Here is a 131,241-nt window from a genome sequence, read left to right as displayed (position 1 = left end):
TAATAAATTTTATTTTCCAATTTTATCCTTCGATGAACAAATCTAAGTTCATTTCTTATCCATTGCTGGGGAAACCCCACGTTATGAGAAAACTCTTTGCAGACAGTGGGACAAGATTTTGAATTCCGTAAGCCAGATACAAGCTACATATCTGGTGAGACTATTTTTAGCACTGAATGGAAGTTGGTATTACATAATTGCATCATGTGCTGAGTACCATGTGATTTTTTTTTATTTTTTGCTACTTGGCATTACCCTTCAAAATGCCACCTATGAATGCAGATGAAGTGGCAAAACTTCTCATGGACACTAATAATGATGTTCATGATTATTACATCGATGTATGTTCACCAAACTGCTTGCAGATCGATTGTTTGTTGGGTTATCTGGCACGGCAGCATATTCTATTCACAATAAAACAGCGTAATCTGAGAATACCGAGTCGGGAGTCAATGTGTTAAAATATTTTATTAGAATTGAAGTGTATACTTAAACACTGCATGGGGAATCGTGTTCTTTGACTTTCTCGTGAGTTTAGATGCTTCAGCAGTCAAAGTCCTGAGGAAGCATTGGGATATTTATTCATTAGTAACAGTTTGTGATTGCCTCACTCCTCACTCCTCTCTCCCCTCCTCCCCCCTCCCCCCACCTCTTCATATTCTTACAATAAACCCTTTCTTGTTTATGAGAACTTGTGCGTGGTGATCTGGACTGGTCTTAATAGTGCATTGTAAATTGGCAAATTAACACATTAGACAGGCAGATTGGATTTGCATGAAGCACCACCATTTGCGGATAGTCAACCAGCTTGCTCGGGTATTCCTATCAGCAGATTCACTGCATTCGTGTGTACGAGTCATCAATTCACGTCCAAATAAACGCCGACTCACACCAAGCCGCGAGTCATTTGGGAAAAAGAACTCGATAACTCAAGTGATTTTGGCAGCGTTACAACATTGAGAGTTTGGTCTTTCTTCATATTGCAGACCACATGGAAGTTATTTATCAAGAATAATAGTGCAGCTCTCCTCTACATTTGTGAGTCAACATACACTACATGGCAAAAAGTATGCAGATACCCCTTCTAATTAGTGGATTCAGCTATTTCAGCCACCCCCATTGCTGACAGATGTATAAAATCAAGCACACAGCCATGCAATATCCATAGATAAACATTGGCAGTAGAATGGGCCGTACTGAAGATCTCAGTGACTTTCAACCTGACACCATCATCGGATGCCACCTTTCCAACAAGTCAGTTCATCAAATTTCTTCCCTGCGAGAGCTGCCCCGCTCAACTGCAAGTTATATTATTGTGAAGTGGAAATGTCTCAGAGCAACAACAGCTCAGCCACGAAGTGGTAAGCCACACAAGCTCACAGAACGGGAACACAGAGTGCTGAAGCGCATAGCATGGAAAAATCGTCTGTTGACTGTTGCACCACTCACGACTGAGTTCCAAACTGACTCTGGAAGCAACATCAGTACAAACACTGTTCGTCGAACGCTTCGTTAAATGGGTTTCCATGGCCGAGCAGCTGCACACAAGCCGAAGATCACCATGCGCAATGCCAAGCGTTGGCTGGAATGGTGTAAACCTCACCGCCATTGGACTCTGGAGCAGTGGAAACACGTTCTCTGGAGTGATGAATCACGCTCCATCACAGTCCGGTGGACAAATCTGAGTTTGGCAGATGCCAGGAGAACGCTACCTGCGCGAATGCAAAGTGCCAACTGCAAAGTTTGGTGGAGGAGGAATATTGGTCTGGGGCTGTTTTTCATGGTTCTGGCAAGGCTCCATAGTTCCAGTGAAGAGGAATCTTAACGCTACAGCATACAATGACATTCTAGACGATTCTGTGCTTCCAACTTTGTGGCAACAGCTTGGGGAAGACCCTTTCCTGTTTCAGCATAACAATGCCCCCAGGCACGAAGCGAGGTCCATACAGGAATGGTTTGTCGAGATCGGTATGGAAGAACTTGACTGGCCTGCACAAGCCCTGACCTCAACCCCATCGAACACCTTTGGGATTAAATGGATGCCGACTGCGAGCCAGACCTAATCACTCAACATCAGTGCCTGACCTCACTAATGCTCTTGTGGCTGAATGGAAGCAAATCCCCGCAGCAATATTCCAAAATTTAGTGGAAAGCGTTCCCAGAAGAGTGGAGGTTGTTATAGCAGCAAAGGGGGTCCAATTCCACATTAATGCCCATGATTTAGGAATGAGATGTTGGATGAGCAGGTGTCCACATACTTTTGGCCATGTAATGTATCTGGCTGTTCTCAGAGAGCCATCTCAGTAACAGCGGGTCTGGCAGATTTACAAGGATTGCAAGCAGCCATTTCTTTTTAGAACTAGTCTCTTGTATCTACTGCTTCCCTTTATGATGTCAGCCTGGGAATTCTTCCACAGAAACTTGATCTCTCTAGTGCTTGGATTCATTCCATTTAATCTTCAGATAACCTACCCTTCTTTGCACCCATGGTACACTGAATCTTGTGGTGAGGCAATTGCTCTGAACAACTTGCCTTCTCTTTGTGGAAAGCAAACCTAACCGAAGGCAATCTCAGCGGATTCCACAAAGCCCACAACTGTTCACAAATCAACATCTGTCTGTATCAACTCTCAACAGCATTGCACACACTCAGGAGAGCCGGAAATCAACATCTGTCGAACCTCAAAATTCAACTTTCAAACTCATCTCCCTCCTTTAAAACCTGGTGGCGCCTTGCTAAGTCGGTCGAATATATGCTTCCCTTCTATCCCTTCAAATGGCACCACAGCAGACTCTGCATGTGAGAAGGCCGAATGCCTCAATTCTGTGTTTGCTTCCAAATCTTGTGTTCCCAACCCCTTGCTCTCTGAAGCCAACTGCTCCTGGACTCTGTGTCTTTATATCACTACTGAAGGTGAACGGAAGTTATGTAATCACCAGTTTGTTTGTGAGCAAAAATATCTCAAAGAGCTCAGGATGGATTTGGGCAAAACTTGGTAGACAGGTTGGGTGTGTGACACTGAGAACTGATCAAGATCCAGATCCTAGACCTGTGAAGGTGGAGAAGTTTCTAGCAACTCTCGACTGATTCTGCAACTGGACTGGGCGGAATCGGCTCATGCATCCTAAAAACCCTTCTCTGCTCTCTTGCACATCCTCTCTCTAACCCTTTCAACCCTATAATTTGCCTGAAGTAATCTTCTATCTAATTAGAAATCAGCAATCACTGCATTACATCAAAGGTGCAAAGACTGATACCCCTCAAGGACAGATCTATCAGCTTCCTTCCAATCAGCAAAGTCATGGAATCCTTCCTTTTCTCAACAGCTTCACCTCAGATCACCAATTTGGATTCAGACCAGGTCACTCTACCTTGGGCATGCTGCTTCTGCTTACCCAACAATGGATGGAGGTTCCCAATGTCAGATATGAGATCAGGGCCATCTCTCAAGACATATCTTGTGCTTTTGATACAGTCTAGCCTCCAACCTTGCTCCCCAAACTAACTGCCAATGAAAACTAAGGCCAACTCCACACATGGCTTACTCACTTCCTCTACTCTCGTCGTCAACATGTGGCTCTCAATCGCCTCTCCCTGTTAAAGCTGAAATTCCCAAAGGCAGTGTTCTGGGCCCAGTCCTATTCCCGATCTTGATCAATGATCTCTCTGACTCTCTGGAAAATCCCCTTTATTTATTTGCTGATAACTCCACCCTCTGCCATGACATCGCTAATCATTCAGATAGACAGGCAGTAGCCTCTTCCCTCTGTGCGAACCTTGACAAAATAACAAGGTGGTCAAACACTTTCATTGGATGCCAGTCACCAACCAGGTGATTTGTCGTTCAATCAAAACAAATCTCACACACTCTCATTCTCTATCTCTGAAAGGATTGTATTGCAAACCCTCCAATCTACTTTCTTAACAATCCTCTTGAGGAAATTCAGTCACTCAAACTCCTAGTTCTCACCATCAGCCATGATCTTTCTTGAATGAAGCAAATTGCAAAGTTGTTCTCCAAAGCCATTTTCCAACTGGGCATCCTCCATTGCAAAAAAGTCCTTCCTTGGCACACCTGAACTCCTGTCCAACACAAGGCCTTCATCTTCAGCTTGATTGCTGCTCACCCCCTTGGGCCAGCTCTCTTCAATCACACCTTACTCAGCTTGATGCCACAGAAATGAAGGCCTTCAAGATCATTATCATTTCTCATGCTGAAGCGGAGTCCATGAGGTCACTTCCCTATAGTCGACAAGTCAGTGATCGCTCTGTCTTCTACAGTCTCCTTTCTGGTCATGCACCCTTTGCTCTTTCCTTACTTTGCACCCCCCCCCCTCCGACTACCAAGATTTTTGCACTTGGTCCCCCACCAACGTCCTTCTGATGAAACTCCCAAAATCCAGGATTACTGCTCACCTCCATTCATTTGCTCCCCTCTTTTCCCCCATCTATGGAAGCACCTTCCAAATTATCTTCAATCTTATTCTGCCCAACATGTTCACTCACTACCATACCAGAGCATCCCCAATCCAAAAGCATGATATTTTCTGCCCTTGCTAGCCTCCCCCCACCCCCCCCCCCAACCAAGCCCATCGAGCTTGTAAATTTCCTCCTCTTCCTTCCTGAGTTTCTTCTCCATCCACCGTGTCCACCGTATGCATCCTTTTCTGTCCAATATTCCTCAAATATATATAACCACACACCAAAAAAAATTGAAAATGTGGGGCAGTGGGGCAGTGGGGCAGGGGGAAACAAGCAACAGTTAAGTACAAGTCTTGGTTTCAACACATTACATTCAGTTCACCTTGGAATATCCTGATGCATCGTCAAACACTTAATTTTACACTAAATCAACACAAGAACAATCAGATGTCACACAATTTTACCTTGTGAGAAAAATCATGACCACAGCATGTTTGACAGCGACGCTCATGGAAGGGAAACCAACAATGTATTAAAGAGCATCATTTGAAAAGTATACTGAGGGTCCAAGGTATAGCATTTGTTAAGTGGCACAAATGGAAGTGGAATAAGAATCAGCTAATCTTCATTTTTATGACTAAAGTCCCTAAATTATTGCACCCAGTAACATTTTATCCTTTTACTGTAGATCTCCACATAAGCTTTGTTCTCGTTTGCCAAATATATAATGGGCAAGGAGAGGTCTGTTCACAACATGATGAGTAAAATTCTGGTGAAATAAAAAATAAAATAATTTTTTTTAAAAGAGTAAACCATTCACATTCATTTTACAATTTATTGCCTGCATTGGTTTCAGAAGAATCACTTCTCAAAATACTCTGCAGGCTTTGATGGCTGAGGCAGGTAAACACACTCTCAGGCAAAGTGTAATGCCTTGCAGTGCTTGGTGTACAACGGGTGGTGACTGAAGTCAGAGTGGTGAAACGAGTGCAACCACTAATGAGATGTCAGAATAGCAAATAAAATGCTTTGAAAATAGATGCCCATGTTACTAATTTGCAAACCGGACAAAAACAACTGTTTAAATCCTTTGCGACCTAAAAGAACCTCACAAACTATGCCTTGGAAAAGGTCAGAAAAGAAAGTCATGAATCAACTTCAGCTTTTCCGTTTGCTTGGCAGGCTGTGCTCTTTTGAAGACTGCTCCTGCAGTAGGCCTTAAAGTGTTTACTTTAACAAACACTCGAGCAGGCACAGGAGAGGAGAAAAAAAAATCTTGATGCAGCCACTTTTGGCTCTTTTTGTTTCCTAAGCCTCTGGCGTTCACATTCCAAACAGCCAGGGGATTATTTGCTGGTTTCTAAGCAAGCATTGCTAGCAATAGCAGGAGTATAGAAAAATATTATACTACATCAGTCCCATCATTGTCTATAAAAAATTATCACCATTATTCTTTAACTCTCTTCCATATGACATAATTGCAATACACTGAGGTTCAAAGTTATAAAACATTTTATAAACCCCACAAAAGATAAATATTTGAGCTGTGCATTTAACAACGCTGTTAAGGAAAACCTAAGTTCGTATAAAATCCTTTTGCAACTCAAAAGAACCTTGTATTTCCAGTCAAGGACAAGAAAAGTTTGAGGTCGTACTCAGAACTATGCAGAGCTTTGCTACGGTGAAACACCTTGTGCAGTGGAAACAAATACAAGCCTTTCCAGCATTCTTTGTGGAACTGCAATGGCCTGTCTTTACCAGATCAAATCTGACTTGCTACACAGTTACCATGTAAACTTGTAATAACCTGTTTCATGATCGGGTTGTTGGCGACTAACCGGCCTCCCCCACCAGGTTTCCTGGTGAGGAGGGTGTATGGATATGGACACCCAGCAAAATTAAAAACAAGTATAGCTACATTCAAACTACACTGCCCTCATGCCAAATAAACAAACATGTCCTCCAACACAAGATACTGCCTGCCCGCCTGCGGCGCACGGCGATGCCGTCATGTAGGACAGGGAGACAGAATTGGGAGGAAGCGTTGTACAATAATTAATTGTGCGAGTAAAATAAATAAATAATAATAATAATAATAATAATAATAAAATACATTTCTTCATCAATTGGCCAATAAAATACCAAAACCACCACCGTTTCATCTGAATCTAACATTTTGAAAATTAAGCAATTAATCGAAAAATGAACTACTTATCGATTAATTGATGAATCAATAAATCAACAAGTGAAATCCTTCAATACAGCGCGTGTGGTGAAGCAAATGAGTACACGAATGTTAAAATATGCAATTTATGCTTTTTCAGTTGAAAAACAATTAAAAAGCGTACTTAATATTTGAAATGTTAAAATCTTGTTATTATTGTGATAAGCACCTTTATATATACTTGTACGTGACCGTAAAAAAAAAAAAAAAAAATTCATAAATAAATATTCAAACCGCGAGCAAGAAACAACCACACAGGCCGTTTCTTCGCTCTCGCGTGCCCGTACGTGCGTGGCGCGGAAGTTCGCATATTATTCGCAATTTAGTTTTAATGCCCAAATATTCAATTGGCGCCAACGTATTTTGCCTTTTCGCAATGTCATCGCAAGGAAAAACAAAAAGAGAAGAGAAAAGAGAAAAAAAATACTTTCTGGTTCGGAGCACACCAGCTCGCCCTGATGTTACCGAAATTTATGCACCGTCGAATATGAAAACAATCATAACTTTGGGCATTGTGTTTATAAATGCGCATAAGAAAGCAACAAATTATTAGAATACACGAAGTCATCACTCTCCGGAAGCCCTACGTTGTAACCTGTAATGGGAAACGCGGCTGAGCTTCCCTTCCCCATCGGCCATGCAACAATGTGTCTTGTCATTGGTTTGGTAAATAAATGGCCATAACTTGGGAGGCACTTGTCCGATTAATATCAAACCTTGAAAAGGTACATCCTCAGTCCCCAACAATATACCTGGCAAGATTCAATTAGATCGGACCAGTGGTTGTCGAGAAACAGCGGTCACACACACACACACACACACACACACACACACACACACACACACACACACACACACACACACACACACACACACACACACACACACACACACACACACCTGGAATTTTCGATAGATAACAGAAGGAATGAAATCATTCGATACAGCGTGGCAGGAGGTCGCAAAAGAATGATAGCATAAGAAGAACATAGCTTTCAGCATTCGGCAATCGGCGCGAAATGCGATGGTGGGTGGAAATGACGTCTTTCGTTCATTCGTACATGAGAGGGGCGCGTTTCTTGGTTTTTTCCCGTCAAGCAATAAATTAAATGGTTTTCACATATATAACATTAGTTTCACAAATTTCCATTGAAATACTCGGGTATTTCCGTCAATTCTCGCTATTTCCGTTGAGGTTACGCACTGCATCTACCGGACGGCCTCCATTGGCTGTCTTGAGGCACGTGGGGGGGGGGGGGAACAGGGGACACCGGAGACGTGGTAGACACCGGGGACATTTCAAACTCTGTGCAATTGTATACAGTGCACGTACTGTAAAAATAAAATTTATAGGCAAATCACTTTATCACTGTCCTGTCCAAATATCAGCTTCGTAGCTGAAAAGGTGCCCGAGATACTGCCCAGATGTGAACGAAAATAAGTAATTAATAAAATCGATAATAATGAAGTAATCAATCAATTAAACAAAAAAAAATAACGTTTTTGCCAAAGCACTTGTTCATCATTGTGCCCAAATTTCAGCTTCCTGGCTCAAATAATGGCTGAGACATCGCATGGACAAACAAGAAAAAATAAAAATAAATAAAATAAACAGAGTGAAAAACAAAAATTCCTGGTGCATAAACCACACTGTTTTTAATCGGCAAAAAGGTTAAAATTGGGGGTGCGGTTAATACATGGGTACAGAAAAAAAAAGTCTTAAAAACGATCAATGCTGAATTTGAATTATATTCTGAATGAACACTTTTTTTTTCAGTTGGCACTGCTGTTAAGCTCAATTCTGCCATTTAAATCTTGAAAATTGGTTCAAGTTAAGAGTTTGTACAGTGTTTTATTAACCGTCTGCGGAAATTAAAGTCACGCTCACAAAAGTCCGGAGATGCCTGGAGTTTAGGTGTGTGGCGTATATAGAGCCTCGCGGCTCTGAAAATGCCATTAAACACAAAAGAAGAAGAACACCTGGTCTCACATCAAAAGAAGAACTATTCACAACAGCTGGAGTCTAATAACGAGCACCCACCTTAATTAAGCTGGTGCGCAAACTTAAGTAAATCCGACAACAGGCTGGGAGTGGTAACGTGACCCTGAAGAAGGGCCGCTTTGTGCTTCGGCTTACGTCACCAGATAACGTAATGTATCCATTCATCCATTTTATCTAGACGTCAAGGCGCTCATTCACCACAGCATTGACTCTCCACCTGCAGAAGATTTTGGGAACCGGGAAGCTGGGAAGCGATTCAGCATGGACGAGTCCGTCATCTGGCACTGGAGAACAAGTAAGGAAAGATAAAGATGCCAAGGAAAAAGAAGAAGCTGAGGGGAAAGTCAGCGAAGTGGCCTCAGCTCGAGGAGCATCTCGTCACTTGGGTCCGGGAAAAGAGAGCAGAGGGTTACACCAATCTCAACACTTGTTCTCAGGCTGAAGGCGAGGAGCTTAGTTCAGGAGGATGACATTGGGGACTTCACGGCTAACCTGTCGTGGGCCTACAGGCTCATGGCATGCCATCAAGTGTTGGCTTGATGCCGCACACACATCTCCTCACATCTACTCAATCATATGGCTGATAAGACGAGGTGCTTCCAGTCCTACATAATCAAGCTTCGCCAAGAGCATGAATATCCCCTCAGCAGGATTGGGAATGCTGACCAGACCCCCCCCCCCACCCCTCCCACAGTGAAGGTGGAGCGCAATGCGACAATCAACACTACTGGTCATGAGAAGGACCAATTCACCATCATGCCTCGGTTGTACTACAGACTGAGGAAAGCTTCCCCCATATGTCGTGATCAAGAGGAAGACACTGCCCAAAGACTAGTTTGCAGCTGTTTATGCATGATGCCGGTATGAATTCCTTTTCTTCCTTTTTCTAGTTTCAAAAGTATAAAAAAATCCTCTTTATAATATTTTTTAAAATAAGAAAGAAAAATAGAAACTTCTTGGTATCCTCTCCTCTCTCTTCAACTTTTTGAAAAGGAGAAGACTGTTGGAGGAAATTAAGCGGACATGGGAGTAAGCATGTTGATATCTCAGTCACCTTGTTCCGTACAAAATTAATGTACAAACATATTTAAATCTGGATCAGAAAATAAAATGATCAGTATATTAATTTTTTTTGAGGGTGGTGGTCGTATAGCAGCTTAGCTGCCGGGGTAGGGCTACTATCCCTCTTGCTGACCCTCCAATAAACTGTGAATCGCCTCCTTTTATGGAAAAACAGACTGCGGTGAACCAGTTGAAAGGGGGGAAAGCTCCTGTGCCATCCATGTTGAATTTCTCAACACTGGTGGAAATGCTGCACTTGCATCGTTGCATGTAGTTCAGTGCTCTGTTTGGAGCACATGCATAATCCCAACTGACAGGAAGAGGGGCCTTGTTGTCCTACTTTGGAAAGGGAAGGGTGATCGCCAGGATTGCAAGAACTACCGAAGGATGACGCGACACTCAGTTCTGGGCAAGGTCTTTGCTCAGATAATTCTTGATTGGGTTTGCCACCATCTGCTTGACCACCCTCGCTTAAGGCCCAGTCACACCTTGACGTTTTAGCCAGCTTATGCCGATTTTTGAAAAATTTGTCTAAAACGCTGGCACACGTCGAATACGTTATGGGTAAGTTTTGGAAACATTGAGAGCACGCTGAAAAACACTGCCATACGTCGTAGTACGCTGCCTTTAATCGTACTTTGCGGTTGTCCTCAAATTTTAGCATGCTTGAAATTTTACGACTTATGCCAGCGTATGACTCACAAGTTCCGCTACGCTGGCCATAAGTTGTAGGCACGTTATGCGATCGTTGACACACGTCGACACACGTTAATTGTAAGTTAATCATCATAAGTCGAAACACGTCGAGGTAATGTTTAGCGTACCCGAAACTTATTTCTAACCTATGAGTAACGTGTTGTAAGCACGTTACGCGATCGTTGACACAGGTCGACACATGTTACTTGTACTTGTAAGGTACTCATAAGTCGAAACACGTCAATGTAATGGTTAGCGTCAGTGTTCCAGACTCTGTTTTTTTTGTTTTTTTTCGGTATGACGGTGATGTTGACATTTCCATTTCGAGTGCGGTTATGATTTAAATTGTTGAGCAGCAGCCTAATAATTATATTATAACCGCACTAGAAATCGAAGTGTCAACATCACCGTCATACCGAAAAAAAATAAACAAAAAAAAAACCAGGGAGTCTGGAACACTGACGCTAACCATTACATTGACGCGTTTCGACTTATGAGTAACTTACAAGTAACTTTTGTCGACGTGTGCCAATAATCGCATATCGTGCGTACAACTTATTCCCATCGCATGCGGAACGTGTGAGGCATACGGCAAGTACGTCGTAAAATGTTTAACACGTTTAAAAGTACAAGACGTACTCCACTTACTACGACGTATTTGACGTGCGCCTGCGTTTTAGACGCATTTTTCAGAGGTCGGCATACGCTGGCAAGATCGCCAAGGTGTGACTGCGATGTTGACACTTCCATTTCTCCGGCAGTTATCATTTGAATCATTGTGCGGCAGCCTTTTAATAGGCTACGCCACGTGATCGTCGGCGATACGTGCAGCACGCTATGCATAAGTTCGACTATCATTGGGAATAAGTTGTGAACGCCGACAACAGGCAAAGCATTCGTTGGTACAAGTTATCTATAAGACAACGAAACGTGCTGTGTCCGTTACTAATATGTTATGGATACGACCAACTCGTTATGAATACGTCGGAATCTTTAAAAAAAAAAACATCAAAAGTTCAGCGTAAGCCAGCGTTTTACATACATTTTGATACGTTGCCATTGCTGGCTAAAACGTCAAGGTGTGACTGGGCCTTTAGAGCAGTCTGGCTTTACACCAAAGAGGTTATGATTGACCATGTCCATGCTCTTTGGGTCCTTACCAAATGCAGGGGAGAGTTTCAGCAGGGGATGCTTGCAGCCTATTTTGATGTCTGCAAAGTGTTTGATTGAGTGAATTAGGATGCCCTCTCCTTTAGAGGATTCTCGGTCTTCGTAGGGTGCATCAAAATTTATCAATCTGATTTATAGACTATACTCTGGTACCGAGAGCTTTGATGTGTGATGGTTCCATCTCTGACCCATTTCCAGTTGTTACTGGAGTTTCACAGGAACATGCACTGGTCCCCACACATTTCAGTACTCATATGGACTGGATTCGTGGGAGGATGTTGGAGATTAAGCTGGAGTGCATCGTTTGGAAATGTCAAAATTTTCTCACAGATTATGCAGTCATCATTTGGGAGACTCTGGATATCCTTACAGGGGCCTTCCAGGTGCTGAAAGAGTCGTTGGAGCTGCTGAGATTATGGGTATCCTGGGTCAAAACAAAGATCCAGGCTTTCAAAGACATATTGGATGCTGCTCTCTTGTCTGTACCTATTTGTGGTGAGGATGTTGAGGTCACGGAGAGATTCACTTTCCATGGCAGTGATATTCATGTCTCTGCTGGCTGTGAGCCAGAGGTCAATAGACATCTGGGTCAAGCTGGGGGAGGCATGGATTCTCTGGATCATGGGGTGTGACATTGTTGGTACCTATGCAAGAGGATGAAGGTCCGAGTCTTCAAGTCCTTGGTGATTCCAGTGTTGCTCTACGGATGTGAAACTTGGACACTGACAAAGGATCTGAGATGAAGACAACTACTTTGGTATCAGTTCTCTTCAGAGAATCCTTGGCTATCGCTGGTCAGACTTTGTGTCCAACAAGCGGCTGCTGAGAGACATTCAAATGAGATTTGTTACCTGTATAGAAGGCCAATGGGACGCCCATGTGCCTCGTAGTTGCAGCAGGTTGAACTGCATCTCAAGGAGATGGGAATGTGCCAGACATCTGCCTGGGGAATGGCCAGACAGAAGCCACTGGAGTACCGAAAGGAAGTGGACGCAGCGACGTGCTGCTCAGACACTTCCTCCCATACCTAACCGAACATACTCGAATGACATCCAAAGGGAATTTGGTCGAGATAAGTGTGCCAAATGCATATTCATGGAAGATAGACCAACAAAAACAGACAACATAATAAATCGACAAATACAACAACACAGGAGCGAGACAATGATGTATCACACAAATACCTTGGAGTAGAAGAGGGCCACCTATGTCATAAAAATGCGCAAAACAATTACCAAATAATACCGGCAGAGAACGAGGCTGATCCTGAAAACATACCTTTCCCCAAGGAACAAAATCATAGCCATAAACCAACTGGCAGTGCAAGTGGTCCAATACAGCTGCAGAATAGTAAACTGGCCACAAGCAGAAATCAGAAAACTAGATATCATAACAAGGAAACTCCACTATCCACAAAATGTTCTACAAAAAAAACAAGAATGTACCTGCCGAGTAAAGAAGGAGGTGGCGCCTGATGGAACTCAATCAAGTGCTCAGAGCGATGACTGTAGAAATAGCAGAGTAAATGAAAGGTTCAACAGACTACCGAATACAATTAAAATTTGTACACAAGCATGAACACAACAAACGAGTAAAGGTATCCCTCACTCACCTTGCAAAAAAAAACTTCAAAAAACACAGGTGCGAACAGAAGATGTCACGCACTAAACCAAAACAGCAACAAATACAGCCACAACAATTGCAAAAAAGACAAGAGAAAAATGTGTAAAAAGAAATACCAATAAATATGTCATGACAACTGGGATAAAGACAAGACAGCAGGGAAATATAAAAAAAATAAACAAGAGTGCAAGTGAGCACAATATACGCCCGCACAAGCAGGTTATACAGAATTGTGCTACTACATGGAAAACAGCATCCTGGTTGCCATGGCAACCACTTTAGATGACGAATGTATGTCGTGACACACCGTCTCCAGTCTGTACCTATGTACCAAATATGAAACGTGAAAGTTGAAAACTTTGGGAGTTAGAGTGCAGACAGGAACGGACGGACAGACGGACGACCGGTATCACATAATACGCCCCGAATATATACATATATATATATATATATATATATATATATATATATATATATATATATATATATATATATATATATATATATATATATAGATCGGGCGTATAAAAAGTGCAGATTGGGGAGGGATAGACAATGAATCACTGGAATGGCGAAGAAGAGGTCAGCTCAATTTGAATGGAGAACAAATCATTATAAAAGCCCAACACCAAGGATACAACTGTATATGAATGGCTTAAAAAAACAAATGGCAGGACTGAGCCAATCAGACAAGTAGATATTTGCAAGGCAGAAACAGAAATGACGAGCCACCTCCTATCAGGATGTAAAAAAAACTCATGTCAGAGCATCGACACTACACGCATGCACGCAGGTATATAGAGAAATTTCTCTACATATCTGCAGAAATGTCAACTGGCATATCTGCAGAAATTTCAACATCCTAGTTCCACAAATCTCATGGAAACATGAACCAAAAGCAATCATTGAAAACAATGACATAATGCTCACGCTAGACCTGATGATGCCATCCAGCATGAACAAAGAAAACGAAGCACTGCCACCAGACATAGTACTCAGATATAAAAAGGAAAAGAAGGCATTGCTTATCGAGTTTTCAGGACCGAATTATTTTGGTCAAAATAACGCAGAAATCAATAATGTGACCAAATATCAAGACCCCACGAATGAAATGAAAAGTTCCTGAAAGCTGAAGAGTGCCAAAATTGTACCAGTGATAATTGGAACAGGAATAATAAAGAAGAACCACACAAAGATCCTACAAACCACCATGGGAACATTACCACAAACCAACTGCAGTCGAAGGCTGTCCAGGGCTCAGTAAAGATCCTGAAAAGAGCCCTTGGAACAAAACTGAAAACACCACAACTTCTTAGACAATGAGTCACAATCCTTCACCGAAACGAAGTTGGATACTTCGAGTCCGAGGAGTCTTCCATTCTACCTTCTGAAACCCGAATTATGGAGATAACAATCAACACAACACAACACACACTTTTGGAGATGTGGAGTGATGCCATTCCATGCTTTGCCATTTGGTTTCTGGGTCAAAATGGTGGAACCAGCTTTCATCACCAGTCACGATACAGAACAGGAAGTCATTGCCCTCGCTCAGCATGTCGTTGAAACAACTCTGATGATACATCCATGCATGCGTTTTTGTGTTCCTCCATAAGCAAATGGGAACCCAACAAAATAAATAAATACAAATTAAATTAAAAAAAAAATAATAATAAAAACAACTTTCCAATATCGAACAAGGAGTTACATGCCGTTAGGAGAAAAAAAACAAGGAGTTACGTGGAGTCTTCGACGAAGAAAGCATCGACAAGAATTTCCTCGGGTTTCGCTGAAAAGTTTCATTAAACCTAAAGAGCCCTTTTCCAGGGCCACAAATACACAATAAATATGTATGACAAGCCGGTAGGCGACGAGGGATTCGCTAGGATCGAAGCGCTGGATACGATGCTTTTCATTCTGACCGATCCACCGACGAAGTTCATTGCCAAGACGTATTGGTTCACATACAATTGTTCCTCTGCCTGGCAAGATTTTTCCTATTGCGTATTTTGCCAACTGGCATTCCTCATAAAAAAATGAGGGTAAATAGACACCCTATTTTTTGAAGGACTGCCATGTGAAAAATAATTGGTTTGCTGGTTTGTGCTGTGGAGCCTCGCGTTGCAGACACACACACACACACACACACACACACACACACACACACACACACACACACACACACACACACACACACACACACACACACACACACACATAAACTTCTCTCAATGCTCCTGTTTGACCACACCTCCTGAGCCACACAATATTTTCACGACGCGGGTATCCACGACGAGCCCCGAACGAGAAAGGATTTGGATGTGTCGAGCTCAAAGAAGAACGAAGCAGTGGTGGTACAAGTGATGGACACAGTACTTCAAATGACTTACCCTTTCTCCGGCGCTCACCTTGAACTCGTCAATATTAGTTCAGGTGTCATCACACCTCCAGCCACTTCCGCGGACTTGATGAACGCGTATGTCAAGGGAGAGAATGCCGTCGTGCAATTCATGCATGATCGGCTTCTCTCGGGTGAGGTCCCATTCTTCAGTCCGATTTCGAAGGCCAAATTGGCAACTTTCTTGAAGGCGCGAGGAAAGTCGGCGACTCCCCACCAGCAGACGCCGAAGGTTGAAATTGCGAATGAACGTCGTCTTTTCACACGACTGCTGTTGATTGGCGAGTAAAGCAATGTAACACTCCACGATCTGCTCGCATACCCACTGGCGAACATATCTTTCCCGCAGGCATCCGGTGATGGTTTGATTGCGAGGACGGACAAAGCCAAACTCCGCAACCATATACTGAAACTGTGGCCCGATTGCCGTGTGGACGCTCGGCCTATCCAAGGTACAACAATTGTGGATGGATTGGCCGTTATTCAGGCGATAAAGGCTGGTTCACTGCATAACACTTTCGGCAAACTGGAAGAGATGGTGCTGAACATCGTAGTGGCCAAAGCATGTCATAACCAATCTTCGAGACTGGACGTGGTGTTTGATACTTACCCAAGTATCAGCATCAAGTGCCTGGAGCACGCCAGACGAGCGGACAGGACGGGTGATCTTCAGGTACGAACCATCTACAGACGTGATCAAGCCCTTCCAAAACAGTGGGCCAATTATCTCCTGAGCGGAGCCAACAAGGAGGCGTTGATAGAGTTCATCGTCGAATCGTGGACGAGAAACATCTCTCCATCAAAACTGGGTGACATGCTGTTGTACGTCAGTCATGCCGGCAAATGTGAGAAAATCAAGGCATCGAATGGTGTCATGACTGTGTCGTCAGTACCTGAACTTGAATGTGACCATGACGAAGCTGACACGAAGCTCCTGCTACATGCCGCTCATGCAGGACAGGATGAAGACTCGGTGCGCATAGAGAGTTTCGACACCGATGTGTTTGTGTTGGCATTGGCTCACTCGAAGTCGATTTGGGCGCGAAATTTCCATCTGGTCACAGGAAGTCCCAAGGACGTTATCGTCGTTGACATTAGGAAGCTGATTAATGCCCTGGAAAGTTCTGTCTGCGATGCGTTGATAGGTATACACAATTTCACGGGAAGTGATACCACCAGTGCATTCCATGGTAAGGGCAAAACAAGGCCATTCGACTTGATGATGAAGGGTCCCCATCTCATCACCTGTTTCGGGAGCATTGGTCGAGAATTCACGCGAGATCAGAATATCATTCACAACCTGGAACAATTCGTCTGCGTCATGTACAATCAAGCCAACCATGAAGAGTGTGGATGAGGCTCGCTACAAGCTATTCTGCAGCCAGTCGCTGGGAGAACAGAAGTTGCCGCCTACAGGCGACGCTCTGATGCTGCATTGCAAAAGAGTGAACTATCAGTCTGCGATCCACCACCGCGTGACTGAGAGGTTTATAGAAGCCCCTTCTACATTTCTTGGATGGATGGAACGCAATGGAGCACTGATTGTTCACTGGCTGAACAAACCACCAGCGCCGAAGGAACTGTGAGAGGCGACGAAATGTAACTGCAAGAAGACGAAATGCGAGACCAACCAGTGTTCTTGCCGGTCAAAAGGACTGTCCTGCGCAGAGTGCTGTGGGTGTCAAAACTGTGCCAACGATGAACAGACCCGTGCAGAAATAGAACTTATGGATGATGAAAGCAGAACTGACGATGATTCCAACGACGAACTGTGAATGCGGGTGTCACACTGCTTTTGCTGTGGTAATCTACGACAGAGTCGTATTCAGATTGGTTAGCATGTAATAGTGGACTTGAGTTTTGTAATAACAGCAGTCAAGAGCCTAGTTCAGCAACCGCTTCAGAGCAAGAAATACTGGATTTCTAAGACAGTAATCTTCTTGTGGCGGTTCTACTTTTCATCAGGCTGAGTCACGCAGTGTCTTTGTCTTTGATTTAATCCGTAATAACCAATGTAACTGTCTTCCATAGGCGCTGTAACTGCCTTTAATAGCCAGTGTGGCTGCCTTTTAAGTAAAAAGTTGCCTTGGTCAACTCGAAGGCCTGTCTGGTCAGTCCAGACGTTTTCGGCCGGTAAAAATATGTAACTGCTTCGGTTTACGACGTTTAATTATAAGCATCTTTAATAACAGTGAATAGGGCTCTGTATAAACATATTGTATCATTTTAAGACCTCACAAGAGTTTTCTTTGACGTACATATCAGTCTCTCCTTTATTCTTCATTTCTGTGTCAAAATCGTGCTTTAATGTTCGGTGTATCTTTAATTGCCAAAAATGACCAATTGTGTCAAATCCTCGACGTGGAAACAAGTGGATTTGGACTCAGCATCTAAAATTCTTTAAGTATGCCAAATTTCATCCAGATTGGTGATCTGCACAACGAAAATCATTTTCTGAAGGTAATAGCGAGTACCTCCACATGGTCTATGTGGGAGACCAGTCCTGAAGAGAGATGGCTGCTTGCAGTCCCTGCCAATCTGCCTCAGTGAACTGCCAGACTCACCTTCGTTGGTGCAGCTCTCTGAAAATAGCCAGAGAGATGTTGACTTTCACAAGCACATGATCAGATGAACCAAGTGGAGCAGAGGAAGAGCAGGAGACATTTGCAGGAAAGTTAGTGATCACCAAATCCAGAAGGGAGGATTTTCCATTGGGATAGATCCTCGTTGGAAAGTTCACAGATTGAATCAGTCCTCTGGCATCATAGAAGTCCTTTGTTGAAATGACATGACTGGTGAGAAATACCAACACCCAGCCAAGTTGCATGGTGACAATTGAAATTGCCACATATGAGGAAGAGAGAGTTTATGAGTGGTTAAAAGTTTGTCCATGTTGCCCGAGAGAGATAGCGAGATAGATAGATAGAGATAGAGATGTAAATGGAGTCGTCACTGTTAGGAGGATGATACAACATACAGATGAACAAGAGGTGGGAGTGGAAGGGAAGTTGCAACCAGAGGTACTCCTGGCTAATGGAATATGTAAGATTAGTACATGGACAGTGATAAATTACAGCTTTATTGATTTAAAGTGCAACTCCAATGCCAAGGCATGGTTCAGGCAGAGAAAATCGGAGGAGCCAATAACCGGGAAGACACACGAAAGAGTAAGGGACATCCTGTGGGAGGAAGGATTGTTTAAATTTTTTTTTTGTATACCTTGTCGAGGCTCATACGAGAGCTAACACACAACGCACAGCAAGGGGGGCATGAGCCCAGAGGGGCAGGAGAGGGAAGGACAAAACAGTGGGGAACAGAGACATTAGGAGATCTGTGAAAGGGAGAGGGATGAGGCGGGGAACATGGGGTATACAAGATGGATACTACAGTGATTTTTAGGAAGGAAAGCAGGGAATTTGAAGGAGGTGGGTTTGGGGTGGATTAACGGGGGAAGAAAAGATCGAGGATTTGAATGGTGGATGATAAAAGGTGATGATGAACAGCTGTTTTGAAGGCCTGGAGGGAAGAATGGGATTGAACAGAGTGAGGAAGAATATTCCACAGGCAGGGGAAAAAAAAAAAAGAGGAATGAAAGAGTGAAGGTGAGCAGTGATTCATGATTTTGGTAGTTTTACCAGAAGGGAGTTGCTGGCGGACCTCGAGCGCCCTGCGGAAATATGGGGGGGGGGGATATCACATACAGAGCAGGGGGGGCGAGACCAGACGGTATAAAACAGAAAGACCACCGACCTGCCTGTGGTGAGAGAGTAAGAGGCCCAAAGACAGCCTCACCGTGGGAGATACCAATGATCCGAAATGCCTTGGTTTCCACAGCGTGAAGCCGAGAAAGGTTCTGGTTAATCAGCATTGGCCTGGATCGAGAGATTTGTCAGGTCAGAGCGGATGCCCCAGATCTTTGAGGTCCACAGTTGGAGATAGGGGGTGAGAGGTGTTAAGAGTGTGCAGGATAGGGGGGCTTTGCATGGGAAAGGAGAAAGGTCTGAGTGTATGGGAGGACACTGCACTATACCGTACCAGGGGGCGGGGGGAGGGGGGGAGAGTGGTGAATGGTGGTCCACACATCTTTGAAAAACAACCCTTGTGAAGAAGGAGAGACATCGTGGTGCAGAACGAAAACACGTGTTGCATTACTAAAGGAGATACAAGGTTTGATATGCATTTTCAAATCGATTATTAATATTTTATAAAGGAGGAAGAAGTGTTTATATTTAATGTCGATTCAGTTTGGATATATTGAGAAAAGAGATGTGGTTGGGATTAAAAAAAAAAGTAGAACCAGAAGCAGAAGAAAATTCAAGTCGAAATGAGAATTGTTGTGAAGTGAAAAGCAGTTTTTTTTGTTTGTTTGTTTATATTTGGATTTTTCTTTGAAGCAAGGAGAGGAAATAGGATAATGTTGAGGAGGTCAAAGCAAGATACCTGGGAAGAAGAAAACAAAACGAGAAACACGGAGACAATTTTCAGACTATCAGAGGATAGGCCTTATCAGGCCTTGAACAATACGAAAAATTAAAAACAACTAGAAGGGCACAGGGTGGAGCGCATACCTCTGCTACGCAATGCCTGATCCACAAAAACATATTGGGCCCATCACATTTTTGAAATATCATGCTATACAGTACTATATCGTTTTGGCCCCATCTCTCAATGGTGAAGAATCATTTTTAAAATTAAATAATTCTCGTATCCAGATACAGATTCAGATCTTCACCAACATCGAATAAATTCGTCCTTATCACACACCCAACCTGTCCAAGTGTCATCCGAATCCGTCCACAGCTTTTTGAGATATCATGCACACAAACAAACAAGCAGTCATAGACTGGTACTCACAAAATCGTCAACTTGACCTCTGACCTTGTCTAATAAAAGCTGTCTCTGGAGAAGGTAGCGACGCAAACCAGAAGTTTCTACGACGATTCTGTACCAAACCATCAAAAATCGTAACGTCGACCGAAGCAAAAATCTCCATTTCTCCACGCAATTATTTAATATTATTTTATCAAAGTCACAAAACCGTAATATTCGGCCATCCACCAACAATCTTTACATAATCCGACGGCTTAGCAAGTCAGGCATGCGACAATAACCTTTATTGGGATAAAAAAAAATGACTTTTAAACACCATCTTTATCGAAAACACCGTCAGCGCGCACACGGAAAACCTTTACGTGACTCAACGACGCCTCTGCTCGAGCGCGCTGCACCACGTGACGAGCCGTGACGCGGAGAGTGAAATATTTTTTATACAATCTTAAAACTTCTACAATCTTCTATCTTCTCATCCAAACTCTCTCTTCGTCTTATGTGGTGACTTAAATTATCATCACGCCAGTTGGCTAGGTGTGGGTACCTCTCTCACCTGCCATGGCACTTCAGCAAAAGCTTTCTGCGACTCATTGGGACTGACTCAATCGGTCAACTTCCCGACCCGGATCTCAACCAATGGTACTCCATCTCTTCTGGATCTGATTTTGACAAATTTCCCTGACAATATCTGCTGCTCTTCCTTCGCTCCAATTGGTTCTTCTGACCACGTCCTTGTCAAAGTGGACATCTCTCTGGCTGTTATCAGAGAACCACCTCACCGCCGTCGAGTCTGGCATTTCACTCAAGCTGACTGGCAGGGTCTCCGAGCAGCCATCAAACTTACAGACTGGTCTCCTATCACTACTTTCTCAAACATCAACTCATCCTGGGAATTCTTTCAAAGAAACTTGCTCTCCCTCATGCACAGATTTATCCCCTCTCGTGTTCAGTTGTCTTACCCTTCCTCCTGCCCTTGGTTTACTGAAGCATGTGGCGAGGCAGTTGTCGTGAAACAACTTACCTTTGCCTCATGGAAAGCAAACCCAACTGAGGGCAATCTCAGTTCTTTCCACAAAGCTCGGAACAAGTGTGTATCTACCCTCAGGAGAGCCAGAAAACAACATCTTTCTCATCTCAAGTCTGAACTCTCAAACCTCTCTCCCTCCTCAAAATCCTGGTGGCATTTAATCAAATCTGTTTCTGGTGTATGTTCCCCCTCCAGCCCCTCCCTTACCTCAAATGGCCGCACTGCTGATTCCACACGTGATAAAGCTGAATGTCTAAACTCGGTGTTTTCAGCCAAATCTTGTGTCCTAAACCCATCACTATCTCTACCCACTTTACCCAGTCGCACCCAACTGTCCCTGGACTCTGTATCCTTTTCTCCTGACAAGGTGGAGAGCTTGCTTTCAAACCTCGAGTCAGATTCTGCAACCGGTCCAGACGGCATCAGCCCACGTGTCCTCAAAGCCTGCTCTTCTGCTCTTGCTCACCCTCTCTCTGTTCTATTCACCCTCTCATTTGCCCAAGGTCATCTGCCATCTGCTTGGAAATCTGCTAACATCACTGCCCTGCATAAAAAAGGTGCAAAAACAGATCCCTGTAACTACAGACCAATCAGCCTTCTCCCAATCATCAGCAAGGTGATGGAATCCATCATCGTTTCAGACATGAAATCCTTCCTCTTCTCCAATGGCTTGATTTCCAATCATCAATTTGGTTTCAGACCAGGTCACTCTACCCTGGATATGCTGCTTCTGCTCTCCCATCAATGGATGGAGGTCCTCAATGCCAGACAGGAAATCCGAGCCGTATCCCTGGACATATCACGTGCTTTTGACACAGTCTGGCACCCTGCCCTACTCACCAAACTCTCTTCCCATGGTATTGAAGGCCATCTCCACTCATGGCTCGCAGACTTCCTCGCCTGTCGCAGTCAACGTGTGGCCCTAAATGGAGTTCTTTCATCCCCTCTTCCTGTGCAGGCTGGAGTTCCTCAAGGTAGCGTTCTGGGCCCTGTTCTTTTTCTGGTTTTCATCAATGATCTCTTGGACTCTCTGGAAAATCCTCTATTTCTCTTTGCCGACGACTCCACCCTCTGCCGTACCATCTGTCATCCCTCAGACCGGCAAGCAGCAGCTTCTTCGCTCACTGCAGATCTGGATAAAATCACAAACTGGTCCAACACGGGGAACATGTCTTTCAATCCAGACAAATCTCACACTCTCACTATGTCTCTTCGAAAGGACCGTTTACAAAACCCCCCCATCCACTTTCTCAACAATCCTCTGGAAGAAGTCTTTTCTTTCAAGCTTCTAGGTCTCACTATCTGCCATGACCTTTCCTGGGAAAGTCACATTTCCAACCTCGCCTCAAAAGCCAGTCGCCGACTGGGAATCCTCCGTCGTGCTAAGTCCTTCCTCGGCCCTCTTGAGCTCCTGACCACTTACAAAGCTTTTGTCCGTAGCCTGATGGAGTACTGCTCTCCCCTCTGGGCTGGTGCTCCTGCCTCCCACCTTTCTCGGCTTCACGCTGTCGAAACCAGGGCATTTAAGATAATCGGCATCTCCCGCAATGAAGCTGAGTCTTTGGGCCTCTCACTCAATCACCGCAGGTTGGTCGGTGGTCTTTCTGTCTTCTACCGACTCCTCGCCAGCCTTGCCCCGCCTGCTCTCTCTGCGATTTGTCCCCACCACATTTCCACAGGGCGCTCAAGGTCCGCCAACAACCCCCTTCTGGTAAAACTACCAAAATCACGAATCACTGCTCATCTTCACTCTTTCATTCCTCTTTTTTCCCGCCTTTGGAATAAACTTCCTCACTCTATTCTTTCCCATTCTTCCCTCCAGGCTTTCAAAACAGCTGTTCACCACCACCTCTTATCTTCCCCCATCCAAATCCTCGATCTTTTCTACCCCCGATAATCCACCGAAGCCCACTTCCTTCATTTCTCCTGCTTTCCTTCCTGAAAGTCCCTGAAATGTCCATCTTCTCTTCGCCATGTTCCCCGTCCCATCCCCATCCCTCTCCCTTCCACAGTTCACCTAATGTATCTGTTCCCCACTGTTTTGTCCCTTCCACTCCCGCCCCTCTTGTCTCATGCCTCCTTGCTGTGAGTTGTGTGTTAGCTCTCATACGAGCCTCGACCAAGGTATACAAAAAAAAAAAAAAAAAAGTCTCCAAAACATCAGATTTTTACCAGAATTTCGACAACCCGGTGTTAAGCGTCCTAAGCGATCACAAAAACCGAGGACAAAATAAAAATCGAAGTTAAAACGAACTCGTAACGTCGACCGAAGCAAAAATATTCCATTTCACCACATGCATTTACGGAATTATGTTTGACCTCACTGTGACCTTGACCTTTGACCGATTTTGACCAAAATCTAATCAGCGCTAGCCATCACCCTCCTGAATCACGTGGGGTAATTTGACATTGGTAGCTTCTTCCGTTCTCGAGTTATGCCTACAAACAAACGCACAAACAAACAGAGGACAGAAGTCATCAATATACTTACGAAATCTTTAGATTTCGTAAGTAACAAGTTGGTAGGCGACATGGGTGGTCGCTATATAATTGCATACTTGTCATACAGTTTTTGATGGATCGGGCTGAAAATTTTTGACAAAGAGGTTGATTATAGTGCGCATAAAAGCGTGGAAGCCGATTTTTGAAACAAAAAAAAATTCGGATTTTTTCATCAATTTCAAAGTCCCGTTGCGAGGCAACGGTGGCGTCCATAGCAACGGTGCTCAAAAGCATACAACTAGATCCTGGTATGAACCTACCAGTCAAGTTTCATCAAAATCAGTTGACTCTGGCCTCCAGAGCTGTCCATTACATACAGACAGATGGAAAACCTGAGAATAACGGTAGTCTAGCGACCACCGAACAAGAGAGAAAGGGGTGAAAACATAACCTACTTCAACTTTGGTGGCAAAGGTAACAAAACGTTTTCTGTTATTTCATTAATTATTTGCCTCAAATTTGTTGCCCTAATAGTTTCATAGTTCATATTTGCATGGGCTTACATGAAGTAAACAACCCAAAAGGGGAAGAAAAAAAACTACAATTTTCAAAAACTATCACACAAAACATTTCCGAATGTAATATCCCTCCATCCCATCAAGTGCAGCGGTCTGCGAGTCAAATCACACATGGAACATATCTATGCTAGCATCGTACACCTCGAGCATTGAAGCAGGAATATGATGTGAATACAGCACACAGTGGAGTATGCCTGGTGGTGGACTTGGGATCCCGAGTTCAAATCACCCTTGGCTGTTGAATTAATAACAGTTGGGGTTGACTGCCCATCATCCTTCCGAGATCGGCAAAATGAGTGCCAGCTTGCTGGTATACTGTGTCGGAGCGGCGACCTGTCCAGGATTGTGCCAAATAGCCAAGGAGACTGCTGACGCAGCACCAACGCTCTGCACAGAGTATGGTCCCGATGGATGGATGGACACAATGGACTGCTGTTTTCAAAAGGTGGCAAGATATCTGAAGCATCTACAAGCTAGCATACAAAACTGCTGAATTAATGTCCATTCCAAACGGCTGGTATACTCAACGATTCAATTTAGCTCCCTGGGAAGTATCAAGATGAAAGCTTGCAGTCAAAGCCCGTTCTGAAATGAATTCAACCTAAAGCAGACCATTTGAGCCCCCAATAACAATAACATGGAACTTTCGCTTGTCTTTAATTATTTTTTTTGCAAACAAGATCTCGTCTGATGGAAGAGCAGTGACAGCTCAGGGTAGAAAGGCAACACTGACAGAGGAGCAATGAGGCAACAGCTGGATGCAACAAGCAAGGCAATGAACAAACACTAAAAGAGAAGAGGAGGGTGAGGAGGGAAAGAAACACAGTAAACCTGCAAGTAAGAGGGCAGGTTTAGGTACAGGCTTAATAGGGTACAAAATATCACGAGTATAGGATGGGGAAAGGGGGGGTCATGAGACGGTGGTGCACTGCTTGCTTGAAGCCCTGGAGGGAAGACTGTGATTGAACCGTCTACAGGAGAAGAGAGGAACAAAGGAGTAGAGATGTGCAGTAAGCCTGGAATTTTGGAGTTTAACCAGGAGGGGAATACTGACAAAGTGTTCATCCTGGATGAGCTGTGTGCATGTATGAAGATTCATTGTGCATGAACATATCATCATTAAAACATTAGCCAATAAAGTCTGCTTCAATTCAAAGTGACATTTTCTGGCAAACAAGTAGTCAAGAGCCACATGACCAGAGGATTTAAGTCTGAAGCAGTAGCTTTTAGTACAGTTGGAAGTTGCAGCTGAAGAAGTGATTTCAGAAAGACAGCTGTCTGTGATCTACATGGTACAAAAAGAAAAGCAGCAGCTCATATTACCCCAAGGGACACAACAGCCATGAACAAAAAGCAAAAGCAAGCCTCAGAAGTAGCTAAAAGCCTCAGGAAAGGAAAATAAAATAAATAAATTGAAGGAAATCAAAGCTGACGAGTACCATAAGGGGAGAGAATCAATGGATCAAACATGTGACTACAAAGTATATCAAAGCGTAGCTTCGTGCCAAACACTATAAATGGGGAGTGAACTTTGCTTGGTAATCGAATGTCTCCTAAGTACTGTTAAATATGGTCCTTTGTTGTAACAACAGCAGGTGACCAGAAAAGAAATACTGTACTGTATTTGCACTGCTCACGACTCGGTGACAATCAGGAATACAAAATATACTTCTTCCTACTCGGATTTTGTAAAATTAATTTCTTAAATTTGAATGAGGTTACCATAGTGAGCATGCCCACTGAATAAGTTGAAGATATTTGTACACAAAATAATCCCATGTTAAAAGCAATTATCGTTAGTTTCTCATGCAGTCATACCTCCTTTCTGTGCTACGTTGTATAACCACGGATCTTGTGATGGCGGGCAACGAAGAGATGTGGTTCAATGAGGCACACCCACTAAAGGTTTGACTGACTGTTTACCCGAGGGGGAAAAAATAATCTGTTGGAACAAGCCCGCTGTCTTGCACCTCAGCACCATCTCGCTCCACCCATCCTCGCCCCTCCTATGATTTGCTGCAATCTCCTTGTGTCAGGTCATTTGAATGCCATTCACTTGCTCAGAGCTCAGCGCAAAAGAACAGATTGGGCCACCAGTATGGCTTTAGCCAGATTAATTTATTGTGCACTTAGACAAAACCAATTAAAAAGAGTGTTTGCGTGAGAAAAGGTGTCTGCAAATTATGACCGCAATTAACTTAGCATTCGTTATCTTTCCCACAGCGTACGCATTGATCATGATAATAATACCCTGCCAGCAACAAACTTGCTCAGGCTTATAGGTGGCAGAACTGGCCCCAAACAATTGCAAATCCTTGAAAACCAGATGGTGTGCAGCAGAACCAAATTTCCAACAAGTTCTTAATTACATTATTTGTTTGCACATTACATTTCAGTTGAACTTTTCTTGTTCTTCTATTTCTTTTGCCAGACATTGAGAATGGACGTGACAAAGTTACATTCTCTCCCAGACGATGAATAAAAGCAGAAACAAACACCAACTAATTTCATCAAATTGCAAACAATTTATTTCTCGTCATTGGCATACCTGTACATCTCAGACACACCAAAGGTTCCAGTTGGAAACAGTTTATATTTATTGTTTGAATCCACGATGAGAACTAGAGAAAGGGCAGGGAGGGGTAGAAGAGGGTAATAATGGAGGAAAGCCAAATAACTGGAGACAATCCCTAAGTATGCATTTCAATAAGCCAGATCTACAAATGTGTCCACCCATGAGACTTGATTATTATTATTCAATAAAACCACAACGATTTGCTTTCACAACGCTGACTTGGTGACACAAGCCATATTTGTTACACGAGTCCTTAAATAAATTGGCAGGCAATTACCCCATGCGCTAAACGCAACAGTGGAGTTCAGCAAGATGTTGAGCCCTGAAGAACATGAATCTGCAGTTTAGCAGCACTTTGGCTCTGAATTTGGCAAACTGCACATGATCTTGTCCCAAGCAAGCATGCGCACAGAGGAGTAAGGTACTGTATGTCTTAGTCTGTATGCCAATCCGGCAATCAAAAACAAATTTGAAAATCATTCCAAACAGAAAACTTACTGTTTTTAGGGAATCATAAATGATACAAAAAAATAGAACCACTACACTGGACCTGTAGCTTATCTGGGCCCTGGCCTAATAGTCGGGTCAAAATACCACCTGACCCACAACAAATTGCAACAAAAGGTTTTTCAGTGGTTTTCATTCCTACTGGATATACTGATCAACAGAAAAAAAAGTCTACCAAAATCTGACATCAGGAAATGGGTTAAAACAGTCATTTTCGAGATGGCTGCCACGGGGCTTTGAAATAACTAAAACATAACTTCTTGAATAATTGTGATAAAAACATAATTGTTGGTTCTGGTCCATGGTTTTAATGGATCAGCAATCCACTGGTGTCAATAAAATTTAGATCTGATCAGTATTTAACATGAAATCCAAGATGGCGGCAAAATTCAAGAGTGCAAAAATCAATAAATTTCCCATCTGAACCAAAATCACTGAACACCTGGTGCCACTGAAACATTTATTTGTGAACATTACATAATGGCAGTTCAAGTTAAAATGACATAGTTACATTCAGGGAGAAAACATCACACATACTCCGGTCATTCTACAAAGAAGCACAGCGAGAAGGAGATGAAGAGGCACAAAAGAAGGCCATAATTGAGACGGCAGCAAGGCTGATCAAGAGTGATATCAACAACGGTGTACCATCTGTTACTGATCACTACCCAAAATCAGAAGAACTTGAATTTGACTCTGCACTGGCATTCCTTCCAGATACACTTCGAAATATGTTGAATAGTCTGTTCGTTGGAAAAAACACACAACGTAAAGTGGCTAGTATTGGACAAGCCATTGTAAAAGCAGTGAGACCTTGGGCTGTCATTGCACCACTCCAGATTGGTCTCGCTGTGCAGGTCCATCACATATATCGGTCAAAATTCTTTGTGGAAACCCTGTGTAATATGGGGTACGGCTCGTCATATGGTGAAGTACTGCGGTTTGAAAAGAATGCGGAAAGCTGTGTCACACCCGATTTGCTAATTGAAGAAACAGGCATATTTGACCGATCAGTGTTGTTTGCCGGTGACAATGTAGATCACAACATAATCACCCTTGATGCCAAAGGTATCTTTCATGGAATGGGCATGATAGCTGCATTGACTCCTGGTAGAAAATCAAGTCATCTTGTGACAAAACAGAAGATTTCAGAATTGAACATTGAACAGATGTCAAAAATTGATATCAAAGAATATGGCTTTGCAACCAATGTTCTTCGCAACATCAAGTTCCGAGACCTCCCAGATCTCAGAGTCTGTGACATGAGAGTCGAGATCTTCTGGGAGCTATCCTTCCATTTCAAGCAGACTGTACCAGGCTGGCAGGGGACATCCTTCACCGAGGACAAACACATCCTAGCGCATCCTCCATTCTGTATTTGCCAATGATCGATATGTATCCAGGCGACAAGGCTTGCATTCTGTCCACTTTGAACTTCCTGTCCAACATGGCCATCAGACACCATGTCCCTCCTGTGATCACGTTTGATCAACTGCTGTACTGGAAAGCTGCCGAGATAATCAGTGCTGCACCAGAGAATAGCCATTTGAAGGGGATCGTGCTTAGGCTGGGTACATTTCACACGTTCATGAATCTGCTTGGAGCAATAGGCACATTGATGGTGGGAACAGGACTCAAAAACATCCTGGAACTGGTGTACGGTGAAAATGCTGTAGTTCATATGATGTCTGGAAAATCTGTTCAGAGGGCATTCCCAGGCCATCTACATCGAATTATTGTGGCATCTGTAGTGGAGGAAAATCCTGAGTTCATGCTCCAAGTAGAAGAGATTGAGAAAATGTATTCGTCCTTGCAAACAGGTGACATCTCTCTTGAAAGCCTTGAAGAATCAGCTGCAATTGTGAAGATCACTGATGAAATTGAAAAAAAGAAATCTGAACTTGCTGCACAATCCAAAACGAGTAAGCTGTGGCTGGGTTATCAGAAAATGCTCCATACTGCTCGGGCAATGATCAAGGCAGATTGCACTGGGTCTTGGAAGAATCACTTGCAAGCTGTTGCTGATGCCTTGCCAATATTTGCAGCAGCTGGACACTACAACTACCAGAAGTCCGCTTATCTCTACGTACAAGAAATGAGTGAACTGGAGAGCAAACACCCAGATGTGTATGTTTCACATGAGTATGTGTACGAGAAGTTTCAAAATGGCTTCCATGTGATCCGGCGAACAAACCAGTTTTGGGCAGGCCTCCAGTTGTGTGCAGATACATTCACTTTGAGAGGCGTCAGCCACGCTGAAATAAAGAAACTTGGCAGCCAAGCGATGGCCGTTATATTTGGTGGGGAGAGCACAAGTTCTCTGCAGCCATGCGTTACAAGGTATTCACAAAGAAGGTCACTGCTGCTAAGTCTTTCGTTACACCTGAACGTCTTCCCCCAACGGAATCTGCCACCAAGTTTCATTGTCTCCGAGTGTACTACCAGGTCATGGTTTGGTTGGGGATGGAGGGTGACCTCGATCCTCTGGACTGGGGCTGGGGACTTGAAGACAATCGATTTGTACCTATCATGACTGCCATGAATGCTGCACCAGACACTCTTCTGAAGATGATACACTGTAACTGCACCACAGCTTGTGACACACCCCGTTGCAGCTGCAGAAAGAATGGGCTTCCATGTACGTCTGCATGTGGATCATGCCAAGTGACGTTTTGTGACAATCCACTAAATAAAGCCTCTGAGGAACTAGAGGACAGTGATGAGGACTGAAATTGTAACCTAAACTGCCATTATGTAATGTTCACAAATAAATGTTTCAGTGGCATCAGGTGTTCAGTGATTTTGGTTCAGATGGAAAATTTATTGATTTTTGCACTCTTGAATTTTGCCGCTATTTTGGATTTCATGTTAAATACTGATCATATCTAAATTTCATTGACACCAGTGGATTGCTCATCCATTAAAACCATGGACCAGAACCAACAATTATGTTTTTATCACAACTATTGAAGAAGTTATAGCTGTTTTTGTTATTTCAAAGCCCGGTGGCAGCCATCTCGAAAATGACTGTTTTCACCCATTTCCGGATGTCAGATTTTGGTAGACTTTTTTTCTGTTGATCAGTATATCCTGTAGGAATGAAAACCACCAAGAAACCTTTTGTTGCAATTTGTTGTGGGTTTGGTGGTTGTTTGTCATAAATTGACCCGACTATAAGGTTGAAACCCAAATTTGGTAGCATTCTGACTGGTGGGTCTGGAGAAGAAGATTTTTAAAGGAATTAATGCAATTTTCCAAAAAGTTGACCAAGTCGACCATTTTGACACACTTCCAGTCAGGTGATCCACATGACTTCCACAATATAATTAACATCCATACCTGAGGCGAATGCTGAAACGTTGATTTGGTAGCATTCTGATTGGTGGGTCTAGAGAAGATTTTGGAAGTAATTTGCAGGACCGCCATTTCGACACACTTCCGGTCATGTGATCGGCATGGCCTCCGGAATTTAACATCAGGACCCTGTCTTAATGTTGAAACCAAAATTTGGAAGCATTCTGACTGGTGGGTCTGGAGAAGAAGATTTTTGAAGATATTAACCAAGTCAGACATTTTGACCCACTTAAAGTCATGTGACCAAAATGAGCTTTGCAATTCCTGTTACCAGTAACGAGAGGAATGTTGCTGCCAAATTTCAGCCGGATCGGCCCAGCGGTTTGGCTGGAGAAGTCGAAAAAGGAGACAGACGGTGCACGATGACAATACCTTATCTGGAATTTAAATTCCAGATAAGTTAATAATATGGCGAGTCGAAAGCATCATCGGTTAAGCAAGTGTGAAAAGAACTATGAATACAAATGTAACTCAATGATCCACATACACATCCCCGCCCCCCCCCCACCCCTTCAGTCGCTCCCTTAAGGAATGGGTGTTTCTAATTTGTTAAAATGATGAATTTTTGCGCTGTATTTTGTTGTGGCAATCCGACCGATTGTTTGTTGTATCATAGACTGCTACAAGCCATAATACTGTTACGTTTGAGGGGGGGGGGGGTATGCATTCAAAGGGTAATTAGGATGTTTAATTAGGTATGCCATGATGTTCGAGTTTACCAGGATCTCGATGTAATAAGTAGCAATTCGGTGGTGATAAGTTGTCTAGTAAATGTTCATTTCTTCAAGGGGGGGAGATGATAATTGTCACGTAATTAGATAGGGACACGGGATAGGGTAAGTGTGTCTGCGTAAACCCCTTTTTGGTATTCTCTGGAGACTGGCTGTGACGTCACAGGACAATGCAGCGGATGGCTCCGCCCCGTGATCATGATTGGCGGAAGGCGATGGCGGTGGGCCAATAAACGGCTCGATTGAAGTGACGAGGACAGAAGGATAAAAAGGTTCTGTTCGGGGTCGAAAAGGGAGAAGAAGAAGATTACAACCAAAAGATCGTGGTTTTTTTTTTGGTGTGGAAGCTGTGGCGGTAGAGAGCGTCCTGGTTGTTGTGCCGAGTCGATCGTGTTCTTGATCGTGCCTGGGAGCCTTGCCGAGCCTCGCTTTGGTTGGCTCTGGGGTTCTGCTGACTCGGAGTACGGGGTCGGGCGGACCTGCCTCCCTCTCCTGCTCGCGGCTTGGCGCGGGAGCTGGTTCCCTGGCGGCTGTGGGCGGACTTGGGCCAGGACCAGGAGGTCGACAGCACCGCGGTTTCTCCTGCCCCCCCTGGCGAGAGCAAGGCCAGCTCGTCCGGCGCCGATCCAGGGACAGTTGCGTCCACACCACGGTCCAGCCTGACCACCAGAGACAGCTACGTTTTGTGTGTGTGTGTGTGTGTGTGTGTGTGTGTGTGTGTGTGTGTGTGTGTGTGTGTGTGTGTGTGTGTGTGTGTGTGTGTGTGTGTGTTTGGCGCCTTAGAGGGATTGAGAACTGTATATTCATTGGAATTGTCTGTGTTTTTCCCCACGCCCGATCCCACACCATCCCGTCGAATCGCCCCGGATCCCTCTTCTTGCAGAGTCTTGTTATTTCTGGTAATTATAAAAAACGAATAAACATTATCAACTCAGTGAAAAGTGACTCGTGCCACCTTCCTCGTCCCGTTTGTGGTAGAGCGATTAGAACCGCCATGTTTGGGTTATAAATAAATAAACCGCCTCCATCGTTTCGGCTCATTCTACGTTGGCGGGACTGTCCCGCCAACGTAGAAGTCCCGTGGACGTCACATTGGTGTCAGGGTGTTGGATGTTCGAACCCCTCTCAATTATATTTGGTATCGGGAGAATATACCAAGATTAAAATCTCGCCACGAATTGGAATATAAAATTACCACAGAAAAGCGCGCGAGCGCGGGAAAATTTTGGCGGGATTTTTCAAATTTAAATTAATTGGCGGCAAACGGGACTTCTGCACCATGGCGGATGTGCAGATGTTTGAGGAGGAAGGCCACGTGTCTGGCAGCGAGTCGGGGGAAGAGGGGAGAGACGGGGGTAGGGTTGGAACCTCCCCCATTCCGAGCGTGGACCGTGCTTCAGCGCCCGTAACGGAGCCGGCAGCGCCGGAAACCGGCACGATGACGATCTGGACAATGTTGGAACGTTTAATGAGTGCAATTACAGCACAGGGGGCAAAAATGACGGCACAGGGGGCAGAAATGACAGATCAATTGGGGGTAATGGGAGTACAGTTGGGTGCACGGATTGATTTAATGAGGGATGAATTGGGGGAAAAGATGGAGAAAATGAAAACTGAGATGCAGGAGTGTGTGGATGTTAAATTGGGAGAAATACAAAGTAAATTCGAGGATAGATTGGAGGAAACAAAGGTAGAAATTACATTGGAGGGGGAAAATATACGGAAAAAATTGGTAGATAAAATTGATGTAACGAACATTCGGGTTGATAAAGTGGATGAAAGCCTGGAACGTCATCGTGCCTGTGTGGATGCTCGTATGCAGCTGCAAGTTGAAGAGTGGGGAGAGCTGAGGAAGCAAGGGATGAATTTGGCGGAGGAGGTAAAAGGATTGGAGGCTCGTTTGGACGAACAAGATAAAATTATGAGCCAATATGAAGTCTTGGATAAAGGCCTGGTAGAGCCGTCTTTTGTAAGTAGAGTGTCCGGGTTGGTTGAGGAGCAGCTACAAACTCGCGACGGAGCCTTGGAGGAGGTTGTGCGGGCCCAGAAGATCCTGCGGGAAGAGGTGAATCGGTCCATTCAACGTTTGGAACAGGAGGCAAAATTGACCCATGAGACCCTCACCACAAAACATCTTTGGCCACCGTGGGCTCCGAAATTGGATACGCAGCCACAAGGGTGTTTGATCCCTGGGCTGGATTCGGACAAGGGAGAAACTGAGAAGCGGGCCACCGTAAAAGTGATCCCCCTGGTAAATTTTGACGGGTCAGGGAGCGTTGAAGCTTTTCTGACGCAATTTGAGTGCATTTCCCGACTAAACGGATGGAATGAGCAGGAACGTACAGGGAATTTGGTCGCAACGTTGCGGGGACCAGCCGCAGACGTGTTAAACGTGATCGCGGAGGGGATGTTGACCAGCTCCCACATTTGCGAGGCGTTGAGCCGTCGGTTTGGGTTCGCGGCAAACTGTGATCTGGTGCGGGCTCAGCTCCAGCACCACAGATTAAAGCCGGGTGAGACAGTGCAGGAGCTGGCACAGGACATTTACCAATCAGTCAGGATCGCGTACCGGGACCTTACAGTGGAGGCGTGGGACAGACTGGCACTAGAGAAATTTTTAGCTGCTCTTCCGGACCCTGAGGTCCGAGCGCTAGTGGGGCTACAGGACCCACCCACCGTTCACCGAGCGGCTGAGTGCGCAGCCAGGCTGGCCTCGTGGAGGCGGCCGGGTCGGGTGCCCGAGAGGCCATCGGTGACGGTCCGACAGGCGGAGATCCAGGATCAAGGAGAGGGGCTGGAAGAAATTGGCATTACCCAAATGTTTCAGGAAATTTGCCAGAAACTGTCGAGTTTGATAAAGGGTAATCCGGTAGTTAGTGCGCCAAAGCGGCGGGGTCCAGCCCAGCCAATAGAGCAATTAGATTATGGCCGAGGGGGTCCGGAACCGGAAGAGACATTTCACCGATACTCACGGGGGCCTTTTATGGGGAGTTGTTTCCGGTGCGGGCGAAGAGGACACATGCAACGATATTGCCGGTACCCGGCGATGGAGGGACCCTCCAATAGACTTTTAGACTCGGAGAGGGTGAATCCTCCTGCTGAACCGCCAGGTCTATCCGAGATGCCCTTTCATAGGTCAGGTCCGGAGATCACTGTCGGGGGTCGGGGAGACTAGATTGGGCTGAGCATATACGGCCATGCTCGGCTGCTGACAATGTGGCGAAGTGCCTCCTTTGGTGGAAAAAAAAAAATGAATTGTGGGAAAATTGGCATGGGTTTGTAAGTTCTGCTGGGTTTTAGAGTGACAATCGGGACAGTGGGTAATTGGAAACAAAGCGGGCACGAGTGGCTGTCCAATGGCTGGTGCGTGGATCGGGTGAGAAGTGCTGTGTGAGTTGTTTAAGTGAAGAAGTGAAATGTATGGTGCACACATTGTTTTTTTATTGGGCATGGTGTGGTAACAGGGAAGGTCATGGTCGGTGAAGTGTTAGAAATGCAGGTGTCACATGTAAGGCTGATGGGGTGGGAGAGTCATGTGGGTTTTGTGGGTGGGGATGATGTGCTTGTCCACAGGGATTGCTGAAGCTCACGGTGAGCGTGAATTGCGACCCCCTTCAAGGAGATTCACCACCTGGTGGCTAATGGTGGCTAATGTCTGGAGGCAACTGGGAGAGGGTCTGGTTGGGCGACCAAGGCGGGTAGGACCTTGGCGACCCAGGAAGGCCAGAGGAGCCAGTGAGACCCCTTCCAGAGTGTTGTACGGGATTAGAGCTGATGGCTACCAGGGGGGAGGGAATCAAAGGGAGCGGGGCGGAGAAACGCCCGGGTTGGATTAAAGCTTACCTGTGGGCATGGTTGCACCTGAGATGCCCCCATCATCTTGTGGTAACCCACCCCACGGCCATGACGGGTTTCAGCCTGCATGATTAAAATGAGGACCATGACCTAGAAATGTGATGATGACCATGGTGTGAGTGTTGTGAAGATGTGCGAGTCCCACCCGATCCCGCACAACTTGACAGGTGCAGCAAGGGCATGATGTCCGCATAATTTTGGGGCAAGCAAATTTGAAAATTGGCTCCCCAGGTAACGCTGGGTCTATTAGCATCCACTGGGGGAGGCGGTCAAGTGTAAATATCCTGTGAATAGTGTCGTTAAGGCTTAGAGTAGGAATGTAAAGTATAAGTGTTGTGTTTTTGTGGAACCTTTTGTTTCCCCTCCCCAGATCACTGGAAGAGTGCTGGGCAAGAGCGATGATCCGGAAGATGGAGTGCAACTTCGCTCAGTGCTCTCATGTGATAAAATAAAAAATTAAAAAAAAAAAAAAAACGAATGATTGTTTAGGCGAGGATAAGGCCATAAGGGGGATAGGTACATTAAGCAGGATAGGTAAGTTAGCTGCGACTCGCTGCCCATTGCCCCTCCTACTTTATTTCGTTAGGTTAATTAGGTGTGAGTCAGTAAGTGTTAAGGCTGGTACAGTAGCGCCTGTGATATACCTTGCAGGAGCTGCGGTACCAGAGGAGGGGGCAGTGTTACGTTTGAGGGGGGGTATGCATTCAAAGGGTAATTAGGATGTTTAATTAGGTATGCCATGCTGTTCGAGTTTACCAGGATCTCGATGTAATAAGTAGCAATTCAGTGGTGATAAGTTGTCTAGTAAATGTTCATTTCTTCAAGGGGGAGATGATAATTGTCACGTAATTAGATAGGGACACGGGATAGGGTAAGTGTGTCTGCGTAAACCCCTTTTTGGTATTCTCTGGAGACTGGCCGTGACGTCACAGGACAGTGCAGCGGATGGCTCCGCCCCGTGATCATGATTGGCGGAAGGCGATGGCGGTGGGCCAATAAACGGCTCGATTGAAGTGACGAGGACAGAAGGATAAAAAGGTTCTGTTCGGGGTCGAAAAGGGAGAAGAAGAAGATTACAACCAAAAGATCGTGGGTTTTTTTTGGTGTGGAAGCTGTGACGGTAGAGCGTCCTGGTTGTTGTGCTGAGTCGATCGTGTTCTTGATCGTGCCTGGGAGCCTTGCCGAGCCTCGTGCCTCGCTTTGGTTGGCTCTGGGGTTCTGCTGACTCGGAGTACGGGGTCGGGCGGCGGGCGGACCTGCCTCCCTCTCCTGCTCGCGGCTTGGCGCGGGAGCTGGTTCCCTGGCGGCTGTGGGCGGACTTGGGCCAGGACCAGGAGGTCGACAGCACCACGGTTTCTCCTGCCCCCCCTGGCGAGAGCAAGGCCAGCTCGTCCGGCGCCGATCCAGGGACAGTTGCGTCCACACCACGGTCCAGCCTGACCACCAGAGATAGCTACGTTTTGTGTGTGTGTGTGTGTGTGTGTGTGGGTGTGTGTGTGTGTGTGTGTGTGTGTGTGTGTGTGTGTGTGTGTGTGTGTGTGTGTGTGTGTGTGTGTGTGTGTGTGTGTTTGGCGCCTTAGAGGGATTGAGAACTGTATATTCATTGGAATTGTCTGTGTTTTTACCCACGCCCGATCCCACACCATCCCGTCGAATCGCCCCGGATACCTCTTCTTGCCGAGTCTTGTTATTTCTGGTAATTATAAAAAACGAATAAACATTATCAACTCAGTGAAAAGTGACTCGTGCCACCTTCCTCGTCCCGTTTGCGGTAGAGCGATTAGAACCGCCATGTTTGGGTTATAAATAAATAAACCGCCTCCATCGTTTCGGCTCATTCTACGTTGGCGGGACTGTTCAAGTCCCGTGGACGTCACAATACAAAGATTTTGATATCGAGACGTGACCTCGAGTTATGAGTGGGGTTCAAGAGAAACTCAAAATGAGATTCTCATAGTAATCAGAGAAACGGCAAATTTGTCTTTTATTTCTCAACATTATGTACAAGAAGGCACAAGTGGTGTGGTGTGTGTGAGGATGAACATGGTACAGAGGTATTGTTGTGGGGCCGGGTGTCGGCGGCAAGCACGACCGCTAGGTGGAGCAGTAGAGTTGGCTCCACTGAACACCCGGAATCTAGATCGTGCTTCTCGGAGAACTCCAAAAGGCACGGGTCCCTTACAGGGCCGTGGTCTCCAATATTTTGATGGCGTGAGGTAGGGTCCACTTGTCTAACTCCAATTTACCTAAGTACTCACGCCGTCCAACTACCGGGGAAACCACACCCTCGGCCGACTCTGTCCGATCCGAGTCGCGGGTAACGGCTCGAATCCGGCGTAACCGAGCAGAGTTACCAGAGCCGCACCGGACCAAATGAACAATTTTCCGCTTCGCTATTTCCCAACATGCACCGTGCTAAGCCAATGAAAGAAGCACAGAAACGAGCTGGTACATTAAACAATAGGGGTATTTATTTTACAAAAATCGGGGAGACGAGGGGAGAACGTAAGGGCAGAGTTATCACGACTATAAGAATGCAAATCATGTAACACTTGGACAAGTACAACAAAAGCACTAAACAATTCTAGTTGGACAAGACAGGCCTGCACACAGACACCCAAAAAGAAAATTGACCCGCCGGGTCTTTATTCGGCTCTCCAGCCGAGGAGGATAGTTCGGCTGGGAGTCCGGACGGCTGGCTACCTGGCCGCGAGCGCGTGGCTGGTCGTTCACCCCTTCCCGGAGCTCTGGTCGCCAAAGGTCGGACCAGGGCAGCCGAATCCAGAGGAGGCGAGACGAGGTGATCTCCCTTGATGAAAATAGACCGCTCGCTGCAATGCGCCAGACGAGACACCTCCGAAGCGCGGGATGCAGTCCACCGCAAAACCCAGGCAGACGTGCTTTGAGACACCCAGGACGCAAAAACTCTCTCTGCTCGTCCCAACAACCACACTCTTTCTTCAGGAGGGAGGACCTTCTTCTCCTGGCCACTCGCCTCCTGATTGGTTGGACCCATTACACGATTCCCTGGCCGTCTTCCATTGGACGGGCCCACGGTAGGCGGGGCAACTCCCACCCTTCTGGGTGGAGTCACGCGTTTGTAGCTCCGCCTACCTCGTCACCTCCGGCCACGTGCGTAATGGTGCTGAGTGGGAGATGGGGCGGGTGAGACGCCTGCTCCTTGCCGATTGGCCAGAGGGACACCATGCTCATGTTAAACTCCGCCCACGCTAGCGCTTGCTGGCAAGCGCTCGAAGAATGCTGTGAGCAGAGTGTTGTTGTTGTGAAAGCGATGTAAAAGAAAACCCTGACTATCAAAATAACTCCGCAGCGCACGAACATTTAATTCCCATTAGACTAGGGACGGGACCCTAACTAGAAACACGTACTTACCGATATAACTGATCCATAGGACCTGGCTGTTGTGTGCACATGGCTGCCAGATTCATAACAGTATCACACATACCTTCAAGCTGTTGAGTCTGGGTTTGATTTTTCACCAGATTATAAACTGTCCGATTGGTGCTTGGCAGGAAGTGTGTTGCACCACAGGTTGCGTTGACCCTCAGATGGACATTAAATCTGGGCATCCCATCTGCTAGCATTTTTTTTTTATTTGGTACCTTTCACAATAGTTTTTGTCTTTATTGATGAGTTGGTGGAATAAGATAAAGCTTTGGGGCTGGAAAAAAACATCCGAGGGTATTGGAGTCGATGGCAAAGCAGGCAAGCATGATATGAACATGTATGACGTCATGCTAATCTGTTATGCCAACATGAGTCTGTGCCATTGATACATTATAGGTCTAACTTTCATCATACAATGAGATTGCCATTCTTCAAAAAAAATAAAAATCAGCCATAATCACCGATCCAGCAGACGTTAAGTAGTTGTAAGCATCCGAACTTCTTCAAAGCTTCACGTCTTTTGGGTTGTAATTTTTTTATGGCCGTTAAAATGGCGTCACATCTGCCAGCATGAGTTGGTGGATGTTAAAGACCACACGGTGTCCTTCACGAAGAGTAGCCGAGCAATCACGGGCAACCATGGCCAAAAAAAATTCTAAAATTCTTGTCATAACCTCACGTCCCCACCGTCCCAAGGGAACGAAGTCAAAAGGATCAATCCCCAAAGCGGTCTCTCGGCCCCCGAGCTACATATACGGAGTAGTAGTAGTAGTAGTAGTAGTTGTCGTCGTCTCCTCACCCACGTGGGGAATTGGGTTGCGTGGGGGAGGGGCGGCTGGGTAATTTTGTACCCATGACCTGACCCTGGGTACCCCCAGCATGTATGCCGAAATTTGGTGGGGATTCGCCAAACCGTTTTTGATTCTATAAGGTCCATACATACAATTTCCGAATTTTAGTTCGATTTTCTCCACAGAAGCTTCGGCGAAAATTCAGAACATTTAATTACATACATTGCGATTCTTAAATCATCATCATCATCATCATCATCATGGAGTTTACAACGAGAACATTCGACATGTTACGCTACCTCAGGCTCAGGCCGTTTGAGTTCGTCACTTTACTCGAGTCTTCAATGCAAAACTAAGGCCTCCTCAATGTTTGCCGTTCGCGAACGAAATATACTGGACGAGCAAATCACAAAACAAATTCAGATTAAAGTAAAAAATAAACAAGTAAACGTGGTCTTTGAATAACGAACCTGAATCCTCATGAAAAAAAAATTCCCACCTAATTGAGAGAAGAAGCCTCAATCATCGAGTTGTCGAAGGAACCTCCTCCTCCTCCTCCTCCTCCTCCTCCTCCTCCTCCTCCTCCTCCTCCTCCTCCTCCTCCTCCTCCTCCTCCTCCTCCTCCTCCTCCTCCTCCTCCTCCTCCTCCTCCTCCTCCTCCTCCTCCCGCCAACACCACAGGAACCTCCTCCTCCCGCCCGTTCGTTCCCACAGAATCACTTCAAGGAAAAAATATTCGACTTTTTTTTGCCTTCTTCTTTTTGCCAACTTGCTTTGAGAAAGCCATACACGTAGTAATAATACAACTAACGATGATTAATGCCAACTTCTTTCACTGAACCGATTTGGGACTTGACCCGTGGCCTTGGTAATCATGAGGCATGACGCACTCTGAAGCTCCGCTCGTACCGAAACGGCTGGAAACCCTTTATTTCTTCAAAATACAGTATATGGCTTTTATAAATCACAAAACACATGTTGTTATATTTCAATCCGTTATCCGCTCATCGAAAGACTTACAGTTCACCGTCAGATGGCACACTGAATGTTCTACTGTTGCTGCTGCTTCTTCTTCTTCGTCTTCTTCTACTTCTTATTCTTCTTCTTCTTCTTCTCCTCTACTTCTTCCTCATCTGCTGCTGCTTCTTCTTCTTCTCCTCTACTTCTTCCTCATCTGCTGCTGCTTCTTCTTCTTCTCCTCTACTTCTTCCTCATCTGCTGCTGCTTCTTCTTCTTCTCCTCTACTTCTTCCTCATCTGCTGCTGCTTCTTCTTCTTCTCCTCTACTTCTTCCTCATCTGCTTCTTCTTCTTCTTCTTCTTCTTCTTCTTCTGATCTTCGCCTTCTGCTTCTTCTTCTTCTTATTATTATTCTTTTTCTTCTTCTTCTACTTCTTCTTGTTCTTCTTTGCATTCGACTTCTTCGTGTGGAGCCCCGTAACAAATAAAAGACACCTCGTAACAAATGCCCCGCCAGGGATGCCACATGCATGAACTGTGACAAGAAAGGGCATTATGCCAGGGTATGCAAATCTACTCTTAGAAGAAATAAACCCACTTCTGCGGCTCTCTACTCACAAAAGAAAGTAACAGCAGCTTCACCGGGGAATCTATCCAAAGTTATCATCAACGTATGAATTAAGGGGCATATGGCTGAGGCTCTGATTGATACCGGTAGCTCTGAAAGTTTCGTCAACAGCTCGCTAGTGAAGGGCAGGAAATGGAAGATCCACCCGACAGACAATACGGTATGCATGGCCTCCACATCACTACAGTCCCACGTACGAGGGTACTGCAATGTTGAGTTGGACGTAAAAGGCTACATGCATCGGGATGTAAGGGTACTGGTGCTTCGTGATTTATGCGCAGATGTAATTCTGGGTCATAATGTCCTCAAGCAGCACACGAGCGTCGAAATACCCTTTGGAGGAAGCAAACCTCGTCTAATTCTAAATGCTCTGACCACCGCAGAGGTATCGTCCCCCTGCTGTTTGCTAACTTGTCGGCGGACTGTAAACCGATAGCGATCAAATCGCGATGATACACCGCCGCCAATATGGACTTCATCGCTTCCGAGACCAAGCAATTACTGAAAGAAGGTATTATATAACCGAGCGATTCGCCATGGCGTGCACAGGTGTTGGTGACCACCAACCAGAACCATAAGAAACTAATGGTTGTCGATTACTCTCAAACGGTCAATCGCTTCACCCAACTCGATGCCTACCCTTTGCCGCGCGTAGACGAGATGGTCGAATGCGTGGCCAATTACAAAATATTCAGCACCATCGATTTGTGAAGCGCCTATCATCAAATTCCCATTCGAGAGGAAGACAAACCTTACACCGCGTTCGAGGCAGGTAGACGCCTCTATCAATTCAGGAGGATTCTGTTCGGTGTCACTAATGGAGTAGCTTGCTTCCAACGAGTTATGGACGACATCATCTTGGATGAAAACCTCAAAGACACTTTTGTTTACGTGGACAATGTCACGGTGAGCGGTAAGGATCGGGGGGAACATGATATGAATCTGGACAGATTCTTGAGTATTGCTAGAAAATATAATCTGACCCTCAATTACGACAAATGCGTATTCTCGGCAAGGTCAATTGATCTTCTCGGCTACACAATAGCCGACGGCACGATTAAGCCCGATCCTGAATGATTGCGCCCACTTCGTGAGCTACCCCCACCTCATGACCTGCAGACATTGCGTCGAGTGATTGGAATGTTCGCTTACTACGCTAGATGGATCCCCCAATACTCTGAAAAAATACATCCCCTGGTGCATTGCAAAAACTTCCCGCCAGATGCCGCTGTTGTAAAAGCTTTCCACAGCCTCAAAGATGATATCAGTAATTCCGTGGTATTATCGATCGACAGCTCGGTGCCGTTCGTGGTGGAAACGGATGCTTCCGATCACGAGATCGCCGCGACGCTCAATCAGTCCGGCCGACCCGTCGCGTTCTTCTCGAGAACTCTCTCAGGAAGCGAGCAGAGACATTCGGCAATAGAGAAGGAAGCGTACGCTATTGTCGAAGCCCTACGTAATGGAGACATTATTTACTGGGCAACCACTTCACACTCGTCACGGACCAGCGATCCGTTGCCTTCATGTTTGATGGGAAAAATAACGGGAAAATTAAGAACGAGAAAATAATGAGATGGCGGATAGACCTATCTTGTTATAGTTACGACATTGTTTATCGGCCCGGGAGGGAAAACCCTGCTGCAGACACCTTCTCTCGGGTCTACTGTTCGGCGACAATCAGTCGGGCTTTGCAAGACCTCCATGAGTCTCTGTGCCACCCAGGGGTAACCAGAATGGCACATTTCGTGCGCAGACAAAACCTTTCCTATTCTATCGAAGATATTAAACAAGTGAATGCTTCTTGCCCCGTTTGTGCTGAACTAAAACCCAGATTCTATGGCGCCGCTTCTGGCAGGTTGATCAAGGCCACTTCACCCTTCGAGAGACTAAATATCGACTTCAAAGGACCCCTGCCGACTGAGACAGACAACAGATACATACTCACTGTTGTTGATGAATACTCAAGGTTCCCATTCGCATTCCCGTGCTCAGATATGACCTCGGGCACTGTCGTGAAATGTCTCTCTGACCTCTTTGCCATGTTTGGGAAACCGTCGTACATACATTCAGACAGAGGGCCGTGTTTCATGTCGGTCGAGCTCAAACAGTTCCAATATGAACACGGCATAGCAACTAGTCGAACGACGGGTTACAACCCACAGGGTAATGGGCAGGTGGAATGGTATAATGGGGTCATTTGGAAAGCCGTAACCCTGGCGCTGAGATCGAGAGGACTGGGGCCCGAGCGGTGGGAGGTTACCCTACTCGACGCTCTGAAATCCATACGCTCTTTGCTTTGTACGTCCATCAATGCTACTCCTCACGAACGAATGTTTACTCACCAACAACGTTATATTGACGGCCAATCGGTGCCCTACTGGCTAACCTATCCCGGAAGAGTGTTCATGAAGCGCCCGGTACGACAAAGCAAGTATGAACCAATGGGGGAGAAGGTCGAACTCATCGATGCTAATCCTGAGTATGCTCATGTTAGACTTCCTGATGGCAGGGAGACCACTGTGTCGGTTCGCCATCTGGCTCCCGCAGGTACTCCTCCTGCAGGTACTCCTCCATCTGGTACTCCTCCCTCTGACATTCCCTCCCCAGGTGTTTCCCCCCCAGGAACTCCACAAGAGAACGGTGGCGACGGAGCTACCGCATTCCACCCGAGAGCGATCGAGGAGTCATCCCCGGCACGAGTCAAGGCTCCCCAAGAGGATCGGAAGCCTCCCTCAAGTGAAACCACCATTTACTCCCGGAGAGGTCAATGCATAAAACCCCCTCACCGACTCGATCTGTAAAGGGGATAATCGGCATCCCTCAATGGCACCTTACCATGCTCCTATAACTCAAAATAATCCTCACTGCTTGGAATGTATGCTTCAGTAGTTTAAATAGTTCGCGTTACTTGAAATGTATACTCCTATAGCGTTGAAGTAATCATGGTGCGTTAGTTGAGCCTCTAGTTACATTTTAAAGACGGGGAGAATGTGATGAATTAAAGGATGTGACGTGCGATCACGTGTCGCGCGGCTCGCACACGAGACAGATAAAACCGTGATGCCGCGCGGTCGGTGGGATTGTCCCTGAGGCATTGTCATTTACGGCAGTGGTTCACTTGGTGCTCGTTGAATGGTGAGGATTGAGAGTATACCGGACACCGTGCTTATGCTGGCTAATTGCTGATTTATTTTGCGGTGATCGACTGCACGTGTATTCCTTGCTGCACATGTATTCCTCGCTGCACATGTATTCCTTTATGTGTCTGTAGAATCGGCTTCAATCAAGTGAAATAAAGCCTACACTCCGAAGGTTTTTCCCTCGCATTCACTTCAACGATGACGTTATTTCCCGCCGGAGCGCCATTCCATTGGTTGATCCAAATGACGTCACTTCCGCTATCGTTCACGTATTAAACCGTTCGGGCAATGCCGTTGTTTGATCTGAGTGAAATTATTTATTGTTACCTAGTTATCTAGTTTAGAGCTTTTTCAGTGCTGACGCATCACAGTTAAACGTTTTCCATGTAAACGGCCGATTTGATTGGTGAATAAAAAATCTACGCAGAATTTTAATTCAACTTGGCGGCGGCTTTACCTTCACCAACCTGAACAGTTTATGTTTTGATCCCCCCCCCCCCCCCGATAGGCCTCATCCGGATCCTGACCTGAACCAAAATCGAATCGCCTTGTTAATTAACGGAATCCTTCGGATTTCGGTAATTATGTTGGTCGGTTGTGTGTGTCATTCTGTTTGTTTGTGTGTTTGTTTACCCTGGAGCAGCCACATCGTTTCAGCGATCATGACCAAACTGGATTCAGACATCAGCCATGGTCCAACTTAGACACTTGTCGTTTTTGGTGAATCTAGGTCAAAGGTCAAGGTCAAGGTCAAGGTCACCAAAAAACCGAAATTCTTATTTTCTCAATAACATCCGCTAAAATGGTCGTATCGACTTCAAACCAAATCCAAAATGTGCATCTTCCAATTCTGCATCCAACCATATGTCTCATTGGGGTGTCACACCAACACCCTTCTTAGCAATTGGGGGTCGAATGTCAGGGGGGGGTCGGGTCAAAACTTTCAAATTGTGATAAAAACGCCATTTCAAGTCCGATTGACTTCCAAGTTATGATCATGACCAAACTAAGTGCTATAACTCATTAAACAGTAGCACTATCGACTTGTAAGAACCAAATTGATTTCCAGGTTTTTGTTTTTTCAGAGATCATGGAGATATGATAAAGTTATTCCGGCAATTCCTTGCTCAACGAGCAATTTCATTCTTGTCACTTAACCAACTCGTCCACAACATAACGTTTTGAGATATCATGATATCTATCGTTTTTGGCCCCATCTCTCAATGGTGAAGAAGCACTCAAAGAAACATTCTCGTATCCCGATCCGGATCTTCACCAAAATCAAATCGATTCATCCGGGTCACACACCCAACCTCTCCATCAAGTTTCGTTCAAATCTGTCCAGACCTTTTTGAGATATCGTTCTTAGAGACAGGTAGACAAACATAAGTGTAAGTGTAACCTTTGTCTACCTAACCCTAACTACCTTACCCCATGCAGCCTTGAGGAAAATGACGTGGGAAGGTCTTTACAACTGTTGCTTTGCCTTTCCAAGCACAATCTATATTTCCCATGAGCCACCATTTTGTCTGAATGTCGATATTCCCCAGCACTGAGGGAGCGAGCAGAAAATTTGTTGGTCGACATGTCCAAAAACGGTGTGATATTTTGGCCAAGTGCTGCTAAACCGGAGGTTTTTGGAAGTGCCAACAAGGGGATTTCTGTTCTACAGTGTTCAAGTATATAAGTAAATTGAAATAAAAGAAAAGTTTGAAAGGCTGCAGAAAAAAAACAAATTTCAGAAGTTTATCGTCATTGATTGTACTTTACACCACCTTCAATTAGTTATTCGTGCTTCCTTGTTTATGTTCTTTATGACATCCCCAAAACGATACATTTATTCTTTAGAATGATTTTCAATTTCAAGTTCATCAGGATTTTTATATATATATATATATATATATATATATATATATATATATATATATATATATAGAGGAGAGAGAGAGGAGAGAGAGAGGAGAGAGAGAGGAGAGAGAGAGAGAGAGAGAGAGAGAGAGAGAGAGAGAGAGAGAGAGACACAGATAGATAGATAGATAGATAGATAGGTATGGACAAGATGGATAAGAAGCAAACTCAAGAAGGAAAAACTGGAAAACTGGATGAAAGTGGGCTTGAAGATGGGGGTGAGGGTGAACTTGTGCAGAAAAGATCATGGTTTTGGATGGGGGATGCTCTGAGATGGTGATGAACAACTGTCTTGAAGACCTGGAGGGAAGGATGAGATTAAAGACAATGCAGAAGTTGATTTGACGAGGGGGGGGGGGAGAACAGAGGAATGCATGAGTGGAGGTGAGCAGCGTTTCTGTATTTTGTAGCAATTTCCCCCAGAAGGGGGTTGATGGTGAACCATGAACGCTCTGCAGAAACGCGGGTGGGGGAGGGAAAAAGCACAGACAGCAGAGGTTGCAAGACCTGAAAGGAGGCGGAAGTGTACAGAGGGACCAACCTATCTGGAATGGGAAAGTGAAAGGCCCTTAGACTCAGCTTAATCACGGGACATTCCAACGACCTTGAAGGTGTGAGGCAGGGGCACCGTCCCAAAATGAAAAGCAGGACTCCATCATGCTGCGGATGAATGCCTTGTAGGTAGATAAGAGTTCAGATGTGCCGAGGAAGGATTTTGCATGACAGATGATGCCCAGTCAGCGACAGGCTTTGGAGGTCACCTTTCAAATATAGTTTTCTCAAGAAAGATCATGGCTGATAGTGAGACATAGGAGTTTGATTGACTGACCTTCATCAAGAGGATTGTTAAAAAGTAGATAGGAGGGTTGGCCAGACTGACTTTTCAGTGATAGTGAGAGTGTGGGATTTGTCAGGATTGAAAGACATATTCCAAGTGTTTGACCAGCTTGTGATTTTATCAAAGACTGAAGAGAGGAAAGCGGCTGCTGCCTGTCTATCTGAAGGATGAGGTAGAGGGCAGAATCGTCAGTCGAGGGCAGAGTTGTCGGCAAATAAAGGGGATTTTCCAGAGTCAGGGAGATCCTTGAAGATTAGGAATAGGACTGGGCCCAGAACCCTGCCTTGTGGCATTACAGGCTTAACAGGGAGACATTGAAGGATTCTGAGTGCCACACGTTGGCTACGACAGTAGAGGAAGTCAGTAAGCCATGTGTGGACTTGACTTTGGATGCAGAGACTGAAGAGCAAGGCAGGGTGCCAGACTATATTGAAAGCTCGAGATATGTCCAGAGAGACAGCCCTGATCTCACAGCTGACATTGAGAGTCTCCACCATTGCTGGGAGAGTAAGAGCAGCATGTCCAAGGTAGAGTGACCAGGTCCAAATCAAAGTTGGTGATTTGATATGAAGCCGTTGGAGAAAAGGAAGCATTTTATATTAACTGCATTGATGGATTCCATGATCTTGCTGATTGGAAGTAAGCTAAAAGGTCTGCAGAATTACATCAACCTTCCAATCAATAAAAGCAAAGCCACAATAAAATAGAAATTCTCATTTCCACAACAATATATTCTGATTTTCAGTGCTTCTCCCAGGATCAAGCCCTCAGTGACAGAAGAGCTGCAGAGAAGCCAAGAGAGGGTTTCATCGATGTCTGTGCATCGTCCTGGAGCCGTGAATTGAATATATTGTTGCGGGCCAGCGGGGTCGGGTGAGAAGACCACTAGGTGGGGGAAGCTCGGTTGATTCCCACCAGACTCCCCGGAATTGTAGGCCGTCACTCACGGATAATTCCGTGATGCGGCGGGTCGCTTAACCGACTGTGGAAGCCAATAACTCAACCGCATGACCTCGGATCCTCCCGTCTATGGAATCGGGTTACCTAATTAACTACGTGGTTTAATTACCAGGGAACCACACCCTCGGTACGCCTTATCCAAACCGGATCACTCTACCGGATCGGATGCAGCCGAGCGACACTGCCAAGGACGTACCGGCTAGAAGGAACGGATCGTTTGGAATAAAGACCCAGCTAAACTTTGATTCGAACAATGCTGGACCAATGAGAGAAAAGGCAAAGGCGAACTGGGAACATTCCTCATGACAATTATTTTTAACAGCGAGGAAAAGCATGTGGCACAACAAAGATTTATTGGGTATGTAACGAAGGGAAAAAGGAGAGAGGTGTGGTGCGACAATAATACAAGCAACTTACTAAAGCAGACAGTGCAGACTTGGCAAGCCTAGTGTTGGCTTAGTGGTTAGGGTGGCGGCTTGGGATCCTAGGGTCCTGAGTTCAAGCCCCGTTGGCCGCTGAATTAAAATACACTAGGAGGTTGACTCAGCCTGTCATCTTTCCGAGGTCGGCAAAATGAGCACCAGTTTACTGGTAAGGGGGACACTGCATGAGTGGCATAGCCGCATCCCATCCAATGATGCAACCAGCAGCCACAGGGAGAGAGAGGAGAGAGGAGAGAGGAGAGAGGAGAGAGGAGAGAGGAGAGAGGAGAGAGGAGAGAGGAGAGAGGAGAGAGGAGAGAGGAGAGAGGAGAGAGGAGAGAGGAGAGAGGAGAGAGGGAGAGAGACTTGACGCGAGATTAATAACAGTAACAACAATAAGGATCTTCTACAGGCTTACTTGACAGACAGGCGCCAGCACACTCAGACACACAGAAAAAGAAACCCAAATGTGAAGGGACTTTTGCAGCCAGGGAGGGAGGGAAGTTGAGGTTATAGCTTTCAGTACCTGGGCATTTTGGGGGAGGGATTTCAGGGGAGGGAGGGACCCAACAATAGTCGCGTTGTTCTGACCACAGCCGCACGTGTGGAGAAGGGTGGAGTCCAGAGGGTGAGGGTGGAGCAGTAGGTGGAACCAGGCAGGAGTCGAGAAGTAGGAGGCGAGGTCGACGTCGTCTGGGCGGAGACGAGGAACAGGAGGCAGGCCGTCGAGGTGAGACGTGTGCAGAGTCGAGAAGCAGGAACACTCCGCGTGAAAACACCCACACCAAACACATTCGACACACACGGAGGATTTCTCCATCCTTTATAGAGCCCGAGGCTCGGGGGAGAGGCCATGCTGAATCCAACGTCATCGCCCGAGTCAGGCATTCTGACTGGCTCTGACCCCTCACGTGGTCCACCAGCCTGGGCTGGGTTTCAGGCAGATGCTGGTGCAGCCCACCCACCTTGCTGCCAAAGCGTACGTGACTCACCGCACATGTCTGGTTTCGGATAGACGTTGATGCACGGTTATGGTAGACGAGACGAGACGAGGGGCAAGCAGGCAGATTTACCTCAGAAAAGAAAAGAAAAAGAGTGGGGATAAAATAAAAGGGGAAAATGATTTAGTAATCCCAACTATTATACCATCGCAACACACTCCCTTGTTTTCCCACTAAACAAAAGGAAGGGGTCTATCTGCACATATATTACTGGCATAACTGTCTCAGGAAACCTATCTGTTGTATGCATGCGGTTCCGAGAACCGCAACAATATCCTGAAGACTGTAAAATAATTTGGTATAGAATCACAGTGGTATGATATTTTCGCAACCCTTGGAATCTGCAAATGCAACGACTATGTGACTGGTGCAGCAAGGATACTCTAATGGACTGCCAAAAAAAGACTCCAGTAATCCTCGTTCTATCTCGTGGGTCAACCTATGCTCATGTTACAAGCACTAAAGTCAAGCAACTTGAACAATCAACAACAACAAAAAAATAGCCAACCGAAGCTCTTTTTATCCAAAAGCATTCCCTCAGGCCAATCGAGTCTCATGCAAATCTCACTCTCAGGTTCTACATAATCTCAGAAATATCTATCTTCAGAAGTTTATTTTTTCTCAATGATTGGTCTCATGGTTATCTCACCACTTAACTCTCCTGGTTTCATTCAACACAATTTAACCTTATATGTTCACTTCATCTTCAGTTAAACATTTTGTTTTCGAGTGTGGAACTAGAAGGGCACTCAGTCGAGTGAATACCTCCGCCACGTAATGCCTGATCCAGTGGAACATATCGGGTACAATACATTTTTGAAATATCATGCGATATATCATTTTTGGCCCTATCTCTCAATGTCGAAGAATCACTAAAAAATATTCAAATAAACCTCGGATCCAGATCTGGATCTTCACCAAAATTGAATCAATTCTTCCTGGTCAGACACCCAACGTGTTGACCAAGGTTCATTCGAATCCGTCCACAACTTTTTGAGATGTCGTGCTATATATAGGTTTTGGCCCTATCTCTCAATGCTGAAGAATCACTTGAAAAATCCTAGTAGCTGGATCCGGATCTTCACCAAAATCTAATGAATTCGTTCGTTACACACCCAAACTATCCACCAAATGTCGTCCGAATCCGTCCACAACTTTTTGAGATATCCCGCACACAAACAGACAAACAAACAGAGTGGTGAAAACATAACCTCCTTCCACCTGCAGTGGCAGAAGGAATAAATTCCCAAAATACTCCTGATTCATTGCCTTTTAATGAGGTTAATGAGAGCCAAAATGGCCCCAAGCATTTTCACTTGGTGCAGCTGTGTAAACAGGTTTATGCTACTGACCCAACTGGTTTCAGGTAATAAAGACAAAAATTCAAAGGCAAAATTTAGAGTACTGTGCACATGTTTGGGTGATTCCAATGATATTCATACTTTGGGGTAATAATTCATCAAATTATCAGTGACTAGAAGGGCACTCGGTAGAGCGCATACCTCCGCCATGCTGATTGCTTTATGTTTTGTATCCCACTGATAGGCTGGATCTGGATTCGGACCTGAACTAAAATATAATGAGCTTGTTCTCGTCACCTACGCAACACAACTACGAAGTTTCGTCCGAATCCGTCTGTAACTTTTTGAAATATCGTTTTAGCCCCATCACTCAATGGTGAAGAATCAGTAAAAAAAAAAAAATTCTCAGATCCAAATCCGGATTCTGATCTTCACCAAAATCTAATCATTTCGTCCTTGTCACACACCCAAACTATCCACAAAATTTCGTCCAAATCCGTCCACAACTTGAGATAGTTTGTTCACAAACAAACAGACAGACAGGGGTGAAAACATAACCTCCATCCACCTTCTGTGTTACAGGTAATAACAATCATTTGCCTATTATTGTAAATGGACAGCCTTTATAAACAGGGGTTCACACAATTTTTTTTATTTGGTTCTCCAATGAGTACTAGCAGAAATGGTTTGGTACTCTCAAAAAAAATAAATAAAAAGGCAGCTTCGAGCATACTCGTCTGCTTCCCAATGGACCTCAGCTAAGTATGCATCTTACTCATCAATAAGCACTTTCTCAGAATGTCCGCTCCAGACGAGACACTCACAAGCCCCTCTCTTTTTTTGTGTGTGTTCCGGACGCTCCTGATACTCTTTTTTTTCCTCTTTGCTCGCATGTTCTCCTAAGATATACTTTATTATTATTTTTTTAATCTTACAAGTCATAAACCTACAATATAACTTGTAAATTATGTTATCATTTATAAACTTAATTTTGAAATCACAGTTTTTCAATTATCAGAATTATCACAGAACAATCTTACCTACACTTGCTGAGGAAACCTCCTTTTCTTCCTCTTCGCTTAATGTGTTTTCTTCTTCGATTCATTGTTTTTCATCTTAAGTTATAATGTAATTTATAAATTATAATGTTATTGATACTTAATTTTGTGCCCTTAAGTTTTGAAATCACAGTACAGTATATCAATATATCAGAATGATCATGGAAGAATCTTCCCTCCACTCACTGAGAAAACCTTCCACCGAAAGCCTCTGTTGTGCTAGTTCGCCGTACGAGTACCTGAGTACCAGTGATGTGAACTCCTGTTTATAGATGTGCTTGAAATAAACTGCTTAAGTAAATAACAAGAACAATGTCATTTTATAGTATCAGTCAATATTGGTGTGTCTGCCCTTTGCCTTCTTAAGTGCCATCACTCTTTTACCCATGCTTCCTGTGTGGCTGATGCACTCTTACAGGAATATTGTGCCAAATATCCTGTGGTGGTTAGTTAGTTGTGTTCCTCTTGTTCTGTTTCGTGGTAATCCCATATGGCCTTGATGGGACTCATGTCCAGACTCTGGGGTGGCAATTCTAACACTTGTAGTCTCAATCTTAATAGTACAGTAATTCTCATCAATGATCTCTGACTGGAAAATCCTCTTTATCCATTTGCTGACGACTACAGCCTCTGCCACGACATCCTCATCCTTCAGTTAACAACCGATGCAGCAGCCTCTTCCCTCTTTTCAGACCTTGATAAATCACAAATTGGTCAAACACTTGGAATATATTTTTCAATCCTGAAAAATCTCACACTCACTCTCCGTCTGAAAGAACCATGTGGTAAACACTCCCATCTACTTTCTGAGCAATCCTCTTGAGGAAGTTCAGCCACTCAAACTTGGGTCTCACTATCAGCCATGATCTCACCAAGGCAAACCACATTACGAAGTTGGCCTCAAAAGTGAGCTGCCAACTGGGCATCCTCCATCGTGCATAATCCACCCACAAGGCCTTCATCCGCAACTTGAAGTACTGCTCCCCCCTCTTGCATGGGACCCCTGCCTCACACCTTGCTCAGCTTGACAACATGCAAACCAAGGCCTTCAACATTATTGGAACCTCCCACGACGAAGCAGAGTATGCACCCATCACCTTGCCATCATTGAAAGGTCAGTGCTCTCCCTCTGTCTTTTACCACCTCCTTTCTGGTGTCACACCCTCTGCCCTCAACATGCTCGCCCAGATTTCTGCAGGGCACATGTACTCAACCAGAAACCCCCAAAAGGCAGAATCGCTGCTCACCTCCACTCATCCTTTCCTATCTCTCCCCACCTGTGGAACCAACTTCGAAATTTCCTTCAATCTCATTCTCCCTTCCAAGTCTTCAAAAGAGCTGTTCACCACCATCTCAGATCATTCCCATCCAAAACCATGATCTTTTCTACCCCCGTTGAACCCCCCCCCACCCTCCCAACCAAAATTTTCACTTTTTCCTTTGTGAGAGTTTGCTTCTATATCCATCTTATCCACCTCAGTGTCCTCCCTACCTCTCATTTGTCCGTCTCCATCTATTTTGTTCCTCGGCTCCACCGTTGGCGTTTCGCCCCTTTTCTTTCTGCAGTTTCGTTCGTACTGTTGCGTCCTGATCCATTCTGTGTTCGAGCTCTTCCATGAGCTGTTTGTATACCCAACCAAAAACATGCCATCCTGTATCACAGTTGGTGTTGTGCTTCATTACCCATAATCGCTCAAAATAAAATAAACGGGTATGATTTTTTTTAAAAGGACATAAGTTTTTGGAAATTTGTGACCGATTTTGACCTTTCAAGATTTTGCAAGACAATTCTTCATGGTTCATCTGACTCCTCAAAATCAGAACAGTTGCTGAAGTCAAGAATGCAAAAATGATTCAAAGTGTATTGGACCACGGTGCAACTTCACCAAATTTGAAAATTGGCTCAGGAATTAAAATGTGCACAATAAAATTGTAATTGCTGGAAAGAAAATAAAGAAACAAGGAAGACTACATCTTCCCTCCTTGTACTGATGGGAGATTTAATAAATAAATTCATTGTCCAATCACTGAATATGATGTATTGTATCTGTTACAATACAAGGATATCGTCGTCCTGCCAAAAGTTTCTTCTCCTTCATAAACACAGTAATTCAAGGAACTGTATAGTGTTCCAATTCAGCCTGCAAAATTATTAGATGCCGATAAACTTGTTCAAGTCTTTTGCAAAGATACAAAACATGATGGAAAGAACTTATTCCCTTTGAAAAAAAAAATGCAAACAAAGATATATCTGACATGCAAACTCAGGTTAACCCAAAGAGACCGCCATCTGGTGGACAACACCTCAGCACCACTCTGACACACACTACCTCAATCTGACACGGGAAGGTTAACCCATGGTTTTCCTCCTATCAAAGAGTGGGGGTCCCCAAGGGTTTGCCCCAATCCCATCATCCGGTAAGCTGCCTGACGGAGCGCACCTGCACAGGAGGGACTCCCTCGGAGTGGGTTTTCAACTTTCTTTGCATTTTGCGGAATGAAGGGCTTTACGGTGGCCAGAGTGCAAATCCTGCCACCAACCTCCTAAAAAAATTTAATAAAGTAACCCAACTGCAGGACGACGTCTACAGACACATTGGGTACTAGATTTGGATGGCCATTGGCTCAGGAGGAGCTCCTCCACCCTTTGACAGGTTTTTGTTTTTAATCCTGCTGTGTCCATATCATACACCCTCCTCACCAGAAAACCTGGTGGGGGAGACAGTTTATTCGTCGACAACCCGACCATGAAACAGGTTGGTACAGGTTTACATGGTACCTGCACCAAGTTACAAATCTAATCTGTCCTGATCTGACAATACAAAAAACAGACAAAGAAAGAAATGAAGAAAACAGAAATGCAGTAAGACACCCAACATTCTTACTTGCAGGTTACTACAAGTACGAGGGTTGGAGGTCCAGTTTTGGTCACCGTTTGCATCAAACCCAACATCTCTGTAATGAGGGCAAGATTTAACTCACAAATATGGAGCTATTTTCACCCATGGAAAAATAAATGGATGAAATGCTTAAAATAAAATATTACAGCAGTGAACCTTAAATGCTTTCAAACTCATGATCTCTGTAAAAAGGGCAAGATTTAACTTGCAAATAAAGAACTATTTTCCCCATGGAAAAATAAGTGGATGAAATGCTTAAAATAAAATAATTTAGCAGTGAACCTTAAATTCTTTCAAACCCATGTCGACTGCCCTTATTCAGATGTTACTGGACTCTCCAAAAAAAAACATTACGAAAATGCCATTTAAAAGACCAGGACAAAGATGTGCTAGAAATAAGATTTATTGCAAAAAAACAATTTTGATGTAATGACATACAAGATTGCGATTTCAATTATATGAGGAAATTAGGGAAATCATAAAAGGAGAAGTACCACACCAGCTTCGCAAATGCGTACTAAAGTGCAAGTTCAGACGGCGGCCTGCTCCTTGTAGCGAATGAACCGCAGCAGATTTGTTGCCACGTCCTGCAGCACAAAAACTTCGTCGCAGCTGTAATTCCTTTTATGCTCTTGCATCTGTGCACACGTTTTCATTAAAAGAAGGTACCGTTAAAATGCCACCTTTGTCTAGATGATACTCATTTAAATACATTTGTGACAAAAGATTGCTCGTCACAAATAAATACAATGCATGCAATCTTTTTGGAAGATTGTTTCATATTCATTGCCAGTGACAAAATAATGGTAAGTATCAATTGGAGAGGCAAGTGTTGTGTTTTTCTGCAAAAGAACCCAATTAGAAGAAAACACAGGAAATGGGCATTAAATAGGATGTTGAAAGGTTGAAATAAAAACATGTAATGACACTAATATACTTGTAATAAATCTATATAATAAGATCCAATGTCTGTCTAAGTTTTTGCATCTTCTCGCAAACCACTGGTCGCATAAAGTTGAAAATGGTACCATATTGATTACCAAGGATCACCAAGTGCAGGGTCGAAATCCATTTTCATTATTCATATCGATATCAATAAATGCCCAAAGCATGTGTACGCAATTTATGGATGAGTACGCAATATATAGACTTCTACCAAGATTGCCGATGGAAGACGTTCAGAAGCATTTGGCTCTCTGGGGTTCAAGCAAAGTCGTATGTATTATAAAATAAATTTGCAAGGAACTTGGATGCAGGAGTAGCACATTTGGCCCATGAAATCTGTGCTACATTCGAACCATATTAATTAAATGTAAGTTTATCAACTTAGGAAATTGACTGAGGGGGATGGGAGGGAGAGATGTAGGGGGGATGAGAACAGTGGAGGAAGCAGACATCAGCAGGGTGTTTTATCTATATAATAAGATACAATATCTGCCCATCAGTTTTGCATCTCCACTGGTCACACAGAGTTGAAAATAGTACATTAATAATCGCAAAAGACCAAGGCAGTAGAGATGAATTTTTTTTGATTTTGGCCAAAACATTTTCATGAGCCACATTGATAAATGCCCAAAGCAAGCATGAACTCTGCTTCGCGGGGCTTGGAGACGAATCACGAGATGCTGTTGATTGGCTGTGTGAAGCGAGGTGCACTGCAATTTGATCCTGGCAAGTGGCATCTTAATAAACTCTCACTGTACCTGTTTCCTGTTCTTAGGATTTACGCAACATTTTTGGAGCTACAAAACACAACAAAAAGTGAGCCGGGGCCCACAAGCTTGCCCGTGGTGCAACGGTACAATATAAATGTATTCAGATGCGTCATAAAATAATGTATTTATAATATTAAAATTCTGACAATAATAAAAACAAATATTTGATCGCTTAAATTTTTATGCCACCGCGATGAAGTCGCCAGAGGCATTATGTTTTCGGGTTGTCTGTCTATACGTCCATCCATGTTAATTTTCTTTGTTTTCTCTGCAACTGCTTATCCGATTGACAAAATCGCACCATATGTGCAACTACTCGTGTAGAATGTTTTAATGATAATCATGACATCATAGGCCATGTGGTGTGGCACCCATGTTAGAAAAAAAGGGGGAAAAAAAACTTTTGACCTCTGCATCTCCGAAACCACTCCATGGGGCGGGGGAATAATAATAGAATTAAATTAAAAATAAAAAGTTGGCAAATGTCCAGTACTCCCCATTGGAAACGTGCGATTTTTTTGACGTCACAGGTGGCTTCGTTATAACGTCATAATTTCATCGTCAAACACTTTATCCGATCAGTATGAAAGTATTGGGGGGCGGGGGGATTTGATGACATCATCGTCCAGTGGTTCGGCAGCCTTTTTTATTTATTTATCTTAAAAGCCTTCAAAAATCTTCTCCAGAACGGCTTGACAGGTCGAAGGGAGCTTCACCCACGTTCCACTAGCCTTGGAGATACCAGGGTGTCCACAAATAATAAATAGGCCACATTGTCTGGCAGCCATATTGCATTCACCAAAAATCTTTTTTTAAATTATTTATCTTGAACCAGTTCATCAATCGACATTAAACTTCACAATTATGATCCAGTAGTCATGGGGAATACATGTTTTAAATTTCAACCTGATCAACCTTGCACCCGGAATTATTTAATATTTTGAATCTGGGTTCAGGGATTTAAATCAAACTTGGTAAAATTATGTAAAATGATGGAATAATTTGGGCAGAGGCATATCTGTCGACATCGCAGAGTGCCGTTCTAATTTTTTCTACATTGTATCTTTTTAAGCAATCAAAATATTGGGTGCAGTACTGTAGCGGATGCATTTGGACCCTATACCATGGACATGAAAGATGGCGCAAGATTCCGAAGGGCCGAAACCAGCTCGATTTCATTTGCAACTTTGTCGGCTTCAGCACCCTCTCCAAAAACATCAAATATGGTATCCAGTGCTGCACCAGCCACAACCAGCGATGCATCCTGCTGAGCCGTCTGGAGCAAGCAGTTTCCCATCCCCTGGAACAAAGGATGCCAAATCTGTCAGCTGGAACAACAATGAAATAGAGTAACATGTATTATAAACTAATGTAGTTGTCACAGTGCCCAACTACCCACACAATAAGCAGATGCTAGATACCATTTCAGATGTCATCCCACTGTGCAATAGCATGAGAATCATCAGCCTTTAAAATAGTTTGGCAAGACAGTTGTCTGCAAAATGTAAACTGGATAAGTTGCTTATTTTTACATATTCTGACTTCAGCCATCCTTGCTATGTAGGAAATGGCTGGTAAGGTGTTAAGGAGGGATGCATGCATGCAAAAAAAAAATAAATAAAAAAGGTTGAAATTGGGGGAGGGGAGGTGTATGTAATAATGTGCAATTCCACATGCAGGCATAAAAAAAAAAAATCAAAAAATCTCCCAATGCCCAATGCATGTACTTCTTCCATCTACCAGTCATTTCACAGAATGACATACTGCTCAGCCACGTGTACTGAAGCATGTTAACAAACAGCATTTAAAGTTCCAAAGAGGAGGAAGAGTGAATAGGGGTGAGCAGTGTGTTTGTGGAGAGAGTCACGTATATGGAATCATTGGAGTTTGGGGGGGGGGTGGCAGGGGAAGCAGGAGACCACACAAAGAAGCAATATGTTGTTAGGGAGAGGCACACAAAGCCAAACATACTCCACATGGTTGGGGGCAAACAGTATGGGGCTTGGCGTATGGGGAAAATGAGGAATGAAGATACACAGTGACACCACAACCATTGCACGAATCAAGCCTGTCAGAACGGAGGAGATAACCATGGACATACACAGAAGAGTCCTGGACATCCTGTGAAAGAAATATTTCCATGAGACATACAATAACTGGGCTCACTGCAGCAGACCATGTGGATGAATCTGGAGCAGAGACTTCCGATATTGGTGGACCAGAGGGTTGAAGAGGTAAGCACACAGAAGAATGTTGGCAGAGGGGAGCAGGGACTGCGTGAGCATGGCTTTGAAATCAAACTAAAATTCATCGATGGAAGAAAGATGGTGTACAATTGCAAAGTTTGTCAAAACAACGACTGCAGGGGACGTGGACAATCAGGTCTCACAATACCTATCCCCCCCCATCCTCTCCATTACCTCTAATCCCAATACCCTTTTGAGATTTTAAAGATTTTTTTTATTAACGAGCAAAATAAAGAACATCAAAGACCTCGTACAAGCAGCAAGATGGTTAGCGACAATCTCTTAAAGTGGAACCCGAATGAAAAAAAAACAATGACAATCATTAATCACAGTCTAACTTGAAGGGAAATTAATTTTCGCCAATCACAAAGTGTCGAGAAAAGCCCTGGTGTCGACTTCGATTTCACCAGTGACATCACATCTGGAATCCATATTGATCCGAATGGCAGTTTACATAGATAAACAGTGCATGTCAAGCTCGGATTCTGATACCGATCCCACCATCATTAACAACTCTAAAAGTTCTCAGTATGTTGAAAGCGATCATTGGGATTTGGAAGAGACTATTTGAGACAAAATTAGTGATGGAAATGCTTTTGGGGGATTTGTAGAGCCATATTGTTTTGAGCCTTGTGCAAGCAATTCAGAGGAAGAAGGCAGAAGTGTTGTGAAGATGAAAAAGCTGGTCACATGATCACTTCAGCTCGGTGGGGTTTGGTTTTCCATTCAATCAGCGGTTTATGAGAGAGATTTTGCATTAATTGATAAATCGGTTTCTATATTACTCAAGCAGAAATGACTATCATCGTCCGGAAGCACGGATACCAGACGAAATGGGTTTGCCTTGTCCCACCATCGCAGGCTGACCAGGTGTTACGTATGTTACAGGATCGTCCAGTTTCATACTTTTCCCGGACGCCATTTGTGTCCATTCCGTGTCCCACTGTCATGTCCGTGAGGTGTCGATGTCCCTCCCCAGTGGATGGGTGATTGTGGAGGGGGAGGGGGGAGAAGGTTGGAGGGTGTGGGATGGTGGTGGGTATTGTGGTTGATGGTGGATTGTGGATTGTGGAGGGGGGGGGAATACCCTACAAGTTTCAGCATCCCAGATCAAATCCTCTCAGAGGAGTAGGTGATGCATACTGCACACACTTTCCACTACAAATAGATAATGGTTCATTTAACTTGCAGAAATTTGTGTTGATAATAGATAGTTTCAGGTGCTCTTGTGGTAACTGCCGGGCAATGGCAACAGGTGTTTGATGCACCACTCAAAGTGTCCATCTACATGTGCCGGTACCTGGGGAGAGATGGTGTTATTTTTGAGCGACTGCTGTCTCTTCCACTAAATCGCGGGGATGGCATCCGCATTCTCAATCATGGTGGATAACCACAACATCGACGGCCATCTCTGTTGTTAAATAACAGTTCTCTGGAAAATGTTCGAGCGCAAAAGCAAACATTTTGTAGGCCCGAACAACAGTATGTTTTTGACAAACCTCGTCCAATTTCTGGCAACCATAGGCTGTTTCAGCCATTAGTGTAAATGAACCATCTCATGAAATCTCGTAAATGAACCGTGAAACCATCTCGGTTTGTATTACTACAACCATCAAGGATGCAGACTCAGAATATTTTTGGAGAAATTGAAACTTATTCGCCGTTTGAGATAAATCGTGCCGCGATGTAACCCATACACAGTACAGATCTGGTGGTCGACTTCTAAATGTGATGTGAAGAAAAAAAAAAAGAGGGAAAGAGGGAAAGAGGGAAAGAGAAAAAGAAGAAGATGATGATGATGATTTCGACTTTTTAATTTAACATCTTTACTATCCAGAAATCAGGAAAAAAACAAAACCCCAAAAAACATCACATTCGCGTTGAGGTGGCCCGAGCTTTGGGGTTCCCCTTTAAAGCATGTAATAAAAAAACACATTTATTACAAAAGAACAACTATGGTGATAGCCACATCTTGCCAATACCACTTCAATCAAAACATTTGATAACAACATAATAGCAACTTAATTAACAAAAGGATGAGATATGTGTGGACACCTTCAGAGTTTCCATGGTGTTCTCCATCTGAGCAAGCTTGTTACCCACCACACCCATGATGGCAAGTACATTACGGCGAACATCAGCAGACTCACACTTCAACCCCTCATGGCAGAGGAACAGAAGCTGTTCAGGAGTCATGCACTGTTTGTGGGCAAAGGAAGTGAGAACGTTTTGTCATTTTGCAAATAAAAAAATGTGAGCGTTTAGAGCTATCATCTGAGATACATTTCAAGTGCAGTTGTTTTCCATTTTGAATATCCATACCAATAAAAGGCAGTGTGTGTACATGTCAGTGTGTCTCCTCCACAACTCCAAAACCATGAAACATAGCAGCCTGAAACTTTGTATGCACACGAAGAAAACTCCAAGGAAGTGCAGGAGTGAAAATTGGGTGTTTGGGTGAATTAAAACACCTCTTTTGAAGATAATCAGCGCCCTTATTTAATTATATCCTTCATCAGGCGATCCTCAGCCACTTCGCTGTCTGGGTATTCACACGTTTCCTGGCTAACCTCGCTGTCGTCTGAAGCTGCCATATTTTCTGACCTGCGCAACCATGCCTTGACTTGGAACAGGCCACAACGATTTCTTAACGACAAAGTTGTTTTTTTTCCCTTGCCTCACTCATATTATCGAATGCCTGTTCATCATAGCTATAAATCGCTGGGTACATTGCAATGCTTATAAACACCTGGAGACGTCAGCGTTCCAGATACATATGGGGTGGTACATATGGGGGTTCCAGAATGTGGAATGGAGTCCTCCCACGTCCCAGCAGGGTGGGCTCAAAGTGTCCACCTTTATTTCAGTGCGGGGTCACGATTCACAGACCAAGCTGTGAAGTTTTCTGTTTTCAAAGTTTTGTGCCGAGGGCTGTCTTCAGGATTGTTACTGAGCCAAGGATGGCTTCCAACTGTAGTTTGTTTGTGGTGATATTCCCAGGAATGGTTTTTAATATCTCTGTGAGGTTCTTCGTCATCATTGTCATGAAGTTTTTCGTCATCACTGGTACAACTTTGACATTCTTCAGCTTCCAGGATATTTTCACTTCATGCTTGAGGTCTTGGTATTTGGTCATTTTCTTGATTTCTGCATCGTTGGTGCAAAATCATTGGTAATAACACCTCAATTTGCAATGCCCTCTTCTCTTGTGTTTTTGGTACCCAAGTATGAAATCTGTTCACAATGCTTTGTTTTCGATGTTCACGCCTGATGGGATCAAAAGGTGATACGTGAGTGGTACTTCAATGTTTTCGGTCATTGCTTTTGGTTTATTTTCTCACAAATTTTCTGTAACTGGAATATCACAGTTTTTGTATATGTGCCAGTGGATTACTTTACAAACTATGTTGTCATTGTGTGTCCAGCTGTTCTGACGTTTTATTTTATTTTCGTGTTCAGTCATTAAGCGTCATATATCATTCTCTTTGCTAACCCAACTCCACCCCTCACCTGTCTTCCCCCCCCCTACTCCACCCCCACCTTACTCTCTCACTCTGTCCCCTCCTCGCTCCTCCATTGTAATGTACCCGGTGGGGGGGGGTGGGAGGGATCTCGAAGCAGGGTGACGTTTTGGGAGGGGGTGAGAAATTTTGTCATGGAACTTGAACCGAGGATCAGTCCTTTCATTGTGTAAAATTAACCAAGTTACCAATTTAAACAGTGGATGTGTTGCAATAACTTTACTGTGAATAAATATTATTTTATTTTTGACCTCTTTCAACCAGCACAAGAATAAAAGGCTTACTTTTTCCCCATTTTTCTATTGTGGTATTTTTTTACCACAGGCTTTGAACTCGTCTAATATACAGACGAATTTTTTTTGTTTCTTTCTTCATTTATGCATTATTTTTTGTTTTGAAGGAATGCAGTTTGGTCACACACTGCAGGAACCAGTGTGTGACCAAACTTTGCATGGCCTCCTCTTTCATCCAGAGGAAGGTCAAAGTCTATGTTTGGAATAAGAAAATAATAATTGACCCCAAATAAAACCAGATAATTGGCCTTTCGGCCTCGATTAGTTCTTGTGTTTATACACTGCTTGCATTTTTTTCCCCCGCGGGAGTGATCGAGTAATATATATTGTGAAGATCATACGTTGAGGTTGTAGCGATTTGTTGTCGGCAACACAAATTTAATCAATATAGTGTTTACACATGTGTCTGTTTTTATAAAAGATTGCTTTACACAGGTTTATTATAACACCTCCATGTTCAGGCCACGAGTATGTTGCTTACACACTGCCTGTTTTTTTTTTTTCCCCCCCGAGAGAGATCGAGTACTATAATATGATTTATGAAATCGTATGTTGAGGTTGCAGTGATTTGTTGTCAACAACACAAATTTAATAATTGGAGTATTTCATTGGACTTTCCCCAGGCAATGCCAGGTACTTCAGCTCGTGGTAAATATGTTAGTCACAATGGTTATAATGACTCGTATTAGCAAATGTTGGGTACGATTGCCAAAGGAAATTTCAAACGTACTAATCAAAGTAATAACACACCTCAGGGACGTTTCGATCAGCCAATAGATGCAGAAATGACCGGATGGAACCAGTCACCGCTTCCAGGAAACTCTCGTCTTTGTTCAATTCTTGAAGGATATTAAAAAAAAACAAAAACATTGGAACAGGTCTATTTTTATTTATTTTACAAACAAAAAAGTTATAGATAGCAAGCATTAAGAGCTAATCAAAATAAATACATCTTTCCAAACTTGTTGATCGATTGTACTTGAGAGCACAGGTGAGAGAAAACCAACATTGACAGCCTAAAAAAAAATCTAAGGAACAATTTAAAGTTAACACAGCCATGTACAGATATGGACAATAGTTTGTCCATAGGGTTCATTCCACAGTCTTTCAAGGTCCCCTTGCAAAGTTACGTTTTTCCCTTTTTGGGTATTTATAAGTTGTAAAACTGTGTGTGATAACTAAAGACATTATTAAGCAACATTATTTGAAAAACTTTAACCTTTTAAAAGAAAAATTCATGAAAATTTCACCTCTTAGCCCTTTGAACCCTCAGCTCCTTGGACTTTCAGCTCTCCCACCCTGGGCTCCCTGGAGAAAAATCTGGGAGCTCAGGGATATGGAAGTTTGAATAGTGGATGATAAACCGGCCGCTCAGATTTAAAAATAAATAAAATAAATGCATATCCTCCTATCTACAGGATAATAATAAATGTCAGTGTGTGTAATTAGTCAGTCAGTCCATCAGTGGGCGTCTCCTCCACAACTCCAAAACCATGAAACCTAAACAACCTGAAATTTTGTCTGCTTACTAAGGGAACTCCAAGGTGATGCATGAATGAAAATTGGATGTTTAGGTTAATTTAAACACCCGTTTTGAAGATAATTATTAACGGCCTTATATAATTATCCTTCATCAAGGCTTCATCCTTGGTTAACCCCTTTGTCAGCACACTTTGCTGCTGGGGTCTGAATTCGCCTGTTTTTTGACCTACTCAACAATGCCTTAACTTGGAACAGGCTGCAACAGTTTCTTAATGACAAAGCATTGAATCCCCCCTCCCCCCATCCTCATTTTCAGTCCTACGAATCGCTGGATACATCACAATGCTTATGAACACCCGGAGACGCCAGTGTTCATGGCTTTATTTCATTTATGCATGTGCGATAAGCTCTAGAATCTCTTAACCCAAGCCAAATTTCAAAATTTCAAACTACATAATTCACATTATCAGCAGTCAAACATTTGCGACTCCAATCCTAAACTAAACTAAACTGTGAAAGCATTTGGCCAACCCACATTGCATTGTTTGACACTCCGGGGTTGGGGGGGTCGGAGGGGGGGGGGTGGGTTTAATATGACTGATCGGCTATCGCTAATCGCTTGCAAGCCTGCCGTTCCTTGTCAACCATTTCCTTGTAATGCTTGCTTGAGTGCTAAAGCCACTTGGCGAGCACGCTACAAGCTGCTTCGTAATGGAACACACCCTGGTTTCACCATTCTCTTACCTTTCCTTTATTTGTCTTTTTGCCAAAATATTTATGTATTACCATCTGAGGATCAGTGATGAGGTAAAATTAAGTAAAACACGTGAAAAAGGATATTTTTACCTCCGCCACCGAAGATGAATGAGGTTATGTTTTCACCCCTCTCTGTCTGTCTGTTTGTCTGCAGGATATCTCAAAAAGTTGTGAACAGATTCAGATGAAATTTGGTGGAGAGGTTGGGTGTATGACAAGAACAACCTGATTAGAATTTGGTGAAGATCCAAATCCAGATCCGATAATTTTTTTAAGTGATTCTTCACCATTGAAAGATAGGATCAAAAACGATATATAGCACGATATCTCAAAAATGTATTGCGCCCGATATGTTCTCATGGATCAGGCATTACATGGCGGAGGTACGCGCTCTCCCGAGTACCCTTCTGGTATAACATGTAGTTGATGTTGTCAGACAAACTTGGCTCCTTTAATAACTCAGTATATTTTCTGATGTTTTGCCAATCTCATCAGTAGCGGAGTTTTCCATCATTTTATTATTCAATGCGTTTTTTTTTTGTTTCAAAATACACCACCAAGGGAAAGCCTGAGGAAAAGGGGTGAGGACCCACCCCTTTGGAATAGTCGAGGGAAAGAGGGTCAGAGCAAAAACACACAGTTTTAACAGCATGGTATGGTATTATATTTGCTTTCTTCTTCTTCGTCCTCTTTGGGAAGTGGCGAACGAAAAACGAAGGAATTTTTTCTTTTTTCCAAAGTAAATCGATTATCAGGTTTGCAATTATTTGAAGCAAGTAAATCAATGATTACCTTTCCAACGGTGCCATTTTTAGCTCACCTGTTCGAAGAACAGAGAGTTATAGCGATACCCCCGGCGTGAGCGTGAAAATGTTAAAGTTTTTGGTGCAAGTTATTTTTTCCTTTCTAATGTTTTTATCTACGCCATATGTGTGTGTGTGTGTGTGTGTATATATATCGGGGCGTATAATGTGATACCTGTCGTCCGTCTGTCTGTCTGTCCGTCCGTCCGTCCATCGATCCGTTCCTGTCCGCACTCAAACTTCCAAAGTTTTCAACTTTCACGTTTCATATTTGCTACATAGGTATACAGACTGTGGAGACGGTGTGTCGTGACATACGTTCGTCATCTAAAGTGGTTGCCATGGCAACCAGGATGCTGTTTTCCATGTAGTAGCACAATTCTTCTTGTTCGGGCAGATATTGTGCTCACTTGCGCTCTTGTTACTGATTACAATATACAAATACATATATTGCTTTAAAATTATTTGGATCAGACTTCACTGCAATGCTTTATAAAAAATATTAATTATTAGACGAGTGTTTTAAAAACGATAAATGTATAAACAGGCGAGCATTGGGTGGCTTTGACACCAACTCTGGTTATTACTGCAAGACAGCAGAACCCTTTACAAAAAAGTGTGATGTAGTCGGCTCCATTTATATTCAGATACACACATGAAGCACCACCTGTTGCGGGGAAAGGGTGGGGTGGGAGTCCAGAGGAGGGAGGGAAATGGGTAAGGCGCAGGGGTCCGGAGGAGGGAAGAGAAGCGGTGAATGAGAGCCCGGATGAGGGAGGGGAAGTGGTGAATGGGAGCCCGGACGAGGGAGGGGAAATGGTGAATGGGAGCCCGGACGAGGGAGGGGAAGCGGTGAATGGGAGCCCGGACGAGGGAGGGGAAGCAGTGAATGGGAGCACGGACGAGGGAGGGGAAGAGGTGAATGGGAGCCCGGACGAGGGAGGGGAAGCGGTGAATGGGAACCCGGACTAGGGAGGGGAAGCGGTGAATGGGAGCCGGACGAGGGAGTGGAAGCGGTGAATGGGAGTCCGGACGAGGGAGGGGAAGCGGTGAATGGGAGCCCGGACGAGGGAGGGGAAGCGGTGAATGGGAGCCCGGACGAGGGAGGGGAAGCGGTGAATGGGTGCCTGGACGAGGGAGGGGAAGCGGCGAATGGGAGCCCGGACGAGGGAGGGAAGCGGTGAATGGGAGCCCGGACGAGGGAGGGGAAGCGGTGAATGGGAGCCCGGACGAGGGAGGGGAAGCGGTCCGCAAAACCGCGATGCGCAAAATTAAGACCATGTGGGAAAAATAGGATTGGGCGAACCAACTCTAAAATGGAGACTTTTTCACCTAAACTGGTGCTGTACATACTGTCCAGTAAAGATGGATGATTGATGATGATGATGATGATGATGATGATGATGGTTGGAGGTTATTGAGATGATGTCGACGTCCCTACCTTAGGGTCGTCAGGATCATCAGACTTTGTGAAGGAGGAAGTGATCTTTGGCTGCTTTGCCTTGTTCTGCAAGTCCTTATCGACCACTGGAGAAGGTGCCATGACATCCTTCTCACACTTTAATTTCTAGCACCTCTCCATGAAGACTAGCGAAAACCTTTCAAGATATGTGCCTCATTCTGCGTCATTGAAGTGTTCTCTTTCATGCTCCTCATCTTTATCTTATGTCCCCCTCCTCACTTCAAAACCAAAAAATAAAAATAAATAAATCAAACAATCACGAACTTGTTCTGCCTCTTATTTCCTTCCTTGGTTCATTCTTTATTTCTTCCTTTCTTATTACCCCCCAATTGAACCAACATTCCTCATCATTTAATTAATTTGCTTCTTACTTTGAACACTTTTAACATTTCATAATGTTGCATTTGCCATATTTCACTAAAACCCCACATTCTTCTTCTTCATAACTATTTACTGTCACGAACATCCCACAATGCAATTAAAAGTCTGGCGAAAACTAAATCACACGATATCAAATTGAATCACATGATAGTCTTTGCAGCATGATATCGAAAGAGCAACTGTGATGTGAGGTGGAGAAGTGGGGTTGTGTATTCCTCCGCGCCAGAGCAAGGGATCCATGCCGCGATCGGCGCCTTTTACCACAATAATTCAACCACGATGAGGAAACCTACATTCGGGGTGGGCCTGCTATATTAAATAAGGTAATTCTCTGTTTGTATACATGTACATCTGAAAATAATTATATATAGAAAAAAAAAAACAAAAAAAAAAAACAAAGGGCTGGTCTAATCTCCAACAAATTTTCCATACATGTTGGTAGTACCCAGAATCAAGTCGTAGCCACAAGGAGAAAAAGATCCCCCCCCACATGTGAGGGGGGGGGAGACAGCAAGTATTTCCAGTTTTATAAAATGGCCAACAGTTTTCTGAGAGCGACTGGAAGAGAGATAATGAAGCAGAGTTCAAAGCAAAAGCAATTTTACTCAAAATTAGAAATCAAGACGAGAGATTTTGGTTAAAAGAAAGATATGAAGTTTGTGAATAGGAATGTCTGTAGAAAAGTAAGAAATATATATTTAATTATAACGGAAAGTGATGCAGCAAAGACTCATAAACCTGTGAAACTGGTGCAAATTAAAAATTTTGAAACCAATTGGGCTATTCAAAAATAAATATTTTATTTAGTTCCTGGTGTTGCAGGGTTATGTAAACACTCGTCATGAATCAACAGCTACCTTCCTGGTTATTGTTAAGCCAAAATAGCAGTCCACTGCCCAGAGAAAAAACTGAATATTAATTACCGACAATAATTAAATGTTAGTTTAATACAGCAATTTATCACAGCATCTTCTTTAAAATCATTCGTTGCAAAGATATTTTCATCGGGATAAAAATGATACCTTTAAATAAATAAAAAACATTGGGGGAAGGTGGAGGGGGTATGATGACACTTCCAGAATTTTGGAAAGATGTTTTGTAAATCAATAAAATTGAAATTTTGAGTTAAAAAATTTTCAAGGTCGTGTATTCTTAGAGCCACACTTGTGGAAAAAAAGGCAAAAATAAATAAATAAATAAATAAATAAATAATAAAGAGCCAAAAAGGATGACTTCATTGTTTCGTAGTAGCATACTTGCCTTTAATTTCAGGTGGAAGAGAACCAAATTCTTCCAAGTGGATATTGCATCACAGAATATGTTGTCCTACCACAAATGGCACAAAAAAATCTCATCTATCAGAATTTGCTTGTGAATGTGAGATTCCATAGCATGTTTTGAACAGAGTAGGATGGTGTATGCCACCAGACAGGGTTAATTCCAATTTCCTGCCTCCTGATTCTTTGTCCATAAACTGCTACAGTTGATGGTCTATAATGGTGCAAGACAGCAGCCCAATGTCTGACCAATATTGGCTACAGACAGCACCAACATCCAGAGAATTAGTGCACAATGGAAGTAAAAAAAAAAAAAACGCTGCCATTTTCTGTGTCCTCAGACCGACATTATGACCATAAACACTGCCCTCTTGTGTATTAAAAAGACAATTTTCCAAAATCAAGCAGGTCAAGGTAAACCCAAAATGAACAAAAGTAAAAAGAGTTTGTCAAGCGCAAAATGAATGGCACAAAAGTGATCATCATAAATGAGATCCATTGACTGTAGTTGCAGAGTAACAACTAGTACCAGAGAACAAGTACAGTACAGTACAGGTAGGGGACCCCTTATCCCACAACCCAAAAATCGGAAAGACCCGAAAACCGGCAAAATTTTGAAACCCCACAGTCCTATATTTTAACCCTTTCATTCTGAAAAGTTAATTATTCACAAGCCTTCTGAAAAGTTAATCACAACAATTGAAAAGTCAATCGGCAGGAAAAATGTATCGCCATGGAAGTGACGTTATGCAATCACCAGAGACAAACCTGTGAAGTGGCATGTATGTCCAATTCTGCATCACCGTGTTGCGCTCTACAGTTGCGTGTGAATAATTGTGTTTGTGAAATACCCCTTACATCACAATCACGTCTGAAAGGCCTTCAATGTCATGACAAGCTAGTGGTGCTTCGAAAAGGAAGCATTTATCGCTCAGTTAAGCCTGGCGTTGGCTTAACGGTCAAGATTACTGCTTGACGATCCTAGGGTCTTGAGTTTGAGCCCCAATTCTTCTGTTAAATAACAGCAGGTGGGTTGACTCAGCCTGTCATCCTTCTGAGGTCGGCAAAATGAGTACCAGCTTGCTGGGATGATTGAGCCATTCGAGTATCCTGCGTCGGAGTGGTGACCCATCCAGGATTGTGCCGAATAGCCCAGGAGACTACTTCGGCAACACCGACGCTCTCTTACAGAGTACGGTCCCAATGGATGGATTATTGCAAATGAATGTAAAATAATTATCTGTATCAAAAGTATTGTACATGATAGGAATCGGGACCAGAAATCCAGCAAATCCCAAAAACCAACAAGCCTAACTCCCCATACTTGCTGAATAAGGGGTTCTGGACCTGTACAAAGAGGTTATTTCTTTCCTCACTGAAAAGCATTTAAAATTACAAGAAATAGCAAAATTCAGTAATCTTGTTCGTACTAATCCACTCTCATGTTTTTTACCAAAATGAGTGAAAGCAAGCGAAGAGAGGTGCTGTGCAAGCTCTTGGAGGTCTTTCTCTTCTCCTAATCCCGACATTCCGAGAACTGTTATGATAGCGTCCAGGCAGGTCAGCGCCCGACACTGGACACATCGTAACCTGGAAGCAAATATTAAATGGACATCATACTCATGACAAAAGGGAAAGGAAGTTGTAAAACAATTGGAAAAACTTTGAGATTCTCTCTTTTCAATGCTTCATTGTTTTGTTTCACAAACAACTGCAGGCTTTGGCATTAGGGTCATTCAGGAAATCACTCCAACAGCATGACATGAAAAATCACTCTGACATGGAGATACAAATACGTCACTCATTCCTTAAAACACTCAGTCCCAAAGCTATTCCCCCCCCCCTTTTCCTCCTCCCCCTCACATTCTGTCAACATGGGTCCATCTATTAAATAGTAAGTCAAAATCCTTAAATCTTCATCTCCCTGTACTCTTATTTCTAAATGTCTTTCTCTCATGGAGATTACTCTTGTATCCTTCCTTCATTTCTGTTTCATTCCTGGATGTCTTATAAACCCACACCCGGTCTCTCATCGGGATCATGCATCATTGTCCTTCTTTGGGTGTTTAATTACCCTTCCCTCTATCCTAATCATGACATCAGTCTTCATCTTGCTGATTTTGAGAGGGGATCGTGATTGTTAACCGCTTTCGTGAGTACTTCCCACACATCACCTCCTGCAGGTCTGTGCCCACCCCCTCCCCCCGACCACCCATTCCATCCAAGCTCGATGGCCCCCAACTTCCATAGCTCTTCTCCACGTCACCTCACCCAGTCCCTTCTCCACATTCCTCCACACAACCAAGTCCACCTCCTTCCATGTCCCCAACTGTATGGACGTCCAACATCAGAGGCTTCCACTCCAATCCAACATATCTTTCAATACAGGTTGCTGCTGTTGAACCCAACATTATCTGCTTAACAGAATCATTCCTCCGGCAGGATGTCCCGAATCACTTGTCTCTCTCTGACTATTGTCTCATCCGTTTTAACAGGCCAGAACCTGTTCCAGTGGCAGAATTGCAGTTGACATCAATAACTTCATTTCTCACCGACGGTGGACTGCTCTAATCCCTCAAAATCCCCAACATTACCTTTGGCTGCAGATTACACTCCACAACCAACTCGTGTTTGTCTGTGTGCTATAATATCTTCCTAAATGTGACATCTCCATTTACATCCCTTTCTCCACCAACATGGACCAACTTCTATAACCACTCAACAAGACCTTCACTCACAGCACAGGGTACTGCGCTCACCTTTCGGATGGTGTCCCTGCCTAGCACCTTTCACATCTTAATACCATCACCAGACACCAAGGCCTTCAAAATCATTGGAATATCCCATGATGAAGCTGAATCTATGGGCCTCTTACTCACACCTCAATGACAGGTTGATAACCTCTATTTGTTCTACCGACTCCTTTTTCTGTCTTGCACCCTCTGCCCTTTCTGCACTTTGTGTCCATTAAATTTCTTCAAGGCACATACATTCTGCCAGTATTACCACTTCAAGTGCAACCCCCAAAATCCAGCCTCACTGCTCACCTCCACTCAAACTGTTCCTCTTTTCTCACACCAAAAGACCAAACTTCCTCATTTTTATGCAATTAAAATATTCCATCCAAGGTTTCAAGATGGCAGTCAACCTCCTCCTGAGGCCACCATGCCCTCCACCCCATGGCCATTATTACTTATTATATTACCATGGCATTATTACTTGACAAGTATATTTTTTGACAAAAAGGTCAATTTCATCCGATTGAGTTGAAATTTGAACAAGATTTGCATATCAGGTCAGTGAATTCAACCATCTATTATAAGGTTATCTATCATAAGTCAAAAGGTCAACCCAAAATAGGCCAAATTTGTAAATTGTTTCTAAAATTGTCAATTTCAACCCACTTCCTGTTCAACCCATGTCAATTTCCTGTTCTTTCAACCCACTTCTTGACTGTGTTTAAGCTTGTAATCCTCTTGTGTATCCTCCACCTCCACTCATCCAATCTTCCTCCAAGTGTCCCTCTGCTTTGTACCTTTACCCTGCTGTTGGGGTGTTTCCCCACTTTCCACTGTGTTCTCACTCTTCCACAAGCCCATATTTTGTATGAATTTAAAAAAAAAAAAAAAAAAAAAAAAAAAATAAAACTTATTTCATGGAATTCTGAAATAAGATGAGAATTCGCCTTAACCATATGAGATACCAAATAATGCATTCAAATGAAGACACTCAAACACTCACTTCGCAATTAGAGGAGCCCAAGCTGTGTTTTGTTGGCACAATTCAAGATACTGCCAATCAGGGTTGGTGGTCTTCTTCAAAACCTTTTAAAGGAAAATGGCAAAAATAACAAAGGAGAACCACTTGTTTACTCAAAGAACTGTATGGGGTCATCGACATGTAAATCAGAGTTCAAAAAATGGAACCCCTACCCCCTAAAAAAAAGTAAAATGGAATGAACAAACAAAAAAATTCCCAAACAAAGTTTCCTTCCCCTTCCCCAAACCTGAAACAAAACCACAGCTTTAACTTGTTTCTTTTCAAAATATTTCTTCAAAACAATTTCACCATATACAGGAAAATAGTTAAGGCTTAAAAGTCAAAATTTTGATAATCCAAGAATATTCACAAAGCAAATTCGGCAAAACTGCATAGAATGAATTGATGTTAGACTGACATAGATCCATTTTGCCGAGTATATTTTTGAACAAAACATCTCCCTGCTAATTACATTGCTGCAATGTAAGGTAGAGGTGAAGCTCAACCATAAGCAGGATACCTACTTGTTTATCAATAACTACAAACACCTGCTCCTCATGGGAGTGGCAAGGGGGGGGGGGGTGAGGAGGGGAGGTGGGTGAGGGGGGGGGGTGTGGAATAGTTTTTTGTGTTCAGCCACCAAATTTCAAAGCATTTCTTCCCACAAACGAATGTTTGTTTGAACGCATCTCCCACCCCCCCTCCACATCTACGATGATTATTGTTTTCATTATTAGTCCAAGAGCATTAGGTCAAAATAGGCCCTAACCTGGACATTTTTGGTAACAAGCTGATTTTTTTCAGGATAGGTCCAGGAATAACATACTAAAAGTCCTCATAAATCCTCCTTGAGCGTTTTCCGCAATCCAAGATGGCGTCCAAAATGGCCACCTCTTCTGTTTTTCTCATAACTTTGCAAGCAGGTTTCCCCAAAACACACTTTAAATGTCTACATATATGTTTTGAAGTATGAGGAACTCATTAGAATACATCTTAAGAGATGCTGAAGCACGCAAGTACCAATAAGACCTCTTGAGTTCTTCCAAAAATCCAAAATGGCGTCCAAAATGGCCGCCATATTTACTGTTTTTTGTCATAACTTTGCAAGTAGGTTTCCCCAAAACACACTTTAAATGTCTAAATATATGTTTTGAAGTATAAGGAACTCGATAGAATACATTTTAAGAGATGTTGAAGCACGCAAGTACCAATAAAACTGTTTGAGCTCTTCCAAAAATCCAAAATGGCAGTCATTAACAATTTTATCTCAAAATTGTTTAAATATTTATCATTAATTAATTAACTGTGATATTTCATCCTGAAATATTCAACAAACATTTCAATTATAAATGTGGTTGCTGTGCATACAGTATTCAAATCAATTTGAATGTTAAAGTCTAGAAGTGTGCCCTTAATCGCTTATGACATTACGAGGGAAACATTGTACCATCAGTTTGATGCTAAACAGACAGGGCGACATAAATTTGCCATATGGTCCATTTTCGTCACCTAAAGCTCGGAAATTGAAAACTTGGTGCTAACCTTTTTTTACCAACAAGATGCAGTTGATGTCTACCATGAGGTGAGTTCTATTTGAAACATTCCGTTATCATTAAGGAAGTAAAACTATTATTTTTGGTACCCAGACTAAATGCATGATCAAAATTTGTGTCTTCATGCATGTACTACACAGTACTGTGTAATATCACTTGACAGGGAATTTCTGTGGAGTAGTCTATCGTTACACCTAAAACATTGTATTGAATCATTTTATTTGTTTCATGCAGATGAAAAGAATTATAGTATGATAGAAATCAGAGTGTATGACACTCCTTCCTATTGGTACATGTATGCTGTATTTGTATAAAAGGTTCGTTTTTTGTGTGTGTCATGTCATTCCTATATTGTGATATGCTAGTATACATTCATTATTAATAATAGCAGACATTTTAAAGTGCCTTTTCCATTGGATACAAAGTGCTATGAGATGTCATCCCTGGTTGTCATAGGAGATAAAATATATTACCAGGCTGCGATAGTACAAGTGCAGTGCACATCTAGGGATAACAAAATAAGTTAGTCTTCAAGTCACATATTACATGGCAGTGAATTTCTGTGGAGTAGCCACTATCATAATCATTTTCCTCTCGGGTTTCCTTGCGAGATTTTCTCTGCCCAATAAAATTCCTACCAGACATTCTGGCACCCCACAATGAGTTGATTCATCCGTAATTTAACTTCACAGGTATCAATATGTAAACATGCTATAGAGTACTGTGATTGTGATGTGTTATAGAAATTGCAGAATCATGTGATGGCAATCATGTGATGGCATTGGCACTTGTGTGCTTCTACATCTCTTATAATGTATTCTATTGAGTTCCTTGTACTTCAAAACATATATTTAGACATCTAAAGTGCGTTTTGGGGAAACCTACTTGCAAAGTTAAGAGAAAAACATGAAATGGCGGCCATTTTGGACGCCATCTTGGATTGCGGAAAACGCTCAAGGAGGATTCATGAGGACTTTTAGTATGTTATTTCACACACATTCCTGGACGTTTCCTGAAAAAAATCAGCTTGTTACCAAAAATGTCCAGGTTAAACCCTAATGCTCTTGGACTATATACTATGGCAGAAAATTGACATATTTTCGAATGATTTGTACAACTTCTATGAGTTTGATTTATTTGTTATAAAAAATTCCCAGTTTTAAAGTTATTCTGTCCAGTGGGCTGGGAGTGCAAATAAGTCAAACACACGCCAAATCATATATTTGCAAATACATTCCTGCAAAGACACTGGTGAAAAATAACAGTTGCCGATGCACTAAAAATATGGTGAAAACATGGAGAGAGAGAGAGAATTAGTGACATTCAAGAGTGATCAAGAAAAGAGCAGCTCAGAAAAGCACACAAAGAAATGGCACAAAGCTCAGAGACAAACAAGCGTCATTAGACCAGTATGTAACATTTGTCTCACTGACTGTGTCCTGCTCTCATCCCTCAAAATCCCCAACAGTACCTTTGGCTGCAGATTACACTCCACAACCACCTCTTGTCACTGTGCTATAACATCATCCTAAATGACAACTGCATTTACATCTCTCTCCACCAACATGGACCAACTTCTAAAACCACTCAACAAGTCCTTTATTCACAACTCAGTGCTGCTCTCCCTTTTGGGCTGGTGCCCCTACCTAGCACCTTTCACATCTTAATACCATCACCAGAGAACAAGACCTTCAAAATGATTGGAATCTCCCTTTATAAAGCTGAATCTATGGGCCTGTTACTCACACCTCAATGACAGGTTGGTGGCCTCTATTTATTCTACCGACTCCCTTTTTTTTGGTCTTGCACCCTCTGCTCTTTCCGCACTTTGTATCCGTTAATTTTCTCCAAGGCACAAGCATTCTGCCAGTAAACCACTTCCAGTGAAACGCCCCAAATCCAGTCTCACTGCTCACCTCCACTTACATGGGACCTGAGCAGAATAGGTTCCGACCCTGTCGAGGTATAGTGCAGCAGATCTTGACACTACATAGAGTCGTAGAAGAAGCACTAATCCATCAGACCGATTTAGTGGTGATTCTTGTTGATTCTCACAATGCTTTTGACAGTGTGTTAAGAGTGTGCATTTCTAAGATCCTAAGTTCATATAACATTCTTCAAGCTCTCATCAATGGCATCACTCCTTTGTATCATAACATGAAGGCCGCTGTCATTACACCAGACAGGCTATCGGAGATGTTTGACACAACCTTCGGGATACTTCACGGAGATACTTTGGCTGCTTTTCTCTTTGTCCTTCTCCTTGATTGAGTGATTCGCACCACTATCCCAACTGAGGATGGTTTCAACTGTGCAGAAGAATGAGTAGTTGCCACCCAGAGAAGAGATTGTCAGTTCTTGAATATATGGATGACTTAGCCTTTCCTTCAACCTCAGCTGCTGGTGGGCAACGCATGTTCACCAACCTGGTGCAAGCAGCGGCCAAATTTGGACAGCATATCAACAGCACCAACACAAAGGTACTGACTATCCATTGGACTTGGATATACAAATCTCCTATAGCAATAAAGCTGGAGCTGTGATTGCACTGCTGTGCTGCACACAGTTTGTTTACTTGGATGGCTCCATTCCGAGCCAACATGATGACTTCCGGAGACATTACATACTGGCTTGGGTGGCAATCAAATCCAGTATTGAACTCTGCTGCTCTGCCTGACCAAATTAGAAGCAAGATATGAAGCCGCTGTAGAAACAGCACTGTTATACAATGCGAACACTTCACCATTGACCGAGATCTATCAGCAGGAAATTTATGATGTACACTCACACCTTCTCAGAGCGGCCTCAGGATATATTGGCTGCTGTGGATCACTAATAAAGAGCATTTCCAGCATGCCAAGCTCAAACTACCAAGCCAAGTGTTGCAAGCACAGAGATTGCAAATAGCTGGACATATTATTCGATGTGAACTGCAATGTACTCAACCAATCCAACAGATGTTGACCTGGTGTCCCACACAGCGGTTGTGCCATGGTCAAGGATGCACCAGGACTTATCTTGATGGGCTCTTGTTGGATTGTGACACCCCTGACCAGATCCCAGCAATACATCTCAGAATATTGGCCAATAATAGGGTTATCCGACATCCCTACTTCAATGTTTTACGTGTTTTTTTTTGTATTTGTACCTGCGTCCTGTATGTGACGTATTATTAATTATTATATTACATTTGGCTGCTGTTACAAATAGCAATACAAAACATGAGGAAACACACAAGGCATATATTGATTACCAATGCACGAGACATTTGACAATTGAAGAAAACAAAAACCAACAACAGCGAAGTCGATGGCACACCATCGCAAATCCCCACGCTTCCCACCTAAAGTTGAAAGATGGCAAAAGATTCCACCAGGAATGACCCAATATCAAATTTTTATCTCCACCTCCCCCACCCCAACCCCGTTTTGACCTGCGAGCTGAAGTCCCCACCTGGGGTATGAACTTGGTGCCAAATACAAAAAAAAAGTTACACATTTCATGCGTCCTTCAATGTTGATTGCATATACAGTTTAATGAAAAACATATAAAAATGTGCCTGTAATTGCATTTTCAGTATTTGACCTTTTGACCCCAGCACAAGGGGTGGGGCCAAAATGATAATGCCATTGCACCTTTGTATCGTGTGGTGATCATAACTCCCAAGTTTAGGGAATTTCTACCCAACCATTTAGGAGGAGATAGCGTGCCGGACAGATGCCGTAGAGCCGTAGCTTACAATATCCTCCTGTTTTTTTTTTTTTTTCAAAAAGTGTGGGGATAATTAATTAAGACCAAACTGTGATCTCCGAAATACTTTTCCCAGTTATTTCAGTTTTTTAGAGAAGGAAAAATGCCCAAGTGACCATGCCACCTGCAAGTGTGAATAGGGTATAAAAACGTCACAAGATCATACGTACATATAAATAGAGGAAAAGTTCTAACTCCTACTCCATTCACCTTAAAATTCTCCTTTTCCTTTCTCACTCTTCCATTTACACCACTCCCTCCCATGATCAAGAGCATATGCATTCATATCAAACTATAAAACTATCAAACAATTTCAGTACGAATGAAAAAAGTCTAAAACCGAAAAAGATACCTTATGTGGTATGTCATGATTGACGAGAACGTCGTGAACTTCAGCAGTGAAGCAAAGGGGGGTCAAATGAACCTCAGATTCAGGGCAATAAACATCATTATGCCCATAAACAAGATCATCCAAAGGTTCTTTGATTTCCCAATCATCCTTGGCTTCATCCAATGATTCTATGATTACACAGTTAACAAGAAAAAAAAACTCACATGAGATTAATCAGTGTTATCAGACCTTGTAAACAGAATGCAAAGAGCAGGGAGTATGAAACCCACCATCCTTGTAGCACATGTTTACAATAACTTCCAGTGCCGTCTGCTGTGCGAGCAAGATTGCCATCATTTGTTCCAAAACCGAGTCCGCTGTCTACAAAGAAAACAATCCTGAGTGATCAATAAGGATATCAAGCTGCTAGTACTCATATTCTCAAAGAACAACTCAGCTCACAACTGTATGCACAGGAACTTTCCTCCCAAAACTCAAAGGGACATCTCCTTTTTCATCCCTTCAAAAAAAATTTTTTTGAAGCATCTCTTCATATTCACACACTACCTTCTTGGAAGCAGTAGTTTTTAAGAATTTTTGTCTCTGAAACCTTGGAAAAACAAAGCAAGATGATCAATTGAAATCAACATGATCATACTACTATATATACAGTATATAAAATTTACTAGTTGTGCATTTTTTGTTTGTGGGCTTGTTGTCATTATATGCACTCCTGAACCGCTAGATGAAATGAGATAAAAACTGGTGGTTGTACTCAGGGTGTGCCCAGTGAGGTTTTAGGGGATGAAAACCATTCATAGTCCCAGGGTTCAGGGTGTGGGGAGGACCCCAATTGTCGATGTAAATGTGTATCGTTTAACACCACCTGGTGAAAACCGGAATTACAAGTCATAAATCAAAAAGTGGGGGAAATTGACCGATCTGTAAGGGCAGGTTCTTTGCTTGTTCAAAGAATCCAAGCAGCTTCATATACCCCATCTGCTTTGTGCAGTACATAGTCAGCACATTCATCCTTCCGTTAAACCCAAATTTCCTTTACGCTCATGTCCACCCAACCATCCATTGGGACCATACTCTGTGCAGAGCGTTGGTGCTGCTTAAGCAGTCTCCTGGACTATCAAGCACAATCCTGAACGGGTTGCCACTACAACACATGATACCAGCAAGCTAGCGCTCATTTTGCAGATCTCGGAAGGATGACAGGCAGAGTCAACCCCACCTGTTATTAATTCAACAGCCGAGTGGGATTTGAACTCAGGATCCTTGGATCCAAAGCCTACCACCCTAACCATTAAGCCAACACCAGGCATGCTCATGCCCACTAACCCCTCAAGAGCAAAGTTGTTTTCTTTTTCATTTCCAATGTAAAGCCTGCCAAAATTGAAATCTATAAATCACCTCAGACACGAGCACATGAAGTCAAAAACCTAGATGTCCAAAGAATGGAGGTATTTGATGCATTTATACTCACATGGTCTTTTTGTCGAAACACCATTTCTTCTCCAGTTTCGCTCTCTTGTGGTTTATTCTTTATTTGGCTCTGGCTTTTCGGCTGCTTGCGGGACTTTGTAGGCGTTGTTACTTCTGGCTGAGTTTCCATTTTCTCTGCGGCAAGCCTGTGATGCTCTTGCTTAACATCTACATCAAGTATGGTGCCCAGAACTCGGGTCATGGCGATTAGGGCCTCTGCACGACTGTGTGCAGGAAATGCATCTTGGAGGTTCCACAGCGTGCCTGAGAAAATTCACGTTGTACTTATTCTGACAGTTCTACAGCATAATTTTTACTACTTTGATGCATTCACCTGGTACTATAAAGGATACCATTACAATATATCTCCATTACAATATCCTAGCTGATGCAATCTAATTCCAACCCTGAAACAGGTTGATGCATTTTCAGACAGTGTAGAAGCAAACATGGTTTAACCCACTGATTAGTCTATTTTTTATTATTCATAAATTTCAAACCTCGTAACTGAGCTATATAGAAAATAAAATTAAGAGCAAATAATTATCGTAATTATGGTGCAGAGTAGCATGATGAAAACATTCCATTGGATACTACAGATAAGTACTGCAACATGTCCAAGTCTTGAGAGACAACAGGCATGCGGGGCAGTTTTGCCCCAAGAAACACTCAACTGACTGACTGGCTCAATTCAAAGCAGTCACGAGAACAGTCATGTGACCAATGTGTTTGTGTGAAAACAGTTGCTGCATTTCCATGAAGCAGGACAGTTGCCAATTGAAATTCATAAACTCAAGCAGGAGGGAAAAGTAGACCACTTTCACCAATTTGAAGAGCACCAGGTTTATTTTTTTTGTTTTTTTTTTCCCAAAGCTGGAGCTTTCACTTTTAATGCAAAGCATTCGGCAATTAAAACCCACGTCCATTCATTATTGTTACTTTGCTGCACATTCAATTGGCTTAAATAAATCCTTCGCCATTCTCTATAAACAGCTTTATCACCACGATCTTCATCAAATCCAACGGCATCATATTGCAGGCGAACAACTTTTTCATTTTATTGTCGTCACTTTTGTCGTGAGTTCCTGGAAGCTCCGAATAGAGCTCAATGTACAGTGCAACAGGTACTATAAGTGAATGGGTGTAGATTTGAATTGCCATACAGGAGAAATGATAGCTGCAACTTAAAAACAGAACATCCTTGCTCGTGCTAACTGCATCGTTCTAATGTGAACCAAGACAAGGTAGACAAATTTGCCCTGTTAAAATAAGTATGGCACTGGCAGACTCAAGCAGCATCTTTTTGGCCTGAACACTGCGAGTTATCTTGCTTCCAATTTTAAAATAAATTCCTAATTACTATAGTCACCAAAAGTGTGCTCATCTAGAAAAATAAAGGATGGTAAACCGCAACATTGTGCGGCCAATCCTTTCAGCACCGATTCCAGGAATTGTTATTCTCAGTACAACTAATTCCTGACCGGGCAGGAAATATTTCTGGCTTATCCTGGCTAAATATGTGCGAATCCAAAACATTTCAGTAAAACGATTAATCAATCATCCTATAGTTTTTACTTTACAAAAAAAATGAAGCCACAATGCATTACCGACCAATGCAGGTATTGTTAAAGAGGAACGCATTAGCTGTTCATAAATAATGGCTTACCACCTGGAAAGAAAGCAGCAGATAACAAAATAAATAAATAATTAATAAGATTCAATTTAACTCATTTTGCTGAGATCAAGTACTCGTGCAGTTATTGATAGATAAAGGAATATCTTATCCTTTTCTCAAACTACAATTCCATCCTTACGAGTTAATTTTTTTTTTTAAAGAACAATCAAGTTGAATTTATTTTTAATACATCATCCAAATTAGGCAAATGATAAGCATATAGTACCATTCAATAATCTGTGAACCCATTGGATTATCTGGTTAATATACCCAAGAGCTGGGCAACAAGAAATATCCAGACAAATTTATTATCGTACTGGGATGCACAAGCATGAACACAAAATTAATATGATGAAACATGCAAAAGCTCATTACCCATTATGAGGCTAAGCAACAGGAAGTGCATCAATTGCTTCTCAGTTCCCTGTGGTGTAAGGTAAGCTTCAAGCACCACCAAGGATTCTGGTGAAATGGACGCCACCAATTCAGGATTATCCTCGGTCACAGTGTTCAAACAATGAGCTGGTCCATTGTGAGGAAAAAGGAAAAAGGAAAACAAGGGGTGGAGAGTACTATTAAGGAAATTCAAACAACCATTCCATCCTAATGCACACGCATGCAGACACACACAATGCAAATCCACCTAGCTCAGAAAAAATTTCAATCTGATAGCTAGCTATCACAAAATGCACAAAACACACAAACACAGTCACTAAATATGGTGTTTGACCAATACGTGCTTTAAAGGTACGGCCCGTGTGCACCATGGTATAGAGTCCACCAGCGTCTGTAATTCTGCAGGAGGGATGCGCACCATTCTTCCACAAGAAGGCCAATCGACTCACACTTGTTTGAGAGAGGTGGAAAACGCTGTCTCAGGTGTCATTCCAGAATATCCCATAAATACTCGATTTGGTTCATATCTGGTGACTGAGAGGGCCATGACAGATAGATAACACCAGCGTCATGCTCATCAAACCATTGGGCAACCACACGTGCTCTGTGGATGGTGGCATGAGGGGGGCCTCCTCTTGCAGCCAAGCTAGCCATAATTATAGGCAACCAGGCCTGTGCAGCATTTTAATACATGACCTTAAGCATGTTGGGAAGTTATTTCCTAAATTTACACATGGGTTACACCTGTGTGGAAGCTGTTGCTTGGTGTCCTTCATTTACCCAGGTGTCTCAATTTTTTGTCCACTCCCTGTGTGTGTGTGTGTATATGTATATGTATATATATATATATATATATATATATATATATATATATATATATATATATATATATATATATATATATATATATGTATATATATAAATAATTGTTGCGGTTCTCGGAAACAAATGCACACAACAGATAGGTGTCCCAAGACAGTTATTCCATTATTTTCGTATAGATAGTCCCTTTCCTTTTGTTAAGGACAATGAGGGAGTGCGTTGCGATGATCTAATAGCTAGGGTTGTTTTCATAATTTTCTTCTTCAATTCATCCCTATTCTTCTTTTCGTCTGATTATTCCTGAGGTAAATCAGCCACGTGCGGCACCACGGTGAGGAAACTGCTGCACAGAGATCCTCATTCCCAAGCGAGCCCTAAACCCAGCGTGTGCGGCGAGTATTGTGTGCTTGGCAGTGCGGGGTTGTCGACTCGAGCTTCCAATGGTCTGGGGAGGATTGCCGGTTGCATTGAAAAGGCATGCGAATGAATGTCTCTTAAGAGGCTGCACGAATGGCGTTTTTCACGGCACGGAAAACCAGCACGACGCCCATGCTGCACGAAACGCGTACGGATGCCGATAAAGCCGACTCCACGCCATGTTGGGTGGGATACGAGTGTGCGGGTAGAAGCGGCTTGTTCCTTTTCAACCTCAATATCCGACATATTGGTGTTCACCCCGCGCACACGCTAGCGGAGTCGTGTGAACGCGAGTGCTGGCCACGTGCGTAATGGCAGAACCGCACGCACTGTACGGAATGTGCTCGAAAGCAGACACATACGCCGCTCGTGAAACGTGCATGGATTTATCCATGGCGATGTACGTTCGGTCCTCGCTGGCAGCAGAGGATTCTCCACGAATGGTGAACGTCTTCTCGTCTCTACGGCCAGCAAAGCTGCGATCGAGCCGGGAATGTACAGTGTGGGCCACGTTGGCGCATGTGGAGCGAGCGCATTAATCGACGCTGGTCGAACGCCCGAGCGGGCATGAGGGACCCTCGACCGGTCGCTCGGGCACGGCCCGGTGTTTTTTGCAGGACGATTCGCGTGCCAATTTCAGTGTGGGCGATTCGTGTCATGTCGTGGGGTCGGGGCGAAATACGTTCGCTGTCCGGGATGGCCTTGTCAGAAACGAAGTGAGGCGGTTTCCGGCCTAAGCTGGCGAGCCACCTGAGGGGTCGGGGCCAATCAGAGCACCCGATTCAGGTGATGACGTTACGATTCGGGATGGCCCCTCCCCCCCCGAGCTGCAAATCCGATAAAGGTCAGAGAAGTCCCTCTGTCTCTCTTGTTTTTTGAGTTTCTCCGCCTTTCTCTCGCCTCGTCGACACCGCCACGACCCGCCTCCTGCTGCCCGGACTCCGCCCACACGATGTCGACCCCAGCCGCCTAATACTCCGTCCTCGCACTCGAGATTCCGCCCATTCTCGACTCAAGATCCTCCTTTACGGTGCCCAATTCCTGGTTCTAAACTCCCTCTTCATCAGGTTGTGTGTGTGTGTGTGTGTGTGTGTGTGTGTGTGTGTGTGTGTGTGTGTGTGTGTGTGTGTGTGTGTGTGTGTGTCCTGTCTGCCTAAGTAAGACTGCAGAAGATAGTTATTATTATTCTTATTAATTTCACGTTAAGTCTGCTCTGTGTCCCCTTTTGTAAGTTGCCTGTTTATTTGCTGTACCACACCTCTCTCCCCTATCTCTGCACAACACACCCCAATAAATCTTTATCGTACCACATACCTTTCCTCACCCACTGTTAATAAATCATTAGGAATGTTCCCAGCTCATCTTTGTGGTTTCTTTCATTGATCCAGCATGGTCCGAATCCTAGTTTAGCCGGGACTTTATTCCCAACGATTCATTCCTTTTAGCCGGTACGTCCTTGGCAGTGTTGCTCGGCTGCATCCAATCCGGTAGAGTGATCCGGTTCGGACAAGGCATAACGAGGGCGTGTTCCCCGGTAATTGAACCACGTGATCAATTTGGTAACCCGATTAACCAATAGACGGGAGGACCCTAGGTCACGCAGTTAAGTTATTGGCGTCTATTGTCGGTTAAGCGACCCGCCGCGTCATGGAATTATCAGTGTGCGATGGCCTACAATTCCGGGGAGTCTGGTGGGAACAGAGATAGCTTCCCCCACCTAGTGGTCTTCTCACCCGACCCCCAATATATATATATATATATATATATATATATATATATATATATATATATATATATATATATATATATATATATATATATATATATTCATTACCTGTGAAGTACCCATGCGACACATGGGTGGGAGACCAACATCTCAAAAAAAAAAGTTTCACTCCAACATTGAGAAGGAGTCTCAGGAGGGAACTTCAGAGCACCACAGTATTCACACTCATCAGTCATATTTCCCATACTGGCTCAATTTCCGCATGCGGGAAATGGCGAAACTGCAAATGCCAAATCCTTGAATGACTTTGCATGTGGAGAGAGAGCAGCTTCGTACGGGTGGAAACTCAAAATCACAATTGTATCAAGATATTACGGAACCAGCGAATGTTTCCACATGCAGTGAATGGCAAAACGACTAATGCTGAACCTGTAAATGTGTTTTCATGCGGAGAGAGAGCGACTTCATTCGGGTGGAAACACAAAATCATAATTGTATTGAGAAAGTTATGTTACCTCCCACCCATCTGAGGATGGAGAAAAAGCAACAACGTTCAAGTGGATACTCAAAATCACAATTGTATTGAGAAATTTATGAAACCTCCCACCCACTTTAGGACACCCATTGGGTCCCCAAAAGGTTCCCCAGAAAGTTTGGCAGGGCTATCCCCAAAACTGAGGGCGTAGTTCGGGGATGGACAAACACTCCTGCTATGTATGTATGTATGTAATTATATCTTCTTCTTCTGCTTCTTCTTTCGGCTGCTCCCGTTAGGGTCGCCACAGTGGATCATCCGTATGATCCGCATAGTGATTTGGCACATGTTTTACGCCGGATGCCCTTCCTGACGCAACCCTGGTCGCCTCTTACGACACAGGATCTGGTACACCTATTTTAATCGGGGTATACACCGGTCCAGTATACTGGTACTCATTTCGCCGACCTCGGAAGGATGACAGGCTGAGTCAATCCCCTGGTGTATTAATTCGGTGGCCCAACGGGGCTTGAACTCAGGACCTTTTGGATCCCAAGCCGCTGCCCGAACCACTCCGCCAACACCAGTATGTATGTTGTGTGTGTATATATATATATATATATATATATATATATATATATATATATATATATATATATATATATATATATATATATATATATATATATATATATATATATAATCGTGTCCAAGGGGTTTAACCCCTACCCGGATGGATGGCAAGGCTTCTCCTTTGAAGGCTACAACCGAGACTCGAAGATTAATGTGCGCGTTAACGGGGTGTAATGGCGGCGAGGTGATCCACCTCGGAGAAGCACAGCACAGGGGCGTTGCACCATGACAGCCCACCGCTTCAGTTTCTTCAAAGGAATACATTTTATGAAAATAAATGAATGTTTACAACAGACAATAATTCAAAAAGGTAATGATAATAATAATAACAAAGTAAATAAATCCTATAGTCAAGGCACCTCCCACACAGACTCAAATACAGACAAAGGGAACACAAAATGAAAAGAAAAACATTCCCTTTTAACTATTCCTGGACTTAGCTCGGACTAGAGTTGATCCTTGGAGAACTGGAATTGAGGCGCTTCTCTTGTAGCGGGACGAATGCACGCCAGGCAATCCACGAGGGGCACTCCACATCAAGGCTCAAAGCCCCAGTGCAATGGCTTTGTTCAATAGCCGCGTCGTCCTCCTCGGCACACACTCAACCTCTGCTTTCGCCTCTCCAAACAATGCGCCTCGTGCCTCCACTCTGATCACGGCTCTCCACAAAATGTGCAACCTGCCTTCCTTTTGACGTCGATCACGCCAAAATCTATCCTCCGCCTCCGGGGCATGGTCTGCACGCACCAAACCTGGGAAGTCATTCTTCTGACGCCATTCCCATCAATCATACCTCGGGGGCGTGACTTCGCTTGTTGTCAACCTTTGAAGGTGGGCCCTTCTGCCTGTATGTTGTGGTTTCAGGAACGGGTTTCCCACCTTTATTGCCGGTCTTGAAATATTAAAACAGAGGGAAAATTCAGAGGGGAATCACATACTGGGGAACTTATTCTTACTCAATCGGCTAATTAACACCGCACCACCCTTCGTGTGGTGACACGTAACACTTAAGCTCACAGGTTCCCTACTTACACACATCGAGGTGCCTCCTACTCGTCCACGGACCAAGCAAATCGACACAAAGCTATATTCCCTATTAGATTCTTCCATCTACCCCCACAATCGTAACAAATATAAAAAATATATTGTTACGAATCTGGAAACCATGCGCATTCAACATTCAGGTCCCAAAGTTAGTTATGCCGGTAAGTACATGTGTAGTCAGGACCCCGTCCTTTTGTTTAGCGGGAGGATTAAATGTGTGCGTTGTGACGTCTTTAGTTAGGTTTTACATCCAACGAGCCATCCCAAACCTCCCCATCATGCTTCATCACCACTTGCTGGCTGCTCGTACCTTGATTTGCCGAGAGGGAACCTGGCGGTTCCGGTCCTCGGTCCCCACAAACGATAGTTTTTGTACGGTGGGCCTTTCAGGGCAGACCCTCTTGCTCTGCGCAGGCGAGGTCACGTGGCCACGTGGAGAATATGGGGTCTCCGAACAGTGGCCACGGCTCCGCCCTGGTAGGGTGCGGCCATAGGCCAATGAGGGACGGACAGTGAGATGATTCTCGCCAACGCCTCTCCGCATGTGGGAAGAAATATAGATCCCCGAGCAGACTCGGTTGTGGTGTTCGTTGGCGTTGGCGCTAGGAGATCTGGAGTACTTGAGTGGTTACAAGTTGGTTGACTGTGGTTGGGCTGGAGAGTGAGTGAACCAGCCTGTTTGTGGACCTTTGGTGGGTCCCGTCCAAGACCCTAATCTCCGCCCCGGAGCTCCGATTGCTCCACGTGGCTGCTGCCACGAGCCACGAGTCCCACACGTGCGGCTGGGACCTTCGACGACTCACAGGTGCCCATCCAAACTCTGACCCCCAGCTCGTCTCTCTCATCGGCTGGAGGGCCCAATAAAAACTCCAGGGTTTCTTTTCTTTTTGTGTGTGTGACTGCGTGTGGGCCCGTCCATAAGTAGAGTAAGTGCTTTGAATCATTGTACATTCCTGCTCTGCATATTCGCTTCAAGTCTTGCCTCCTTGTCTTTTATTGCAAATAAATTATTAGAAATGTTCCCAGCTCGTTTCCGTCCTTTCTTTATTTGGTCCAGCATGGTCCGGGTCTGAGTTCAGATGGGGTTTCATCCCTGATAATCCGTTAATCCAAGCCGGCACGGCTTTGGCAGTTTCTGCTCGGCTGCAACCGAACCGGAGTTGGTAGTCGGTAGATGGAACTCTACCGCAGTCGGTAGAGTGACCCGGTTTGAGAAAGACGTGCCGAGGGCTTGAATCCCCGGTAGCCAAGACTGCGTGGTTATTTTTGCCATTTGTAGGTAGGCCTAAGTCACAGTTAGTTATGCCAATCAGTTATGTAGGCCTAAGTCACATTTGCCACGGCGGCCGTGGGGTCTACAAAATCTACGGCCACTAGCAATTATAGGGCAGCCGCAGTATTTCCACGGTCACACAATGTAGCAGTCACATATGCTTTTATTTTTTGGGGAGACGCACGGCGTATTTAGAAATTGTGGAGACCGAAAACGTGAGGGTGCCGTGCGGTCTTTGATTTGATGTTGCACGGTGATCTTAGGGCGTTCCTGCGATGGCCATAGAATTTTCAAGGCAGACGCAAGGTGCTCGCAAGGCGACCGCAGGGGGGGGCCCTAAGGGGAACGTGCGGCCAGACGGACGGTAACGAGTGGGTTCTTTTTTTTTTAAATCAGTTTTTTTTTCGGCTTGTCGAATTGCTACAGCGAACGTAGAAATGAAAAAAGTTTTAACTCCGCGCTATAATTCCACAGCGACCCCTACGGCCTGTAAAATATAGCCAAACGGCGTAGGGCCACCCTGAGGCCACCGCAGAAACTCTGCGGCCGCCGCACGTTTCTGTCAATTCAGAGGGCGTACGGCTGCCGTATCCTCGCCGTAGAGCAAATGTGACTTTGGCCTTAGGTTCATTGGGATCTAGACAATTAACCCTATGCCACGCGGTTGAGATATTGGCATTTCACGGTCGATTAATCGACCCGCCGGCTTCGGAGTTATCCGGGGAGACGGCGTAAACTTCCCCACTGATCCCCGGCCCACAATTTCTATATATGTATATTATATATATATATATATATATATATATATATATATATATATATATATATATATATATATATATATATATATATATATATATATATATATATATATATATATATATATATATATCAGTGGGGCATGCTTGCACACTGCAAGCAACTACTCAGGTGCATCCAATGTGCATACATTATAGATACAGTACAAGCATTATATATTTCATGAGGTGGATTGTGAAAATTGTGAAAGAGCTTTTTCAGGGTGAGGGCAGCACCACGAACGCGTTTTTTCGCGGAATTTTTTTTATGAAGCAGTGCATTGTGGTTGCATTCTGTCAGCAGCTAAATAATTAAGAATTGAGAATTAGTGATTAGAACGAGCACTAACAGTTTACAACTCGTCATTTTTTTGTAAAGGCAACAAAAGTTGTAAAATATAAGTATTCTTTACATACTAATGTGTTGCTCGGCAATACCAAGTCATAATCTGTGATTCCAAGTCAAATATAAACATGAAGCAGAGCTCATCATGAACAAAATGCATGCGAGTAAGTGATCGCTCTCCATGATTTTCCTCCAAGGTGAGCAAAGGCGATTGATTAAATTTAAAGGGAAGCAACTCTATGCAAGCAATAAGACAAAAAGTGGTTTAATTCACAGTTTACTTTTCAACTTTCAACCAAAGTTATCATAAACACATAAACATATTACATTAGAGACAAAAATTAAACAAATCAATAGAGAACACAATTAAAGTAGTGTATGCACATTGCACACAGATGGACAACATAATGGTGTGGGTTGAGAATGGAGGGAATAGAGGAAAGGAGAGGCCTTCGTGTTTTGGACGAACTGCTCAAATAATTTGCTGCCTGGGAAGGCAAAGAGGTAAGCCTGGGGTGATATGGTGCTACCCTCGCTCTGATCGAGGTTTTGGGTGAGTCTTGTGCACCCCATGCGTTGTTTCCTGTCCCCCCCTCCCATTCCTTTGCACACGTATTATTTGTCTAAGTCTCCCTCCATCTTGTCCTTCAACTACACCATCGGTGTTTCACCCTCCCTCTCTACTGCTCCTTTTGTCCTGTTACATCCTGATCCATTTAGTGTACTAGCTCTTCCACAAGTTTTGACTCTATATAAACAAAAATAAAAATAAACTACAATGGCACTCTTCAACGTCACAATGTTGACAGATATTCCTCCATCCATATAATATCATTATACATACTTGTACCAAGATCGATTTAAATCCCTAAACCCAGATTAAAAAATTAAATAATTCTGGCTGCCAGACCATGTGTTTGATCAGGTTGAAATTGAAAAAATTTCAGGTATTCTCTATGACTCTTCTTCTTCCTTCGGCTGCTCCCGTTAGGGTTCGCCACAGCGGATCATCAGTTATGATCCGCATAATGATTTGGCACAGGTTTTATGCCGGATGCCCTTCCTGACGCAACCCTGGTCACCTCTTACGACACAGGGATATGGTACACCTATTCTAACTGGGGCATACACCGGGCCCAGTACCCTGGTACACACTTCACCGACCTCGGAAGGATGACAGGCTGAGTCAACCTCCTGGTGTGTATTAATTCAAGCGGCCAACGGGGCTTGAACTCAGGACCTTTTAGATCCCAAGCCGCTACCCTAACCACTGCACCAACACCAGGCTTGGGTATTCCCTATGACTACTCGATCATAATTGTGACGTTTCACATCTATTTATGAAGTGGATGAAGATAAAAAAATTTTTTTTAATTTTTCTTTGAATTCAATATGGGTGTCGGATCATGTGACCTCTTAATTATTCGTGAACACCCTGGTATCCCCAAGGCTTGTGGGTGAAGTTTCCCCTCGACCTGTCAAGCCGTTCTGGAGAAGACGATTTTTAAAGGTTTATTCTTCAAAAAAAAAAAATTAGAGCTGCCAAACGTGTGTGACCTGTGACGTCATCGGTGGAGAACTTTTTGTTCCTCATCGATAAGCGATCATACCTGTAAAGTTTCACCCCGATCTGTTCAGCTGTTTCGGAGAAGAAAATTTTGAAAGCTTTTATGTAGGCGTAGCTATTTCCGTATTGTGTTTAGAATAAGCGTAAAGTAATTAAATGCCTTTTCTGACATGCATCGCTTATTCATACAGTTAAAAACCTCAGAACCACCCTATTGTGTCAACTTCCTCATTCCTGCAAGTTCTGATTTGATGTTTTATTCCTCTGTTTTCTGTCTAAATGTTCCCAGAAACCACGACAAGGTGGGAAAGGTGACGGAGCTACCAGCCACTTGAACCAATGGTGGAGGTGAGGGGACGGGCATAAATTGTCATCCGTGATGTCGGTGGGGCTGGCTATAAAGGTGGGGGCTACGAGCGAGTGAAAGCCAGACCCCGGAACCACCTAGGCAAGAGCCGTCTTCGGAAGAGAGCTGAAAGGGGGGGGGGGGGGGGAAAGCTGCGCCATTCCTGCCAATATCACGCCCACTCCATCGGACCATGTCTTTCCCCCTCCTCTCAGCCTGCTGGAACTATTGCGGCTGCACAAACTACTTACCGGGTTTGGAGGCCTGAAGGACAGATAATTAAGTTTCCCTCCATTACTTGGTTTTTTTCCTGCACATGTATACTGGTAAAGGTCAAGTTAGGGTTAGTTTAATAGAAACTGGATCCATTTGATTATGGATTCTTTGCTTTCTTTATAAACATGTGGTAATAAATTTGACAAATACATGCGTGAACTTGACTTGGTCTCCGGCTCATACTGCTTGCGACAGTTTCATCTGGTGGCTCTAATCTCGTCTTCTTGAAGGCAGATGAATTGATCGATCGATTCATTACATACGATTACATTACGTGATTTGGTAAGCTTGGCCAAAGAAAGATCTGTCAAGTGACTGCCTTGACATGGTACTCGCCTGGCGCAGGACTTTGAACAACACAGTAACGGTACCGTGTGCACGGGATCCGACGGGAGGTCTCTGTGGCGGGGACTGATGTGGTCGCTCATCGACTCACCGGATTAGAACCTGGACAACCAGGTCGTTGGTATTACATTGGTATCATGAGTGTGGGATTTGAACCCCCCCCTCCCCCCTTCTCCAGACCGTTACAATATAAATGAGTCACAGTCATGAAGAGAGCCGAAGGGGGATGGGAAAAACGTGTCTGCAGAGTTAGAAAGTTAGATGTAGGCCACAGGGCAAAGGTAGTTTCAGTTTCCGATTACATATGTTTTGTCTTGACTTATTTATTTTGGTTTCAGCAAGGAATAAGCTACATAATCCAATGCTAGTCACCCAAAAAGCCTGTATAATATACAAAGGCAACCCACCTGCAGCAATGCTTAGTTCAATATTCCTATCGTGGAACATCAAGCTCTGAAGAAGCAAAGGAAAAAGGTATTCTTTGTTGAACACGGCAACGGCAGTAGGACTGCACTCACTGCACACCACGCACACATACAAAAAAAAAATAAAAAATAATACCAACACTATTGCAGGAAAATACAAACAGTGCGTTACAATTTTAACAAATACGAATTGTACGAAACACATTCAATACAAGTAACAAAAGTAACCAATTACCAAAGGTTCCACAGCAAGTGTATAGCTTCAAACGCGACCAACTCGGTGGAATTCTTGCCTCGATTTCCTTTCACTGGTTCCTCAGTCAACCCAAAATTTGTAGAACACTGAAATAAATTAAATTGCAAAGTTCACAGTTGAGTCCGAAAAGGTTAAAAAAAAAACATTTGTTGGTGAAAACACTATTTTCCTGCCTGCCGAAGTAGCGCCACAAGAGGGGTCATGACATCTTGCTGCACCATAATCTTGCACACGTTCACACCACCAGAAACGCTCATATTTCTGCAACAAAAGGAGGGAGGCACACAGATATGCGCACTGAATAATTTTGCTCCGAGGTCCAATCGGAAGATGGAGAGATGGCTTATTTTGAATTGCTCTCGTTTTGGTTTGATTCTCGTGCCAGATGACAAAATTTTGTCATCTGGCATCATTCTGTTGCATCAGAATGCCTCACGTCCCTCGGATTGGCATTAAGCTGGTAACTCATCTAATAGCATTAACTGGTTGACGTTAGATTCAACGGTGTCTTATGTTGAAGAGAAGGCGAGTTATCACCATCACCCTCAACAAATTACAACATACTAATGCAACTGCTCTAAACTGAAGGTACCAAGCAGTCTCGTCTTCTCTGATATTCCACAACATCAAGTCACAATGCTCGCTATCTCATTGTGTGGGTGCTGTGCAGGCAGCAACTCCTACACAAAATAAATAAATTTAAGCACTAAGGTATTCACACGTCACATTTGATTGGCCATCTTCAGATATGAAGGGCAACCTTTATATTTTCCTTTTGGTTGTATACAAAATTCCAAATAATGGAAGAGCGAGGTAGTGGAGGATGCAAGGATAACACATTAACAGCAGAATGGTGGTGGGGAATGAACAGAGGAAGAGATAGATAGATAGATATAGACAGAGACAGAGACAATCGACCTCATGTGAATGTACGTGGGATGTTGCCATTTTATTAATGGAAAGCTTTCAACCTGTGAATAATAATAATAATAATAAAGATGGTCAGAATGCATGCATCACCCATTCAAATCCTCTTCAGGACAAAATAGATCCCTTTGTGCAAATACAATATGCAGATAGCTCCGGAGCAAACGTATTACAACACGCATTGCTGTTCAGGTGGTGCTGTTGCTTTTACAACCAAAGCCTCCAAGAGGCTTCCCAGCGCTAAAGGCCAGTCGTCAAACTTTCCGTGTTTGATCCCTCAAACAGCTAAAGCACGAGGCAAGTCACCGGCTCTATCGGAGGATGCTTTCGGAACAGCCCTCAACCAGGGTAGGAATTGAGAATTTCACTGGCATTTCTAACCAGATTGAGCTTGTGTTATCACAGAATACCAAATCTGTTGCATATTATCTCATGCGAGGAGAGTACCCGACCGACGGACGATCTTGTTCCAAGCATGCAACACGTTCTTCTGAAGCATACCTTCAGTTGGGCGGTGTATAGGCAGGTGACAGCTCTGTATCGGGAAAAAAAAAATAACCCGGGTTACATGCATGAAGCACTCCCTCAACTTGAGACGGCGCTACACGATACACATTTACATAGCAAATTTGCATCGCCCCACCCCCTACCCCCCAAAGACCACCGGCAAAAATAAAAACATCCCTGTACATTAATTGGGGTCATGCTGATCCCTGGTAACAAGTCTGGATGGAATTGGCCCAGAACTGTAGGAGTAGTAGCATGACAAACAAACACACAAACACCAGTCCGTGAATTATCGAAAGGACTAGACGACCCATGAACCTGTTGGGTTCCCGGTGTGACAGCGGTTGATGGAAAAAAAATCATTTCAAGAAAAAAAAAAAAAGATACCTCCAGCGAATTACACCGCTGAGGTTGTTTACATTGATCAAATTCTCCCGAAGAGTACTTGACTGAATTGGGAATTGATTTTTTAATATTTTTTTTCATTGCCCGATTTGAACGAAACTTGATACTGCACACCGCAGGTGAATGGCGAGTAAGATGGTCCCAAAATTTTTGCGCTATCGTGTACAGTTTTGTCTGTATTTTGGGAACATGCATACATACATACAAGATGAGAGTTTTAGTAATATATAGATATCCAGTATCTACTCTGAAATCGAAATAAATAAATAAATGAATGAAACCTGCCAATCTTTTTCAAATTCTCGTGTCGTAAAAATAAACCATTAGATAGGACCTTCCCTGAGCTTACAACGCTAACTAACTGCAGTGAGAGCTCGCCGAGAATCCACTTGTGAGCACCAATGGGATATCGCAGATTACACAAGATATTCCTCAACCCTCCAACAGCATTGAGAAAACGGTGCTCAAAGTCAGACTCAAAATTAAAAACCAAATGAGAACCCCATTTTGTGAAACTCAAAGAACGTGCAGGGGCGATGCAGATAGAGGTTCGAAGCAACTCACAGCCCTGTGGAATAGCACAACTTCCGCCGAGGCGAAAGCCCGAGGATAAGTGAAATATTCTGGAGGGAAAAGGTACGTTGTAAAATTCTGTAGAAATCTACATTTTTAGAATGCAACCATGTGTGTGGTAAAGCTTGTGGCACAGTGACTTCCAGATCGGACAGACTTTATAATCTCGTTTCCATCATAACTCACTTTTTGTAACAAGGCAGCAACTCCATTTCCACAAGTCCATTCAGGATGGCTGACTTATAACGTGCACTATAATTTTCTCTCAGGAAAAAACAAAAGAGATTAAAAAAGACGATAAATGCCAAGTATGCTACACAAGGACGACATCTTGTTTGGAGCCCCAAAACCATACCGTGAAGCCAACACCTAAGGCCAAAAAAAAAAAATGTTGCATTGGCGTAACCCGCCCGACCCTAAAAATTCCGCCGACCCTACGTTTTTTTTTTGTTTTTTTTTGCTATCGAAAAATTTTGCCGACCCTATTTTATTGCTATTTTTGTTGTTTTGCTATCGTTTTCAAGTATCTTGTTGATTGCGATCGCGATCGCAAAAACCCGGAAGTGTTTCGGACAGAACCCGCCGACAAAAAGGGTGGTACTCGAGCCGGGGGAGATTTTGGGAGGGATTTATTAGGAAAAAAAAAAAAAAAAAAAAAAAGATCCCGACCGACCTACCCTATTTTTCAGTGACCCGTTACGCCAATGCAACATTTTTTTTTTTGGGCCTAACCCTGGTGTTGGCTTGATAGTTAGGTTGGCTGGCTTAAGATCTTAGCATCTTGAGTTCAAGCCTGTCATGCTGCTGAATTAACACCAGGTGGGTTGACTCCTCTTGCCATAACGAGTACCAACACGCTGGTAACAAGGGCACTGCATCAGGAGCACAGCCACGACCACAGAAAATTATGCAGCCAAACAGCTACAGGTTGCACAAGAATGAATAAATAAATAAACAAGCCAGGAGGCGACGATGGTTCTCGGGCATTATTGAACAATGCCATGATGGGTACAATTGAGTTAGTGGAAGCTTTTGAGGAAGCCCCACCGTAAAAACCTATCTCTTCCGTCAAAATTGACCAAATCAAATCGGTTTTTTTATACGTTGTACTTATGGACATTGTGCACAGCTTCTTGGAAATGAAATTGAGAGAAAAAAATAAATAAATAAAAAGTTCAAGTGGACGTGGGACGTGGGACGTCCCTCATACAAAAAGACACAACTCGACCATGATATCTCGCTTGTGTCCAAGTTTCATCAAGATTGCATCAAAAGTCACGGAGCTATGTTCTAGGGAGAGTCACAAACAGACAGTCAGACACAACGAAAATAGTGGTCACTGCTGGCGCCCGCGAACCAATGAAACCTGCGAATCTTTTTCAAATTCTCGTGTCGTAAAGATAAACCATTAGATAGGACCTTCCCTGAACTTACAACGTTAACTAATTGCAGTGAGAGCTCGCCAAGAATCCACTTGCGAGCACCAATGGGATATCACAGATTACACTGACTATCATTACACTATCATTACACTATCATTGACTTCCGGTTCCGGTTTTGAGCGGCAAGAGGTCTCCTTCGGGGCTCCCTGCTGACATTCTCAAAGTTAAGTTCCGGTTGTTATTTGTCCCGTTTTAACTGTTTAATTTTCTCACCTACATGTTAATGTGTGTTCCTAGTTCGGTTTTGTTTCAAAAATCGTGCTATTTTGTGAGTATTTATGTCGACGTTCTCACCTGGTGCTTGAGGCCTAGTCCTAGGCTTGAGGCCTACCGGTTCCACTTGGTGTTCGATCGTTTTTTTTTTTGTTTGTTTGTTTTTTCTCCCCATTACCTTCAATTTCTATCCTCCCCATTACCTTCAATTTTCATCCTCCCCACTTTCCAAACATCCCCCATTCTCCCAACTAATCTCTTTCTTATCTCAAAAAAAAAAAATAAAATAAAAATAAAAAAAAACCCAACAACAACAACAACAACCTTCTCCCGATTCTGCTACTTCTTCTTCCTCTTAACTTCCTCCTCGTCTTCCTCGATTTCTTTTTTTTTTTTTTTTACACTTCCATGACCTAATCTGTTGAACTCTCTCATACATTAATATTAACAACAAAAACGATCTTATAATGCTTCATCTTCCTCTCTCACACATGTGGTACTCTTTACTGTTTCACAATGCACTACTCTTCTGCTATTTTAACAGACTGCTCTCATTTCGACCTCTCCTTCATTCCTTGCCTAAAAAATCCAACTATTACAGCGCTTCTTCTCTCCATGCTCTGAATTCGCCTTTATTGCACCCATCAAGAATTGTGTTAAATCGCATCTCTGACCTAAAACTTTTAAAAACCACAGTTTGCCATGGATGCTCGCTTTCCATCAACCATTCTTTTTTTCCAACTTCAGTGCCAACTCACCCCCTCACCCCTCACTCTCACTCTCAAAGCAACCATCCCACTCTTCTCCCTCCAAGCCTCCCTCTCACCTCTTTCAAAAATTCCCCCTCACCTTTCTCCCACCTTTCATCCCCCTCACTCTTCCTTCTCTAAGTTGCCCCCCTCTCATCCACCAACCTGCCTCCCTCCACTGCCCTCTCACCTCCATCTCTTCACTCCACCTTCTCAAATCCTCAACTGCCATCTTCCTTGTCTCTTGTCCCCCTCTCTCACAGCACCACAGAGCCTTTTCTCCTCCTCATTCGGCCCCCTCCCCTCGCTATTCTGCAATACCCCACACTCCTTCAGCAACCCTCCTTACCTCCCCCCTCGTCCCTCGTCCGACCCTCCCCGCCCCCTCCACCTCCTGCACCAAAAGCCTCCTCCCCTACCTCTTCATTAAAAGTGTGGACCTCAAATATCCGGGGCCTTCGCTCAAACCTTTCAGATCTTTCCATGCAGGTTGCCACTGACAAACCAGACATTATCTGCCTAACAGAAACTTTCCTCTCCCAAGACGTGTCTGACTCCCAAGTATCTCTCCCTGGTTACTCCCTCTTACGGTATGACAGACCTGAGCCTCGTCCTGGTGGAGGTGTTGCTCTCTTCATCAAAGACTCTATTCCTCACTCTCCCTGCACTGCTCTCACTCCCCCACACCCCCAGGAATACCTCTGGCTTCGGCTTCCCCTCCACTCCCACCTCATGTTTATATGTGTACTGTACCGTCCACCGAACAGTGATGACTCCATCTACACCTCACTCTCCGAAAACATGGACCATCTTCTATCTTCTCATCCAAACTCTCTCTTCCTCTTATGTGGCGACTTCAATTGTCATCACGCCAGTTGGCTAGGTGTGGGTACCTCTCTCACCTGCCATGGGACATCAGCAAAAGCTTTCTGTGACTCATTGGGACTGACTCAATCGGTCAACTTCCCGACCCGGATCTCAACCAATGGTACTCCATCTCTTCTGGATCTGATTTTGACAAATTTCCCTGACAATATCTGCTGCTCTTCCTTCGCTCCAATTGGTTCTTCTGACCACGTCCTTATTAAAGTGGACATCTCTCTGGCTGTTATCAGAGAACCACCTCACCGCCGTCGAGTCTGGCATTTCACTCAAGCCGACTGGCAGGGTCTCCGAGCAGCCATCAAACTTACAGACTGGTCTCCTATCACTACTTTCTCAAACATCAACTCATCCTGGGAATTCTTTCAAAGAAACTTGCTCTCCCTCATGCACAGATTTATCCCCTCTCGTGTTCAGTTGTCTTACCCTTCCTCCCGCCCTTGGTTTACTGAAGCTTGTGGCGAGGCAGTTGTCCTGAAACAACTTGCCTTTGCCTCATGGAAAGCAAACCCAACTAAGGGCAATCTCAGTTCTTTCCACAAAGCTCGGAACAAGTGTGTATCTACCCTCAGGAGAGCCAGAAAACAACATCTTTCTCATCTCAAGTCTGAACTCTCAAACCTCTCTCCCTCCTCAAAATCCTGGTGGCGTTTAATCAAATCTGTTTCTGGTGTATGTTCCCCCTCCATCCCCTCCCTTACCTCAAATGGCCGCACTGCTGATTCCACACGTGATAAAGCTGAATGTCTAAACTCGGTGTTTGCAGCTAAATCTTGTGTCCCAAACCCATCACTATCTCTACCCACTTTACCCAGTCGCACCCAACTGTCCCTGGACTCTGTATCCTTTTCTCCTGACAAGGTGGAGAGCTTGCTTTCAAACCTCAAGTCAGATTCTGCAACCGGTCCAGACGGCATCAGCCCACGTGTCCTCAAAGTCTGCTCTTCTGCTCTTGCTCACCCTCTCTCTGTTCTATTCACCCTCTCATTTTCCCAAGGTCATCTGCCATCTGCTTGGAAATCTGCTAACATCACTGCCCTGCATAAAAAAGGTGCAAAAACAGATCCCTGTAACTATAGACCAATCAGCCTTCTCCCAATCATCAGCAAGGTTATGGAATCCATCATCGCTTCAGACATGAAATCCTTCCTCTTCTCCAATGGCTTGATTTCCAATCATCAATTTGGTTTCAGACCAGGTCACTCTACCCTAGATATGCTGCTACTGCTCTCCCATCAATGGATGGAGGTCCTCAATGCCAGACAGGAAATCCGAGCCGTATCCCTGGACATATCACGTGCTTTTGACACAGTCTGGCACCCTGCCCTACTCACCAAACTCTCTGCCCATGGTATTCAAGGCCATCTCCACTCATGGCTCGCAGACTTCCTCTCCTGTCGCAGTCAACGTGTGGCCCTAAATGGAGTTCTTTCATCCCCTCTTCCTGTGCAGGCTGGAGTTCCTCAAGGTAGCGTTCTGGGCCCTGTTCTTTTTCTGGTTTTCATCAATGATCTCTCGGACTCTCTGGAAAATCCTCTATTTCTCTTTGCCGATGACTCAACCCTCTGCCGTACCATCTGTCATCCCTCAGCCCGGCAAGCAGCAGCTTCTTCACTCACTGCAGATCTGGATAAAATCACAAACTGGTCCAACACGTGGAACATGTCTTTCAATCCAGACAAATCTCACACTCTCACTATGTCTCTTCGAAAGGACCGTTTACAAAAACCCCCCATCCACTTTCTCAACAATCCTCTGGAAGAAGTCTTTTCTTTCAAGCTTCTGGGTCTCACTATCTGCCATGACCTTTCCTGGGAAAGTCACATTTCCAACCTTGCCTCAAAAGCCAGTCGCCGACTGGGAATCCTCCGTCGTGCAAAGTCCTTCCTCGGCCCTCTTGAGCTCCTGACCACTTACAAAGCTTTTGTCCGTAGCCTGATGGAGTACTGCTCTCCCCTCTGGGCTGGTGCTCCTGCCTCCCACCTTTCTCGACTTCACGCTGTCGAAACCAGGGCTTTTAAGATCATTGGCATCTCCCGCAATGAAGCTGAGTCTTTGGGCCTCTCACTCAATCACCGCAGGTTGGTCGGTGGTCTTTCTGTCTTCTACCGACTCCTCTCCAGCCTTGCCCCCCTGCTCTCTCTGCGATTTGTCCCAACCACATTTCCACAGGGCGCTCAAGGTCCGCCAACAACCCCCTTCTGGTAAAACTACCAAAATCACGAATCACTGCTCATCTTCACTCTTTCATTCCTCTTTTTCCCGCCTTTGGAATAAACTTCCTCACTCTATTCTTTCCCATTCTTCCCTTCAGGCTTTCAAAACAGCTGTTCACCACCACCTCTTATCTTCCCCCATCCAAATCCTCGATCTTTTCTACCCCCGATAATCCACCCAAGCCCACTTCCTTCAATTCTCCTGCTTTCCTTCCTGAAAGTCCCTTTAATGTCCATCTTCCCCTCGCCATGTTCCCCGTCCCATCCCCATCCCTCTCCCTTCCACAGTTCACCTGTGTCTGTTCCCCAATGTTTTGTCCCTTCCACTCCCGCCCCTCTTGTCTCATGCCTCCTTGCTGTGAGTTGTGTGTTAGCTCTCATACGAGCCTCGACCAAGGTATACACAAGATATTCCTCAACCCTCCAACAGCATCCTCCACACTCTACAGGTGTAATCCAGGTTGAATGTACACCTGAACTCTTTTATTCCTGACGTCTCCCATCTATGGAACCACCTTCCAGCGGCTGATGCGTCTCACTCTTCCCTCCAGGGTTTCAAGCAAGCAGTGCGCCACCATCTATTGCCATTCCCAATTCTGACCCATGATCTTTTTTACCCCCATTAACCTTTCCTAATTTCAGCGTTTCCTCCTCTCCCTATTACTGTTCGTCCCACTGTCAGTCTGACAAATAGAAACTGCACCTGAGAGCTCCAGCTGCCGCCTCCTGAACTCCTGCGGACTCGTCCAGCAGTAGAGGCGCCAGGCAACGCACGGCGTCCGCTCGCAGCACCTTGGGGACCTCGAGAGAGTTCAGCATGAGGTTGGAAAGGCTGGCACAGGCGAACTCGCGGGCATCTGCAGACGTCGACTGCAGCTGGTGGGTTTAAGCGGGAAACTGCAGTTGAGAAGATGGCGAGAAAACAAACAACAACAACAACAACAACAACAACAACAACAACAACAACAACAACAACAACAACAACAACAACAACAACAACAACAACAACAACAACAACAACAACAACAACAACAACCATCGGCTCAATTGTTTCAAGTGCAATATCAAGGATCATGGGAGAACGGGGTGACAGGTGTGGAAAGAACATAACAGTCGGGGGTGGGGGTTAGGGTTTGGGAAAATGTGGCTCCACAAGGTCACGAGTGAACTGTGCACGAAGTCACGTGACGTACCCTTTCGAGCAGCGATGTCGTCGGCAGTACCTCAGAGTCCTCGGCATCCTCCACCTCGGCCTCCTGGTTTCGAGCGATTGGGGAGGACTGCAAGCGCCTGAACTTCTTATTCTTGCTTTTACCCATTACGAGGCCGATAAGAACCGACTTTTACATGAATATTACAACCGATCACCCCACAACATGACAACCATAACAACCATGACGACCATGACACCCACGTGCGTTCAGGAGGCGTTGTGCGCATGCGCGTCAACCTCGAACCTCGAATCGTCAGTTTTTATTTTTAGTCATTACAGACAAAAACAAAACAAAACAAGCAATTGTATCGGCTATTAAAACGTTAAAATAATCTAACTTTACAAGATAATTATAAACGATGTCTAATTACGTGTAAATAGCAGTCCAATTATAGTCGAGAGTTTGAAAGTGAACGTCTCGCTTCGCACCACGTGACCACGTGACCACGTGGCGTCTCGACGAGCGTCCTTTTCCTGAACACAATCACTGCGCAGGAGAAACACACAAGATGCGGGGCCACAGGAGGAGACCGTTTGGTCCATCGTGCCTGTGCTTGATCCACACCCCAATAATTTAATTTATCCGTTTCTTTCACTTCACTGGGACGGACAATAAAAGGGTGCGAAGGAAAACGGTGGGGGGCAGACACAGTGACATACCCACCAGGGATGTACACTGAGGAATGATCAAACCCTGACAGCAAAAAATGAACAATCACTTTTTAACGAGAGCTGTTTTAATACAGACATCACAATCACTAAACAGGTACACACATACAGTGTATATATATATATATATATATATATATATATATATATATATATATATATATATATATATATATATATATATATATATATATATATATATATATAGTCGAGCTGTCCATGAGATCAATCGAGGACTGTTCAATGCTGAACCCTCTCTAAAGGCAGCTTGTCCTTCCTCTAATGTGGTGACCAAAACTATACACAAATATGTGAGGACTCACTAAGTTACTCACTAAGTTGTGTCACCCAATTAATAATAGACATAATTAGAACTGCAACTTTATAACTGCTGGCAGTGATGACCGGTAACCAAGACGTCCCGATTTGATGCAACCCTGCCTTGATTGGACAGCTGACCCTGACTTGAATTCAATTGAATTCAGAATGGGATTTAAATAAATTCAATTAAAATCAAATTGAAGACCAAATAGGTACGGTCCTGCATTGGAGTCATTAGAAGGAACCCGAACAAGCAAAAAACAAAGATGAAGTCACCAGGCTAACCCTAACAGGCTCAGCCAAGAGAGGCTTATTCAAAAAAAAAAGAAGAAAAAAAAGAACCCAGATCAAAGACTGAAATAATTCTGCCTGCCAGACCATGCATCAGATGAGGTTGAAATTGAAAACATATATTCCACATCACTACTAGATCATAATTGTGGTTTCACATCGATTAATTAAGCGGTTCAAGAGAAAGAATTTTTTTACAGATTTTTGTTCAATCCAATATTGCTGCCAGACCATGTGACTTATCAATTATTCGTGAATATACTGGTAGTTCCAAGGCTTGGGGAATATTTGTGTGAAGTTTCCCCTCGATCTGTCCAGTCGTTCTGGAGAATATTTTTATGCATTTAAGGGTCAATCCAAGATGGCTGCCAAACCATGTGACCTATGTTGTCATATGTGTGAACATTTTCTTCCTCATGGATAGGCGGTGATACGTGTAAAGTTTCACCTCGATCTGTTTAGCCATTTCAGAGATTTTTGAAGGTTTTTTTTTTAAAAAGTATGGCTGCCAAATCACGTGACTGATGACGTCATCAATTTAAACCAAGATCTGTGGACCAATTTATCCCAAGATGACCCTCAAAAAATTTTCATACTGATCAGATGTAGCATTCCACATATGCAATTATAACATCATAACGAAGGCACATATGATGTCATAAGAAATCACACTTATTCCCCATGAGTAGTACTTGCCATGTGCCAAGTTTCAATTTTTTTCCTTAGTGTGGTTTTGGAGATAGAGATCCAAAGTTTTTCCTTTTTTCCAACATGGCTGTCACACCATGTGACCGATGATGTCATAATTTTCATTAAAACATTCGACATGAGTAGTTGTTACTATAATGAATTTTTTTTTCTCAATCCAACAAGTGGTTGCAAAGAAAAACACTAAAGTTCTGTGCGGACAAACAGACAAACAAACAAGAAGAAGACATCATGCAGAGCACGATACTTGCCAAATCCAGAAAACATATTTGACTTCAAAAATAATTGGTGGTTGAATTTAATGACCAACTAGGGTTGCAAACACTATACCATACGCTATATCAGTGAATCGGGATTTGAATACTGAACATTTTGGACTTAATTTGATGTAAATTGGAACAAAATTGACACTTTAATCGCAAAAAAACGATTTTGACCTTTTTGTGACCTTGACCTTGACCTTTGATCCGATCGTTCCCAAAAGCTTCGCCTGGCGTCCTTGAGTAACTGCACATCATCTCTGAAAATTTCATGCAAATCGGTCCAGCAGTTTTTGCGCAATGTTGTCCGCACACATATTTACCAATAAATAAATACACAGGGGTCAATACAATACCTTCGTCAAACGAAGTTTGCGAAGGTAAATATACAACTCCTCAAATTTCATGTCAATCGGAAGAAAATTGAGAATCTTAGAAATTCGGCCGATGTTGACCTCAAAATAATTGGCTAGTTAAATTCAGTGACCTGAAATATAAATCCTCTTCAAATTTCAAGTCGATCGGATGAAAACTGACTATTTTAGAAATGCAGCCTGTGTTGACGTTTTGGCCGATGTGGACGTCAAAAATAATTGGTGGTTGAATTCAATGACCTCATATGAAAATCCTCTTCAAATTTCACGTAAATCGGATGAAAATTGTGGATTTTAGAAATCCCACCTTAATTGTTGACTTTTGGCATATGTTGACCTTTTGACCTCAAAAATAATAGGCTTTTTCCTTATGACAAACTCTACCATGTGGTGAAATTTTGAGAAGATCGGTTTAAAATTGTGACCTGAATGTGACAGACAAAGACAGACAAATAAACAGACAGACAGACAGAATAAGAAAATCGAATAACCAATATACTTGAAAAATTTCCGATTTTGAAAGTAACAAACGGCCCCAATTGCAATACCCTATCCTCTGGCAAGGGTAAAAATGCAAAAAGGATGTCAGGATGTTCCTGCAAAAAGTATGTAAACAAGGTATGGATGGGCACAAGAAATGATCATGTGAAAGCATCCCTACATCTTTCTTTAAATAATGGTTCGGCCTGCAAATGGCACTATACATCTCTCTCAATTTAGTTAGCTTAAGTGTGTGTAAGTGTGTGTGTGTGTGTGTGTGTGTGTGTGTGTGTGTGTGTGTGTGTGTGTGTGTGTGTGTGTGTGTGTGTGTGTGTGTGTGTGTGTGTGCGCAAGTTGCTGTCTCCACTTGTGGGTAGGTTTCAGGAAGTGGAACGGAGACCTTCTAAGTCTCAAAGTGTCCACCCGTGTGTGTGTGTGTGCGCACGTGCGTGCGTGCGTGTGTGCATGTGAACTGTTTAATATCTCACTGGTCAAATTAATACATGGACAAAATTGACACACATTATCATTGCAAATGGATGCAGGGGTCGGGAGGGAACAACCTGTAGGGGATGGTGATGTAGGGATAGTTTCACAAGATAATTTATTATGACCATCCCTACCAATTGTTTGCATACTTTTTGGAAAATCATCCTACGTCATTTTCCATTAAAAAATTTTTTTTACAATTTATTACTTGTTTCTGTACTTCAAAAGTGTATTTACATGCTGGAGAATTTATTTTGAATGCACCATGAAATATCTTATCGTTTACGTGTGAAAAAAAACTGAAGCTATGATTGTAGGTTAAGCATCGAGTCAATCGCATCAGTCCCTTGCCAGTTAGCAGACTTCACATCATTGGTAAGCAGATGCTCAAAGTTAATTGTGTCAGTGATTCCCATTAGGGACTGGAAGTCACCAGCACACAGAGCAGTGTCAATGTCACAAACACACTTGTGAGCATAGAGAGCGTCATCCAAATGGCGCATTAATTCTTCCAACACAGAATAATGTGCAGATGCTGCTTTAATTATCCTAAGTGTACTATGACACTCACTGTCATTAAAGCACATGGGACAATACACGAGGATAGTAAGAAAAGGGTCTTCACTTATTACCTCTTCAACAACTGTACACTCAGTAAAGTGCTCGTTATGACAACCATGGTCTACGGTGTCTAATGCTCTTCTCACCTCTTGTATGGGTTTGTCAAATGCTTCCTTCAACGAAACAATTGCAAAAACTTCGACATCGGTGAGAGGTTTACATTCACTTGAACACTCCCATTTCAAGGGTTCTTCCTCATTTGTCTCGATTTGATTAGCTGCTCTCGCTTTGCCATTCTCATCAATGGGAGCGTCCCTCCGAACAGGCTGGTAAGAGGAATTATAAAAGTATGGCTCCGAAGAAGCAGTATGACATCCTCTATCAAGGTCTTCTCTGGATTTTATTTGCAGGGTTTGGATCTCTCTAGTACTTTTCAGCAAGGAGCCGGCAAATATTTTTCGCTTTTGAAGTGCCTTAGTTAGCAGTCTACTGGCCCCTATTCTACAGACATCTTGAGCCATGACCCTTTCGTTGACTGGAGTTTTCTGCTGTTTCTTAAAAGCTTTAATTAAAGAATTTCTTGTTTTTGAGTGGATATACAGATTGTTTTGTATGTCCCTCAGGTGTATCTCTTTCACATCTACCTTCGGCTCTTGCAAAACATATCTGCCTCTCCCATCAACACACAGACTCTCTTTGTACTTTGAACAGTATCTTTTTGTTGAGCTCATCTTGTCGATACAGTTCTTAGCAAAGTTCCCTTTTGAATCCATCTCCTTTGTTTGTAAGCCTTTCCTGTAGCTCTTTTTAGAAGCAGCCTTCTTTTTCTCAGGGTCTACGTAATAGGTCCTTTTCGAGGCAGCCTTCTTTTTCTCAGGGTCTACGTAATAGCTCTTTTTAGATGCAACCTTCTTTTTCTCAGGGTCTACGTAATAGCTCCTTTTCGAGGCAGCCTTCATTTTCTCAGAGTTTGCATTATAGCAAGCTTTTAATTCCTCTGCATTCATACGGTAGTATTCCTTTCTTTGGGCCAAAATTTTCTCTTTGTTTTGTTGATAATATTTTTTTGACCGAGCTCTTTTAGTCTTTGCAGAAGGCATACTTTGTCTTTAAATGTGTACTACACGTACTCTATAAAAAGGCTTTCTGTTGTAGTACTGTACGTAATAATCCACCGTTAACCACACCCATATAGGTGTGGTTTAGTGGGTTTATCAATACAGTGTGTACAGTACAGTAAATGCAAGCACAGTGTTATATGTGTACAGTAGATAGTACTCTGACTTGTCTTATCAATCTTAGGTGGGTGGTAGACACAATTACGTGGTGGTTAAAACTACCGGTTGAATACGAACAAAGGAAAACAAAGGATGTGGCTTTGTGGGTTTAGTTTAGCAATACAGTACGTATAGTACAGTAAATGCAAGTACAGTTATACGTACACTAGATAGTAATCTGACTTATCTTATGAATCCAAGGTGGGCAGGTAGACACAATTACGTGGTGGTTAAAACTACCGGTTGAATACGAACAAAGGAAAACAAAGGATGTGGCTTCGTGGGTTTAGTTTAGCAATACAGTACATGCAAGCACAGTTATACGTACAGTAGATAGTAATCTGACTTATCTTATGAATCCAAGGTGGGCAGGTAGACACAACAATTACGTGGTGGTTAAAACTGCAGGTTGAACACGAACAGAGGAAAACAAAGGATGTGAAGGACTGAGCAGTAGTCAGGCTTGAAAATGCCTTTCTGTTGTAACACTGCTCCTACTATTTCACAATTAACCACACCCATAGATGTGTGATTGGCCCTCGGTGCATGGGCCCACCCCCACAAGGCTGATTGACAGGTGTTGCTCCACCCACTTCTCTTGGCCCTTCATTGTCCTTTACATAGTTATGCAGCTATGCCGATTTTTCATGGAATCCTCTCAAGGTTTGAACATTTTGAGTAGTCATAGAGACATAGACTGTCCCACTATAATGCAGTAGATTGATGTTTAATCCAAGTACTGAGCGTCAACCAATTTTCAGTTCACCCGTCTGCATCACAAGACCTTGACTTATACAGATGACACAAATTATATGGACCTACCCAGAAAGAATCTCAAACGGACATATTGCAGAGAGACTCCATGCTTCAAGCTGCAGATGAGTCATCTGCATGGCAGCTGTCTTTTCATATTCACAAATGCAGAGTGCTCCATATTGGAAACGGCAACAGAGGGGAGATGTATTAACTGCATAATCAAAGGCGAGAGTTGGGAGCCAGTGCAAGAAGAATCGGATCTTGGGATCATTATAGACAAGAATCTTCACTTTGCAGACACGTTGCTGGGACTGTAACAAGGCCACACAAGTTTGGGAGTGATAAAATGTGCTTTCAACCACCTTAGTGCAGAAACATTTCCCTTGTTATTTAATTGTCCCTCCTGAGTCCTGTGTTTGAATATGGTTACTCGGCATGGGGTCCTGCATTTGTTTCTGATGCAGATAAACCATAAAGGGTTCCGAGAAGAACTACTAATGTTGTGTCATCTATAAGCTATCTACCATATAAAGACAGGCTTAAGAGATTGGGCATGCACTCGCTGAACTATCGAAGCAAGAGAGGTGACATGACCCTGATCTTCAAAATCTTAAACACCTATGAGACGACTTCGCAAGATCATTCTTTGTGAGGGCAAGATACCAACCCACAAGAGGTCACAGAATAGAAGTTTTTAAAGCAGAGAAGCAGAGAAGCAGACAAAACATCAGAATAGGATTCCTTTGTCAAAAGATCATCACCGATTAGAATGGTCTTCTACAACACATCAATGGGGCCCCAACAGTGAAGGCCCTGAAGACTCTTTCAGATTATCACTGGAAATGCAGGAAAATCAGTTTGTGCTGACTCTCCCACATGCCCGATAAAAAGTATCACTTTCACAAAGAATGGAAGTGGAGTGATGTGGGTTGAGGTGAATCTAAACTATAAGAGAGGTCTCGATGTTTGTCTGTCTGTCTGTCTCCCAGGCAAAAACAGTTAGAACTAGAAGGGCACTCGGTGGAGTGCATACCTCCCCCGCGTAATGTGTGATCCATGAGAACATATCCGGCCCATTACATTTTTGAAATATCATGCTATACAGTTCTATATCGTTTTTGGCCCTATCTCTCAATGGTGAAGAATCACTTAAAAAAATTAAATAATTCTCGTATCCAGATACGGATTCGGATCTGAACCAAAATCGAATCAATTCGTCCTTGTCTCGCACACCCGTGTTCACCAAGTTTCGTCCGAATCCGTCCACAACTTTTTGAGATATCGTTCTATATATCGTTTTTGGTCCTTTCTCTCAATGGTGAAGAATCACTTTGAAAAATTCTCCGAGTTTGATCCGGATCCAGATATTCACCAAAATCTAATTAGTTTGTCCTTGTCATACGCCAAACCTGTCCATAAAATTTAATCCGGATCCATCCACAATGTTTTGAGATATCCTGTACAAAAAACAAACAGACAGACAGACAGGGGTGAAAACATAACCTCCTTCACCTTCAGTGGCGGAGGTAACTATAGTGTATGAGAGTGGTACTCTCATATACTATAATCGGTAACGGGTCCAACTACAGTAGTCAGCAGAGCATTACTACAGGAAAGGAATACTATTCTTGCCTGGGGCATCACCATTTTTCTCAGAGATAGTCAAACGGATCTTCATTAAACTTTTAGAGGTTCATCAGTGAGTGCCAGAAAGTATTTTAGGATTTTGAAAAAAAAAAAATTGAAAATTTTGGAAAAAAAGTTGGATTTTTTTTGGAATAAAAAAAAAAATTGCTCTATAGTGCCAAAGGCTTTGTAGTGAGAGGTAATATTAAATTATTCCCAACCCCATTCCTTAGTGGGTGTAGGGAAGTGTTTTTGGCCCAAACTAAAACAGAAAAAAAGAAAATTTGATTTCTTCGAAATGCCAACAGGAATCGAACAGCACGGGGCAACACCGTTTACCACAACTACATTAATATAAATGGACAATGTCAAAATCGAGTCCGAGTGGTTTACTTCATATCACCATATGTGTACAGGAAGAGGGAAAACCGTATCTGGCAGATGTAGGCCGAAAACATGTTTAGTAAAGTAACATGTTCAGTAAAGTAGTTCTTTTATCTCACCATATCTCCATTTTTAAGATAAACATCCAGAAGTACAGGTACATTCAAAGTACACTGCCACCATGCCAAATAAATAAATAAATAACAAATCCTCCAGCGCGTGGCATTGCCAGGGTACCTTTGGTGCCCGGCGTTGCCACTGTGCAACACATGGAGATGAAATTGGGAGGGAGCGGTGCACTTCTGAGGGGAATGTGTACAAATGTACTTCCGAGGTGAATGTGTACAAATGATACTTACTCGCCGTGCAGAACATGGACATGGAATTGGGAGGGAGTGGTGTACAATAATTGATTGATTAATTGATCCATTGCATAATTAAAATAAATAAATAAAAATTGTAAAATAATTAATTTCATAATCAATTGGCTAACAGCATACCTAAACCTCCACTGTTTCATCTGAATCTGTAACTTTGTGAAAATTAAGTTATTCATTGAAAAATGAATAATTAATTGATTTATCAATAAATCAAAAGTACCCTTTACAGCCAAATCACTTGTTCAATGTCGTGTCCAAATATCAGCTTTCTAACTGAAAAGGTGGCAGAGATATTTCCCAGAGGAGAAAGAAAATAAATAAGTAATGAATAAATCGAGAATAATTAAGTAATTAAACAATCAAATAATGAATCAAAAAATGAAAAATATTGTTTTTGTCAAAACACATCCTCACTTTTGTCCCCAAATTTCAGCTTTCTAGCTCAAAGGATGAGTGAGATATCGCCCGGACAAACAAGAAAGAAAACAAACCAACAAATGAAATATCACTCATTACATAGTGACACTTGGCAAAACTGAACAAAGTAGAACAGCACTTGGAAGAGCACTTACCTCTGCCAGGCTGATCAGTTTACATTTTGTATCCCATTGATCGGCTGGATTTGAACCAAAATCGAATTGGCTTGTTCTCATCACAGAACCAACTCAAATCCACCTAGTTTTGTCATAACTCATCCACAACTTCTTGAGATATCATTATATATATATATATATATAGTTTTTGTCCCTATCTCTCAATTTTATAAATCAGGCCTATTTGACCATAAAAAATAATTGGTGGTTGAATTTATTAATCTGATATGCAAATCCTGTTCAAATTTCAAGTCAATCGGATGAAAATTGAGGATTTTAGAAATTGCACCTAAGTTGTTGACCTTTGATTGATGTTGAACTTTTGGCCTATGTTGACCTCAAAGATAATTGGTGGTTGAATTCAGTGAGCTGATATGAATATCCTGTTCAAATTTGAAGTCAATGGAATGAAATTTTACAATTTTAGAAATTTGGCCTATGTTGACCTTTTGGTCTATGTTAACCTAAAAAGTAATAGGTGATTGAATTCAGTGACCTCATATGCAAATGCTGTTCAAATTTTTAGTCAATCAGATGAAAATTGAGGATTTTAGAAAGAAAAGAGGTTGTTGACCTTTGGCCTATGATGATCTTTGGACCTTTTGACCTCGAAAATAAACACGATTCTGTCGGAACACGAACTTCATCATTTGGTGAAGTTTCGTGAAGATCGGTTTAAAATTATGACCTGTGGGCGATTAAAGGTGAACGGACAGAAAAACAAACAAGGAGTCAGAGACTGGTACTTACGAAATCGTCAACTTGACCTCTGACCTTGTCTAATAAAAGCTGTCTCTAGAGAAGGTAGCGACGCCAACCAGAAGTTTCTACGATAACTCTGTACCAAACCATCAAAAATCGAATGTTTGACCTCACTGTGACCTTGACCTTTGACCGATTTTGACCAAAATCTAATCAGCACTAGCCATTTCCCTCCCAAATCACGTGGTGTAATTTGACATTGGTAGCTTCTTCCGTTCTCGAGTTATAACTTTTTTTTGGATGTTTGACCTCACTGTGACCTTGACCTTTGACCGATTTTGACCAAAATCTAATCAGCGCGAGCCATCTCCCTCCTGAATCACGTGGTGTAATTTGACATTGGTAGCTTCTTCCGTTCTCGAGTTATCGTGCCTACAAACAAACAAACACACAAACACACAAACAGAGGACGGAAGCGATCAATATACTTACGAAATCTAAAATGAAAAATCACTCAGAGTGACACTTGGCAAATGCTCTTCACATTTTAAGTCAATCGGTTGAAAATTGAGCATTTTAGAAAATTTGGCCCAAATTGTCCTTTTGGCATATTTTGACCTTTGGCCTACGTTTACCTCAAAATTAATAAGTGGTTGAATTCAGCGACCTGATATGCAAATGCTCTTAAAATTTCACGTTAATTGGATGAAAATTGAAGATTTTAGAAAATTTGGGCCAAATTGGCCTTTTGGCCTAAGTTAACCTCAAAATTAGTAGGTGGTTGAATTAATTGACCTTATTTGCAAATGCTCTTTAAATTTCAAGTTAAATGGATTGAAATTGAGGATTTTAGAAATTTGGCCTCTGTTGACCTTTTGGTCCATGTTGACCTTTTGACCTATGTTTACCTCTGAAGTAATAGGTGTTTGAATTCTGTGAACAAAATTGGGTGTGTTAAAACAGCACATTAATACAGCACACGGAGACCATTGGGAGATGTCCATGGGGGTGTACAGGGGAGGGGGTAAAAGTGGTGGGAGGGGAGGGAAGGCAGCACAATGGGAAGGGAAAACAGCGTGAGGGGAAGAGAATGTGGTGTGAGGGGAAGGGAAGGCAGCATGAGGGGAAGAGAATGTGGTCAAAACATCTTGAGCGCCTTTTTCATCAATAAATTGCTGCGGCCTGTTCCAAATCAGGCCATGGTTGAGCAGGCCAAAAAACATGGCGGCTTCAGACCCCAGCGAGGTAACCCAGGATACGCCTTAAGACCCCAGAGAGCGAGGTGGCTGAGGAGTGCCTGATAAAGGATATAATTAAATAAGGCTGTTAATTATCTTCAAAAGGGGTGTTTTAATTAACCGAAACACCCAATTTTCACTCTTGCACTTCCTTGTAGTTCCCTTAGTCTGCATGCAAAGTTTCAGGCTGCTCGGTTTCATGGTTTTGGAGTTATGGAGGACACACAATGACACACACACACACACACACACACACACACACACACACACACACACACACACACACACACACACACACACACACACACACACACACACACATTTATTAGTATTGATTAAATGCATGTTTCCCAATGGCGGTGTTCATCTTTTAAGAGTGCTTTAAATATGCGTTTCCCAACCAGCCCGTTACTGGATTTAGTCGCAGGTTGTGACCACAGTGCGGTCATTCTTGCTTTACAGTCCACCTCGAGAGGAGGTGACTCGTGCCTTCTGTTTCTACCTTGCAGAACCTACACTTGTTGATTGACTCAGCCCATCCATTTTCTTAAAGCCATTCGTGTAGTGTCCTTGGTCATGGGTATTTCTGATGCTTCGTTGTCCATACCAGCTGAGCTAACTTCTTCCTAGCCACTCCAATGAACCTTCTTTGTCTTTGTCCAATCTGTCAAGTCTTTTTTTTTTTTTACATCTCCCTGCTCTTTTATCGTTCTCTCAATTGTCGGTGTATAACTGTTGATATTTCGTTTTATAGTTGATATTTATTTTGTCCTTTTTGCAATCGTTGGGGCTGTATTTGTAGTCGTTTTGGTTTCAAATGTGATCACGCTCACCACAAGGTGTCACCATTCAATCGCATTGATACCGTGAAAGGTGTGTCACTAAAATCAAAAACAGAAGATACATGCATTAACAAATGTATTGTCATTAGTCAGAATTAAATGATTAGGTTAGGATTCAAGATGTTTGCATGGCATACAGTACAAACATAAGGAGGATTAACAAACACACTTCACATCTATAAATGCAATGGAAGTGAAATTTTACCCTTTTTAACATCTTGAACATTGAGAACATTGAAAGACTCTAATGGAGCGAGTCCATTTACTCCACTGTTTCGATGTGGGTGTCTCCTCGACGAGCTCAACCTCCTTGATCGGTTTCAGGTACGTTAATGGACAAAATGGAATGCCTACAGAAAGCAAGGATAGGGAACAATTTAACAAGAACTGTCTGTAGTTTCTCCGATGCAAATATAACTTCTGACAGTCGTGGGAAAAATCTGATCAGAAAAGGTTTCAAGACTTCATTTGAAAAAGTTTTCTGATATGTTGATTTATTATTAGTATTATTATTATTCCGACATAATAGAGTACAATGTTTAATCTCAATAATAAATTTGGAACACCAAGGCTGAATCACCAAATGTACATTTCAAATTGATGACGTCACATACAAAGTATCCAAGTGGCGATTTGAAGTTTGCTTCATTGTTCATCTTATGAAATACACATCAGAGAAAGTTAAGCATGGGCTGTCTTACTGGTAAGTTATGCATGTTCGACAAATGACTTGAGACAAATTCAGAGGTTTTGTTGATACATTAATGAAAAAGATGAGGATATCTTTAATGGCACTGTTTTCGACCAAAAAAACATGACGACTTCATTAAAAAAAATTTTTGGATAAAACATCGAGGCTCGTATAAGAGCTAACAACAAAACGTACAACAAGGGGAGCAGGAGACAAGACGGACGGGAGAAGGAAGGACAAAACAGTGGTGAACAGAGACATTAGGAGATCTGCGGGAGGGTGAAGGTGGGTTACATGGGGTAAAGAAGATGGACACGACAGGTATTTTCAGGTCCTTTCACTGCAGGGAATTTCAGGAAGGAATCCCAGGAATTTGAAGGAGGTGGGTTTGGGATGGATTAGTGGGGGCATAAAAGATCATTGTTTTGGATGGGGAAAGATAAGAGGTGGTGGTGAACAACTGTTTTGAAGACCTGGAGGGAAGAATGGGATTGAAGAGAGTGTGGGAGTTTGTTCCAGATGCGGGAGAAAAGAGGAATGAAAGAGTGAAGGTGAGCAGTGATTCGTGATTTTGGTAGTTTTACCAAAGGGGGTTGCTGGGAGACGTTGAGCGCTCTGCGGAAATATGGGTTGGGGGGGGGGATTATCTCAAACAGAGCAAGGGGGAGCGAGGCCAGAGAGGAGATGGTAGAAGACAGAAAGACCACCGACCTGCATGAGGTGAGAGAGTGAGAGGCCCAAAGACTCAGCCTCATCGCGGGAGATACCAATGATCCGAAATGCCTTGGTTTCCACAGCGTGAAGCCGAGAAAGGTGAGAGGCAGGAGCACCAGCCCAGAGGGGAGAGCAGTACTCCATCAGGCTGCGGACGAAAGCTTTGTACTTGGTCAGGAGTTTAGGTATGCCAAGGAAGGTCTTTGTTCGACGGAGGACACCCATTCGGCGACTGGGTTTGGAGGCCAGCTTGACCACAAAATGTTAAGCAGCACATCATTTTAACAGTGTCCCTTTGGAGAGTTGACCACGCGCAATTATGAGCGAAACTGAGGAAGAAGATCAGTCAGGATTGTAACGGACATTTGGAAGCCTGTTCGGGGCTGTGTTGTCAGCCATCCTGGGGGGGAGGAATCCTGAGATTTTCGTGTTGGTTTTGGAGGAAATGCAACACGTGATCCATCACTACCGTTGTTGCCGTGGTTTTGCCTTGACTTTGTTTTTGCAAAGTTTGAATAAAACTCCAAATGACTTCAATTATTTTCGACACCACAGTAAAAGAACTCCAGATTTTTTTTAAACACCCCAAACGAACGTTTGTATCCGAGTTTTTAACGAGCAAGTGAGGGTGTACCGGTTAACACGTCGTTATTTTGGCGGGAAAGTGTTCTGGGCACGCATGCGCAGTGCGTGCATACCGGGAATAAAGGTGTTTGTCCGACATGGGTGTTGTCTTTCTTTTGATCTCTCAATCCTGCGGAGACATCACATTACCCATAAGGGAACGCAGAACCACCAGATGGTGTAGTTTTCGATGTATATCGTGTCTCGTCATTTTCTTGAGACACCCTGCACTGTTTATCTTCAACGTCAAAACACCGTTAACCAGCAACACAAACACGTTGGAGACTGTACTTTACATAGTTAACTGCACTCTCCCATTGCGTGTGTTATTTAATTTACTGGAAAAACGATGACACGTTTATGTAAACGTCGACACATCACGGGCAACTCCGGCAATCACACTGGTGCCAAATGTCATGCCCTGCACTCCGTTGCATTCCACCAGCAATGTCGAGAGGGGGATTCTGATGCTTGGGCAACCCAAGATCTACACACACCCTGCCCTTGCATGCGCCATAACATTTGGAGATATCATGCAAAATATTGTTTTTGGCCCTATGTCTCAATCACTTTCAAAAGATTCCCCAGATCCGGATCTTAACCACAATCGAATCAATTCTTCATTATCACACCGCACCCCATCCGCCAAATTTTGTCTGAATCCATCCTTAACTTTTTGAGATATGCTCAGACAAACAGGCAGACAGGGGTGAAAACATAACCTCCATCTACCTTTGGTGGTGGTGGTAACAAATGAATGATGCAATTGTGAGCAACAGACTAGTGAGACTTAACATGTGTACTCAAATCTGGGACCTTACTTATAGCATCAGACTAAAATACACAATTAGGTGTCCATTTGTTTTCCTGCGATACATTTGGTGTTTATTTTACTCACCATTCTGGTGTCAGCAGTGTGATCCAGGATGTCTCCGTGATACCTGGTGACAGGGTTTTGTGTGGAAAAACGTGTTCACGGTGGCAGCTTTACGAGAATTTTGGGGGCAAAAACCACATTTTTTGAATTCCAATTTAAAAAAAATTGGATTTCATCAATAAAATTCATTTGAGTAGGGTGAATGGTTTTAATTAACTATCAAGAATTTCTTCTGAGTGAATTCCACCAATTTTGACCGATGGTTGCCATCGAAACGGTCATTTTGGGACAAAAAGTACATTTTAAAAACAATTTGAAAAAAGAGCAATCAGATATTGCAGACCCTCACCAGGACTTGTTTTATGCGGTGTTTGTGTACTGGTGTTACGTAATTAACAAGTAAAAAATACAGAAAATGTCAAAGCCCCCGTTGTTTTAATAATTGTGCTCTCCGGAGCTAAAGGGCGAGCCCAAATTCATGTCCAACTAAAATGGCCGCCAGTTTACCAGTTGGCCATCTTTGATCAGATCACAAAATAAAGTGACGTCACGTGTATGCCATTGTGTTTTGTGCCTGTGCCGAGTTTGAACAAAATCGGACCAGGCACGTCCGAGAAATGTCTGGGGATATGTTGAAGTAACGAAATGGCCGCCAGTCGGCCATTTTGGATCTTATCTCAAAAATCAAAATTGAAGTGCAAATGTAAGCCGTCATTCATTATGAGTGTGCCGAGTTTGAACAAGATCGTAAATCCAAGTCCAAGAAAAGGTTAAAGATGTGTTCATTGCCAGGTTTTCCTTAAAACTAAAATGACCGCCAGTCTACCAGTCGGCCATCTTTGATCAGATCGCAAAATAAAGTGAGGTGCCGTGTGTGCCATCATGTACTGTGCTTGTGGAAATGGTTGGGGACACGTTTGAGCAAAAAAAGGCCACCAGTCGGCCAACTTGAATCTGATCTCGAAAAACAATGACATGCATATGCAAGCCATCATTTGTAATGTTTGCCAAGTTTGAAGAGGATCGATAAATGCATGTCCGAGAAATGGTTCAGGATGTTTTAAACATCGGGTTTTTTTATAACTGAAATGGCCGCCACTCAGACATCTTTGATCGTATCACGAAACAAGATGACGTGCAGATGTATACCATGATGTATCGTCTTTGTACCAAGTACAAATATAATCGGTCCATACATGTCCAAGATATGGTTGCAGACGCACACATGGACAATCCTTAAGCCCCTGTTTCGGACTAAGTTCAACGGAGGTTAATGATGATTTTCATTGTTTTTTTTTTAAGGGACGTGAAAGCGACTAGTATGTTTATTTACACACCTCTTTGGGTCACATTTTGGGATAAGAGATTGACTAAAGGGGATCATGTAAAAATGACTTCCAAAAATTTAGTTCCACTCAGAGAAGCAGGAACTCTCAATCTGAATTTCTGAAAGGCTTTGCGACATTTTTGGACCATTAAACTTTTGCCACCCATGGGGGTGAACAAACTATTTTCTATGATGGAAAATGTGAGATCTGGGTCTCCAGAGAGAGGACATTGCATAAAGAGGTGTTCCAAATGTTTGGGAACCAATTACACTGCTCACCGGACCCGGTACAGTGACACCCTGTCCTATGTCCGTTATTCCGAGTCTGAACCTGCGGAGGATTATAAGCACCCGGTTGCTCAAAGCTCGGATAAGTGCTATCCTGTGAATAAATTACTCATCCAGCCGATACAATTTCAAATATTTTCCACACAGGGTGGCCTGAAAGTTCTGACTGGTGACATCATTTGAGATACTTTAAAAATGGTACTGCTTCCTCACTTGATCAATGGTCGGTTAGTTCACCATCGGATAATTTTTTACCACGGAGGTATCTAAAGATACCTCGTATCTAATGGTTAAATTTTCTTAGTTTTGAGCAACTGAGGCCTGTTCTCTTTGGGAAAGGAGAGGATTCAACCAAAGGATACACCTTAGGTATCCCACTGAAACTGCAATTTTTGTCAACCTGACTCCGATTTATATTTATAAGTTCCGACAGACCCAGAGAGATTTAGATTTCATAAATCCAATCTGAGTGCATTGCCAAATTGCAGGCCTCATTGCCTCCATTTGTAAACATTGGCAGGGATCCACCACAGGTCAATAGCCAAGCCCTTCCAATAAGTGATATTCATCAAATGTAGGACCTCAAGAACCAGGTCATACCTGCTACCAGATGAGGGATTCCACAGCCTTCAGAGCATTGAGCAAATCTGAAAAGATGACTGCACTCAGGTGGGTTGCAGTCAATTATCCATTCCAGAGCCAAAACGATGGGAAAGAGCCTCGCTGAGAATATAGAAAGATAATCAGAGTCTAACGGACTTTATCACCTCCATATCTGGGATGCATTTTGCAGCAAGTAGTGTTCTCTCTCGTGAAGGTTCTTTGGAGCTGTCTGTGTAGATGTGTAAGGATTGACTCCAAACCGTGTGGGTATTTTCCATCGCTTGGTTGCATGTCACAACTGGGTTGCCCTATCAGTTTTACCCCATAGATCCAGGTGGATACGAGGGGCATCTAGAGTCCAAGGGGGACAAATTGCCACTTTATTCAGGGAATTTACCGGTAAAGAATCTAAACCCATTTCTTTCACTGCCCTCTGAGAAGCGAGTCGATAAGGGTGAATCAGTTACTGCTGATCATTTTATATTCCCAACAGTCTGAAAACAAAGCGATGACTGGATGGTTATCCCCAGAAGAGATTATCTTAACCTAATATTTCAAACTGGATACTTCCCAGTGGAGAGGCAAGAGCATCTCATCAGCTTCCATAATAAAAGTGCTTTTAAAGGCCCCCAGACATACACAAAGTACTTTGGAGTGAGTGGTTTCAGGTTTATTTGTGGTAAGTTATGGACATGTTCCAAAAGGCCTGGCTACCATAGTCAAATTGAGAGTGGATAACGGCCTTATATCGAAGTAGGAGACTTTCTTGATGAGCTCCTCAAATTGTACCAGATAGACTTCATATAAGATTAAGGCCTTTTTTCACATTTGACCGCAAGATCTTTTAAAACAGGAGTTCCAAGTGAGAGGCCCTTATCGAAAGTGATTCCAAAAAAAGACATTAGAGGAAGCTTTGAGGAAAGTGCCATTTATAGATATTGATATGTCCTTCGCCTTCTTTTTACAAGTGGAAATGATGAATTTGGACTTGGATTCAGAAATCCCCATTTTGGGCCCCACTGCTCAATCCTGTAAATATCAGCCTTAAGTTTTTTTGGCCATAAAAGATAAGTTTCTGCTCCGGATCCGGGTAGCAATGTCATCCACAAATCAAGATGACTTATGATGAGACCCTGAGTAAAAACTGCATAATTGATCATGATATTAAAAAGAGAGGGACTTAAACTCATTCGACCCCGAAGAATGCCTTTATCCCTGTTGAATATGGGGGATAAGACTTGGCATACTCTCACATGGAAGGATCTCTTTGACAAAAAGTCCTGGATCCACCAAACGATTCTGCAATTGATTCCCAGTTGATGTATCTGATAAAGGAGGCCTTGCCTTCTTTCCATACTGGCATAGGCCTTATGAATATCAAGAAATACAACAAAAGGTGTCTCAAGGTTGTTTAAGGATTTCTTGATGTGATCAGCGGGCTGGCAGGATGGCCTAAAGGTGTGCACACTCGCTTCTAACCTGTCGAGCATGGATTTAAAATCCCGACCCAGCTATAAACTGTCATCTCAGTGTTTCATAGGCAGGGTGATTCATCAATGTGTGTGCCATCCCTCAGGTGGGCGTTAAATGGGAATCCCAACTGCTGGCATTATTGATGGATGCTAAAGACCCCATGGTGTCCTTCACGAAGAGTAGGCAAGAAAGGCCCAAACTCCAAATTCCTTCCCTAATCACTGCTGGGAAGACAATGGCAAACCACCCACTATGACCCTTGCTCAGGAAACTGCTTTGGCAGCGCTGATGCTCTGTGAACAGTATGATACATCAGAGAGAGAGAGAGAGAGAGAGAGAGAGAGAGAGAGAGAGAGAGAGAGAGAGAGAGAGAGAGAGAGAGAGAGAGAGAGAGATCAGATGTCATCAGTGATGGTGGGCCATGTGGGAGGATAACTCCGAATCCAGCATGTCTATAAAAAGATAACAGATGCCGGGGATAACACTCTCCTCTGCTCGGATCTTCACACCCAAGGTCGGTTTACCCAACCTGTGAGATGAATGGAGTAGATGTGGAACCGTTCCAGTGACGATGTGGCGGCTACTTAATTGGCTGAGCAAACCAATGCCAAATGCTGCTCTCGATGGGCTAGCATTGCAATTGTAACTTGAATAAATCATCCTGGGAGCACTATCCCAGGTCAAACCTGAACAGGATAAGTCAAGACACGAATCAACACTTTCATCAATTCATTACATACAATCAACGAGCAATAGAGCAGGAAATTGATGGGAGGAATGGTGGTTGATGAGAATTCAAATAGGGGAATGTTGGTAAGTCTAGAGGTTGTGGGAATTCAAACAGGAAAAATGGCGAGAAAATTTAAAGGGTGGCAAAGCAAGGCATATTCACATACCTCCAGCACATAGACACTCCCATTACCACTACAGGAACAATCCCACCCTCGGAAGCCTTAAAACAATTACTTAGCGCCTGTATACGAGAGATGGATCCAGACAGCCGGATGAAGAACACAGATAGTTTGTGTAGAGAGGTAAAGAATGTGGTGAAAAAGAAGTGTGGGGTCTTTCCCACCATTCCACCATTCCATTATTTGAATTGCTCAATTTTGCCAATGCAGAATCTTGAAGATCGCTTGGCCTTCCAAGATGTCCTTACATCATAATAGTCGACCTGCATTGAAGTTGTGAACCTGATATTTGATTTCAGTCCATGACATACTTTTTTCAGATTGTGACCTATTTAACTAAAACCACCTTTTTGATCATAACTTTTCCCCCCTTCATTCATTGTAATGCATGAATCCCATATCCAGAGAAAGATGTCTGGATTAACGTGTTTGGTTATGATATCAAGCTTCATAAATAATTCATCAATTACACTGGATCATCAATAATTCATGAAATTCCAAAATTAAACAAAGCCTCTAAACAGGGAACACTGAATGTAAATGATATCGAAATCTTGCCACAATGGCTTTCACACGAGACACAATACATTGGATGCTACTTACTCGATCAGAGTTTTGGGGGAAAAGTGACGCATTCAAAGTTATTTGTAAACTTTCTTACGATAAATCTTGGTGGCATCAGATTGAGAATATTTTATCGCCAATATGGTGCATGAGGAGGCCTACATTAGTCAGGGATAACAATGCCCACAGAGACTAGTCTGGAGGATGAGTCGTATGACGTGTTCTGTGAGGGGGTCATTCTCATCTCCGAGCTATGTTCAGTCATGTAAGCACAATCACGGACTCACATAGTTCTCACATTTTGATCTTACGCAGTTTCCTGGTCAACTTTATTTATTTATAGTATGCAAATGAGCTGTTGGGGGTATTCCATGTCCGACAGGGGTGAAAATTAAGCATACTAACAGAAGGAACCTGTATATTTATTGGGTCATTGATCGGTGTTTTTCTATCTCACTCTATTTAACAAAGGTTGGTTCATATGTTTTGGACTTTTCAACGATCAGTGTATGCATATGTATCCATTTTTTTCAAACTTGGATATCCTACAAAAGTTTTATGGTTTTCTTTTTATTGTTATGATTTTTCTCGCACTTTAAAAACAAGTTAACGTGGAGCTCTCGTTTAGGCTAAAATGGATAAAATCTGTTACAAATGCTATCTTTTCTTTTTGTACCAAAGTCCTATGGGCCACTAGCTCAGTCGATTTATTATTCAGTTTTGTGATGTCCATAAGGTGGGGGGCGAGGGGGGGTGCTAGATACCTTATATTGAGGCATTGCATTCAAAACAAAAAGTTCTCCATACGAAACCCTGTCAAATTCATGTTATTATCGATTTAACTTGGCACTATGTCGTATACAGGTTGAGATACCTTGACTACTTCAACCAATCACCGTTCGGCTTGGCTGTGCTGCATGGACAAACCGAAAGGACTGCAAGTTCAAGAGTTTAACATTTTATTTCATGTTCATGCCGCCATTATGCACCACACCAACCAGCACATGCATGTATGATTTGATATCAGCGGATTAGTAATGACTGTAGTTAGTGTAGCATCAACTACATGGTGGTGTAGTATCCAACTTTAGTGCTGTTTCAATTTACATCACGTACAGGAATTTTAACTGCTGGACTACAGATACAGCCCGACAAGGGTATGGTGCACAGAGTGCAGCACCAGGAAGCAGGAATTAGGAAGGTTAAATAAAATTGGTGATAAAATGTCATCATATCATGATGCAAAGATTTGACAATGTGTGATAATTTTTCTGAAAATATGACAATTTTGAGGTTCCAAGACAATATTAACACTTTTCAGATCTGGCAACGCTGTGTATGCTTCGTTTGGTCAAAACAGGAAAGATGGCAACATCCACGGAATCGAGCGCTGATGAAGAAAATTATCTGAAAAATATAAACAAACCGCAGTGCAACCGCCTATTTCACTTGGATTCCGTGAGTAGGGAAACGATGAGGATTTATACTCTGCCTCAATGGCTGAAAACCTGGGTCTGTGACAATAAAATTCGACTGTCACCTGGTGAATTCAGTTTTGTCACTCCCCTCGGAATTTGCTCAGTTCCCTGTTAATGTCGGATTCCACCCAACTTGCTATCATCGCTTCATCGACAAGAAGCGTATGGACGCCGAAGTAAAGAGGTTCGTCGGTGAACCACCAGTGGAACGTGTTACACAGCCTGGGCCAAGTCCTGTTGTTGTCAACAATATGACTGAAGAAACGCAAACTTCATTCCAAATCCAGCTTCCATCCTTCTTCCAGCACGTCCAGAGTACTTCCTGCTCTTTGTATCATCTGCACAAAAATCTGTGATGTTTGTGAAGTTTAAGGGTGAGCAGTGCTTGTCTTGGCTGAGATAAAATCTGCCTGCCAGCTGATCAATATCACTTGAAATGCCTTGTCTCGCTGCCTCTGCCACATTTGCTGTGCTCTGACGATTGATTAGCATTCATAGGCTCACTATAAATGTGAGACATGATAGCAGCGTCCAAGATGTCCACGCTGACTTTTTAATCCTTGAATATGAATGTAGAGGGGATATTAAGTAGGTTTGAGATTCAAGCACTCATCGACTGAAATACCACATGGATCATGATTAAAGAAGATCTGTATTTTGAATCCAGAAAAAATGATGTCTTATATTGGATGCTTTGCAGGTTAGTTGCTAGCTGATGCCGAAGCTAAAAAGGATGAGTGTGCTCATGCACATACAGTACGTGGCACTGATCGGCAGCCGAAACATGGTACCATCACTCTTGCTTCAAGCAGTACACAAGATTTCTCTCAAAATCTCAACCAGTGAGACCATCCTGAATGGGTTCCAGACCCTGGGTGTGAACTTCCGTCTCGATGAAAAATGGGTTCCACCACTCGAGTCATTTGTCTGCCGGCTGTACGGACAATCATAGGACATCAATAAATGCAGGTTCCCGGCTTACTGTCTCAGAAAGTCCTCAGATCAAAGCATTCCTCCCATTAAAGATGCTCTGACACAGCATTGAAAAAGAGTGAACTATCAAGCCGCCATCCACAAAATAATCTTCAATTTGCTGATGAAAAGTCCTTTGCCATCAGGCCATGATTGGAGCATCAGAAATGCAATCAACGAAATACAGTGGATGAAATTACCGCCAGCTCCTGATGTCTTCCTTCACTCTGTACAATGCTCCTGTGCCAAAACGTGATGTCAACCAAACAGTGCTCCTGTGTCCCAGTGACCTTGCCATGAACAAACTTGCGGAGATGTCAAGACTGTGATGACATCAGTGACATTGCGGTACCACCGATCAACTCGCTCAGGATTCAGACTCGGATGATGAAGCCGACGACTGAATGAGCCATTTCAAACCCGATTTCCACCTACATTTGTTTTGTATACATTCTGTACGTACGATATTCTGAATCCTCTTTCCATCAATATCGGTCGATGTGTACGTTAATGTATTTTGCATCTTTTATTGTTTTTTTTATGAATAGCCTCCAGACCTCATTTACTCATACCTTTATGTCTTGTACATCATCTATCCGTTCATTTATGCCTCATTACATAGTGTTCATCTACAAGTTGGCCACAATGTCACACAAAAATTGCGCATTGTTCATTCGTTTCCTTTTTCCCATTTTTCAGATAGAATGAACATAACCATGAGTGTATGTAGAAGATGAGTAAACTTCGAAAGGGCAACCTTGGTGTGTGAGTTAGCAGTCGAGTCACTTGGGTCCAAGTACAATAATCACAACACAAAATTCACTTTTTGAGTTCCTGCCAAGAGCTGATTTCTGATTTCCCAAATTTGAGTGACTCAGGATCTGTAGTATCAGCACTTATGCTCAACTGAAACAAATTTCAGGGGGCTGAGTCATATGGTTTGAATGTTACAGAGCCTCCAACATAGCTCCCTGTGAGGAAATATCACTCAAAAGTCCATTGTTCAGTTTCTCCACTGAGCGGCCATTGACCATTGGAGCCTGAGCAATCCTGTAACAATAGTATGGATACTATTGTATGTATGAAATGAATTTCACGTGTCTGATTATCGTAGTTTAGAAAGTGAGGAGTGCCAAATATGACTCTGAACATGAAAACGGCTATTTTATACATAACCAAATTTGAGCACGCATTGCTGGAATTGGACAGGCGTTTGCATGGACTGTAGAGCATCATTGGACTGCAGAGTTGGACTGCTGGAATTGGATGCAAGAGCATCACCTGTGGTCAAGTGATTCTCGTCCGGCTTACAGAAGAATTCGCACATTGCGTTCCTCCAAGTCTGTCTCTTGGTGTACTACAGTTAGAGCAGAGGGTGGAGGTCTCTTGACAGAGGAGTCTGAAGTGAAGGCCCGCTGGGCCTGTTACTTTGAGTGGTTGTACCAGCTGTTGAACTGTTGAGTTGATCCACCAGCAGTTGAGTTTGATGTCAGTGGTGTAACTATCTCTATTGTTGGCCCTCCAATCAACTGTGATCCACCTTCGTTTGTGGAAACACAGGCTGTGGTGAACCGGTTGAAATAGGGTAAAGCTCCTGTGATTTGTGGCATCCGTGCTGAACTTCTCAAGGCTGGTGGAAATGCTGTACTCATGTCGTTGCATGCAGTTCTTTGCTCAGTCTGGAACACAGGCATCATCCCAACTGATTGGAAGAGGGGCCTTGTTGTCCCTCACTGAAAAGGGAATGGTGATTGCCAGGACTGCAACAACTACTGAGGGGTGAAGCTGCACTTAGTGCTGGGTAAGGTCTTTGCTTGGATAATTCTTGATCGGGTTCACCACCATCTGCTTGAGCACCAGCATCGAGAGCAGTCAGGCTTTACACCAAAGATGTCAATGATTGACCGTATCCTTGCTCTTCATGTCCTCACCAAACGTAGATGAGAGTTTCGGCAGCGGCTGCTTGCAGCTTATGTTGATCTCTGCAAAGCATTTTATTCAGTGAATCGGGATGTCCTCTGGAGGATTCTCAGTCTTCATGGGGTGTCACCAAAACTTATCAATCTGATGTCTGAACTATACTCTGGTATTGAGAGTGCCGTGAGATGTGGTAATAACATCTCCGACTTATTTCCAGTTGTTACTGGAGTTCATCAGGGGTGTGTACGGCCCCCACACTTGTCAGCACTTGTATGGACTGGATTCTGGGGAGGATGTCGGAGAGATCAAGCTGTGGTGGATCATTTGGAAATGTCAAGATCTCTGATCTTGATTTAGCAGATGACGCAGTCATCTTTGCAGAGACTGTGGATATTCTTTTGGGGGCCCTCGAGATGCTGAATCAGGTGCTGAGCCGCTGGAATTACGGGTTTCCTGGGTCAAAACTAAGATCCAGGCTTTCAATGACCTCTTGGACGCTGCTATCATGTTTGTATCTATTTGTGGTGAGGATGTTGAGGTCACGGAGAGATTCACTTACCTTGGCAGTGATATTAATGTCTCTGCTGGCTGTGAGCCAGAGGTCAATAGACCTCTGGGTCAGACCTGGGGAGTCATGGATTCACTGCATCATGGGGTGTGGTGCTGTCGGTAGCTGTACAGGAGGGGAAAGTCTGAGTCTTCAGGTCCTTGGTGCTTTCAGTCTTGCTCCACGGATGTGAGACTTGGACTCTGACAAGGCATCTGAGACGGAGACTTAATTATTTTGGTACCAGGTCTCTTCGGAGAATCCTTGGCTATCGCTGGTTGGATTTTGTGTTCAATGAGCTGTTGCTGAGAGAGATTTGTTACCTGCATCGTCCGTGAGCATCAGCTGTGGCTGTATGGACATGTGGCTCATTTTCCTGACACTGATCCTGCTCACCAGATTCTCTCATCTGAAAGCCTCATGAGTGGAGGAGGCCAATAGGCCAACTATGTGCCTCGTGGTGGCAGCAGGTTAATCAGCATCTCAAAGAGATGGGGATGGGCCAGACATCTGCCTGGGGAAAGGCCAGATGGAGGCCCCTGGAGTACTGGCGGAAAGTTGACGCAGCGATGCGCTGCTCTGGCGCATGCTCCCATACCTGACCTGACTTGTTTGCATGGCGAACTTTTAGTATGGTATCAGCTATATTACTGGCTATCAAAAAAATAATTTCAAGTAGCCCCCCCTCCCTCCACCTTGCCACAGAATCACTTTTATAGCCATCGTACACATTTCAGCAAGTGGCCGACTGTATCCAGTTAGCTCTCATACGAGCCTCGATAAGGTATACAAAAAAAAATCGTTTATTTTCTATGTTCATGCTCAATGGGATCATCAGGTTGTACATGAGCGTTACTTCCTTGTTTTCAATGATTGCTTTTGGTTCATGTTTCCATTAATTTTTTGGAACTGGGATATTGAGGGTTTTGCAAATGTGCCAATGGATTACCATACATTCATTATTGTGCATTTGTGTGTACAGCTGTTCTGGCATTGGTTTTTACCTGCGACTTACCGGTGACCAAATATACAAGAGCTCCACATGGCTGTTGTTGTTGTGTTTCTTGTTGGAATTGTTTGGGGTCGATTTTTGAGATGTGCACCCATTTATCAGACAGCTGCCGGATCCCAGCCACATTTGTCGCTTGACTCCACCTATCATGGAACCCAGACCAAAAATATGTTAGCCATCTTGGTTTTCTGGTGGGCCAAAAACATCAAGCCTGTGAAGTCTGGTGTTGGCTAAATGGTGAAGGTGAGTGGCTTAAGATCTTATGGTGTTGAGTTCAACCTTATGGCCTATGTTGAGCTTTTGACCTATGATAACCTCAAAAGTAAAAGGTGGTTGAATTAATTGACCTGAAATGAAAATCCTCTTAAAATTTCAAGTCAATCAGATGAAATTTGAGGATTTTAGAAAATTTGGTTCAAATTGGTCTATTGGCCAATGTAGACCTTTTCGGTCGACCGAATTTTATGAAGCTCCAGTGCGGGACCGTCATAGGGTCGGTGACATTCATCTCTGAAAATTTTAGAACGATCGGTTGAGCGGTTTTGACTGGAGGTGAGCAGACAGGCAAGCAAACAAACACACAAATAAACAAATGAGGGCGATCAACATACTTGTCAACAAACATATAAATAAATAAATAAATAAATAAATATGTATATGTATATATATATATATATATATATATATATATATATATATATATATTGTCAAGTAACAAACAAACGGAGTAAAAACTTTGCTTCCTTCGGTACCCGGCAATTTTGTCACGCATTGCCTGGATATGGAATTTGGAAGGAGTGGTGTACAACAAGTGGAGGTGCATTCAAAGTACACCACCCCCATGTTAAATAAATAAATAACATCCTCCAGCACGCAACTTTGCGGGGACGTCTTTGGCGCCCGGTGATGCCACCTTCAGCACATGGAGACAAAATTGGGAGGGAATGGTGTACAATAATTATTATTGATCGATTCATTGATTAATTGCAACATTAAAAAAAATATATATATATATATACTAATCATAAAATAATTAATTTCTTCATCAATTGGCTCATAGCATACCTTAACTAGTGCCTGGTGTGACTCGATGGTTCAGGTGTTGGGCTTGGGATCCTAGGGTCCTGAGTTCAAATCCCGCTCAGCTATTGAATTAATACCAGGTGGGGTTGACTCTCTCTTCCATCCTTCCGAGGTTGGCAAAATGAGTGCCAGCATGCTGGTATCCTGTGTTGGAATGCTGGTATACCTTTGATGCTAACTTGGTGATATAATCTTCCCACGAAACATTATGGCTAATAGTAAGGCCAAGGAGATCTGGGAACTGCACCACTTTCATTCATGCAGTGGCTGTCCTGGGAAATGCATTTGATAATCTGATTCCTGACCCTCATGGAGAGACACTGTGAGCGCATGTGATTTGCTGACATTGAACATCATGTTCCAAGTAGCTGACGAGCAGCTTATCCTTTCCATGTCTGAGAATAGAGGTTCAGCAGTGGCTGATCTTTCACAAGTGTGCTGTATCATTCTGCACAGTGTAGAGTCATCGGCAAAATAGTAACGTTGGTATTCAAAGGAATCAGACAGATCATTGATATCGATCAAGAATAAGGAAGGTCCTGAGACACTGCTGTGTGGGTAGAAAGTTAGCCTGAAGGAAAAGATCAAGGAAATTAGTATGGAGAATGATGAACAAAATCACAGTACATGGGATTTCAGCTCGGGGTTGCAGCATTATTACCTCCACCACCGAATGTGGAAGGAGGTTGTTTTCACCCCTGTTTGTCTGGTTTTTTTTTTTGTGTGTCAATTGCCTACAGGTAACAATTTCAAACTGATCTTAACGAAATTTCACCGCATGGTAGAGTTCGTCTTAAAGAAGAAGCCTATTGTATTTGAGGTCAAGAATTTAGGCCAAAGGTCAACAACTTTGTCAAATTTCTAAAATCCTCAATTTTCATCCGATTGATGAGAAATTTGAAAATGATTTGCACAGCAGGTCACTGAATTCAACCACTAATTATTTTTGAGGTCAACAGAGGCCAAAAGGTCCACATAAGCCAGATTTCTAAAATTGCCAATTTTTATCCTTTTGATTTTAATTTTGAAAGAGGAGTTGCATGTTTGTTCATTGAATTCAACCAGCCAATTAATTTTGAGGTTAACATCAACCAAACGGTCAACATACACCAAAAGTCAACAATTTAGGTGAGATTTCTAAAATCCTCAATTTTCATCCGATTGACGAGAAATTTGAAGAGCATTTATATTTCAGGTCAATGAATTCAACCAATCAACATTTGACATGGACAAATTGGTTCCATTTTGGTGAAGATCCGAATCGAGATCCAGATACGATTTTTTTTTAATTTTTAAAGTGATTCTTCACCATTGAGAGATGGGGTCAAAAACGAGAAAGCATGATATTAAAAAAAAAAAAATCTTCACCCCGATATGTTCTACTGGATCAGACATTGCATGGTGGAGGGATGTGCTCTACCGAGTGCCCTTCTAATTTGCTCGTATACTCAGATGGGAAAAACAGACAAACTTATTGCTCACTGTTCTTGTTCACAATATTAATCCTTTCTATAAATATTATAATTATTGCTCCAGTCGATCAAAGTAGAACTGCCTCCTCTGGCAATAACTTTTTTGATTTTATGTTTTCTTTTTTTTTTTGGCATAATTTTACTTTTTGATTTTCTTCCAAATGTAAGAAAAGTCATGTGCCAAGGTAGTACGGGTAGTTAAGCAGCAAAAACAACTATCTCGTCCTTTCCGGTTTATACAAACCACACTTTGGGACAAATGATGCCATTATTTATTAAACAATGGAAAATTCCGTTTTGTATGCACATGCTGCATTGTGGAGTATAACAGCTAGCTTTGCCATTTTACATTCGACGACATCTCTACAATTAAGGTATACATACCTATCAAGTATACCTACCTACCACGTAATCCAAATGTCACGTATAGAAATCAAGCAGATGTCCACAATATGTGACGGTTGAAAGATTTAAAAAATAATAATAATCGGAGGTACAAAAGCTCACAGAAATTATTTCCACAAAATAATTGAGTAATTATAATTTGCTCAATTGAATTTGAATGTTTATAAAAGTGTATATTTTCAAGATTTATTTTAACATGATTTCAATAAGTAATTATTGGAAGACTATTTACATTCCCTTCCACTCTACGTTCATTTTTATTTCTTTCTGAAAGCTTTTCTTACCCGTGATGAGATTAACACTGTGTACGTAACTTGAAGCTTCTGCTACACTGTTCTTCCAAATGTAACAAGACTGTCGTTTAACGTACACGCTTTGGTAACCCAAACCTCCATCAATGCCCTGAACACTAAAAATGGTCATGCCTTCACCAGCCTTATTCTGGGCCTGGGTACTTAAGGGACTTGGTGAGAATTCTCACAGGTGTTGTGGAAGAGTGGTCTGTGACATCTCCTTCATCCCTAGTGTGCAAGAAAGAAAGATCTGCCAAAATGGTAAGCACATCCCTGGCAGAGCCAGCTCAAAAGTTTTCTTGTGATTAGCTCTTTCAATGCTCATGCTGAGCTTGCTTGTTGGCAGGGATAGAGACCGAAGAAAAGTGATGACCGATGAAAATTCCAACCTTTTTTGGTGGGGAATTCACTTCCAAAAAAACAATCTTTATAATTTTCTCCTAGTTGTTGCATACAT

General features: G+C 43.2%; 2 protein-coding genes and 2 long non-coding RNA genes across 6 annotated transcripts in view; 1 reads left to right on the top strand and 3 right to left on the bottom strand.

Annotated features, from left to right (window-relative positions):
- Positions 1-25,168: 25,168 nt before the first annotated feature.
- LOC147023574 (uncharacterized) lies at positions 25,169-40,261 on the bottom strand. Its single transcript, XR_015060290.1, has 3 exons — positions 40,196-40,261; positions 27,024-27,096; positions 25,169-25,760 (listed from the first exon to the last, which is right to left on the bottom strand). It is a non-coding gene; the product is annotated as an uncharacterized LOC147023574 (long non-coding RNA).
- A 14,939-nt stretch (positions 40,262-55,200) lies between these two features.
- HEATR3 (HEAT repeat containing 3) lies at positions 55,201-102,316 on the bottom strand. Of its 3 annotated transcripts, none has more exons than XR_015060289.1 (15): positions 101,560-102,316; positions 101,070-101,242; positions 92,626-92,713; positions 92,432-92,538; positions 92,179-92,288; positions 81,684-81,830; positions 79,635-79,897; positions 78,433-78,523; positions 78,164-78,330; positions 72,491-72,573; positions 70,203-70,339; positions 63,339-63,427; positions 60,830-60,973; positions 57,652-57,856; positions 55,201-55,451 (listed from the first exon to the last, which is right to left on the bottom strand). XR_015060289.1 is itself a non-coding variant. In XM_085889080.1 (15 exons), exons 1-15 carry the CDS (start codon positions 101,683-101,685, stop codon positions 55,344-55,346), a joined length of 2,010 nt encoding a protein of 669 aa, XP_085745206.1. In that variant the 5' UTR covers positions 101,686-102,312; the 3' UTR covers positions 55,201-55,343. The 3 variants fall into 3 exon arrangements, 2 of the variants coding, with proteins under 2 accessions (XP_085745206.1, XP_085745207.1); XM_085889080.1 differs by having other exon boundaries at positions 57,652-57,828; positions 101,560-102,312; XM_085889081.1 differs by lacking the exon at positions 101,560-102,316 and adding an exon at positions 93,881-93,914 and having other exon boundaries at positions 57,652-57,828; positions 101,070-101,236.
- Positions 102,317-113,740: 11,424 nt separating this feature from the next.
- LOC147023572 (uncharacterized) lies at positions 113,741-130,880 on the bottom strand. The gene is made up of 3 exons (XR_015060288.1): positions 130,776-130,880; positions 127,535-127,674; positions 113,741-113,880 (listed from the first exon to the last, which is right to left on the bottom strand). It is a non-coding gene; the product is annotated as an uncharacterized LOC147023572 (long non-coding RNA).
- Positions 130,881-130,906: 26 nt separating this feature from the next.
- Positions 130,907-131,241, top strand: part of LOC147023571 (troponin C, skeletal muscle-like) — a 72,172-nt gene continuing 71,837 nt past the window's right edge. Inside the window, exon 1 of the mRNA XM_085889078.1 lies at positions 130,907-131,045. Coding sequence (XP_085745204.1) covers positions 131,043-131,045 — 3 coding nt within the window. The 5' untranslated portion in view covers positions 130,907-131,042. The remainder of the gene's footprint in view (positions 131,046-131,241) is intronic.

The sequence above is a fragment of the Eptatretus burgeri genome, chromosome 7, assembly GCF_056783735.1.
Source record: "Eptatretus burgeri isolate ZD-2024b chromosome 7, Ebu_testis_v1, whole genome shotgun sequence".
Classification (NCBI taxonomy): Eukaryota; Metazoa; Chordata; class Myxini; order Myxiniformes; family Myxinidae; genus Eptatretus; species Eptatretus burgeri.
Note: the sequence above shows the minus strand (reverse complement) of the source record. Positions and strands in the feature narration are given on the sequence as shown.

Bases quoted from the DNA above. Each gene is read 5' to 3' on its own strand.
- HEATR3 (XM_085889080.1), bottom strand. From the start codon at position 101,685: ATGGGTAAAAGCAAGAATAAGAAGTTCAGGCGCTTGCAGTCCTCCCCA. The intron at 72,574-78,163 runs GTATCTTTTTCG...TTCCTTTAAAAG, and splicing joins ATCATGACATACCACATAAG to GTTTTGAAGAAGACCACCAA. The intron at 60,974-63,338 runs GTGTGTTATTAC...GCCCACAAACAG, and splicing joins CTGATCGAAACGTCCCTGAG to TGCATGACTCCTGAACAGCT.